Source organism: Lytechinus variegatus, chromosome 12 (genome assembly GCF_018143015.1).
Source record: "Lytechinus variegatus isolate NC3 chromosome 12, Lvar_3.0, whole genome shotgun sequence".
Taxonomy (NCBI): domain Eukaryota; kingdom Metazoa; phylum Echinodermata; class Echinoidea; order Temnopleuroida; family Toxopneustidae; genus Lytechinus; species Lytechinus variegatus.
Genome location: NC_054751.1, coordinates 3,050,530 through 3,194,708, shown reverse-complemented (window position 1 = coordinate 3,194,708; position 144,179 = coordinate 3,050,530). Strand labels below are relative to the sequence as shown.

The window sequence follows — 144,179 nt, the reverse complement described above, 5'->3', positions numbered from 1 at the left end:
ACCCTGAGGCGATTGTCTCATTGTGGTACAAACCACATAGCCACATGTAACTAACCAATTCTGTGTGATTATGACCATAAAATTAATGTTATGAACTTTTTATTGTTCTTTTCCAACTATCTGCGTCAAATTGATATATGCTATAATATTTCTCATCATTATCAATGACGTCATCATTATATTATGCTGCAAATATAAGTACTCCTAAACGTTCTGTGTGCAATTGATGGAGATTGCGCTAACTAAATTCATTTACAGGTTATTCATTTTGGATGGTGTGTTTATAGATTCTGTCTAGAGGTTGACGTGATGATTTACCTCTTCTAATTACATGACACAGAGCATTGCAATTTAAAGGAATATGTCAAAAGCTTATTATTGCTAGACAAAATATATTTAGCAGATATGGTCTAAAGAATGAAGTTGCACAATACCCCTTTCTCTTTCGAAGAAGTTGTTCTGTTCATCATCTCTATTCTTTGACAGGCTAAATCGATTTCGGATGGAATATAGACAGGCTAGTAGTCTTTTGTGTAAAAAAAGCTTGTCAACACCTCACATGCACTGCATACGAACAGATTATTCAATTCTAAGAGTGACGGCCTCTGCAGTGGGAATGACTTCAATATGTTTAGGATGTAAAGGAGGATGTCCCATCAAAAATATATCGTAAGAAATGGAAAAGAAAATGGAGAGCGAAGGAGAGAATTGTACAAAATTGTTGGAAATCCTCCCGACCCCAGGGATAGTTTGTGGGCGGCTTTGTGACTATTATAAGATGGGTTCTATATACTATTCAAACAAGAAGATTCTTCTTTGTCTGATCATATGGAAGAAAATTGTACCTCATTTGTCACGAATTGTATTCAAGTATTATTATTATTTATGTTACTTACAATTTTGCTTCCTTCGGGCTTACTCTGAAGAAGAAATTGCATTCTGACTGTTATATACTTATAAATCCTACCAGCAAAAAACAAGGTGATTTCAGGGTTTGTAGGGACATTTTCTTGTCGATTTGATTTTCCATCGGAAGGCACCCAGCTAACGCATGAATACGGTGATTTTTTTTTTCATTTTCGTAAATTCAGATTAGGTGTTTATAGAGCGAGGGAAGACAACCTGAATTATGCCTCCATAACCAAAACCAACTACATTACCGCACATGAAATTACATAAATATCAAGTTTTTTCCTTCGGGCCAATAGTAAAAGAAAGTGCAGATCAGATTTTAATCGTGTAGTTCTCCTGAAATTTTAGATACTTTTTCAAAAGAAATATAACTGAATGAAGAGGAGGGAGAAGGAGATATCCCCGGGGAAAGGGATAGAGGTCAAATCCCTCACTCAAAGCCGTTGACGACAATTCCAGCACACGGGGTCCTCTGCCGAGATTACGGGGGAAGAGCCCCGTCGCTTGACTACAAAGCGGGGAGGTGATTCTAATGCCGAGCACATGAGCTGGGATTTGCAGGCGGGATTGTAGCGGTGCAAAGGGGATGCTACATATTTCCCTTTTTTCATGTCTTCAAGTGGGCATGATCGACAGGCCGTACGCCTCCAATCGACATGCGAGAGAGAGATGTCTTGTCCAAACTGCGGCTTTGCATCATGATGACAACCTACCTAAAAAGTACAAGAAAGAGCTCCTTAGACATACGCCACCGGCTTAGTTGGTGAGGAGTTAAGAGTACTTTCATCTGATCATATCATTCAGTCAGAGGGCCATCGCTGCATAAGGGGTGTGGGAGGGGGCGACCGCCTTTGTGATATTTCAAGTAATTACATTCTAGCATTGTACATTTGTAATTACATTGTACAATTTTTGTATGTTTTTTTTATAACCAAATAAATAATAATAAAAAAATAGTAAAAAAGTGGATGAAAAAGGAAGAAGACATTTCATGTTGGTCATCTGAAGAATAAAAAAAGAAGTCACCTTTATGTGATATTTGCCTCTTTACCAAAATACCCGCTACCGCCCCTGAGTTCTGCACATTACGTGCAACTCAGAATTCCTCCGCTGATTTTGCTATCATGATTGAACTTTTTTCATCCCATGGTATAGTACTTTGGAAAGTGCATACAATTGTTCCGGTTGGGACATATAAAACATTCCTTGTTTCCAAAAAACGAAATGTGAGGGGAAAGAGAAATCTGAAGTCCTCTCAGAATGAAACGTTGATTATACTCTTCTGAATTGTAAAAGTTTAATAATGATGAAATTCTCATTTTCTATTCCATGGTATACAATATTTTCACTGTAGTCTTCTTTGACTTGATTGATTTTATTCTATTTTATCCATATATATGCATAAATATATACATATATATTATATATATATATATATATATATAATCATAAAAGGTATAGTAAATGCCGTAGAAATAAAATCATAGATTTTAAAAGGAGCATAGCTCTCAAAAGGTAAAGTCACACTCTTCGTCAGTGCCCATGATGTGACAAAAAAGAGAATTCAAAATCCGTTTCTGAAACAGTCGTGAAAAACACGTCTGTTCATGGGCATACGGATTGAGAAACTCACCTTTCAAAGAAATCAATGCGCTGAAGATGGAGGAAGCGCACTGTAAAAGACGCATCTAAAGACGCGTTGCTATGACTGCAAGATGACAATGGCGAATATATATATATATACAACAAAAAAGTAAGTACCCCCTAAATCAAATTGCTGTAACTATAATGGCAGGGTTACAATAATTGTAGCTAATCATGGAACGTGCCCCTGCTCGACTCTCCATTCGTGGAGGGGTACGACTACAAGAGATCGACTAAGGCAAGAGTCGATATTACATCACCATACTGATCTAATTGAAAGACAAGGAAAATAAGGTACATACAAAAAGTCATATACCTTAGGGGGTGACCAGGACCCCGTTTTCAAAGAGTTGCGATTGATATGATCAACCTCAAATATGGAAAGCCAGCAACGCCCTCATCTAAAATGCATTTTAGTTCAAAAAGTTTTCTAGGTATGATGTATATTCTTTATTTCATTGTTTTCTTGACAATTTGGTGTGTTCTCCCATAATCAAAAGGACATTTTGCAAATTTCCTGTAAGAAAAATATGACACTGATGGATTTCCATAGAGTTACGATTGATACAATCAATCGTAGTTCTTTGTAAGACGGGACCCAAAGAGCTGTTTCTTAGACTCTTTTGTCTGACAGTTTGTTGGATACTACAACTTCCCATGATTTTGATTGGCCTAGAAGGGCCGTTCCTTTGGTCACTGTCCGATAAGACATATTTTGTCGGATCCGACGAGTCCTTTCATGAAACGCTCCCCTATGGTCCTCTCTTCGAATGTTGTACCGCGTGTGAGTGTATGAGAGATCGTCACTACCCAATTGCGTAAGTTATGCAATATTTTTTTTCTATAGATCTTTGATTTCTGAATGCATGAAAGGTTTATTTCAGCCATCCTAGTCTATTAATTCTAATTGTTCGTCCCATCGTCTTAAAAACTTCCATTCCATTTTCCCTTTTTTTTCGTGACTGAAACAGAAAACGATTTATCCATATGTACCTTGAACCTCGTCTACCTATTTCATCGACACCCAGCTTCTAAACAAACTTTTCAATATAACGAGATTGCTGACCAGTTGTAACATGTTTATTGGCAGCAAATTCGTGTCATGACGACATAGCCTTGATAAACGGTGCCATAGAAAAAAGAAAAATATGGGGGAAGCGATGTAAAGATTGTTATATTCCCTTTTTTACTATGTATTTTATTTGCTAAAACTCTCTCTATCATCATCATGAACATGATAAATGTTTGAAGAAACGAAGAGTTGGTCTATTTCGAAATACAACCCTTCATTCATATCGAAATCAAAGAGCCCGAATTTTCCTGATAGATTTACAGGCATCTCTAAATCTTCTTTCATCTTTTCCAAATTTACCATCATTAATAAATCTTTGAATTTGCCGAGGATTGTACCGTTGCACGGAGAGCGGATTTGTGACGGTAATGCTCCGATGATCACCAGTGATCACCTCGACAAACCCCATCTCTGGTCCCCGGAGTACCGGGACCAGGAAAGTGGTGACAGCCCGCTCAGTGTGCTCAGCTGTAAACTATTGGGCGGCCAAGCTGTTATACCGCCCCCTAGGGACGATAGAGCGGAAAAGGGGGCCGACATGAATCTGGAAGAAAGAGGAGTTTGCTCAAAGACGTGATGAGTGAGAGAGGTTGAATAAGGTGGTGACACGTGACCCTGCGACCCGGGGTCAGGGTTGATGGGGAAATCAGGGACTTGATGGGGGAGATTGATGAATGTATTTGGGGACGACTTACGACGGGCGTGACTATTAGAGATGGATTTGACTTTGAGGCCAGAGTAGGCTTTAATTATATGGAAAGGGGGATGGTCATATCAAACCAGTCGCGAAACAGAATCAGGAGCTGCCAACTCGAGTTGGAAGTCACTTGATGAAGAAGAGATCTCAATTCAAGTAGACGTGTGGGCCAATAGGAGAGGAGGCGGAGGCAACAAGAATGGAAATAGGCCATTTTCTAGATTCAAAGACCAGAAATGGCTGTCTCAATCGTACTCGTCAACAACATCTTATTTCAGCTGGGTATCCAGGGATTAAAAAACCACCCCCCCCCTTCCCGTTAGTCGGATATTTAACAAAATCGCCCTATGTAGCAATCGGTGCACCCTTTTGCGAAACCTTTCTATTCCCCTGAAAAGTCTTGCATCCTCAGATTATTACTTTATTTCTTGGCTTCGAAAATCCCAACTATTTTTATGAAGTCATAAAGGTGAGTAAAATTCAAAGTGTAAACGAATGACGCCACTGGACATACAAAAGTTTCATTTTGCTAGGCGTTATCCACATGTATCAAATTAGTAGCTTCTGAAAGTGTTGTGGTGTAGCAGTTCTGACTTTTGACTTGTAATCAGCGGGTCGTGTATTCGAATCCCACCACGCCGGAACGTCTTCTGTCAAGGCGTCCATCCACACTTTGCCACCCGCCACCCTGATAATAAATGAGTACTCGGTAAGATGCGAAAGACTATATGCACTTTTAAGTTTGGAAAGTCTTGTTAGAATGCTCCACGTGGAAAAGTGAAAGCATTGTACATGCATAGAGCTATTAATAGCTCCATGGTATATGGGCAAGCCAGGTTGCTATGATAACCATGGTAATAATAATATGTATTTAAAGCGCTCACAGACGTCCGAAGTATTAAGCGATATTAGTCTTTATCTTTACTTTTAATGATTCCATTTTTCATTTGATGAAGTTAAGGCCTATATTTCTTAAAATATTTTAGAGAACTTGGATGATTGAGCCATTTTTACCTTAATACCCCCGAATGGATAGCTGATTCTTTGGTAGTACGCTTTCCCCCAAACGTTTAAAGCTGTAAATATGAAACAGGTGAGATGAAGATTTAGCAGATTTCACGTAAAGATTCAGGACAGCTCTTTGTTACAGATGAAATACAGGAATGACGATAATATTTTCAAGTTAAGAACCTAGTATTTATAAACTTTGTAAAACTCATACCCCTCCATATAGACCGACCTTAAAATCACCATCTATTTTATTTCCACAGAAAGAGTTGTAGGATTTTCATCACTGCAGATCATGAAAATAATGGGACGCATGAAAATGTTTGACGATTTTTTTTTATTTATATGGTAAAAGTGATTGCGATGAGGTACATGAACGTCAGAGTGATGGTAAAATACGATGAGGATAACGATAAGTAAGATGATGACTATGATGACGATGACAATGGTGATGATGATGATGGCGGATAATGCAAAAATATCGTCCGTCGACAAAACAAAAGGTCTATAGAGCTCGACAGTACTGTAGCTCGGGCAACAATGAGAGTTATTCCTGGTAATCATTTCCGATTTGCTGTTGTTGTTGTTGTTATTAGTCAGTATTCCAGGGTTTAAATCAATTTTGACGTATATTTTAATATTTGCAGTTTTAACAAAATGATATTAAAAATCCCTTCATTTTATTAAAATTCTTATTTCCCGACCCGAAATCTATTATTGTTTAACAATTCATAAACATATTCTTTCTTCTTCCCTTCTTTGTTTTAAATAAATAACTTTAAATGCAAACTTCCGTTTTGGAATGATGCCATCAGCCTTAAAACTAAACCACTTTGTCCAAAGTTGAGCGGGGATAAAAGTCCTCCATTCTTAATCTCCGTACCTGACATGCCTGATGCAGAACGAATCGGTAAGATTGTGGGAAGATACTATTTCACAGCATCCTTCCATTCCTCATAACGATCCCTCGTGAAAGTCGTCTGTCATCGTTTGTGATCGGCTGGTTATCGGCTCCTTCTCGTGATCCGTCGGATTGAACTCGGAAAATCCCGGTTGGCCTATAGTAATGCTCGCCCTCACCTCCACAATTCTTCGATTCATTTCAATGTGTTTTTATAACAAATTATGTTTTTTTTCTTTCTTTACCTGTTGTGACTTTCATCAATCCATGTACACGTTTACGATGGAAATCAATGTCATTTTTTTCAGCAAACTATTTTGCTATATGACCCAGGGTTTTGTGTCAGGTTGAATCTGGTCAATCGATAACTGCATGAATTTTTACTATACAACCGAGGACACTCTATCCATCCTAAATCGAGGGCCGTTTTTAAAGTATATCATTTAGGACACTTTCGTCGGTGTAAAGCAATTCTTAATTGCGTCTGTATTTAAAAAAATAAAACATTGAAAGAAAAGTATTAAAAGGCGATATCATGTAGATTGTCATTTCCTATTTGAAACGGCAAACGTCAAGATGATTTTTATGATTGCCGTGTAGCTTTCTTGTCTGCATTACCTTGTTGATATTATACAGTGCCCACTTAACCCTTGATCACCTGTAGAGGTGGACTCCTGAAGATTGTGTTTTCATAGGAGATCGCTTTAATCAACCGCCCCGTCAGCTGAACAGGAGTGGGCTCAGTGATCATCCTGCTTGTTTTGTGCCTCCTCTACTATCTCTTCTGTTTTCAACTGATTCTTCTTACGACTCTGAGAGAAGATCTCCCTGAACGAGACTCTTATAAGTGGGAGTTTAATAGAGGATTCATCAAAGAATGTCACAGTTATGATGCTTTTGAGATAGAGTGTCGTTTGTGCCGCATGAGGATAGCGCCCCCCCCCCCCCATACGCCATGTAGGCCTATTAGGCCTATACTTCCATAAAATGTCGTTAACTCTTTAAAATTTAAATGATTTAGATTTAACAGGAAAATAATTTCATCACGCTTTTATGAAATGTTTGTAGGCCTTTTCAGTCATCATAAATCTCTATAAGCATACAAGATGATTGCAAGTGACGTCACAAAATTAAAAACTTTCAAACTCAATAACTGTTATATATTCTTTGGTAGATTTCCCCAAAAAATTATTTAATAAGTTTCACTCATTTCCTTGCTTTTATTAAACTCAATTGTATATGTTCGCTGCAAGGATATTTTACGAAATATATAAAAACATTTACATGTTTTGTTTTGTAACGTTTACGTATAAACTGGCAGGAATGCCAAACATTTTGATCAAGCAATTCAAATTCTGTTTATATTTTCGAGATGTCATATGTATCAAGATTTTATGCATCTTATAATTTCTCCTTGTAATCGTAGGCTCATTACATAGTCATACACCAGTGCAACCACACATAGGCTGTACATAAGGTTTTTTTGTACGTATGTACGTTTGTACGTATGTACGTATGTCTGTGATTTTGGGCACTTTTCAATTCAATTCAAATAAAAATTGCTTTCTGACATTTTTCACAAAATATCGTTTTTTATCGATGCCATTGAAATAAAAACACTCTGCATCTAGATCTGATTTATTTGATGAATTTTCTTTAAAAGCTCGGCCTAAATAAATTCATTGATATGCTATAGCAATAATTCAATAAAAGCAAAACCACATTGCGAACGATAGTTATGTTGGAGATGTATATCATTTCCTGGATTTCTTTCTTTTTTGTTTAGATCTTTGAATAAGATCTGCATCCTGACCTTGATCCGGTCACCCGTGATCTGGAGGTCAGCATTTGACCTTAATTGCGCGGGTTGAAATAAGCAGCTCAATCGATCCTCGATGAGTGACAACGTTGTCAATTTGCGGCTGGTCAAGTAGGTCGAAATTATCTCTTCGTTGATCGTACACACATGTATCACATACACAGCCCACTTTATTTCCCGTGATTGATAGGAAACGCGATAGGAGCTGCCAAATGTTAGTCAGAAGCGACAATTTAATAAATGGCTTTCTTTCTTCGATGTGAAGCACGAATTCATGTTTTCATCAAGTAAGATGATGATTATTCGCTTGTTTTGTCAGCTCAGTGGTGTATCTAGAGCTGGGGTGTATGTAATTCATGGAACATGCCCCGGGTGCCACCGTTCATGAAATGACTTGTCGAATGTTTTATCCGACAGTTACCATAGAAACAGAGATACTCAGCCAATAAAAATCAAGGAAAGTTTTCGGATCTGACTTGTCGGACAGAAATAATGAAACGCTCCCGTGGAATTTGAGTAAAGAATGAAAAGAAGCGCGACTTCAATCCCCGCATCAAACCCTCGTCTTGGTAAGAGGCTCGATTAGACTAAAAGTCGATCCTGTCAAGTGCTGGGATAGGGACAATTAATTTCCTACTTTTCCTTGGATCTGCTTTTCCACTTTTTAATGGCACTCGAAGAAAAGTAAAAAAAAAATGAAAAAAGTTGAGTGTCGGCAACGGGGATAGGGAGGGGGTGCTATGGTAGAAAGTAGGCGTATTTTAATTGCAGGTAAATAGCTATACTATTCTATTTAATTACTCCATGCTGAAAATTATAGGAAACTAAGATCAAACGAACAAAACACTGAGAATATCATCAAATTAGTATTGGCCTACTGCATGTCCCACAAAATACTAATGGCACTCTAGACTAGATTGGTGTAATATTGAAATTGCGACATTATATTGTTTATATCGTCACACCCATAAACTGCAATTCATTTTCTACAACTGGATAATATTTTATGTATATAAGCATTTTCAAGTGGTCCAAATCAAACATTTTCACGTGCAGTCTTGGTTGTAAATCTGCAAGGATGTTTTTTATGAATGGGGATGCCCTAATTATTTATCCCACCCCTCCATAATTATACCCATGACTGAACGTGAATAGATATAATTGTCACAACTTGAATATATCAAATCGTGTTAGCTGAACCTGACTATACATAATTATTATTTAATACTTAGATTGAGAAGTTTTCTGTTGAGTTCTGAACGGAGGTTCATATCTCTATGTTCAGTGGACCACATCGCATAACATTGAAGCAAGTTGTATGAAATAAATACTTGTTTACTATCATAAATCATACTCAATACGATTTACTAATTTTCAAATTATACTTATTTAGAGCGCCATTGGCATTTTTTTTGGGGGGGCGCTGTGTAAAGTAAGGAAATTATTGAACTTTTAGATTTTCACACAATTTAACGAAAAATATATCTGTATACTGTCCTGAATATCAGTGAGCAAGCTGATAATGTCATATCTCCACCTTCGCTTTTATTTTTATAGTTCCGAAACCACAATATGGAACGGTGAAGTATACTTAAAAATGTATCGAAATGCCGGTGTTTACTAAATAGGCCTACATTTATGTGTACATGAAGGTCATAATTGGGGTTCCTTTTAAGGACATTTCCTTATATTAAAAAGGCTCTTGCATTATGCCCCGCCCACTACTGTCCCAGTTCTGTTTGCATCTGGAATAAGTATGCATCGTGATTTCAGAAAACAACACAGAATGTTGAAAGTAATCTAAGAATAATTACACTCTTAAAATGTTGGGCTACATACAGTCCACACAATAATTGGATACAAAATTTATCGAACTGTGGGTAGTTTTCAACCAATATTGTGTAGTTTTCATACAAAGCACACATTATTGGCTTAAAACTACCCAGAATTGAATAAAGCGTTAACCAATTGTTGTGTGGACAAATTGTTGCCCAACATTTTAAGAGTGTAACTTACGACTGTTTTATATTTCAACAAAACACAACTCTCCCGTTTTGCATTTTACTTATTCTAAGGCATATGTGGAGTCATCCATATCAGCTATTCATTTGGGGGACAGGAATTAGATAATGAAGGCATTAACATAGTTTTAATGACCTTATAAAGAAACTAAATATTCTGAGTACAAGTTTACATACATTTGATTTTTATATAAAAAAAATGGTTGAGTTGCCACTATCCTACCGTACAAGACAAAACCATCATTTACACAATCTACGGTCAATACAAAGTCCTCAAGGGTATATCAGCATCGTGATTGAAACTTTCAGAGATTGGTAAGTTTGTTATCGTTATTTTTTTGTCTGATTTTGTTCAACTTCAACCGATCTTCTGTTTTAATATTCTGATTTTCCTATCTAAACAATTTTCGAATTGGGTTGGATTTCTCTTATAAATGGTGGGAAATAAGTGCTGTTTTCAGGTCAGTGTAGAAGAATTGATGCAGAAATCGGGCAACTCACTCGCCAACCGCGTTGCCTGGAACGAATCACGGGCTGTTTATCATACAAGACCATAAGAACAAGAAATTATAAATCATATCGTCCTTAAACTTCTACACAACCATGCATCAAAATAGTTATAACTCAGCATTATTGCTTGTTTGATTTATAATGCATGCCAAATCAAACTAGATGACATACTGTGCTTTGTTGACTTTTATCACTCCCTTGTTCTTCGTTTGGTTGCCAAGGGATTCGAAACAGGATATCTTTGTTCGAGATCACTTCTTAACATATCATCACCAAGTGTATAATCATATACTCGATGTATAATCATTGTGATGGAGTCCGGGGTTGGAGTATATCTTGTAAAATCCTTTAAATAAAATATAGTGCTCGGATGAAAAATTCAAGTTATTTGACTTTGTACAAATCGTATTTCCCAATTTTAATTTTACGCTTTTTTGCACCATTAGTTTGTTTCATTCGTTATTCAATCTGCAAATTAATCTGTATTTCTTTTGTTAGTTTCTTTTTTATGTTTTATATGCATCCTTCTCGTCGAAGAAGAAGAAGCCGAGTTAATAGTACATGTACAGCTTGGAAGCATTGTATTAAGCGCTATATAAATGTTGCACATATAATCAGTATCATTATAATCGTAATAATGATAATAATAATAATGATGATAATAATAGGCATTTATTTAGCACCATCTATCTAGAAATATTCTATTCCGAGGCGCGTTGTTATTATTATTATTATATCGACATCGTCGTTGTATTCGGCGTGATCATCGTAATCAGCGTTAGCATTTATATTTATGATAATAATGATACATATCAGCCTAATGGTAGTTTTAGTTGCCATTGTCTACCCGATCAGAAGGAGCTTGCTGTTGTTGTTTTTTCAGTAAGATACAAAAAGTAAAATTTGATTATGCATCGAAAAGCATACAAATAAAATAAAAGTTCTGCTGGTCGCCCATTTTCAGCTGCATTTATAATTTTAGTATTCTGCAATATTTATTGGCGAAAACTCTTCAGAAGAGAGAGAGAGGAAAAAGAAGATAATTTGACCCGTTTTCAGTACAACATTATTTTAAAAGGTGATTTTAACTGCAAATGTGGGAAGCTTTCTTCTAGGGGTCCTGGGCCCCGTCTTACACAGAGTTACGATTGATCCAATCACTGGCGGATCCACGGGGGGGGGCACAGCTGGTCCGCCCTTTTTTTGAGAGGCACAATTAAAATTTGTAATGCAAAAATGCCGTTGAAACAGAAGTGTGCCCCCCTTTTGAAAGTGTAGACCTTTTTTCTTTTTTTCTTGTCAAAGTTTTCCTCGGAGAAAAGGCCCACCCCCCTTAAAAAAAACTGGATCCGATCAATCTCACCTGTATGAAGATTCATCCATGTCATACAGGAAATTTGAACTATGTAATTTGTAAATGCAGAGGAGCACACTGAATCTTGAAGAAAAAGATGAATGTATGAATTAATGCACATCATACGTAGAAAATATTTTAAACAAACATGCAGTTTGGATGTTGACGTTACTGGCTTTCCACATTTGTGGTTCATTTGGTAAATTGCCGGGCCCTGGGATACTTCAGGGCGATAACAATTCTGGATCGATGGGGGGGGGGGGGTGCCCCTGTACTCCCTAAATCCATTTCAGTTGACCAATGCTACATTTTCATCCTTTCCATAAAAATCGTCTTTTTTACCTCTTCTAACGACCTTAAATCACACCATCATCAATAGTCTGGCAGACTGAGAGAAATAACTCATCAATCATAATTTGACAATAAGAAATGTGCGGTTACAAGGAAGGTTCAACTTTATACTGATAACCAACGAACGCGTATACGTACAAAACTTCAGCCCTTCTAGAATTTTCTCCCACACTTTTTTTTTTCCCCCCAAAACGAAGATTTTCGCGTTAATTTACAGAGCCAAATCACATACATTTATATTCAAACGATTGAATGTTTCAACCTTTCAACACACTCCATTCTAAAGGAAAGTCCTTCCCATTCATATTATAAATCAGTGGCGGATCGGGGGGGGGGGGGGGGCACATCCGGTCGGTGTCTTGACAGCCATAAAACAAATTATAATGTAAATATATGGCCTTTTTTACCCAAATGCCCCCCCCCCCGAAAGTGAGGACTTTTTTCCTGGTCAATTTTTCCGCGGACGAAATGACCTTCAATTTTTGGTTGAAAACTTTTTTTTGGGGGGGGGGGGGTGGGGGACTTGTCAAATTTTCATTAGGAAAATCATGGATCCGCCCCTGTCATAAATGCATTCATCTATAAGTTTGTATTAACTTTTGCGTCTTGTTAATACCGGGCATAGCCTTAATCAGCCTCAAGATGTACTTTTTTCTGACTACAAAAAAAATTCAAAGCATCAATTCGCTTTTCTTTGTATCCAAACATCATATTCTGTGGAGTAATAACTTTCGAATATATACCTGGGAAATGATATCCACGTTTTTACTCTACTCCAAATAATTCTGCTGAAAAAAAAACAAAAGTAAAAAGAAAAGAGGTGTTCAGTTGTTTCCCTTACGTTTTAACAAATTGTACAGCACTCAATATTTGTGATCTTTACCTTGAATAGAATGTCATTCAAAAACATAATTCTATTGAAAACTTTGTCTTGAAAATGCTTTAGCCGAATGTCCTCCAGATTAACTGGAAGTGTTTCGGGCCAAGTGAGTATGGTCTGCCTTCGTTCTCCTCAGTGGATCAAAGCAAATCTGCGACAATCGACAAAAATGAGACAGATGTCTACTAATTAATGATTAATACAATTATTAAAGTGATGTGAAACGGTTCTTTTTTTCTATGTGCAGTGTAGTGTTCCTGTATTAAATACAGGAACTCTAGTGCAGTGTAGTGAAGTGCTCCCTCTAACTGAATATACATTATAGTTTTTTATTTGTTTTTTTACAACTCACAGTAAGGAGCCCGTATTCTAGTAACTGCCCTGTTACATATTCATTATCTGTGTTAAGATCAGTGATATTGGCATGGCGTAACTCTCTGCTAAAGTTATGGGAAGTCAAGAAAAAAAAATCTTCATTCCTGTATGATACATTTCTTTTCAAAGAAAATTCGGGGGAAGGGGGTGGCTTTTGCCAACCACCTTGATATTTCAAGAAGGATCCACTTTTCTGTATACATGTGCTAGTATGGAGATCAGTGGTAGGGACTAATGCAAAGAGGAATTTGATTTGAATCAGGTATTATAAGGAAAGGGCCGGAGAGCAATTAATGTGCAAGTTTCGTTGATACGTTCTAATTGTTCGAATTTTGGAACATACAGATGTTTTGTCGTTGAAGGCCCCTTTACCTACATTAACGAAACAGATACACCTAAAAAGATGACTGTCTAGAATAAAAAAAAAGGTTTCATGGAGGGATTGTAGGCCCTATATATCTATCTATCAAAATAGGCCTACTTCAGGCCAAGCTATATCAACGGTGCTTTGTGATTTCATGACATACTCGAAAGCTCTATACATCTTTCTCAATAGCATAGATGAAACTTCACTCCCTTCAGTGGCGGGTAGGCCTTATATAACACTTTTTTCTCATTCAATTTATTGATTTCTGCTATGTTTTCATGAGCAAATTAAACATAGAAAATACAAATAGAACAAAAATCTTTTTGAAAAAAGCCTCTCCTCCTAAACAAGCGCAAACTTACAAAGTTGTATATTTTCTATGAAATATCGATTGAAATGGCTTTCATGGTGTATTACTTTATACCATCTTGAAAAAATACATCGTATAGAGACCAAGCTATATGAAGAGTTTTGTTCTAAAAAGAGCTTTATCCACTTTTGTTATGCCTATTTTTCTGTAAAATCAAGAGTTTTTTAATCAACCACTTTCCCTTAGCCACTGCCGTTTTATTTTGATATATATGATAGTACTATCATCTTATTTTAATTAAATCATAATTTCAAAAAAAATTAGCATTCATTACTGATTTTTAAAGAATGTTTGAAATTTAATTTTGCTTGGATCAGCTCCTTTTGGAACAAAACCTTAGTAAAATGTCAATTTTGGCCAATTTGAATATGTTAGATATTGGACATTGAACACGAAACACATAAATATGGCTAGCAGACTACATTTCACATCTTTTCTGATGTTTATCCATTGAAAATTATCAAAAAATATAATATTGTGTCATTTTTTCTAAGCCCGGCAACTTATCGATATTTAATTCCAAAGGAGCTAATAAATCCAAAAATATTCATGAAAATTGTAAAATTCTGTTATTTTCAGCAACTATTTGCACTATATGTTGTAAACTTGTATTTATATTTACCTAAAACATTGAATTGCATAACTTTATGCAAAATAGAAAAAAAAACAATATTGAATAACCGTTTAGTGGATTTAGCTCCTTTTGGAAAAAAACTCAAATTTGCAATCAATTTTTACCAACCTTTCCTTATTTTGTTTCAAATGCGATATATAGGCCTATGTTGCATATGATCAGATTCCCCTGTCTATTACAGTAGGTCCATGCTATATTACATAGGCCTATATTTTGTATCAAAATCAATGAGGTCAAAAGTGGATTTAGCTCCTTAATGGAATCAAGCTCTTCATATATGTGTTCCATGTATTTTACCAAAAGTGAAGACCCGGGGTGAAGACTTAACTTGAAGTTGAACGTCATGTATAGTGACGTATTGTATTACCGGACACTATCATATTTCCGGACGCGCATATAACTGCGTAGGAAATCAATTTCGTACCGTAAGACTTCCGCAGTTCAATATCACAGATCAATTCAAAGAACGAGATTGCAAAAACAAGGCGAAAATATAACTTTTACCTTATTTTTCTCTAAAAATGACAGAAAATGCTTGAAATAACATATAGGCCTAAAACACAGTTTTGGCATTAACAATTGATCCCAATTGATCTATTTTCTGATTGAAATACGGACCTGATTTGCCGAATTTCAATCTCGTACGCTCCATCGATTAAATCGTCGACGGCTAGTTCTCAATGTTCCCGGTACCCCGGCCGTGCGCGAGGTTTACCGTGTTGGAGAGCCGTCAATGATCGACAGCGCATCGATAGAACTTAACTTGATGACTGAGTCTTACGATATGAACGAGCTTCATTAACACTTGGAAGTGCAATATCGAACGCGCAATTAAAAAAGGAAATTAGTTAGCAAACGCAAATTTATAACAAAGAACTGATCAGAATCGTTATAAGAAAGCAAACAAAAACTTAGAATTTACTCATGAGATGATTGATCTCGAAAAAAAATCACACCAATTCTTTCTTACATCATTATAATCAAGAATATTTTTACCCGTCCGGCGCGCGTCCGGAATTACAATATAATTTGTCACGCACGAAAATAATTGTTTTTCGCGGAGGGGTATGCGGCAAGTGCGGTGCAAAGAAAATGGTTGAAAAATATAAAATAATTTCATCATATTCATGATTTTCAGAATATTTGGAATAGCAAGTGATAATTTTTCTTGATTGTATTTCCTCTAGTTGTCATTTTTAAAGCACTGAAATGAAAGTGTCCGGCAATAGGATACACTGCCATACTTGCGTGTACCCCCGTGTATATCTGTACAATAACGTTGACGATCGTATCGTCTTCGCCTTTGTATTATACATGTATGTACAATCTGTATAATAGTGTACAAGTTATAAAACTGCCGTTGATTGGATGATTCATTTCAAAGCAACTAATTGCTCCATAATGACGACTGACCAATGACAGCACATGTACAATTGACGTGTTTTACACAAACTAGCATTTTTCCGTTGCCAGTGTAATCAACTTCATCGCACGGAGTTTGAATCGAAATATTTGGAAAATTTCTGACTTCTGTATTTAAATTCAAGTTCTTTGTCAATAAGGTAGGGAGCCCACAATTAGAACTTCCGTTAAAAATCATTTTTTTCATCTTGTTGTTGTAGGGAAGGAAGAATGAATTTATTAACGAACAAATGAAGCAGCTAGTTCGAACGAAGGTGAATTGAAGGAGGCAGAAAAGGGCCGCAGCTCACACCGGGGTAACCCAGCCAGGGAGCAGGCCCGCTTAGCGGGCCCGGGCCAGGGCCAAGACTCGTTCGTGTCCTGTAGTGTAGTGTAATTATGGTTGGTAGTGGATCAGGGGAGCGTTTCATGAAATGACTTGTCGCACGTTTTATCCGACAAGTCCCATTTTATCCGACAATTGGCATAGTACCTATACAAATAGCGAATAGGCATGAGTGCGATGGTGCGAGATTTCGCATGAGGTGAAAGAAAGTTGCTCTATTCAACGAGGCGTTAGCCGAGTTGAATAGAGCGTTTCTTTCTTTCACCGAATGCGAAATCTCGCACCATTGCACGAATAAGAATATTCGCTATTAGTGTTGTACAACGCCTCGGAATCTACCGAAAATATGAAAAAAAACAAGAGTTTTTCCCTCCAGTAATCTATGAAAAGGGAGCAAAAATATTGAAAGCAAAAAGCAAAATCCCACAAGCCGGGCCCACAAGCGCACATGATCTTGGACAGCATTGCGCATTTAGCCAGTGGGCTGTACGCGCATTGTCACCTTATTCAATGAAATCGCATTGTGACGTCACCTCCTAAAGCCGTGCAATGGTACATTTTGGATGGTACGTCTTGTGTGTGCAACGGTACGAATGTGTGACGTTCAGCCTCCCATTTGATCGCGTACAACTAGCTAAGTAGGCGTTGTACAATATATACTAACAGTACCTCTCAGCCAATACTAGATGTCAGACAGTAGGCCTAGAGGTGCACGGCCAATTAATATGGGAGACTCTCTCCAATAGGGGAGACAATCTCCCACATTGGAGACTTGCTTTGCAAAAGGACAAAAGAAACAACACCAACAAAAGCATGATTTTTTACACCTAAAATTTCGATTCACTGAGGTCAGAAGCCCTTTTGTTTTGTGTGTAGGCAACAAAAATCCTTATCAAAACAAAAGTAGACTGTGAATTTTTAAAGTAGACAGTGAAAAGGGGTAATTTTTCATGAGGAATCTGCTTATCACATTTTTATTTGCCGCCAAAGTAATCCTTTTGCAGCAAATGTAAACAAAGGAAATTGGACTCCAAAACTGGAGACAGTCTCTGAAATTGGATACCCAAATTCTTACAAAAGTCTCTGATATTGGAGACAATCTCCCATTGGAGACAGTCTCCAATATTGGCCGTGCGCCTCTACTGTCAGATCTGACAACTTGTCGGATGAAAATGTTGATGAAACACTCCCCGGGCCGAACACTTTTGATGAATTCCATCATATCAAACACATTATTCTTAAAAAAAATCACCATAAATACACAATTAGGCCTACCTTCAAAATATAAATACCGGTCATGCCGGTAGAGTCTAGAGCATATGTAAAAATTTGCCAAAATCGTTTTGATCTAGAGTATCCTTTTTACGATTTTAGCTTCCAAACGGACCCCTGGCCTGGCTTGGCCCTCTTCGCATTGGAAATATTTTGGTCACTGGAAAAATGTATTTTATTACTGGACGTGTGTTTTCTATGGGAAAAGTTGAGAAAACAACAAAATCACTGATGAGCTATTTTGACCATATTTTACTTATTATTTTAAGAATATTAATAAGACTGAAAATTGCGCGTGTTATACAAGGCCGGTCGGTAATACAATCAATCACTATACTAGGCAGACATGGGTACTCTCCAAAATGGGGTAGAATGGGGTCGCAATAGCACTCCAAAAGTAAATAAAAAAGGGGAAAAATCAAATTATGTATTTACCTCGATTATATGGATGAAGGTCTGTCGTGACACAGAATCCTGACATCGAGGCACAAACTGGGCCCTCGGTCAAAAAGAGGAAAAGTTAGGCCTCTATCATATGACTATCATAGTATCAGTATCACTATCTATTGTATGTCACGTTCGTTCTCGGTATCGATCAGTCATTTTGTTTTCAATTTTGAAAGAATGAGAACGAACTAGACAGAACTTTTCCTTTTTGACGGTCCAGTTTGTGCCTCAATGTCAAGATTCTGTGTCATGATTGACCTTCAGTTTTCATCCATATATTTTAATAATAGAGGTAGATCTAAATGCAGAATTTATTTTCCCCTCTATTATTTGGGGTGCTATTGCAACCCAGCCATTCTACCCCATTTTGGAGAGTACCGTCTGCCTACTATTACACAAACGAGTCCTTGGCTCCGGCCGCGGAGCTCACTGGGTTAACACTGGGGCGGCTGCTAGCTGTTCGCCGTTATGGCCGCGAGACTGCATGATGCATTGACAAGATGATCTGGCCAACCTCATCCATAGGATGAGTGGGTCTGGCCTGGGAAAGAAATTGTGCGTGTGCTCGGGTGTTTCATAATTGGTATTGATGTTCTTGAGCTAGGTAATTGAATAGGACTTACGTCAGTCTAAAGTATGTGCAAATTTGCTTTTGTCCTTGGGAATGGTAAAGATTAGATGGAATAAGATTTATATCATGAGATTATTTATTTCCCTGCCTGGTGGTCCTGGCCAACACCAGTGCCCAGGATTGATCAATCATCTCGTTCTCGTTCTCAACTCGATTGGTCTAGTTTAAGTTTAGTTAAGATTGAGATGATGATTGATCGATCCTGGCACTTATTTGTGGTTTAATGTTAGAATTTAGATCTAACTTTGCACGTTGTCTTGACTTGACTTGCACTTGTCTTCACATGAAAACTGAATTTGACGAAACTGAGAAACCATTTTATAAACTAGATCTATCATCTAACTGTTAGTTAGAGTCATGCAAGTGAGCCTTGTCCTCTGGCGTTAGTTGTGTTTAATTTCATGCTCAATTTTTAGCCCACCGTCTTCAGCTTTACCTGTTTTAAATTAAAAAAAAAATAAAATAGATCTAGGCCTAGATCTACCTATATCTAATAAAAACAACTTCCCATAAAATTATGATAAACTCAGTCTCTCAAAAGTCTTATATATACATGTAGAGGTCTAGTACAAAGTGACCAACTTTCATGACTTTGACTCTTATTATGTAAAAGCTTCTACATGTACATGTACGTCATAACCTGTTTGTAATATCTTGTCTTTCCATTTCAATCTTTATGCCTGTATTTTCTTCTCTTCTTCATATTACACATGGTGAACCGTAAACCTTCTCCATGTTCCAAACTCCACCATGCAACCCTAAAAAGATCATCTGTTTGTAATATGATGGAAATTTTTGTGTGGATATGATTTCAGGCACTGATGCAAGATGTCACTGAAGAAAAATCCCTCTTTCCAGGAGGAGCTTTCATCCAAACTGAAAGAACGAAAGAGACGAGGACTTAGTACAGGTTTCACTTCAGAATCTGAAGACAGTGACGATGATGATGCACTTGGAGGTCTCAGTGATGATGGTGAGATAAAAAAAAGGGATAATCATTAGGCCTGGGATGAATATACCCTTTTTGCCATTTGATTGTTCGCTGTAAAGGTAAACAATCAAATAATATGACAAGTTGTACACATGTTTTCAAAGGAGAAATATATTGATTATGAATATGGCCTTATTATATATAAGTGGAAGGGTAATGATGTGGGGATTATCATTTGGTCATTAAAAAATACCAAAGAAAAATACATAGGTGGAAATCGCCAATTAAAAACTCTGAATTGACTTGAATTTGACGACATGTATGTCTGCACGAGAGACGTGATTGGCTGTCCCACGTCAAGCTCCACTTGCATGCAAAACGTGTTGCGAGGGTACCTTTTCTCCACTGTCACTGCATACTTCGATCACGAAATGAAAGAAAACACAGAAGTCTATCTGAATTTGGATTTTGAAATGGATGGTTTTGAAGATGAAGAGATCGATGATGAAGTTTCTAGCTCTACTGAGCAACAAAGTGATGTGGATGAAGGTAAATTAAAGGAATATTACGCTGATTATGATGAGTCGGACAACTGAACTTGCATGCCGATTCGCTACTAACTCATGCAGCTGCTAGCTGCACTGCGTTTCAAATCCATGAAAAGTGATGGTTTGTTTACAATCACATGCGAGCTAAGGCATGTTGCGGATGATCTTTTACATATAATTTCAATGTACCTCAACTCTTTGCTTCGAAAAAGGTTTTATCATAATAAAAAATTAATACCAGGTGTTACTATATTTTTATATAGATACAAGATACAACTTGTCCATTTAGTGCTCAGCAAAATTGAAAGAAATGTGTAATAGAACCTGTCTAGAAAGACCACCTTTCTACAGTGGTCACTTTTTATGCTTCCCTTGTGTCGCTTTAATAAGTACAGCCACAATTAATATGTTGACATTTGACAAAACGTTTATGAGTAAGATACAGAGAATGAGGATCAGCTGGGAAGACAAAGTCTTATGAGTTGTCATGTGGCATCAGAGGCACAAGTATTGACTTATCATCCATGACTCAAAAGAGAAGTTGGTCATGAAATATTGAAATACATGTAGTCCTGCCAATATATTTTGTCAATATAAAAGTGTGGTGTTTTTATTCAGAGAAGTGAAGCAGTTAGTGATATTGAAATCGTTGAAGATATATAATTTTCGTCATTATCAATTATGCTATTTCTTTCCAGACATCCTGTCTCAGTTCACCTCCAAGAACTCAAAGAAGCCACAACCATCTCAGTCCAAACCGTGGGAGCCACCATCCACTAAACAGAGGCCGTCACCTTCACCATCACCTCGCTCTCTGACTAAATCTTCCAGCGATGCCTTCCCAACTGCTCCTCCAAGAAACAAAGGTCTATCTGGAAGTGATAGTCCAAAGTCCAGGAAGTCAGCAGGTTCACCAGATCCTATCAGGGCTCTCCTTGGAGATGACAGTGGCACAAAGAAGAAGCCTCCTCCAAAGCCAAGTCCAAGACTACGTTCAGGGACCACAGACTCGTCTCCACGATCGGAGGATGACTCCCCAAGACCTCAACCAAGGCCAAGGAATAAAGGACCATCAGAGATTGACAAATTGCTCGGCATTGCTTCATCCCCAGAGCCAGACAAAAGAAAGAAATCCTTGTTTGATGAGTATGATGAGAGCCAGGGACCTAAGGGTGGTTCTGGTAAGCAGCCACCTAAACCTAAGGACAGATCAAAATCTCCTCTGATGGACATGTCAGGGCAAAGAGGAAAGTCCTCAAAGACTAGAAGTGAATCTCCTGACAGGAAATCCCCTGACCTTGATGACTTGTTAGGCATGAAGAACAAAAGCAAACAAGGGAGGGCTTCACCAGAGCTGAAGCCGAAATCCAAGAGTAGGAGCGGCTCTCCAGAGAGACAAGCTAGTAAGGCAATTAATGATCGGCGGAAAAAGGATAATAAATCTCCAGATCTTGATGATTTATTGGGTCTTACAGACAAGAAGAAATCAGAAAGGGTTTCAAGTAATTCCAAGCCCAAGATCAGGAGTGGATCACCTGATAGAAGGGGTGGGGGAGCAAATGATGATCAACGGAAAAGAGACAAGTCTCCAGATTTAGATGACCTTCTGGGATTAAGGAGCAAGAAGAATCGAAGTCCATCACCAGAAAGGAATCGTGGTAAGGAGCCCAGATCAGAGATAGATGATCTTCTAAATGGTCCATCGTCTAAATCAAAACCCAGGAAACAGAAGGGACTATTGGACTCCTCGTCTGAGGAAGATGATGAAGTGTCCAAAGTGAACAACAGGTTAGGGTCCATGAATCTGAAGCAGAAAGGAGGGTCAAAATCAGCTTCTCCTAAACCGAAAAGCCTTTTGGATACCCTTGCAGATTCTGAAGAAGAGGATGTTAGCTCCAAACGTGGTAGAAGTAGAAGGTCACCGTCTCCTCAAGGCTTTCCACCAAAGCCAAAACCTAGAGTGCCGCAGGATAGAACAGACACAAAAACCAACAGAGAGACACCTCAAAAGACAGACGACTCCAAAGCTAAATCTCGTAAGAACCGAATACCTGGTCTGAACTCTGATTCTGATTCAGATGAAAATAGTCAGGTCTGGTCCAACAAGAAAGGCCAGCAGAAGCAATCACTTCTGGATGTTTTAGATGATGAACCTGTAAGAAAGAAAGATAAAAAGAAAGCTAGAGGATTGCTTGATGATAGTGATGATGATAGCGACATGGAAGATCATCCCCCAAAGATGACAAATAGGCGACCTAAGGTTTGTTTCCTTGATTATGGTCAAGAATCTGGGAAGATTGTGGAAGTAAATATTACTTACATTTCATGGTTTATCAAAAGCAGATGTTTTCTGAAATTGTGATGAAGGAAAATGATGCAAAAAATAGATACTCAAGGAAGCAAATTGATTTTTAAAGACAATTATAAAGTTTGTTCAGGATTTAAAATCAAATTCATATTTCCAGCTACCGATGTAACTATGATTGCAAACATTGGTGCATGTCGGAGCTTTACAGACAAAGCGTTCTTTTGCATATATAAGATATTCACAATATTGTACTACCATACCATTTAATGATTTTTTTTTTTGGTAAGCATAGACTCCACATATCGTGTGCAGAATACATTAATGCAGATATACATGTATGGCCAACCTCAATTATTTGTTGATGTTTAGAAAAAGCCAATTTCTTCCATTTATTAACATGTCTAAAATCTCAGGTAATATCGAGGCATATGTCTTGTCATTCTATCTGAAGGATTTTCCTTTTTATTTACTTTTGACAAGAAAAATTCTATCAATTCAGAATTATTTTCTAAATAAAAGAAATAATCTCAAGAAAAAATATTTGTATATTGATTTTGTTGTAGCTAACAGATGGGATATTGAAAATGCAGCATGTAATGCTGAGTGAGATGATTTTGACTTTCATCCTTTCTTTGTTTATTCAGGAGGGATATCAAAGTGACGGAGAATCACAAAAAGAAAAGAAGAAAAAGTAAGTAATGATAACATTATAGTTAGTTTTATACAGTGTAGGGAGTAGAAAGTGATTAAATTTTTGTCATTGACCAGTGATATACGTAGGAAGCAAGATCGTCCTGTTGCAAATTGTCCACGATGTTGCAAAGAGGGGCATAATATCATTCGATATTTCAATTTGCGATATATTTTTGAATAATATTGAATATTGAATATTAGATAGTAGTTTTCTGATGATGATGATGTATTGCGGTAACACGATATTGTTGGTTATGTACGGAACTGTATGTATCTTCATGTGTTATTTGGAAGTATCATGGTGTCATGGTTCTGACTTTCTCCTTCAATCAGAGGGTTGTGGGTTCAAATCCTACTCCAGGTGAAAATGAATTTTAGTCAGCAAGAAATTTATCCCTATGTGCTGCACTCAACCCCTGTAAGGTGAATGGGTGCATGGTAGGATATATTCCTTGGAAGTTTGACTGCCTATTCGGCAGCTTAGCTACAGCCAGAATAATAATGATACAATGTATAAAGTGCAGTTAATAAATTTACCTTCCAAGTCAGGCAGCAATGTATACAGGGTTCCCAGTCCATCAGGGAATTTTTGAAAATTATTTTACTTTTTTCCAGTCAGGGAAAAATCAGGGAATTTGATTTTTAAAATACCTCAAATCGGAAAAATGTCTCAAATGAGGGAAAAATCGAAAAGTTGAAAGCACGGTAGTCAGTCAGACTCTGTTATATTTTGTTGCATATTAAAACACATCCATTAACTCTTCATGCGTTACATTCGCATAATTGCACATCCGTAGGCGTGTTTCATTCGCATTATTGCACAACCACGCATATCCCATAGACGTCCCCTGTCCCATCGTTTTTCGAACAATTGCATGCCCCGGAGCGTGCCTAGCTACAATGTATAGCCTGGCGTTTTTGTATACGGTACATGTGTATCGATCGCGCGTGCGACATTAGTTTAGCGTTCGACGGATTATCGCAGTTTACAAATTACAGAATCGTTGAGTTTTCCCCAAAAATCAATACATCCTGATCACAGCCAGGAAGTTCATTGAAAAAGGAGAGGATAAAATCAATAAAACCCTCCTCACAAACAATACCATGGCCAGGTTTATTGTTAGGAGTCTGTGACTCATGGCATGGATATGGTGGTAATAATTAGTTTTACAGCATTGTTTTGTACTGAAAATACATGTAATTCACTGCAACAACTTAGGAAACATGCAAAAGTAGGAATGGGTTTTATCCCCGGGGGGCCACTTCCATTCACAAGTGGATACCATGCGCGACCATGGGGTCTCGAAAAGCACCCTAAACACGTAATTTCCATATTCTGAAAATGCACCCCTTAACAAGTATTGGCGTGTGAAACCCTACCCTTAACAAGTATTGGAGACAAAACGATACTCTTGGCAAATATTCCCTGAAATGAACCCCTAAACAAGTACAGGAATGTTTTATTGTTATGGGTCCTTCGGTCGTCGGCTTTACCTTATTTGGTTTAGTACGACCCCACTCTAAACACGAAGTGTTGGGGGCAAAAAGGACATCCTTTATAAAACATTTGAATTTTGTTTTATCATCCCCGCAAATTCAACCCTAAACACGTAATTTTCCTAGCGAAATAGATACCCTTTTTTCATTATTTTTGTGTTTTTGACACCCTTATCACGTTACGTACGTAACGTGCCCTATCGTGAAAAAGACATCCTTTTTACGTGTTTTTTTGGTCGCGCATGGTATCCACTCGTCAATGTAAGTGGCCCCTCCTGGGTTTTGTCAGGGAATTCTTAAACTCCATCAGGGAAAAATCAGTGAATTTTGTTCTCTTGAAAAGCTGGGAATCCTGATCATATAACTTTCTTTTTTTCAGACCAAAAGTTCACAAACCAACTCCTAGCAGGCCCAAGTCAGCTGCAGTGGGCTCCCTCAACTCAAGCTTCAACTCCAGTGAGATGATGGCTACACTCGGCTCAGGAGGAGGAGTGCAGGATTCCTCTGCTATCAGACAGGCCATCTATGAACAATGGCGGGCAGAGAAAACAGAGAGACTGAAGAAGCAAAAGAAGGAAGCAAAGAAGAGGGAGGATGAAGAAAAGGAGAAGAAAGTCAAGGTATCCTAGTGCATTTTTTTTTTTAACGTGGGGGGGGGACACATTCAGTCATAGAACAATAAAGTATAGAAGAACAATAACAAATGGAAACGTTGAAAATGGACTGAACATTAAATGGCAAATGAATTCATCAAGGTTTATCATTTTATTTGTGCTACTGGTATTCTCACACTTCTTTGGTTGGATGTCCAATTTTACTTACAAAAAAAATAATTCATAGATATGATGGCATGAGAAATCATTCTTTATTACAGTAATGTCAACTGTTTTTCCATTTAGCCTAGTTTTTCAAATTTCCCCTTTGTCTATTTTTTATCTTGTACTGGTTAGAATTGAAATTTTGTTTGTAAATAGTAGATCTGTCAAACTGTATTCACAAAAGTACAAAGAAGTCACAGATTATACAATATTGATTTCATTTTTAAACAAACATTCATAATAAAAACAAATATATTATGAGAAGACAGGAAAAAACTTGCTAATGTTTAAGTGGCCATGTTGTTCTCTATATAGAGTCTGCTGCCCTCTATATGCATCTCATAGCTTAGCCACTAACAAAGAGATATTCTGAAGAAAATGTTAGAACTATGTGTTATGTATTACATTGTTTTAGCGTAATACCGGAACCCGCACACATCACATGTATTCCTTCATTCTGTCCGTTCCAACCCAGGCCTTGTAGATGAACTTGTTTTGGTTGAAATAGGATTAGACCATGTGGGATGATAAGTCCAAATGGAAAGTTGATGAATTTGGCTGGTGAAGACAAAGTGGAAATGAAACAAATGTGAAGGCATGAGACGAAATATTAAATTATAGTGAACTGATCAGAATTCCTCTCTGAATAATCTGAAAATGATTATGTTGTTTGTATGCTATAATTATTTTTCTCATAATTGAACTATTCTTGTGTCATTACCAGGAAGCTGAAGAGAAGAAGTTTGAAAACATGGCTTCTTTCAAGGCGTGGCAGAATTCCAAGAAATCGGTGTTGTCAAACCAACGCAAGAAAGAACTCAAGAAACAAGAGGAAGAACGGCGCAAGAAGGAAGAAGAAGAATCTAAGAAGTATGAAGCTAAAAAGGTAATTTAAACTAAAACTTATCATTGTACTCTTGTACCCATCTTGCTTCAACCACTATAAACAGTGCCATCTCAAGTCCTAATCTATGTCATATGGACCCTACTTCTATCCAGCATGTAGCATTGTGATATGTATACTCACTACAATGAAAAAGAACATGAGGGAGGTCTTAAAAATTTGTGAACAGCAGTTCTGTCCCTAAGTGTTAGAGCTGATAAAAAAATCGCAAATGTGTTGTTCCCCAGAGTCCAGGATGAAACTGCTGTTTTGATCCACCATTTTTGACAAAGACTTCTTAGTAGTTCTTTGTTATGAAGGGCATATGACTATACATTTTCTATGTTCTTGAATCGTCATGGAGTGAAATCTCCATATTAAAGATAAATTCCAGTTTTGGTAACGATCTCAAAATGACTTTTTACAGAATCTAATATAATGACCACCCAAGTGTTTGTATGAATAAAAAATATGTGCCAAAGGATTCTGCGAGAAATTGTGTAATTGCTGAGAAATAAGCGCGGATTCGGTCACTTCCGTCGGGTCTTTATTCCAGCAATAATAATACACTGTCCCATGTGTGCCTATCTGTGTTGGGGATCTTCAGTGTGAACGTTTTTCAGCGTAGATTTCAAGATTTCACAAAGTTCAGTTTATGTAACTGTACCAGATCTAGATCCTCTATGATATACTGACAATTAAGCCTGGTTTTACAGATTTTCTCATGAAATCAGTGTTTCCTGCAACTACTGGCATTTCTCTTTAATGTAATATTCGAGTAACATTCACATTATATCAGATGGTAAATGGCCTGAATTGCAATTTCGTGTATTTAGTACTTGGTAGACAAACTGGTTGGAGATGTAGTAGGATTACACCATGTGAGATCATGATCCCAAACGGAAAGTTGGCTGTTGACGATGTGACAATTTACCATAAATGAGAAGAAACTCATCCACCCACGTTTGAATTGAATTCCTATTTGCTCCCATTGCAGGCTTTTGAGATGTGGAAGGCTAATAAAGATGAGGTTCTCATCGACAAACATCGGAAGGAAAAGAAAAAGCAGAAGAACCTGGAAGAAACCAAAATCTATGAGAAGGAGAACAAAGAAAAAGATGCCAATAGTGCTTACAAGAAATGGTAAGAATCTAATATTATTTTTTTTTAAAGATTATTTTAAACAAAATCAGAATGAGGAATAATATTTTGGACCTCTTCACTCCTGTCCAAAATCAATATCTTCCAGAAAGAAGGTTGTGACAGAGCCTGCTGTGCAATCTCGAAAATATAAGTTACATCACAATCAACTGCATGTGCCTGCTGTTGCCACAAAAAAAACATAGCAAATGGTGATGTTCTTTGGAGACATCATAAATGCCAACTTATTTATCATTGCAAGAATTGAAGAAATTATCCAATCTCACTTCCTAAGTTTAATTTCATTGATGTAAGGTGTGAATTGGAATGTCAATATTGTGAAAAGCTCAATTGTTAGCATGAATTATGGTGCTGTCACTTGTTATGTTGAAACTCCATACTGCAATCACATCAGAACATTCTGTTTTTCCATGTGTATTAAACTTCAAGAATTATTAATGTTATTTTATTTGGCATTTTGCACATGCATCAATAAAAACATAGATTTTAATGTAGTTCAGTTTGACATCAGTGTACAAGATGGTGAGCTTGAATGCTTTCCAGTTACTTCCCATGAGTCTAATAGGTAAACAGTTAATTTTTTGCAAGGGCCTTTCAGGGCTTGCATGTATCTGGGCCACAGTATTAGATTTAACTTTTGGTCTACAGGCAAACCATTGTTTTTTAATTTTTAATTGGCAACTTTACACAACTTATTGCCTAACTCTGCAACATTGGATAAGCTTTAATATTGCAATGAATGGGATTTTCAAGGGATCCCTTTTTGTCTCGCCCACCAGAGGTGAAGGCGAGACTTACGGATCCAAATGTTGTCCGTCCGTCACAAATCTAATGACACATAACTCAACAACCAAAAGTTGCTTTTCAACCAAACTTGGATGGTAGATGGACTTGGGGGACCTGCATGTTATGCTGCAATTGGAAGTCACATGGTAAGGTCAAAGGTCAATTTCAGGTCAACGTTAAGGTTTACATGCAAGACTCTCTTATGACACCTAACTCCAAAACTATAAGTCACTTTTCAACCAAACTTGGATGGTGGATGGACTTAGGCGACCTGCATCTTTTGCTGCAGTGGGAGGTCACATGGTAAGGTCTAAGGTCATTTTCAGGTCAACATTAAAATTTAGGTGCAAGGCTCTTATGACAAGTGTTATTCCATCCAGTCATTTCACAATGAAGTTTTGATACAATTCTGTTGCGTGCCCTCGCAAATCACGATATTTCTGGTTATTTTCATTAGTGAGCAAGACACAAAATTGCTTTTGCCTTGTGTTTAGTTTCCAGTGCTCTTTTGAGCATTTTGGGGGCTTAATTGCCCCAGCCCCCATGTAATTTTTTTCCCTTCTCAGTGCTGACCTATGAATAATATTGCTTTCTTCTCTTCTGTCATATTTCAACATTGCTATCATTTATTTGTCATTAGTATTATTTACTTGTTAACATGGTATGTGGTGTGTGTTTTTTATGGCAAAATAAATAACGATCAATGATTTACATCTCCTCTCCTTCCAGGAAATCTGTCAAGGACGACAAACTGCACGATGCTGAGAAGAAGAAAAGACGAGATGAGCAGCTGAAGAAGGAGATGGAGGAACGAGAGAGGAGAGAGAAGGAGAAAGAGAGCCTCGTTGCCTATGATGAATGGGAGGAGAAACTCCAGAGAAGGAAAGAGAGAGAAAGAAGAAGACTACAAAACACTCAGCCTATCTCAACAACTCCGTTTAGACCTAGTGGGAAGACAATCCCGTTCGGAAGATGATGAAATAAACTGATATTTATAGTTGCTCGTAAAAAAAAGATATTTCAGGAAGAACATAAAGTGTTTTTATGCCTCTGCTCGAAGGCCTTATGTTTTTTTATTGTCTGTCACCCCATTTCATTCTCACATTAAAATTCAAAACTAAAGAACTGTTTGGCGGATGAGCTTGTCCAAGTATGCATTTAGGATTGTTGATGAGCTGCTACGTTTTGGGGGTATCAAGGTGAAAGTTAAATGAGGTCACTATATGCTTAAATTACAATGTTCTCGCGAAAACCATTATAGGGTTCAACTTCAACCTTGGTTATTTTAGCTTGTGACAATGGTCTCAGTAGACTTTGCAGTCACGGCGTCAAAGGTCACAGATGTCATCATATATCTGAAAAAAAAGATAGGTCAATACTTTCGATGGATTCTTTAGCAGGTGTAGTGAGATAAAGACATGAAGATTATTATCAGTCAGAGCTCAATATATATAGATGAAGAAATGATGAACCAGGCTGTGGAATATCTAAAAATAAGTTTCAGTTTTGAGTCTTAATTTCCATCATTTATGTTGGGAGACTTTGAGATAAGAAAGAAAGATAAGAAATGGCTCATATTTAAATTATATTGAATAGAGATGTTGATGGACAGATACATCGTTTTAGGAACAGGAAACTTAGAATTGGAAGAGATATAGACAGATAGTAGGATAGATTGATGGATAGGTAGGCTAGTTTTAACCTCCCTCTTCTGTGTATAGATTTCTAACCGTCCTTGAGCAATATGTACTTATTCAGGATAATTATTGTTGGATTTATGTGGAACTTTGATATACATGTATGTGGAATGAATGTGAATTGCCAATTACTACCTGACCTGTGCTCTGTAAGATCAATTTATGTAGTGAATGTATGTAGTGCAATACTCTGTATAAAATTACTTTCTCAGTAGTATTCAGATTTCTAATGTTTTCAAGATGTAAATAGATTGATCCTATTTAATTGTGTATTTAAGAGTGAAATTGGTATAGGCCAGTTGGTTCCTGTATATTCATGAGTTGTCATGCTTACAAGATTTGAATGCTTTGTATAGTGGAGAACTTACTTCATATGTCACCTTGAAGAATTACATTCCCCTTTATTCAAATACATGTAGATTCATTTTGAACCGGTTGTTTTTCAAGCTGTTTTTCAGTGAGCTGACCTGAAGTCTCTTCATATTTTTGTGAGGTGTTCACAGACAATATCAGAATGGATTTCTAAATTCCAAATTTATTAAAATTTGTTTAAATTATTTTAATTTCATGTTGTCCTGGTACACATAAAGCATTTTAAACATACATGTATATTGTGGTGTTCAAAAGTTGTGGACCCCACTAGAAAAAGAACACATTTCAAGTTTTCAAGTTCTGCCATACATGTATTAGATATTTAATTGCGAAGTTTGGTGATAAAAAAATTCAATTCAGCTTGTTCCCCTGAACTTGTCAAAAATTGTAGTATTATTTACATTCAGCACTCAGCATGAAGGAGTGCATTTTGTGGTAGGTTTCACTAACTTTTGAGCACAGCTGTATATATGTATGCAATTAAATTTGAAAAGCTGTATGGCCTTGCCAGGATTGAAGAGAAATTGTATGTCATGATTGCCTGGAGAAGAGGTCAAAACACTTCATATTTCATATCGTCTCCATTTACACCAACCCCTATGAGGATTTCAAAGGACCCATATTAACCCTAAATAAGACTGGGCTATTTCAACGCCCAAGAAGACGGGGGGGCTGATTCAGCCCCCCCCCCCTTATGATCTCGGCCGTCGATGGCGCGATCGCGACGAAAATTGGCACATGCGTTACCCATGGCATTACCTACAAAACTATAACATCAAATTCTGCAAAAAATTCTGGCACATTAACTATGCTAATTTATGCGTAAGAATCATAGTTTGCTCTAATTAATAAAATAATGCCCCTGAAGTGCTTATTTTGGTTTCACTTACTCTAGATAGGCATCTGATCAAATTTATTGTTAAAAAATTTCAACATCGCATTTATTTTCTTATGTATTCTATTGTTTTCTAAATTTCTTATGTATTTCTTTATTTTTTGGCTTTTTGTTTTTTCAATGGAACTTGTCGGGGACTTTATTTTGACCGTAAAAAAGGTAAAATTAATTGATTTTAAGCAGTAGAAGAAAAAATAATGATACATTTATGAATTTTGGCTAAAAACACTATTTGCATTGGATTTGTACACAAATTCATGTTTTTGAGTAATTTTGGGTCTGCATGCACTTACGAAATGTTACATAATTTCGGAACCGTGTACCCGGGGGTCACAATTTTGGTCTCAAAAGTTGCGCGAGACTTGAAAGTAGAAAGTCAGTGAGTGACGCGGTCAAAAAATTCACAATTTTGGTCTCAAAAGTTGCGCGAGACTTGAAAGTAGAAAGTCAGTGACGCGGTCAAGAAATTTCGCACGGCGGACTTCTCGCGAAAAATGTCGAGGGCGGGGCTGAATCAGCCCCCCCCCCCAGTCTTTTTAGGGTTAAAGCTCAATGGCTGGTTGTGGGGCTGATTCATGGTACACAGTTACCAGGAGTCACCCTTCCTATCAATAGATTTACATTACAGTTTAAGCTTTATCAGGGTTCCCAGCCGGTCAGGGAAAATTATTTTACTTTTTTCCAGTCGGCGAAAAATCAGGGAATTTGAAAAAAAAAATTCATATCAAAAGAACTCATTTCAAAACATCCATTGAATGAATGGTTATGGTAGTACTAATCATTCTTACATTTTTATACTGAAAATACTTGTAATGCACTGCAAAAACTTAAACTGGGAATGGGTTTAAATAATTATCAGGGAATTTGTGAACTTCATCATAGAAAAATTAGGGAATTTTGTTTTCTTGAAAAGCTGGGAACCCTGTTTATGTCCCAGGTGGGTGTTTCATTAAGCTGTTTGCAAGTTACAAGTAACTTCAAAAACACTGGTGATCCTCTCTTGTAGAAAATGATAAAGATCATATTTCCATTGGTATTGATATAGTTCTGAAGAAGGGATCACCAGTCATTTGTAAAGTCACTAGTAACTTATGAACAGCTTTATGAAACACCCACCAGGTTAAGCTTTATGGCCCAGGTTTCACATAGGCTTTGTTGCTATTTTGGAGGGTTTAATGTTTGTGCTAAATCTTTGTGATAGGAATTATTTTTTATACCAATTTAGTACAATATCGAACTGCTAGAGGATGAATTTTGAGATGGGACATTTGACAGTGTAGTGCAAACATTTTTTTTTCATTGTTTTTGGCCTCTTGGAATGCCTGTGAGAACACTGATGATATTAAAATACAAAACATGAACACTTGACATTTATTAAGAATGGTGGAATTCATATGAAAATTTTATTTATTTACAGAATATATAAAATCTTTTGTACATTGTGAAAACACAGAAACATACCACTTTTTTAAACTAAGTAATCTATGTTGGAATATTCATGGTATAGTCATTAATCTATTGCAAAACATGTTTCTCAAAACAAAATTCAATAACCAATATTGTGCCAAATAAATGGCAGATAAGAATTCTTAAGAACATACATGATATTGTGTTCCTTCCATTAATATATTGTATCAGTACTTGAGTAAAATAAAGTTGTCTATTTGCTACATGTATTAGCTATAAATAAATATGTCTACTATATAAACTGTGAAGGAGATATCACCTTTTCCGATTTTCGTTCTGAAATGGGGCAGATTATCAAGTCTGCATAAAGTCATAAAATCACCAAACTTTAAATTCCCTGTCATATTGTTCTGTGCAAGCCTTCAGGGTGAGTTGTGGGCAATCATCCGCAACAAAGTTAAAAACTTCTACTTGCAAATCAGACTTGCATGTGCTTCTGCAGGTAACTGTCAGGATACTGTCAATGCCGGCGACCTGTGGGTAGCAATAATGGTCACACGCAAGACTTGCATAGAACAATGTGACAGAGCCTTACAGCATGCATTATTTACTCCTAAGTTGAGTTTTAAATTAGCCCGACTCTCCCTTTTTACTGTAATCCAAACTCTCACTTGGAATGTGTACAATCCTGTATGATTTGAACAAATTGCTGATAGTCTGGTACTAAATAAATCCAAAAGAATGAATTATATCAATTTTGTATCACTTGTAGCTTCTGTATACAATAAAAGCCTTCAAGTTTATTCAAAAACTCTTTAGGACACATAGACAAATTTTATGTTGGCCCATATTCTGAAATCTGGTTTAATAAAGGCCATTATCTAACTCTGTGCTCAAATTATGGGAAGCCAAAAATGTCAAATTATTTTTTAACATAGTATGTTTCTTATGTATACTGTACACTTTCACCATGCTACAATAGTGAAGTGAACTAATTCAGTTATTATTCATAGAATTTATGAATGACCCAAGTATGAAATGAGCTGATAAATCGAACCGGGGTTGTTAAGGAATTCTGTCACAGTTGGCTATCCATAGTTAAACCACTACTTTAAAACAGTTTAATTAAACCTGAGTTAAGAATATGGGCCAATAGAGCTTATCACTACCAGAATTACAGACATGACTGATTCTAATAAGCAAAAGCAAAATGATAAGATTGAAAAATAATTTTCTTGGAGTTGTGCATGATTGTTATGTTTTGAATGTAAAAAAACTTGGCTTAGATATTTTCATCAGAATTTTTTTTCCTTTTGAACATCAGAAAATATATTGTTCTATATTGAGGACTAGTGAATACTGTGGATCGTATAGATCTTTCCTGAAAAATGTAATTTTGGTTTGTTTTTCATACAAATGAGCAGAGTAGTTAAAGCTAAATGATAGTAGTTGCAGTAAAATACTAATTTCGTGAGAAAGTCTGTAAAACCAAGGTTAAGTATGACTCTATCATCGTGGATCTAGATCTGGTACAGTTACATAAACTGAACTTTGTGAAATTATAAAATCTATGCTGAAATACGATCACACTGAAGATCGCCAACACAGATAGGCACACGTGGGACAGTGTATTATTATTGCTGGAATTAAGACCCGACGGAAGTGACCGAATCCGCGCTTATTTTGTTTATTTCTCAGCAATTACACAATTTCTTCCAGAATGCTTTGGCACATATTTTTTATTCATAAAAACATACACTTGGGTGGTCATTATATCAGATTCTGTAAAAAGTCATTTTGAGATCGTTACCAGAACTGGAATTTACCTTTAACATTTGCCAATTTGTTCATTGCCAAGTCGTCCACTCATCACATGGTCTACCTTCATTTAGTCTTATGCCATTCCGTCCATCAATATTTCGTCTTACAACCATTTGGTCCAATCATCACTTTGTCTAATCACCAGTTCGTCTATGACAATTTTGTCTCATAACCAGTTGGTCTAATATCCATTTTCTTTTCATTCATTTCGCCCAATTAACACTTGGTCCATTAGACCAAATGGTATATGGACTAAAAGACTATTGGACCAACTGATTATTAGACGAAATGGTGAGTGAAAGAAATGGCAAGTGGACAAACTGATGGTAGACCAAATGATGGTATACAAGTTATTGGATGAATTGGCATTAGACCAATTGTAAATAAACCCTTAGAACAAAGAGCCTGACATGTAAACAAACAGCAAAGTAATTATTTTCCGAATGGGAAACAAGTGAAGTTCTTTGAACAAAGGAGACATGATCACATTTTCTGGCCATTTTAAGTGATATGAGCTGCACGATCCTGGATTTGTTGTAGTCTGTCTATGTCTGAAAGATTAATATTAGACGAGAATTAGCATTTAGTTGTCCTTAACCTACATCACAATGTGGTCCAATAAACTTTGTCCGATCTCCTCTTTTTTCTAATCTTAAAAAATCTTTACATGCACTCTATCCAAAGATTCATTTAAAAATAAATGTCATTTCAGTTTGTTACACAAGTAAACTTGCCATCAAATATACTTGTAATGATATGAAAAAAGGAAATACTTTTTCTTGAACCTGACTACTACAATTGACATGGAGTTTGGAAATGGTCGGAGCAATTTCATCAGATCAGAATATGAACAAATTGTCAAATTTGGTATAACATGTTTCTGTGGCCCAAAAAGATACAGAAAAAAGTTTAATCATTGAATAGCAAATGTACCATAGTAACTACGACCAGGATCTACAATAAAAAAAACTTCTTTGCAATTGGGACCAGGCTCTACAATCATAGTCAAAAAGGATCAAGATCTAAAAATGAAGTAACTGCTATGCAACTGATTGCTGTTCATGATTTCCACGGAGGTTACCAGTGGATGGCAAAGTCACAATTACAGCAAATTCTATGCAACTTGGACCAGGATCTGATCACATCTGGACTAGCCCTTCGGCAGCTGCTATACCAAAGAGGAAGCCTTCCGTCGCCGGGGGTAGCTTCCTCTCCTTCAGTCTCTCTAGCGTGATTTTAGGATCGTCTTCATTCTCTGACAGAGATTTCAAGTTGTTGAGTAGCTCACCGGTCTTCTTTGAAATTTCCTTAGAGGAAAAAGAAAAGGAATAAAAAGATGAAATTATATTTTGTAGTTAGCACAGCATTGCAGATGTGTGTCAAGACATCTATGGGGGAAACTCAGTGTACTAGCAAGAAATTCTTCAGCAATACCTACTTAGCCTCTGGCAACTGTCGGGGGAGGGGGCAGGGGGAGATAATGACTTTACCATCCATAACGCAATTTCAACAGGCATTACATGTTTGATGGTCATTAATCTTCTTCACTAAGGGTGAATTATATCTGAATGGTGTAAAATTCCCCATGAAAATACACAATCTGCCCAAAACCCTTTGTGAAAAGTCCCCTTTGTTTTCTTTCATACGAAATCAACTTTATGAGAGAGCCTTACCTTGATGACTTGAAGGTTAGACATGGAGTCATCACCAGCACACCTAACCATCAGCTGAGCAATGTCTTTGTGTATTCTGCTCATGGTGAACATATCTACAAAATAAGAGATAATTTCAGGTTTAGAAGGTCAATTGATAATTCAACGGTATATGGCTTGTATTCATTTTAGTCTACCTACAGATGGTCTAAATTAATCTTACAGATTTGTATACTGATAGCCATGGTTTAGTTAAACCTGGGTTAACTTAGATCACACTTTTATGTTGTTTTGTAAATCAAATGTACATTTTTTCTTCAAATTGGAATGAATTTAATGAACTCAACAAATTTCCATAACGACAATTAAAACATTCCTTACATTCAGAAAATTTGTATAATTTGCAATGTCCATTTGTATGTACCTTTGGCATGAGTTGCTACTGTTATTTCATCAGTTGATAGATTCACAAATAAGTCGTATAATTCAGTGTCGTTCTCCACAGCTGCGTCTACAAAGCCGGCAACATAGGCAGGCCCCGTCCTTAAATCCTCCAATTCTTCCTCTTCCATGTGTACGTACGGATGGAGTATGGACCAGTTCTGCCGATGCCATACTAAACATGGCAATGCCCTGCAAGAAAACAGATATAACAAAATGATCATTTCAATAATGTAGAGGTATCATGATCAATCAGACCAAAAGACATTAAAAGATAAAGATGGAAGTTGCTGCTACCCTGTTTGGTGTTCAACGATTAAAGGGATAGAGCCTCGTCGATCTGGCGCTGCGCAGCGGCTGCTGGAACCACGATCAATTGGGCAAAGCAAATTTTCAGAGTATTTCATTTCAAACAATAAAATATGGATTTTTCATTATCATAAGGCTAAGCCCATGCTCTAAAATCTGGTTTACCTTATTCTGCGCTAAAATGCTGGGAAGCCAAATATGTCAAAACAGGGACAAATAGCTGATTTTGCCCTTAGTGATGCCCTGATAGCCCCTAAAAGTCTTCAAAACTATTGTTTTGGGTGACCATTTTCTCCAGAGTCACCCTCATAAACTTCTGCTAGTAAAAGCTAAATGAGAAAAATCAGTAAATAACAATGTCTATGGGACATTCATTACAAAGAGAGCCCAATAGCCCCTAAATTTTTTTTTTTTTTGCTGTGTCAAAATCCTGTTAATATTATATTTCTTACATTGACTGTGCTCTCTCATCAAGCTACAATAGTGGAGAGAACTATTTCAGTTATTGATCTCAGAAAGTTATGAATGATATGAATTAACAGATGAGCTGATAAATTGAACCTGTTAGAAATCAAACCAGAGTTCTGAATACGGGTTGTGAGTGTAAAACCACTTCTGGTGTGATCGTACATCAATAACAAGTAAATCAGTGCATTTTGTGTTTGACAGCATGAAAAGATTTACAATTCCTCTTTCCATTGAAATTCAAAGTACATAGTTGAAAACTCACCTTATGAATTTAATGACCTCTTCTATTCTAGAATGATATACTACGATCTTCTTTTTTAACAGTAGAGCTGTGTAAATGAGGATGCTTTCCAGACCAAATGAGTTGATAACATCTGCAGAAAAAAAAGACAATTTTCTTTTAATTGTATGTATATATTCATACCAAAAATTTTGCAGACACAGTTCCTTCACAAAAATTGAAGACAAAGATATATTTATCTTAATACATGTACTAGATTCATTGCCAAGGTCAATTTTTTTTTCTTAATATCAGAATAGGCAAAACACGTGCTATTTACATCTTCTAAATTAAATTTCATGTAACAGATTTCAGAAATCTTTACCAGTTGAATACAATGTTAGTAGACCTTAGCCCAAGTTTGATACTGAAACTTTGACAGTGTTGTTTCACAATGAAAAGGCAAGTTGGCTAGCAGGCCACAACTCACTGACATACCGACTACGCATCCTGTTGCATAGGCCTTCTTTGCATCAAAGTCTTGGGCGACAAAAGTTCCATTGTTTTCACTAGGACAAGTGCCTTTGGTGATGACGGACAAGTAGCCCTTAAGAATCGTGGCAGCATTCCCCGTTGTGTGGTATACCCTACATAGGATCTCACTCAAGGTCTGGTATTTTTCAGGATTGAAGTCTTTGGCAAGTAATATGAAGGAAAAGTGTTTGACCTGTATGAAGAAAATTGACAATCTGAATGAAATACATAAAGTAGAGTACATGTATATTTTTATTTCCTTCTATTCAAAAGTAAATGATCGTATCCATTCATAAACGACCTCCAGAAACTTCAAAGAATTCAGAACATAGCAGCTAGAATTACAGAGAGAGCTACTGGTCTGACTTCTAACTCATCCCTCCTTCGTAACCTCCACTGGCTTCCAATTGACAAGCGGATCCTCCTCATCACCTATAAGTCTCTTTCTGGTTCAAGCCCTTCATATCTTTCTGAACTCATCAACACCTACACTCCTTCCCGTGCTCTCAGGTCACAGAATAAGCATCTCCTTCAGGAGCCTCGTTTTAGGACACAGTACTAAGGCCATAGCTCCTTCACCTTCAATGCTGCAACCCTCTGGAACTCTCTCCCGCATGTCATCCGCACTGCACCCACCATCCAAACCCTTAAGACTGCACTCAAAACGTACCTGTTTAACAATTGATTAATTGTATTTCTTAATTGTATAAGTTGAGATATTTAATTCTTGTATAAAATTATGTGAAGCGCATAGAGATCTTATGTATTATGCGCTATAAAAATGTAATTTATTATTTATTATTATAAACGGTAGAACACAGACTTTAGTTTAAATATCAATTTGGCGAGAACACTTTTTTACAAGACACATTCCTTTATTTCAGCACAAAAGAGGAAAATACAAGAAACATCAAACTTTCTCAATAAGATAATCAATGCTGAGGTGAACGATATGTTATGTAATTGTAATATCTCCCTTGGGAGGTGTGCAATCTCCCAAGAGGGGCATTTATCCCAATGAACAGGTCATCCATGGCCATGGGCCTTGGTGACCTTGAATTATTGAATTTTATATTCAATTTTGTAAACAAATTTTAGGCATTATTTACTCCTATGTGTTTAAGATCGCATGCTCAATCTGTAATGAGTCAGAAAGAAGAGGATCAAGGGTATTTGAATTCAATTCATCATGATTTAGCTGTGAACCGGAATAGCCTGGTGGTTAAGTTGCTGCCCAGAAAGCGGTAGACGGCAGTTTCGAATCCCACTGTTTCCAATTTTTTCTGACATATGATTTTCATTACAGATTGAGCATGCGATCTCAAACACATCTAGGAGTTATGCCGAAAATTTGTTTACAAATTATAATTTCCTCCTATTAAAGCCTCTTTATTTACTTTTCATATTCAAAGCCAAGTATAAAAACAAAGAAAATTATTGGTACTTAAAAGTCAGCACCACTGCTGTTAAATCGCATCATGCAGACAAGACTGCCACTGACTTTCCTCTTTTCGTTGAATAGTCACGAAACTTATTTTGATCTAATAAACAACTCTGCAAGATTCAAATATAGTTCATTGATCACATATGTATGCTACAAATGTTTGGTATTGAGCAATGGGTCAACCAATTAGTTTAAAGTGGGCAATGTTATAGAAGCTTTCTCAAAATGAAAATCAACAATGTAACCTACAAGGTGTGTCACCTGGGCTCTGTCTTACAAATAGTTGTGATTGATCCGATCAATTTCAACTATATGCAAATCCATCAATGTCATATCTTTTGTACAGGGAAATTACACAATGTCCTTAAATCAATTAAGAGAAGCACACTGCATTTTCAAGAAAAAGATGAATGTATGAATACATCGAACCTAGAAGATGTTGACGTCACTGGTTTTCCATGTGGTTGATCGGATCAATCTTAACTCTTTGTAAAAGACGGGGCCCTGCTCTATGCAGAGGTAACTTCATTGCAGCTAGATATCACAGACTGGTAAACCAGACAAGTCCACATAACATCTTCTTTTACAAAATTATTCATTGAGTACTTATCCAAATAAAAGAAGGAAAGTTCTGTTTTTGTTACCTTTTTGAGGGCAGATCCATTTTCTACTGGCACGGTCATGATGTAAAACCACTCCCTTTGATACTGACCGTACACAAAGGGAAGAATGATGGCGCCATCTTGGGAGAGGCAACACTTCCTCATCAGCAACTTCTTCTTGTTACTTGAGATGGAGGGATACGACCAGGTCCACAGGACATCTCCATTGTTGTCTTTTTCTGCGAAAAAAAAATGCAAAAAGAGGTTCTATATCAGATATTCTTTTTCTTGGAAAGAACTAGATCTATGGACGATGAACAATGATGGCTACATCTTGGGAGAGGCAACACTTCCTCATCAGCAACTTCTTGTTACTGGAGATGGAGGTCCACAGGACATCTGCATTGTTGTCTTTTTCTGCAAAAAAAGAAAAATTGCAAAAGAGAGACTCTAAGATTTTTGTTTTCTTGGAAATAACTAGATCGATGGATTATTGCTTTTTCTGCAGCTGTAAAAATGTCTGCTTCTGGTATTTCTTGATCAGAACTAAAAATACACACGTAGCTTCAAAAATTTTCAAACAACATCTATGATTTGTGACCCCAAATGTAATAAGATCTTCATCATCATCTGTAGGCCTACAGTGAGATTTTACTGCAATTCTCCGACTCCAGGTATCCTTTTCATCAATTGGCAGATAAATAAAACAAGACTTTCTCGCATGAACTGCCTTGAAAATGATGAATTTGTAATGACATGTGTGACGTCATGGGCTATCATCATATCAATAATGCAATCTGAATATAGCAGTATCATCATCCTTCTGGGAAAGACTTCCATGTTTCCCCTCGGCGCTAATGCAGTTTTGCACTGGCCGACTTCAAGAGAATTCCCCACCAGTAATTCTTCACAAATGTGTAGCAAGTCTCTCTCCTTCTCCGAATATCGCGATCGGGAATGGCTGTAATATTTCAGCTCTATCGTAGTTCCATTCTGCACAAGTTTCTGCGCATGATCAAAGGAAGGTCACTGGTACTAAAGTGACATGGTGGTTTAAAATGTAATGAGATAAGCACCAATTTTGATGTCTTGATTATTCATATATTCATTTGAATTGTATTTTTCATTCACATCCACAATGAACGACAATGCGTCCACGAATGACTTGTATTTCACAGTTTGTCAAGTACAATGTGCAGCATGCTATAATATGCATTCAAAGACTAGAAATAAACAAATACCTTCATGGAGTTTTTACTGCTGTGCTATTCTAGTCACCTAGTTAATTCAATTTCTTCATCCTGCTATGTATGGCATGCATACATAAAATCTTGCTTTGAAATCTGCCTATCATAATGAAATAAATGAAAGGTCATTTGACCAAAATTGTCCATGAAGTAACTATGAACTGGTCTATTCTCTTTCAGACATCACTTCACTTGGCCTGCTTGGCTACTTTGTAGTTTTAATAAGGACTGAAGTTTTAAGTATTCAAACATCTACATGTGGCAGCTCACCTGGTTGTTTGCCACGTTTGCATGATTTTGGTCGCTAACTTCAGTCTACATCAAAATTACAGCGAATCCAAGGACCAAGCCAAGTGATGTCTGACTGAAAGTTTGAACAATGATGCCAAAATACAGTCGTTCCCACATACATATTCTGAAAAGTGGTGGTCATATTGACCTGTCTTGAACTGTGAACGAGAGACTTATTAATGAAAACAGTTGCTGGTGGGGAAATTTGCAGACATCTGCTGCCCTCTATATGTGTCTCTTAACCAAGCTACTAACAAGTAAAAAAAATAGAAAGATTCTATGTGCCTTGAATGAAGAAAGCGATGCAAGCCTTTGTTTGTCAACAAACGGTCCACCAAAGTCTATATACAAAATTACAATGAAAAGATTGGACTAGGCCTAATAGTAATAGGAATCTTCACCGACTTACAAGTAATGCTTTGCGTCGATTTGCATTCAAAATAGTTTAGGCAAACATAGGGCAAGACTTCCATATGACCCCTCCAGTAAAAATGTTTGTATTTTATTTTTATGAAATAAGACTAGGCCTAGGCCTAATTCAAGACAAAAATCGACATGATCGATGAGCCCCGTCAGGGGGAATTTGCATTGTTAACCCCCCGGTGGGGTCACTCACCCACAGAGGGGGACGCGTATGACCGTTACCACAAATGTAAGTAACCCCCTATTGCAGTCAATTTTAAGGACATTTCGTGACATTACCCCCCTATTTTCACGCTAAACAAGGACAAAATTGCGGTAAAATGGTACCTTGAAACACCCCTTATTATTAGATTGTAAATACACTTTCGCCCATTTTCGCAAACTTACCCCTATTTACCATATTTCAAGGACAGGGCATTTATACCCTTTCCTCATTAGAGATTGCAACATGGGCATGAGAGTGCTCAGTCCTTAAAAACGACCAAGAGCCATGTCATACTGATACAATAATCCAAAAAAAAATATTTTTCTTGAAAATGAAGAAAAGTAGAATTCTGTGTAAAAGTAGAGTTGTCCAAATAAAGATCTATACAGAACATGATCAATTACACACTCCTTATCCTCGACCATTCACCATACAGCGAATAGTAGGGGATGGGACTAGAGGTATGTGAGGCGTAGTCATACTAAGAATTCTCAATAAAAATTTGAGAAAATCAATTGAAATTTATTGAAATTGCCAGAGGTTTGCACCTAGCAGAAGATCACAAGAGCAAAAAATTTGCCAGGGGGAACTAATTGGGGCTCCATGAAATATCTGACCAACGAGAGCACGCATCCAGTTTCGTCACTCCGTTTATTTACTACTCTGATATGAGTGCGCCCTCTGCGGCTGGTGCATCGGCGACACGGCGATAGGTTCGGGGATTTTTCTTCCCGTGATATGATTATTTTCTCCCCTTTTTCCATCAGATCGAGGACGATGAGCACCCCTATTTTCATTAATTCGAGGAGTGTTCTGTCCGCGGACGTTCCAGGAAATTGACCCTTTTTCCTGCTATTTTGGTAACAGTTATGCGGTCCCCAAGTGATATTGAGTGACCCCACCGGGGTAACCCCCTAATGGTGGCTGCACGCCGCGAGCCGTCTGTGTATGAGAAATTTCAAAAATTAAAAATGTAATAAAAAACTCCTCGAAACAGATGGTTGTCAGCTGTCTAAGCAAGGTGAACTTCACCCTAAACATGACAAATAAGAGAACGTATGGGACTGTGTTCTCACAAGTCAAAGACTCACTTTCTACCAACTCGTATTTTTTAGTCGTTATCTGTCTGATTGGTAATCATATTAGTTATCATGATACCGTACTGGTATAATTTAATTTCTTGCAAGAAAATACCTCGCATGTAATATCATATGAATAAGTATTAAATTCTTACCTATTAATCCTGCCGCAGACAAGGAAATAAGGGCAGCCATCATCACAATACAAATTTAGTAAAAGATACCGAAACCACAGGCACTGTACTGACACGTCCGGTACGGCACGCCAGATCAGAGGGTACGCCCATTACACGGCTCGCCGGCGTGCGAGCGGTGAACCAAGCGGGGGAATGATAGAGAACAGAGGGAGACAGGTGAGGTAGGTGGATGGATGGAGGCGTGGCCGTTTAATAGCTAGGGTCCTTTCTTTTTTTATAGGGTCGAGACCCTATATAGTTTTCTTATATTATATACATTATATTCTATCTTCCACAGAATTCCCCCATTTCCTCTGCCAGGTCTCGTACGAGTGATGTCCTTTTGACAAAAAAAATCATAGGCTTAGGAATATAGATTAGGTGGAGACGTACTTTGAAGGCCCATTCTGTCGATTTTAATATTACCACATCTTATTTTCTTTATTGAAACACAGTCCCACTCTACAAATATCAGTGATGCTTAAAGCGACACAACTTTCAAATGGAGTTTTGAAGACGGCTTACAAAGTACCTTGTACTATCCGGTAATCACCTTAAATCACCTTAAAGGGATGATGATCCGGGCTGAAATTAGCTTAATAAATAGAGTAGAATTCACTGAGCAAAATACCGAAAATTCCATCCAAATCCGATAACAAATAACAAAGTTATTGAAATTTTTTAAAGTTCAGCAATATTTTGTGAAAACAGTCGATCATGAATATTCATTAGGTGGGCTGATGATGTCACATCCCAACTTGTTCTTTTGTATTTTATTATATGAAATTAGGTTTATTCAAATGTTTCCCTCAATATTGGATTGACAACTGATTTAGTGCGTCATATTTATTGCTGCAACTTATTTCATTGTAAGGGAGACATATTATTCACAATGAAGGTATGAAATAATGAAAAAATTATGATTTTATGTAATAACATAAGAAAACGGAAAATGGAGATGTGACATCATCAGCCCACCTAATAGATATTCATGGCGACTGTTTTCAAAAAATATTGCTAAACTTTAAACTTCAAGAACTTTATTATTTCTTATCTGATTTTGATGAAATTTTCAGCATTTTGCTCAGTGAATTCTACTCTATGTATTAAGATATGAATATTTTCAGCCCAGACCATCCCTTTGAAGCAAATCGAAGGCGAAGACGACTCTTATCGATCTGCCCATAATGTCTCGATTGAAGGTGATAGCGAATCGTTAGTATCGGATTCTACATCTAGTCTGCTAAGGTTTATGGATCAAATGGATAATGACAGCCTTTCCAGCATCGCTAGCGATGACGAATACGATGTCGACACGTTCACATCTGTTAGTAATCTGACAGAATTTGATGATGATCTCTTCGATGACGACAACAGTGACGTCGTGCTTGTAATGTCTCTGCCAGAAGTCGGATTTGGGCTGCCAGATGCGACTACCTTTCTCAATGGAATAATAGCTGAGGTCGCTTCCGAACTGAACTCGAAATAGTGGACTTCCCGGGGACTTCCAAAATATTCAATCTCTTTCTTTTAAATAAAGCTATCTAGAAATTCTATAGGTTTTCTTCTCTCATCTCTATGTTATTGCTGTTAAGAGGTATGAATCATAGCTAGTGAACGCGCAATGCGTGAGAAGTGTTGAATGTTCTAATCATGTAATGATTCTAGGAAAATTATCCGCTAAAGTGTATAAACGAAACTAAAGGAGACAAAGGAAATAGTAACGGTGACTTAATGCGAACAGATAAAGGCGCGTGTATTCTAAAGACATGTTTAATTTAAACTCGTGACGTCGTGCTTGAAATGTCTCTACCAGAAGCCCGGATTTTGGACTGCCAGACGATCCTTTATCCATCGCAACTACCTTTCTCAATGGAATAATGGCTGAGGTCGCTTCCGAACTAAACTCGAAATAGTCGACTTCCAAAATATTCAATCTCTTTCTTGTAAATAAAGCTATCTAGAAATTATATAGGTTTTCTTCTCTCATCTCTATGTTATTGCTGTTAAGAGGTGTGAATCATAGCAAGTGAAAGTGCTAGGCGTGAGAAGTGTTGAATGTTCTAATCAATGACTCCAGGAAAATTATAGGCTGAAGTGTAACAAAAACTAAAGGAGACAAAGGAAATAGTAACCGTGACTTAATGAGAACAGATAAAGGCGCGTATATTCTGAAGACATGTTTAATTTAAACTCTGGCTTAAATTGCGGTTTAACTATTGAAAGCCAATCGTGACATAAATCTTTAACAGTACAGATACAAGGAATCGTGCAGTTCATTTGTCCCTCAAAAAATTCTTAACTGTCTGGGAAGGATAAATAAGATAGTTGTCTTCACCATTAAAGAAGTAGGAAAGGGCAGAGTTAACATGAGAAGCATACAATATAAACTTAATTCTAACATTTTGGGTTTCCCATAATTCTATCACATCATTAAAACATGGTTTATGTTAAACCTGTCTTCAGAATAAGGCCATAGGATTGAACGGGAAATAACTAAAAAAGGAGGACATGAAACGGGAAAAACGTGAAAACTTTGAAAATAATTTGGAATATGAATCTCATTTATCACATAATATGTGCACAATACGAGATCTGAGATATTTTTTTTTTCGTTTTTGCGATTGAGACCTAAAATCAGGATTTTATAGGCACCTTTTTGTTACCATGAACAAGTAGTGTATTATCAGTCAAAAGCACGAGCTAAAAGTATTTGATACTTTGACATGAAAAGGCGACATTTCAATTGCGCTTTCTGGGAATTCATGAAGAGGAAACGCATTTTACTAAAAAAAAGTAATGCGTTAATCCGATATCAAAAATATTTTGTCTTATCAACATTTTTTCAATCTTACACTCTCAAAGCGGTGCAAGTCTATTCAAAATCCCAATGGATGTAAAACATTGTGAGGTCACAGAGACCTGCCAGTCCTCCAATGACAAAACCTTTTTGAAAACTTCTACGCGCACTGACTTACGTAACAATACCCGTACAACAACACTGCGCAAAAAAGTAAACTTTGAACCAATCAGAAACGAGATACTAAAACCGCTCATTAAAACGCATACGTAACAGAGAAACTTGCGCGTTTTTGTTGACATTAGCAACTTAAACAATTCATTCTTTATGAATTCTCATTGCGATCAAGACGTTTGCTTAGCTCCTGTCTTTAGATCTTTCAAAGAGAATGGCTCGACGATCTTCACTTGTGCGAAGATATTTCTCCCGACTTCGAAAGAGTATGGGAGTTTGAGAAAATTGTGCTGTTTCCTCCAAGGTATGAGCGATATTCTTCACCAGAATCCCACCTCACACACATGACACTAAAAAAAATATTGTAAACTCAATTTCAAGATAATTCCTAAACTATTTGATTCAATTCAGTAAACGAAACGTGATTTTCTGGTACTACTAATAAACTAGACTACTTTGATTTTAATATTTGTGCTTCTTTATTCAACGTGTTCATATTTAAAAATTATTATAATCTCTCTTTGTACACAGTTACCGAGGATGATACCGATGGCCTTCGAAAGAATGTTTTGACGACAGAGGCCCTCAAAATGGTAAGCCATGCACTGCTGAAACAAAATTAATTCTATTCTTTGTAATGCATGACAACCAGACTATGAGAAAGTTATGAAAACTTCCTTTTCTTTATAGGTCTATAATGGCTCTGCAAATTTTCTACCTTAAGATCTCTCACCGACTTTTAAAGTACTTTTTCCTTAACGTACTTTGAAGGCCCATTTCTGTCGATTTTAATATTACAACATCTTCTTTTCTTTATTGAAACACAGTTCCACTCTACAAATATCAGTGATGCTTACAGCGACACAACTTCCGAATGGAGTTTGGAAGACGGCTTATACAGTACCTTGTACCATCCGGTAATCACATTAAAGCAATTCGAAGGCCAAGACGACAACGTCGATGACTCTTATCGATCTGCTCATGTCTCCATTGAAGGTGATGGCGAATCGTTCCTATCGGATTCTACATCTAGTCTGCTAAGGTTTATGGATCAAATGGATAATGACAGCCTTTCCAGCATCGCCAGCGATGATGAATACGATGTCGACACGTTCACAACTGTTAGTGATCTGACAGACTTTGATGATGATCTCTTGGATGACGACAACAGTGACGTCGTGCTTGAAATGTCTATGCCAGAAGTCGATTTTGGGCTGCCAGACGATGCTTTATCCATTGCAACTACCTTTCTCAATGGAATAATGGCTGAGGTCGCTTCCGAACTAAACTCGAAATAGTCGACTTCCAAAATATTCAATCACTTTCTTGTAAATAAAGCTATCTAGTTATTCTATAGGTTTTCTTCTCTCATCTCTATGTTATTGCTGTTAAGAGGTGTGAATCATAGCAAGTGAAAGTGCTAGGCGTGAGAAGTGTTGAATGTTCTAATCAATGACTCCAGAAAAATTATAGGCTGAAGTGTAACGAAAACTAAAGGAGACAAAGGAAATAGTAACGGTGACTTAATGAGAACAGATAAAGGCGCGTATATTCTGAAGACATGTTTAATTTAAACTCTGGCTTAAATTGCGGTTTAACTATTGAAAGCCAATCGTGACATAAATCTTTAACAGTACAGATACAAGGAATCGTGCAGCTCATTTGTCCCTCAAAAAAATCTTAACTGTCTGGGAAGGATAAATAACATAGTTGTCTTCACCATTAAAGAAATAGGATAGGGCAGAGTTAACATGAGAAGCATACAATATAAACTTAATTCTGACATTTTTGGTTTCCCATAATTCTATCACATCATTCAAACATGGTTTATGTTAAACCTGTCTTCAGAATAAGGCCATAGGATTGAACGGGAAATAACTAAAAAAGGAGGACATGGAACGGGAAAAACGTGAAAACTTTGAAAATAATTTGGAATATGAATCTCATTTATCACATAATATGTGCACAATACGAGATCTGAGATATTTTGTTTTTCGTTTTTGCGATTCAGACCTAAAATCAGGATATTTAACGCACCTTTTTGTTATCATGAACAAATAGTGTATCTTACTAAATTATGAGTCAAAAGCACGAGCTGAAAGTATTTGAAACTTTGACATGAAAAGGCGACATTTCAATTGCACTTTCTGGGAATTCATGAAGAGGAAACGCATTTTACTAAAAAAAAAGTAATGCGATAATCCGATATCAAAAATATTTTATCTTTTCAACATTTTTTCAATTTCACACTCTCAAAGCGGCGCAAATCTATTCAAAATCCCCATGGATGTAAAACATTGTGAGGTCACAGAGACCTGCCAGTCCTCCAATGACAAAACCTTTTGAAAACTTCTACGCGCACTGACATACGTAACAATACCCGTACAACAACACTGCCCAACAAAGTAAACTTTGAACCAATCAGAAACGAGATACTAAAACCGCTCATTAAAACGCATACGTAACAGAGAAACTTGCGCGTTTTTGTTGACATTAGCAACTTAAACAATTCATTCTTTATGAATTCTCATTGCGATCAAGACGTTTGCTTAGCTCCTGTCTTTAGATCTTTCAAAGAGAATGGCTCGACGATCTTCACTTGTGCGAAGATATTTCTCCCGACTTCGAAAGAGTATGGGAAAGAATTTGAGAAAATTGTGCTGTTTCCTCCAAGGTGTGGGCGATATTCTTCATCAGAATCCCACCTCACACACATGACACTAATAAAAATATTGAAAACACAATTTCAAGATAATTCCTAAACTATTTCATTCAATTCAGTAAACGAAACGTGATTTTTCTGGTACTACTAATAAACTAGACTACTTTGATTTTAATATTTGTGCTTCTTTATTCAACGTGTTCATGTTTGAAAATTATTATAATCTCTCTTTGTACACAGTTACCGAGGATGATACCGATGGCCTTCGAAAGAATGCTTTGACGACAGAGGCCCTCAAAATGGTAAGCCATGCACTGCTGAAACAAAATTAATTCTATTCTTTGTAATGCATGTCAACCAGACTATGAGAAAATTATGAAAACTTCCTTTTCTTTATAGGTCTATAATGGCTCTGCAAATTTTCTACCTTAAGATCTCTCACCGACTTTTAAAGTACTTTTTCCTTAACGTACTTTGAAGGCCCATTTCTGTCGATTTTAATATTACAACATCTTCTTTTCTTTATTGAAACACAGTTCCACTCTACAAATATCAGTGATGCTTACAGCGACACAACTTCCGAATGGAGTTTGGAAGACGGCTTACACAGTACCTTGTACCATCCGGTAATCACCTTAAAGCAATTCGAAGGCCAAGACGACAACGTCGATGACTCTTATCGATCTGCTCATGTCTCCATTGAAGGTGATGGCGAATCGTTCCTATCGGATTCTACATCTAGTCTGCTAAGGTTTATGGATCAAATGGATAATGACAGCCTTTCCAGCATCGCCAGCGATGATGAATACGATGTCGACACGTTCACAACTGTTAGTGATCTGACAGACTTTGATGATGATCTCTTGGATGACGACAACAGTGACGTCGTGCTTGAAATGTCTATGCCAGAAGTCGATTTTGGGCTGCCAGACGATGCTTTATCCATTGCAACTACCTTTCTCAATGGAATAATGGCTGAGGTCGCTTCCGAACTAAACTCGAAATAGTCGACTTCCAAAATATTCAATCACTTTCTTGTAAATAAAACTATCTAGTTATTCTATAGGTTTTCTTCTCTAATCTCTATGTTATTGCTGTTAAGAGGTGTGAATCATAGCAAGTGAAAGTGCTAGGCGTGAGAAGTGTTGAATGTTCTAATCAATGACTCCAGAAAAATTATAGGCTGAAGTGTAACAAAAACTAAAGGAGACAAAGGAAATAGTAACGGTGACTTAATGAGAACAGATAAAGGCGCGTATATTCTGAAGACATGTTTAATTTAAACTCTGGCTTAAATTGCGGTTTAACTATTGAAAGCCAATCGTGACATAAATCTTTAACAGTACAGATACAAGGAATCGTGCAGCTCATTTGTCCCTCAAAAAAATCTTAACTGTCTGGGAAGGATAAATAAGATAGTTGTCTTCACCATTAAAGAAATAGGATAGGGCAGAGTTAACATGAGAAGCATACAATATAAACTTAATTCTGACATTTTTGGTTTCCCATAATTCTATCACATCATTCAAACATGGTTTATGTTAAACCTGTCTTCAGAATAAGGCCATAGGATTGAACGGGAAATAACTAAAAAAGGAGGACATGGAACGGAATAAACGTGAAAACTTTGAAAAATCATTTGGAATATGAATCTCACTTATCACATAAGATGAGCACAATACGAGATCTGAGATATTTTTTTTTCGTTTTTGCGATTGAGACCTAAAATCAGGATTTTATAGGCACCTTTTTGTTACCATGAACAAGTAGTGTGTCTTACTAAATTATCAGTCAAAAGCACGAGCTGAAAGTATTTGAAACTTTGACATGAAAAGGCGACATTTCAATTGCACTTTCTGGGAATTCATGAAGAGGAAACGCATTTTACTAAAAAAAAGTAATGCGATAATCCGATATCAAAAATATTTTGTCTTATCAACATTTTTTCAATTTTACACTCTCAAAGTGGCGCAAGTCTATTCAAAATCCCCATGGATGTAAAACATTGTGAGGTCACAGAGACCTGCCAGTCCTCCAATGACAAAACCTTTTGAAAACTTCTACGCGCACTGACATACGTAACAATACCCGTACAACAACACTGCGCAACAAAGTAAACTTTGAACCAATCAGAAACGAGATACTAAAACCGCTCATTAAAACGCATACGTAACAGAGAAACTTGCGCGTTTTTGTTGACATTAGCAACTTAAACAATTCATTCTTTATGAATTCTCATTGCGATCAAGACGTTTGCTTAGCTCCTGTCTTTAGATCTTTCAAAGAGAATGGCTCGACGATCTTCACTTGTGCGAAGATATTTCTCCCGACTTCGAAAGAGTATGGGAAAGAATTTGAGAAAATTGTGCTGTTTCCTCCAAGGTATGGGCGATATTCTTCATCAGAATCCCACCTCACACACATGCCACTAATAAAAATATTGAAAACACAATTTCAAGATAATTCCTAAACTATTTCATTCAATTCAGTAAACGAAACGTGATTTTTCTTGTACTACTAATAAACTAGACTACTTTGATTTTAATATTTGTGCTTCTTTATTCAACGTGTTCATGTTTAAAAATTATTATAATCTCTCTTTGTACACAGTTACCGAGGATGATACCGATGGCCTTCGAAAGAATGCTTTGACGACAGAGGCCCTCAAAATGGTAAGCCATGCACTGCTGAAACAAAATTAATTCTATTCTTTGTAATGCATGTCAACCAGACTATGAGAAAATTATGAAAACTTCCTTTTCTTTCTAGGTCTATAATGGCTCTGCAAATTTTCTACTTTAAGATCTCTCACCGACTTTTAAAGTACTTTTTCCTTAACGTACTTTGAAGGCCCATTTCTGTCGATTTTAATATTACAACATCTTCTTTTCTTTATTGAAACACAGTTCCACTCTACAAATATCAGTGATGCTTACAGCGACACAACTTCCGAATGGAGTTTGGAAGACGGCTTACACAGTACCTTGTACCATCCGGTAATCACCTTAAAGCAATTCGAAGGCCAAGACGACAACGTCGATGACTCTTATCGATCTGCTCATGTCTCCATTGAAGGTGATGGCGAATCGTTCCTATCGGATTCTACATCTAGTCTGCTAAGGTTTATGGATCAAATGGATAATGACAGCCTTTCCAGCATCGCCAGCGATGATGAATACGATGTCGACACGTTCACAACTGTTAGTGATCTGACAGACTTTGATGATGATCTCTTGGATGACGACAACAGTGACGTCGTGCTTGAAATGTCTATGCCAGAAGTCGATTTTGGGCTGCCAGACGATGCTTTATCCATTGCAACTACCTTTCTCAATGGAATAATGGCTGAGGTCGCTTCCGAACTAAACTCGAAATAGTCGACTTCCAAAATATTCAATCACTTTCTTGTAAATAAAGCTATCTAGTTATTCTATAGGTTTTCTTCTCTCATCTCTATGTTATTGCTGTTAAGAGGTGTGAATCATAGCAAGTGAAAGTGCTAGGCGTGAGAAGTGTTGAATGTTCTAATCAATGACTCCAGGAAAATTATAGGCTGAAGTGTAACGAAAACTAAAGGAGACAAAGGAAATAGTAACGGTGACTTAATGAGAACAGATAAAGGCGCGTATATTCTGAAGACATGTTTAATTTAAACTCTGGCTTAAATTGCGGTTTAACTATTGAAAGCCAATCGTGACATAAATCTTTAACAGTACAGATACAAGGAATCGTGCAGCTCATTTGTCCCTCAAAAAAATCTTAACTGTCTGGGAAGGATAAATAAGATAGTTGTCTTCACCATTAAAGAAATAGGATAGGGCAGAGTTAACATGAGAAGCATACAATATAAACTTAATTCTGACATTTTTGGTTTCCCATAATTCTATCACATCATTCAAACATGGTTTATGTTAAACCTGTCTTCAGAATAAGGCCATAGGATTGAACGGGAAATAACTAAAAAAGGAGGACATGGAACGGAAAAAACGTGAAAACTTTGAAAAATCATTTGGAATATGAATCTCATTTATCACATAATATGTGCACAATACGAGATCTGAGATATTTTGTTTTTCGTTTTTGCGATTCAGACCTAAAATCAGGATATTTAACGCACCTTTTTGTTATCATGAACAAATAGTGTATCTTACTAAATTATGAGTCAAAAGCACGAGCTGAAAGTATTTGATACTCTGACATGAAAAGGCGACATTTCAATTGCACTTTCTGGGAATTCATGAAGAGGAAACGCATTTTACTAAAAAAAAAGTAATGCGATAATCCGATATCAAAAATATTTTATCTTTTCAACATTTTTTCAATTTCACACTCTCAAAGCGGCGCAAATCTATTCAAAATCCCCATGGATGTAAAACATTGTGAGGTCACAGAGACCTGCCAGTCCTCCAATGACAAAACCTTTTGAAAACTTCTACGCGCACTGACATACGTAACAATACCCGTACAACAACACTGCCCAACAAAGTAAACTTTGAACCAATCAGAAACGAGATACTAAAACCGCTCATTAAAACGCATACGTAACAGAGAAACTTGCGCGTTTTTGTTGACATTAGCAACTTAAACAATTCATTCTTTATGAATTCTCATTGCGATCAAGACGTTTGCTTAGCTCCTGTCTTTAGATCTTTCAAAGAGAATGGCTCGACGATCTTCACTTGTGCGAAGATATTTCTCCCGACTTCGAAAGAGTATGGGAAAGAATTTGAGAAAATTGTGCTGTTTCCTCCAAGGTATGGGCGATATTCTTCATCAGAATCCCACCTCACACACATGACACTAATAAAAATATTGAAAACACAATTTCAAGATAATTCCTAAACTATTTCATTCAATTCAGTAAACGAAACGTGATTTTTCTTGTACTACTAATAAACTAGACTACTTTGATTTTAATATTTGTGCTTCTTTATTCAACGTGTTCATGTTTAAAAATTATTATAATCTCTCTTTGTACACAGTTACCGAGGATGATACCGATGGCCTTCGAAAGAATGCTTTGACGACAGAGGCCCTCAAAATGGTAAGCCATGCACTGCTGAAACAAAATTAATTCTATTCTTTGTAATGCATGTCAACCAGACTATGAGAAAATTATGAAAACTTCCTTTTCTTTATAGGTCTATAATGGCTCTGCAAATTTTCTACCTTAAGATCTCTCACCGACTTTTAAAGTACTTTTTCCTTAACGTACTTTGAAGGCCCATTTCTGTCGATTTTAATATTACAACATCTTCTTTTCTTTATTGAAACACAGTTCCACTCTACAAATATCAGTGATGCTTACAGCGACACAACTTCCGAATGGAGTTTGGAAGACGGCTTACACAGTACCTTGTACCATCCGGTAATCACCTTAAAGCAATTCGAAGGCCAAGACGACAACGTCGATGACTCTTATCGATCTGCTCATGTCTCCATTGAAGGTGATGGCGAATCGTTCCTATCGGATTCTACATCTAGTCTGCTAAGGTTTATGGATCAAATGGATAATGACAGCCTTTCCAGCATCGCCAGCGATGATGAATACGATGTCGACACGTTCACAACTGTTAGTGATCTGACAGACTTTGATGATGATCTCTTGGATGACGACAACAGTGACGTCGTGCTTGAAATGTCTATGCCAGAAGTCGATTTTGGGCTGCCAGACGATGCTTTATCCATTGCAACTACCTTTCTCAATGGAATAATGGCTGAGGTCGCTTCCGAACTAAACTCGAAATAGTCGACTTCCAAAATATTCAATCACTTTCTTGTAAATAAAACTATCTAGTTATTCTATAGGTTTTCTTCTCTAATCTCTATGTTATTGCCGTTAAGAGGTGTGAATCATAGCAAGTGAAAGTGCTAGGCGTGAGAAGTGTTGAATGTTCTAATCAATGACTCCAGGAAAATTATAGGCTGAAGTGTAACAAAAACTAAAGGAGACAAAGGAAATAGTAACGGTGACTTAATGAGAACAGATAAAGGCGCGTATATTCTGAAGACATGTTTAATTTAAACTCTGGCTTAAATTGCGGTTTAACTATTGAAAGCCAATCGTGACATAAATCTTTAACAGTACAGATACAAGGAATCGTGCAGCTCATTTGTCCCTCAAAAAAATCTTAACTGTCTGGGAAGGATAAATAAGATAGTTGTCTTCACCATTAAAGAAGTAGGAAAGGGCAGAGTTAACATGAGAAGCATACAATATAAACTTAATTCTGACATTTTGGGCTTCCCATAATTCTATCACATCATTAAAACATGGTTCATGTTAAACCTGTCTTCAGAATAAGGCCATAGGATTGAACGGGAAATAACTAAAAAAGGAGGACATGGAACGGAATAAACGTGAAAACTTTGAAAAATCATTTGGAATATGAATCTCATTTATCACATAATATGTGCACAATACGAGATCTGAGATATTTTGTTTTTCGTTTTTGCGATTCAGACCTAAAATCAGGATATTTAACGCACCTTTTTGTTATCATGAACAAATAGTGTATCTTACTAAATTATGAGTCAAAAGCACGAGCTGAAAGTATTTGATACTCTGACATGAAAAGGCGACATTTCAATTGCACTTTCTGGGAATTCATGAAGAGGAAACGCATTTTACTAAAAAAAAGTAATGCGATAATCCGATATCAAAAATATTTTGTCTTATCAACATTTTTTCAATTTTACACTCTCAAAGTGGCGCAAGTCTATTCAAAATCCCCATGGATGTAAAACATTGTGAGGTCACAGAGACCTGCCAGTCCTCCAATGACAAAACCTTTTGAAAACTTCTACGCGCACTGACATACGTAACAATACCCGTACAACAACACTGCGCAACAAAGTAAACTTTGAACCAATCAGAAACGAGATACTAAAACCGCTCATTAAAACGCATACGTAACAGAGAAACTTGCGCGTTTTTGTTGACATTAGCAACTTAAACAATTCATTCTTTATGAATTCTCATTGCGATCAAGACGTTTGCTTAGCTCCTGTCTTTAGATCTTTCAAAGAGAATGGCTCGACGATCTTCACTTGTGCGAAGATATTTCTCCCGACTTCGAAAGAGTATGGGAAAGAATTTGAGAAAATTGTGCTGTTTCCTCCAAGGTATGGGCGATATTCTTCATCAGAATCCCACCTCACACACATGACACTAATAAAAATATTAAAAACACAATTTCAAGATAATTCCTAAACTATTTCATTCAATTCAGTAAACGAAACGTGATTTTTCTTGTACTACTAATAAACTAGACTACTTTGATTTTAATATTTGTGCTTCTTTATTCAACGTGTTCATGTTTGAAAATTATTATAATCTCTCTTTGTACACAGTTACCGAGGATGATACCGATGGCCTTCGAAAGAATGCTTTGACGACAGAGGCCCTCAAAATGGTAAGCCATGCACTGCTGAAACAAAATTAATTCTATTCTTTGTAATGCATGTCAACCAGACTATGAGAAAATTATGAAAACTTCCTTTTCTTTATAGGTCTATAATGGCTCTGCAAATTTTCTACCTTAAGATCTCTCACCGACTTTTAAAGTACTTTTTCCTTAACGTACTTTGAAGGCCCATTTCTGTCGATTTTAATATTACAACATCTTCTTTTCTTTATTGAAACACAGTTCCACTCTACAAATATCAGTGATGCTTACAGCGACACAACTTCCGAATGGAGTTTGGAAGACGGCTTACACAGTACCTTGTACCATCCGGTAATCACCTTAAAGCAATTCGAAGGCCAAGACGACAACGTCGATGACTCTTATCGATCTGCTCATGTCTCCATTGAAGGTGATGGCGAATCGTTCCTATCGGATTCTACATCTAGTCTGCTAAGGTTTATGGATCAAATGGATAATGACAGCCTTTCCAGCATCGCCAGCGATGATGAATACGATGTCGACACGTTCACAACTGTTAGTGATCTGACAGACTTTGATGATGATCTCTTGGATGACGACAACAGTGACGTCGTGCTTGAAATGTCTATGCCAGAAGTCGATTTTGGGCTGCCAGACGATGCTTTATCCATTGCAACTACCTTTCTCAATGGAATAATGGCTGAGGTCGCTTCCGAACTAAACTCGAAATAGTCGACTTCCAAAATATTCAATCACTTTCTTGTAAATAAAGCTATCTAGTTATTCTATAGGTTTTCTTCTCTCATCTCTATGTTATTGCTGTTAAGAGGTGTGAATCATAGCAAGTGAAAGTGCTAGGCGTGAGAAGTGTTGAATGTTCTAATCAATGACTCCAGGAAAATTATAGGCTGAAGTGTAACAAAAACTAAAGGAGACAAAGGAAATAGTAACGGTGACTTAATGAGAACAGATAAAGGCGCGTATATTCTGAAGACATGTTTAATTTAAACTCTGGCTTAAATTGCAGTTTAACTATTGAAAGCCAATCGTGACATAAATCTTTAACAGTACAGATACAAGGAATCGTGCAGCTCATTTGTCCCTCAAAAAAATCTTAACTGTCTGGGAAGGATAAATAAGATAGTTGTCTTCACCATTAAAGAAGTAGGAAAGGGCAGAGTTAACATGAGAAGCATACAATATAAACTTAATTCTGACATTTTGGGCTTCCCATAATTCTATCACATCATTAAAACATGGTTCATGTTAAACCTGTCTTCAGAATAAGGCCATAGGATTGAACGGGAAATAACTAAAAAAGGAGGACATGGAACGGGAAAAACGTGAAAACTTTGAAAATAATTTGGAATATGAATCTCATTTATCACATAATATGTGCACAATACAAGATCTGAGATATTTTGTTTTTCGTTTTTGCGATTCAGACCTAAAATCAGGATATTTAACGCACCTTTTTGTTATCATGAACAAATAGTGTATCTTACTAAATTATGAGTCAAAAGCACGAGCTGAAAGTATTTGATACTCTGACATGAAAAGGCGACATTTCAATTGCACTTTCTGGGAATTCATGAAGAGGAAACGCATTTGTCCCTTCTTAACTGTCTGGGAAGGATAAATAAGATAGTTGTCTTCACCATTAAAGAAATAGGATAGGGCAGAGTTAACATGAGAAGCCGATTGAGACCTAAAATCAGGATTTTATAGGCACCTTTTTGTTACCATGAACAAGTAGTGTGTCTTACTAAATTATCAGTCAAAAGCACGAGCTGAAAGTATTTGAAACTTTGACATGAAAAGGCGACATTTCAATTGCACTTTCTGGGAATTCATGAAGAGGAAACGCATTTTACTAAAAAAAAGTAATGCGATAATCCGATATCAAAAATATTTTGTCTTATCAACATTTTTTCAATTTTACACTCTCAAAAAGTCTATTCAAAATCCCATGGATGTAAAACATTGTGAGGTCACAGAGACCTGCCAGTCCTCCAATGACAAAACCTTTTGAAAACTTCTACGCGCACTGACATACGTAACAATACCCGTACAACAACACTGCGCAACAAAGTAAACTTTGAACCAATCAGAAACGAGATACTAAAACCGCTCATTAAAACGCATACGTAACAGAGAAACTTGCGCGTTTTTGTTGACATTAGCAACTTAAACAATTCATTCTTTATGAATTCTCATTGCGATCAAGACGTTTGCTTAGCTCCTGTCTTTAGATCTTTCAAAGAGAATGGCTCGACGATCTTCACTTGTGCGAAGATATTTCTCCCGACTTCGAAAGAGTATGGGAAAGAATTTGAGAAAATTGTGCTGTTTCCTCCAAGGTATGGGCGATATTCTTCATCAGAATCCCACCTCACACACATGACACTAATAAAAATATTGAAAACACAATTTCAAGATAATTCCTAAACTATTTCATTCAATTCAGTAAACGAAACGTGATTTTTCTTGTACTACTAATAAACTAGACTACTTTGATTTTAATATTTGTGCTTCTTTATTCAACGTGTTCATGTTTAAAAATTATTATAATCTCTCTTTGTACACAGTTACCGAGGATGATACCGATGGCCTTCGAAAGAATGCTTTGACGACAGAGGCCCTCAAAATGGTAAGCCATGCACTGCTGAAACAAAATTAATTCTATTCTTTGTAATGCATGTCAACCAGACTATGAGAAAATTATGAAAACTTCCTTTTCTTTCTAGGTCTATAATGGCTCTGCAAATTTTCTACTTTAAGATCTCTCACCGACTTTTAAAGTACTTTTTCCTTAACGTACTTTGAAGGCCCATTTCTGTCGATTTTAATATTACAACATCTTCTTTTCTTTATTGAAACACAGTTCCACTCTACAAATATCAGTGATGCTTACAGCGACACAACTTCCGAATGGAGTTTGGAAGACGGCTTACACAGTACCTTGTACCATCCGGTAATCACCTTAAAGCAATTCGAAGGCCAAGACGACAACGTCGATGACTCTTATCGATCTGCTCATGTCTCCATTGAAGGTGATGGCGAATCGTTCCTATCGGATTCTACATCTAGTCTGCTAAGGTTTATGGATCAAATGGATAATGACAGCCTTTCCAGCATCGCCAGCGATGATGAATACGATGTCGACACGTTCACAACTGTTAGTGATCTGACAGACTTTGATGATGATCTCTTGGATGACGACAACAGTGACGTCGTGCTTGAAATGTCTATGCCAGAAGTCGATTTTGGGCTGCCAGACGATGCTTTATCCATTGCAACTACCTTTCTCAATGGAATAATGGCTGAGGTCGCTTCCGAACTAAACTCGAAATAGTCGACTTCCAAAATATTCAATCACTTTCTTGTAAATAAAGCTATCTAGTTATTCTATAGGTTTTCTTCTCTAATCTCGATGTTATTGCCGTTAAGAGGTGTGAATCATAGCAAGTGAAAGTGCTAGGCGTGAGAAGTGTTGAATGTTCTAATCAATGACTCCAGGAAAATTATAGGCTGAAGTGTAACAAAAACTAAAGGAGACAAAGGAAATAGTAACGGTGACTTAATGAGAACAGATAAAGGCGCGTATATTCTGAAGACATGTTTAATTTAAACTCTGGCTTAAATTGCGGTTTAACTATTGAAAGCCAATCGTGACATAAATCTTTAACAGTACAGATACAAGGAATCGTGCAGCTCATTTGTCCCTCAAAAAAATCTTAACTGTCTGGGAAGGATAAATAAGATAGTTGTCTTCACCATTAAAGAAATAGGAAAGGGCAGAGTTAACATGAGAAGCATACAATATAAACTTAATTCTGACATTTTGGGCTTCCCATAATTCTATCACATCATTAAAACATGGTTCATGTTAAACCTGTCTTCAGAATAAGGCCATAGGATTGAACGGGAAATAACTAAAAAAGGAGGACATGGAACGGAATAAACGTGAAAACTTTGAAAAATCATTTGGAATATGAATCTCATTTATCACATAATATGTGCACAATACGAGATCTGAGATATTTTGTTTTTCGTTTTTGCGATTCAGACCTAAAATCAGGATATTTAACGCACCTTTTTGTTATCATGAACAAATAGTGTATCTTACTAAATTATGAGTCAAAAGCACGAGCTGAAAGTATTTGATACTCTGACATAAAAAGGCGACATTTCGGAATTCATGAAGAGGAAATGCATTTTACTAAAAAAAAGTAATGCGATAATCCGATATCAAAAATATTTTATCTTTTCAACATTTTTTCAATTTCACACTCTCAAAGCGGCGCAAATCTATTCAAAATCCCCATGGATGTAAAACATTGTGAGGTCACAGAGACCTGCCAGTCCTCCAATGACAAAACCTTTTGAAAACTTCTACGCGCACTGACATACGTAACAATACCCGTACAACAACACTGCGCAACAAAGTAAACTTTGAACCAATCAGAAACGAGATACTAAAACCGCTCATTAAAACGCATACGTAACAGAGAAACTTGCGCGTTTTTGTTGACATTAGCAACTTAAACAATTCATTCTTTATGAATTCTCATTGCGATCAAGACGTTTGCTTAGCTCCTGTCTTTAGATCTTTCAAAGAGAATGGCTCGACGATCTTCACTTGTGCGAAGATATTTCTCCCGACTTCGAAAGAGTATGGGAAAGAATTTGAGAAAATTGTGCTGTTTCCTCCAAGGTATGGGCGATATTCTTCATCAGAATCCCACCTCACACACATGACACTAATAAAAATATTGAAAACACAATTTCAAGATAATTCCTAAACTATTTCATTCAATTCAGTAAACGAAACGTGATTTTTCTTGTACTACTAATAAACTAGACTACTTTGATTTTAATATTTGTGCTTCTTTATTCAACGTGTTCATGTTTGAAAATTATTATAATCTCTCTTTGTACACAGTTACCGAGGATGATACCGATGGCCTTCGAAAGAATGCTTTGACGACAGAGGCCCTCAAAATGGTAAGCCATGCACTGCTGAAACAAAATTAATTCTATTCTTTGTAATGCATGTCAACCAGACTATGAGAAAATTATGAAAACTTCCTTTTCTTTCTAGGTCTATAATGGCTCTGCAAATTTTCTACTTTAAGATCTCTCACCGACTTTTAAAGTACTTTTTCCTTAACGTACTTTGAAGGCCCATTTCTGTCGATTTTAATATTACAACATCTTCTTTTCTTTATTGAAACACAGTTCCACTCTACAAATATCAGTGATGCTTACAGCGACACAACTTCCGAATGGAGTTTGGAAGACGGCTTACACAGTACCTTGTACCATCCGGTAATCACCTTAAAGCAATTCGAAGGCCAAGACGACAACGTCAATGACTCTTATCGATCTGCTCATGTCTCCATTGAAGGTGATGGCGAATCGTTCCTATCGGATTCTACATCTAGTCTGCTAAGGTTTATGGATCAAATGGATAATGACAGCCTTTCCAGCATCGCCAGCGATGATGAATACGATGTCGACACGTTCACAACTGTTAGTGATCTGACAGACTTTGATGATGATCTCTTGGATGACGACAACAGTGACGTCGTGCTTGAAATGTCTATGCCAGAAGTCGATTTTGGGCTGCCAGACGATGCTTTATCCATTGCAACTACCTTTCTCAATGGAATAATGGCTGAGGTCGCTTCCGAACTAAACTCGAAATAGTCGACTTCCAAAATATTCAATCACTTTCTTGTAAATAAAGCTATCTAGTTATTCTATAGGTTTTCTTCTCTCATCTCTATGTTATTGCTGTTAAGAGGTGTGAATCATAGCAAGTGAAAGTGCTAGGCGTGAGAAGTGTTGAATGTTCTAATCAATGACTCCAGAAAAATTATAGGCTGAAGTGTAACAAAAACTAAAGGAGACAAAGGAAATAGTAACGGTGACTTAATGCGAACAGATAAAGGCGCGTATATTCTGAAGACATGTTTAATTTAAACTCTGGCTTAAATTGCAGTTTAACTATTGAAAGCCAATCGTGACATAAATCTTTAACAGTACAGATACAAGGAATCGTGCAGCTCATTTGTCCCTCAAAAAAATCTTAACTGTCTGGGAAGGATAAATAAGATAGTTGTCTTCACCATTAAAGAAGTAGGAAAGGGCAGAGTTAACATGAGAAGCATACAATATAAACTTAATTCTGACATTTTGGGCTTCCCATAATTCTATCACATCATTAAAACATGGTTCATGTTAAACCTGTCTTCAGAATAAGGCCATAGGATTGAACGGGAAATAACTAAAAAAGGAGGACATGGAACGGGAAAAACGTGAAAACTTTGAAAAATAATTTGGAATATGAATCTCATTTATCACATAATATGTGCACAATACGAGATCTGAGATATTTTGTTTTTCGTTTTTGCGATTCAGACCTAAAATCAGGATATTTAACGCACCTTTTTGTTATCATGAACAAGTAGTGTATTATCAGTCAAAAGCACGAGCTGAAAGTATTTGATACTCTGACATAAAAAGGCGACATTTCGGAATTCATGAAGAGGAAATGCATTTTACTAAAAAAAGTAATGCGATAATCCGATATCAAAAATATTTTATCTTTTCAACATTTTTTCAATTTCACACTCTCAAAGCGGCGCAAATCTATTCAAAATCCCCATGGATGTAAAACATTGTGAGGTCACAGAGACCTGCCAGTCCTCCAATGACAAAACCTTTTGAAAACTTCTACGCGCACTGACATACGTAACAATACCCGTACAACAACACTGCGCAACAAAGTAAACTTTGAACCAATCAGAAACGAGATACTAAAACCGCTCATTAAAACGCATACGTAACAGAGAAACTTGCGCGTTTTTGTTGACATTAGCAACTTAAACAATTCATTCTTTATGAATTCTCATTGCGATCAAGACGTTTGCTTAGCTCCTGTCTTTAGATCTTTCAAAGAGAATGGCTCGACGATCTTCACTTGTGCGAAGATATTTCTCCCGACTTCGAAAGAGTATGGGAAAGAATTTGAGAAAATTGTGCTGTTTCCTCCAAGGTATGGGCGATATTCTTCATCAGAATCCCACCTCACACACATGACACTAAAAAAATATTGAAAACACAATTTCAAGATAATTCCTAAACTATTTCATTCAATTCAGTAAACGAAACGTGATTTTCTGGTACTACTAATAAACTAGACTACTTTGTTTTTAATATTTGTGCTATAATTTCTTTATTCAACGTGTTCATGTTTGAAAATTATTATAATCTCTCTTTGTACACAGTTACCGAGGATGATACCGATGGCCTTCGAAAGAATGCTTTGACGACAGAGGCCCTCAAAATGGTAAGCCATGCACTGCTGAAACAAAATTAATTCTATTCTTTGTAATGCATGACAACCAGACTATGAGAAAGTTATGAAAACTTCCTTTTCTTTATAGGTCTATAATGGCTCTGCAAATTTTCTACCTTAAGATCTCTCACCGACTTTTAAAGTACTTTTTCCTTAACGTACTTTGAAGGCCCATTTCTGTCGATTTTAATATTACAACATCTTCTTTTCTTTATTGAAACACAGTTCCACTCTACAAATATCAGTGATGCTTACAGCGACACAACTTCCGAATGGAGTTTGGTAGACGGCTTACACAGTACCTTGTACCATCCGGTAATCACCTTAAAGCAATTCGAAGGCCAAGACGACAACGTCGATGACTCTTATCGATCTGCTCATGTCTCCATTGAAGGTGATGGCGAATCGTTCCTATCGGATTCTACATCTAGTCTGCTAAGGTTTATGGATCAAATGGATGACAGCCTTTCCAGCATCGCCAGCGATGATGAATACGATGTCGACACGTTCACAACTGTTAGTGATCTGACAGACTTTGATGATGATCTCTTGGATGACGACAACAGTGACGTCGTGCTTGAAATGTCTATGCCAGAAGTCGATTTTGGGCTGCCAGACGATGCTTTATCCATTGCAACTACCTTTCTCAATGGAATAATGGCTGAGGTCGCTTCCGAACTAAACTCGAAATAGTCGACTTCCAAAATATTCAATCACTTTCTTGTAAATAAAGCTATCTAGTTATTCTATAGGTTTTCTTCTCTCATCTCTATGTTATTGCTGTTAAGAGGTGTGAATCATAGCAAGTGAAAGTGCTAGGCGTGAGAAGTGTTGAATGTTCTAATCAATGACTCCAGGAAAATTATAGGCTGAAGTGTAACAAAAACTAAAGGAGACAAAGGAAATAGTAACGGTGACTTAATGCGAACAGATAAAGGCGCGTATATTCTGAAGACATGTTTAATTTAAACTCTGGCTTAAATTGCAGTTTAACTATTGAAAGCCAATCGTGACATAAATCTTTAACAGTACAGATACAAGGAATCGTGCAGCTCATTTGTCCCTCAAAAAATTCTTAACTGTCTGGGAAGGATAAATAAGATAGTTGTCTTCACCATTAAAGAAGTAGGAAAGGGCAGAGTTAACATGAGAAGCATACAATATAAACTTAATTCTGACATTTTGGGCTTCCCATAATTCTATCACATCATTAAAACATGGTTCATGTTAAACCTGTCTTCAGAATAAGGCCATAGGATTGAACGGGAAATAACTAAAAAAGGAGGACATGGAACGGAAAAACGTGAAAACTTTGAAAATAATTTGGAATATGAATCTCATTTATCACATAATATGTGCACAATACAAGATCTGAGATATTTTGTTTTTCGTTTTTGCGATTGAGACCTAAAATCAGGATTTTATAGGCACCTTTTTGTTACCATGAACAAGTGTGTATTATCAGTCAAAAGCACGAGCTGAAAGTATTTGATACTTTGACATGAAAAGGCGACATTTCAATTGCGCTTTCTGGGAATTCATGAAGAGGAAATGCATTTTACTAAAAAAAGTAATGCGATAATCCGATATCAAAAATATTTTATCTTTTCAACATTTTTTCAATTTCACACTCTCAAAGCGGCGCAAATCTATTCAAAATCCCCATGGATGTAAAACATTGTGAGGTCACAGAGACCTGCCAGTCCTCCAATGACAAAACCTTTTGAAAACTTCTACGCGCACTGACATACGTAACAATACCCGTACAACAACACTGCGCAACAAAGTAAACTTTGAACCAATCAGAAACGAGATACTAAAACCGCTCATTAAAACGCATACGTAACAGAGAAACTTGCGCGTTTTTGTTGACATTAGCAACTTAAACAATTCATTCTTTATGAATTCTCATTGCGATCAAGACGTTTGCTTAGCTCCTGTCTTTAGATCTTTCAAAGAGAATGGCTCGACGATCTTCACTTGTGCGAAGATATTTCTCCCGACTTCGAAAGAGTATGGGAAAGAATTTGAGAAAATTGTGCTGTTTCCTCCAAGGTATGGGCGATATTCTTCATCAGAATCCCACCTCACACACATGACACTAAAAAAAAATATTGTAAACTCAATTTCAAGATAATTCCTAAACTATTTGATTCAATTCAGTAAACGAAACGTGATTTTCTGGTACTACTAATAAACTAGACTACTTTGTTTTTAATATTTGTGCTATAATTTCTTTATTCAACGTGTTCATGTTTGAAAATTATTATAATCTCTCTTTGTACACAGTTACCGAGGATGATACCGATGGCCTTCGAAAGAATGCTTTGACGACAGAGGCCCTCAAAATGGTAAGCCATGCACTGCTGAAACAAAATTAATTCTATTCTTTGTAATGCATGACAACCAGACTATGAGAAAGTTATGAAAACTTCCTTTTCTTTATAGGTCTATAATGGCTCTGCAAATTTTCTACCTTAAGATCTCTCACCGACTTTTAAAGTACTTTTTCCTTAACGTACTTTGAAGGCCCATTTCTGTCGATTTTAATATTACAACATCTTCTTTTCTTTATTGAAACACAGTTCCACTCTACAAATATCAGTGATGCTTACAGCGACACAACTTCCGAATGGAGTTTGGAAGACGGCTTACACAGTACCTTGTACCATCCGGTAATCACCTTAAAGCAATTCGAAGGCCAAGACGACAACGTCGATGACTCTTATCGATCTGCTCATGTCTCCATTGAAGGTGATGGCGAATCGTTCCTATCGGATTCTACATCTAGTCTGCTAAGGTTTATGGATCAAATGGATAATGACAGCCTTTCCAGCATCGCCAGCGATGATGAATACGATGTCGACACGTTCACAACTGTTAGTGATCTGACAGACTTTGATGATGATCTCTTGGATGACGACAACAGTGACGTCGTGCTTGAAATGTCTATGCCAGAAGTCGATTTTGGGCTGCCAGACGATGCTTTATCCATTGCAACTACCTTTCTCAATGGAATAATGGCTGAGGTCGCTTCCGAACTAAACTCGAAATAGTCGACTTCCAAAATATTCAATCACTTTCTTGTAAATAAAGCTATCTAGTTATTCTATAGGTTTTCTTCTCTCATCTCTATGTTATTGCTGTTAAGAGGTGTGAATCATAGCAAGTGAAAGTGCTAGGCGTGAGAAGTGTTGAATGTTCTAATCAATGACTCCAGAAAAATTATAGGCTGAAGTGTAACAAAAACTAAAGGAGACAAAGGAAATAGTAACGGTGACTTAATGCGAACAGATAAAGGCGCGTATATTCTGAAGACATGTTTAATTTAAACTCTGGCTTAAATTGCAGTTTAACTATTGAAAGCCAATCGTGACATAAATCTTTAACAGTACAGATACAAGGAATCGTGCAGCTCATTTGTCCCTCAAAAAATTCTTAACTGTCTGGGAGGATAAATAAGATAGTTGTCTTCACCATTAAAGAAGTAGGAAAGGGCAGAGTTAACATGAGAAGCATACAATATAAACTTAATTCTGACATTTTGGGCTTCCCATAATTCTATCACATCATTAAAACATGGTTCATGTTAAACCTGTCTTCAGAATAAGGCCATAGGATTGAACGGGAAATAACTAAAAAAGGAGGACATGGAACGGGAAAAACGTGAAAACTTTGAAAATAATTTGGAATATGAATCTCATTTATCACATAATATGTGCACAATACAAGATCTGAGATATTTTGTTTTTCGTTTTTGCGATTCAGACCTAAAATCAGGATTTTATAGGCACCTTTTTGTTACCATGAACAAGTAGTGTATTATCAGTCAAAAGCACGAGCTGAAAGTATTTGATACTTTGACATAAAAAGGCGACATTTCGGAATTCATGAAGAGGAAATGCATTTTACTAAAAAAAGTAATGCGATAATCCGATATCAAAAATATTTTATCTTTTCAACATTTTTTCAATTTCACACTCTCAAAGCGGCGCAAATCTATTCAAAATCCCCATGGATGTAAAACATTGTGAGGTCACAGAGACCTGCCAGTCCTCCAATGACAAAACCTTTTGAAAACTTCTACGCGCACTGACATACGTAACAATACCCGTACAACAACACTGCGCAACAAAGTAAACTTTGAACCAATCAGAAACGAGATACTAAAACCGCTCATTAAAACGCATACGTAACAGAGAAACTTGCGCGTTTTTGTTGACATTAGCAACTTAAACAATTCATTCTTTATGAATTCTCATTGCGATCAAGACGTTTGCTTAGCTCCTGTCTTTCAATCTTTCAAAGAGAATGGCTCGACGATCTTCACTTGTGCGAAGATATTTCTCCCGACTTCGAAAGAGTATGGGAAAGAATTTGAGAAAATTGTGCTGTTTCCTCCAAGGTATGGGCGATATTCTTCATCAGAATCCCACCTCACACACATGACACTAAAAAAAATATTGTAAACTCAATTTCAAGATAATTCCTAAACTATTTGATTCAATTCAGTAAACGAAACGTGATTTTTCTTGTACTACTAATAAACTAGACTACTTTGATTTTAATATTTGTGCTTCTTTATTCAACGTGTTCATGTTTGAAAATTATTATAATCTCTCTTTGTACACAGTTACCGAGGATGATACCGATGGCCTTCGAAAGAATGCTTTGACGACAGAGGCCCTCAAAATGGTAAGCCATGCACTGCTGAAACAAAATTAATTCTATTCTTTGTAATGCATGACAACCAGACTATGAGAAAGTTATGAAAACTTCCTTTTCTTTATAGGTCTATAATGGCTCTGCAAATTTTCTACCTTAAGATCTCTCACCGACTTTTAAAGTACTTTTTCCTTAACGTACTTTGAAGGCCCATTTCTGTCGATTTTAATATTACAACATCTTCTTTTCTTTATTGAAACACAGTTCCACTCTACAAATATCAGTGATGCTTACAGCGACACAACTTCCGAATGGAGTTTGGAAGACGGCTTACACAGTACCTTGTACCATCCGGTAATCACCTTAAAGCAATTCGAAGGCCAAGACGACAACGTCGATGACTCTTATCGATCTGCTCATGTCTCCATTGAAGGTGATGGCGAATCGTTCCTATCGGATTCTACATCTAGTCTGCTAAGGTTTATGGATCAAATGGATAATGACAGCCTTTCCAGCATCGCCAGCGATGATGAATACGATGTCGACACGTTCACAACTGTTAGTGATCTGACAGACTTTGATGATGATCTCTTGGATGACGACAACAGTGACGTCGTGCTTGAAATGTCTATGCCAGAAGTCGATTTTGGGCTGCCAGACGATGCTTTATCCATTGCAACTACCTTTCTCAATGGAATAATGGCTGAGGTCGCTTCCGAACTAAACTCGAAATAGTCGACTTCCAAAATATTCAATCACTTTCTTGTAAATAAAGCTATCTAGTTATTCTATAGGTTTTCTTCTCTCATCTCTATGTTATTGCTGTTAAGAGGTGTGAATCATAGCAAGTGAAAGTGCTAGGCGTGAGAAGTGTTGAATGTTCTAATCAATGACTCCAGGAAAATTATAGGCTGAAGTGTAACAAAAACTAAAGGAGACAAAGGAAATAGTAACGGTGACTTAATGAGAACAGATAAAGGCGCGTATATTCTGAAGACATGTTTAATTTAAACTCTGGCTTAAATTGCGGTTTAACTATTGAAAGCCAATCGTGACATAAATCTTTAACAGTACAGATACAAGGAATCGTGCAGCTCATTTGTCCCTCAAAAAATTCTTAACTGTCTGGGAAGGATAAATAAGATAGTTGTCTTCACCATTAAAGAAGTAGGAAAGGGCAGAGTTAACATGAGAAGCATACAATATAAACTTAATTCTGACATTTTGGGCTTCCCATAATTCTATCACATCATTCAAACATGGTTTATGTTAAACCTGTCTTCAGAATAAGGCCATAGGATTGAACGGGAAATAACTAAAAAAGGAGGACATGGAACGGAATAAACGTGAAAACTTTGAAAAATCATTTGGAATATGAATCTCATTTATCACATAAGATGTGCACAATACGAGATCTGAGATATTTTGTTTTTCGTTTTTGCGATTCAGACCTAAAATCAGGATATTTAACGCACCTTTTTGTTATCATGAACAAATAGTGTATCTTACTAAATTATGAGTCAAAAGCACGAGCTGAAAGTATTTGATACTTTGACATAAAAAGGCGACATTTCAATTGCACTTTCTGGGAATTCATGAAGAGGAAACGCATTTTACTAAAAAAAAGTAATGCGATAATCCGATATCAAAAATATTTTGTCTTATCAACATTTTTTCAATTTTACACTCTCAAAGTGGCGCAAATCTATTCAAAATCCCCATGGATGTAAAACATTGTGAGGTCACAGAGACCTGCCAGTCCTCCAATGACAAAACCTTTTGAAAACTTCTACGCGCACTGACATACGTAACAATACCCGTACAACAACACTGCGCAACAAAGTAAACTTTGAACCAATCAGAAACGAGATACTAAAACCGCTCATTAAAACGCATACGTAACAGAGAAACTTGCGCGTTTTTGTTGACATTAGCAACTTAAACAATTCATTCTTTATGAATTCTCATTGCGATCAAGACGTTTGCTTAGCTCCTGTCTTTAGATCTTTCAAAGAGAATGGCTCGACGATCTTCACTTGTGCGAAGATATTTCTCCCGACTTCGAAAGAGTATGGGAAAGAATTTGAGAAAATTGTGCTGTTTCCTCCAAGGTATGGGCGATATTCTTCATCAGAATCCCACCTCACACACATGACACTAAAAAAAATATTGTAAACTCAATTTCAAGATAATTCCTAAACTATTTGATTCAATTCAGTAAACGAAACGTGATTTTCTGGTACTACTAATAAACTAGACTACTTTGATTTTAATATTTGTGCTTCTTTATTCAACGTGTTCATGTTTGAAAATTATTATAATCTCTCTTTGTACACAGTTACCGAGGATGATACCGATGGCCTTCGAAAGAATGCTTTGACGACAGAGGCCCTCAAAATGGTAAGCCATGCACTGCTGAAACAAAATTAATTCTATTCTTTGTAATGCATGTCAACCAGACTATGAGAAAATTATGAAAACTTCCTTTTCTTTCTAGGTCTATAATGGCTCTGCAAATTTTCTACTTTAAGATCTCTCACCGACTTTTAAAGTACTTTTTCCTTAACGTACTTTGAAGGCCCATTTCTGTCGATTTTAATATTACAACATCTTCTTTTCTTTATTGAAACACAGTTCCACTCTACAAATATCAGTGATGCTTACAGCGACACAACTTCCGAATGGAGTTTGGAAGACGGCTTACACAGTACCTTGTACCATCCGGTAATCACCTTAAAGCAATTCGAAGGCCAAGACGACAACGTCGATGACTCTTATCGATCTGCTCATGTCTCCATTGAAGGTGATGGCGAATCGTTCCTATCGGATTCTACATCTAGTCTGCTAAGGTTTATGGATCAAATGGATAATGACAGCCTTTCCAGCATCGCCAGCGATGATGAATACGATGTCGACACGTTCACAACTGTTAGTGATCTGACAGACTTTGATGATGATCTCTTGGATGACGACAACAGTGACGTCGTGCTTGAAATGTCTATGCCAGAAGTCGATTTTGGGCTGCCAGACGATGCTTTATCCATTGCAACTACCTTTCTCAATGGAATAATGGCTGAGGTCGCTTCCGAACTAAACTCGAAATAGTCGACTTCCAAAATATTCAATCACTTTCTTGTAAATAAAGCTATCTAGTTATTCTATAGGTTTTCTTCTCTAATCTCGATGTTATTGCCGTTAAGAGGTGTGAATCATAGCAAGTGAAAGTGCTAGGCGTGAGAAGTGTTGAATGTTCTAATCAATGACTCCAGGAAAATTATAGGCTGAAGTGTAACAAAAACTAAAGGAGACAAAGGAAATAGTAACGGTGACTTAATGAGAACAGATAAAGGCGCGTATATTCTGAAGACATGTTTAATTTAAACTCTGGCTTAAATTGCGGTTTAACTATTGAAAGCCAATCGTGACATAAATCTTTAACAGTACAGATACAAGGAATCGTGCAGCTCATTTGTCCCTCAAAAAAATCTTAACTGTCTGGGAAGGATAAATAAGATAGTTGTCTTCACCATTAAAGAAGTAGGAAAGGGCAGAGTTAACATGAGAAGCATACAATATAAACTTAATTCTGACATTTTGGGCTTCCCATAATTCTATCACATCATTAAAACATGGTTCATGTTAAACCTGTCTTCAGAATAAGGCCATAGGATTGAACGGGAAATAACTAAAAAAGGAGGACATGGAACGGAATAAACGTGAAAACTTTGAAAAATCATTTGGAATATGAATCTCACTTATCACATAAGATGAGCACAATACGAGATCTGAGATATTTTGTTTTTCGTTTTTGCGATTCAGACCTAAAATCAGGATATTTAACGCACCTTTTTGTTATCATGAACAAATAGTGTATCTTACTAAATTATGAGTCAAAAGCACGAGCTGAAAGTATTTGATACTCTGACATAAAAAGGCGACATTTCAATTGCGCTTTCTGGGAATTCATGAAGAGGAAACGCATTTTACTAAAAAAAAGTAATGCGTTAATCCGATATCAAAAATATTTTGTCTTATCAACATTTTTTCAATCTTACACTCTCAAAGCGGCGCAAGTCTATTGAAAATCCCCATGGATGTAAAACATTGTGAGGTCACAGAGACCTGCCAGTCCTCCAATGACAAAACCTTTTGAAGACTTCTACGCGCACTGACATACGTAACAATACCCGTACAACAACACTGCGCAACAAAGTAAACTTTGAACCAATCAGAAACGAGATACTAAAACCGCTCATTAAAACGCATACGTAACAGAGAAACTTGCGCGTTTTTGTTGACATTAGCAACTTAAACAATTCATTCTTTATGAATTCTCATTGCGATCAAGACGTTTGCTTAGCTCCTGTCTTTAGATCTTTCAAAGAGAATGGCTCGACGATCTTCACTTGTGCGAAGATATTTCTCCCGACTTCGAAAGAGTATGGGAAAGAATTTGAGAAAATTGTGCTGTTTCCTCCAAGGTATGGGCGATATTCTTCATCAGAATCCCACCTCACACACATGACACTAAAAAAAATATTGTAAACTCAATTTCAAGATAATTCCTAAACTATTTGATTCAATTCAGTAAACGAAACGTGATTTTCTGGTACTACTAATAAACTAGACTACTTTGTTTTTAATATTTGTGCTATAATTTCTTTATTCAACGTGTTCATGTTTGAAAATTATTATAATCTCTCTTTGTACACAGTTACCGAGGATGATACCGATGGCCTTCGAAAGAATGCTTTGACGACAGAGGCCCTCAAAATGGTAAGCCATGCACTGCTGAAACAAAATTAATTCTATTCTTTGTAATGCATGACAACCAGACTATGAGAAAGTTATGAAAACTTCCTTTTCTTTATAGGTCTATAATGGCTCTGCAAATTTTCTACCTTAAGATCTCTCACCGACTTTTAAAGTACTTTTTCCTTAACGTACTTTGAAGGCCCATTTCTGTCGATTTTAATATTACCACATCTTCTTTTCTTTATTGAAACACAGTTCCACTCTACAAATATCAGTGATGCTTGCAGCGACACAACTTCCGAATGGAGTTTGGTAGACGGCTTACACAGTACCTTGTACCATCCGGTAATCACCTTAAAGCAATTCGAAGGCCAAGACGACAACGTCGATGACTCTTATCGATCTGCTCATGTGTCAATTGAAGGTGATAGCGAATCGTTCCTATCGGATTCTACATCTAGTCTGCTAAGGTTTATGGATCAAATGGATGACAGCCTTTCCAGCATCGCCAGCGATGATGAATACGATGTCGACACGTTCACAACTGTTGGTGATCTGACAGACTTTGATGATGATCTCTTGAATGACGACAACAGTGACGTCGTGCTTGAAATGTCTCTACCAGAAGTCGATTTGGGGCTGCCAGACGATGCTTTATCCATTGCAACTACCTTTCTCAATGGAATAATGGCTGAGGTCGTTTCCGAACTAAACTCGAAATAGTCAACTTCCAAAATATTCAATCACTTTCTTGTAAATAAAGCTATCTAGTTATTCTATAGGTTTTCTTCTCTCATCTCTATGTTATTGCTGTTAAGAGGTGTGAATCATAGCAAGTGAAAGTGCTAGGCGTGAGAAGTGTTGAATGTTCTAATCAATGACTCCAGGAAAATTATAGGCTGAAGTGTAACAAAAACTAAAGGAGACAAAGGAAATAGTAACGGTGACTTAATGCGAACAGATAAAGGCGCGTATATTCTGAAGACATGTTTAATTTAAACTCTGGCTTAAATTGCAGTTTAACTATTGAAAGCCAATCGTGACATAAATCTTTAACAGTACAGATACAAGGAATCGTGCAGCTCATTTGTCCCTCAAAAAATTCTTAACTGTCTGGGAAGGATAAATAAGATAGTTGTCTTCACCATTAAAGAAGTAGGAAAGGGCAGAGTTAACATGAGAAGCATACAATATAAACTTAATTCTGACATTTTGGGCTTCCCATAATTCTATCACATCATTAAAACATGGTTCATGTTAAACCTGTCTTCAGAATAAGGCCATAGGATTGAACGGGAAATAACTAAAAAAGGAGGACATGGAACGGGAAAAACGTGAAAACTTTGAAAATAATTTGGAATATGAATCTCATTTATCACATAATATGTGCACAATACGAGATCTGAGATATTTTGTTTTTCGTTTTTGCGATTCAGACCTAAAATCAGGATATTTAACGCACCTTTTTGTTATCATGAACAAATAGTGTATTATCAGTCAAAAGCACGAGCTGAAAGTATTTGATACTTTGACATGAAAAGGCGACATTTCAATTGCGCTTTCTGGGAATTCATGAAGAGGAAAGGCATTTTACTAAAAAAAGTAATGCGATAATCCGATATCAAAAATATTTTATCTTTTCAACATTTTTTCAATTTCACACTCTCAAAGCGGCGCAAATCTATTCAAAATCCCCATGGATGTAAAACATTGTGAGGTCACAGAGACCTGCCAGTCCTCCAATGACAAAACCTTTTGAAGACTTCTACGCGCACTGACTTACGTAACAATACCCGTACAACAACACTGCGCAACAAAGTAAACTTTGAACCAATCAGAAACGAGATACTAAAACCGCTCATTAAAACGTATACGTAACAGAGAAACTTGCGCGTTTTTGTTGACATTAGCAACTTAAACAATTCATTCTTTATGAATTCTCATTGCGATCAAGACGTTTGCTTAGCTCCTGTCTTTAGATCTTTCAAAGAGAATGGCTCGACGATCTTCACTTGTGCGAAGATATTTCTCCCGACTTCGAAAGAGTATGGGAAAGAATTTGAGAAAATTGTGCTGTTTCCTCCAAGGTATGGGCGATATTCTTCATCAGAATCCCACCTCACACACATGACACTAAAAAAAATATTGTAAACTCAATTTCAAGATAATTCCTAAACTATTTGATTCAATTCAGTAAACGAAACGTGATTTTCTGGTACTACTAATAAACTAGACTACTTTGTTTTTAATATTTGTGCTATAATTTCTTTATTCAACGTGTTCATGTTTGAAAATTATTATAATCTCTCTTTGTACACAGTTACCGAGGATGATACCGATGGCCTTCGAAAGAATGCTTTGACGACAGAGGCCCTCAAAATGGTAAGCCATGCACTGCTGAAACAAAATTAATTCTATTCTTTGTAATGCATGACAACCAGACTATGAGAAAGTTATGAAAACTTCCTTTTCTTTATAGGTCTATAATGGCTCTGCAAATTTTCTACCTTAAGATCTCTCACCGACTTTTAAAGTACTTTTTCCTTAACGTACTTTGAAGGCCCATTTCTGTCGATATTAATATTACAACATCTTCTTTTCTTTATTGAAACACAGTTCCACTCTACAAATATCAGTGATGCTTGCAGCGACACAACTTCCGAATGGAGTTTGGTAGACGGCTTACACAGTACCTTGTACCATCCGGTAATCACCTTAAAGCAATTCGAAGGCCAAGACGACAACGTCGATGACTCTTATCGATCTGCTCATGTGTCAATTGAAGGTGATAGCGAATCGTTCCTATCGGATTCTACATCTAGTCTGCTAAGGTTTATGGATCAAATGGATGACAGCCTTTCCAGCATCGCCAGCGATGATGAATACGATGTCGACACGTTCACAACTGTTGGTGATCTGACAGACTTTGATGATGATCTCTTGAATGACGACAACAGTGACGTCGTGCTTGAAATGTCTCTACCAGAAGTCGATTTGGGGCTGCCAGACGATGCTTTATCCATTGCAACTACCTTTCTCAATGGAATAATGGCTGAGGTCGTTTCCGAACTAAACTCGAAATAGTCAACTTCCAAAATATTCAATCACTTTCTTGTAAATAAAGCTATCTAGTTATTCTATAGGTTTTCTTCTCTAATCTCTATGTTATTGCCGTTAACAGGTGTGAATCATAGCAAGTGAAAGTGCTAGGCGTGAGAAGTGTTGAATGTTCTAATCAATGACTCCAGAAAAATTATAGGCTGAAGTGTAACAAAAACTAAAGGAGACAAAGGAAATAGTAACGGTGACTTAATGCGAACAGATAAAGGCGCGTATATTCTGAAGACATGTTTAATTTAAACTCTGGCTTAAATTGCGGTTTAACTATTGAAAGCCAATCGTGACATAAATCTTTCACAGTACAGATACAAGGAATCGTGCAGCTCATTTGTCCCTCAAAAAATTCTTAACTGTCTGGGAAGGATAAATAAGATAGTTGTCTTCACCATTAAAGAAGTAGGAAAGGGCAGAGTTAACATGAGAAGCATACAATATAAACTTATTTCTAACATTTTGGGTTTCCCATAATTCTATCACATCATTAAAACATGGTTTATGTTAAACCTGTCTTCAGAATAAGGCCAAAGGATTGAACGGGAAATAACTAAAAAAGGAGGACATGGAACGGGAAAAACGTGAAAACTTTGAAAAATCATTGGGAATATGAATCTCACTTATCACATAAGATGAGCACAATACGAGATCTGAGATATTTTTTTTTTTCGTTTTTGCGATTGAGACCTAAAATCAGGATTTTATAGGCACCTTTTTGTTACCATGAACAAGTAGTGTATTATCAGTCAAAAGCACGAGCTGAAAGTATTTGATACTTTGACATGAAAAGGCGACATTTCAATTGCGCTTTCTGGGAATTCATGAAGAGGAAAGGCATTTTACTAAAAAAAGTAATGCGTTAATCCGATATCAAAAATATTTTGTCTTATCAACATTTTTTCAATCTTACACTCTCAAAGCGGCGCAAGTCTATTGAAAATCCCCATGGATGTAAAACATTGTGAGGTCACAGAGACCTGCCAGTCCTCCAATGACAAAACCTTTTGAAGACTTCTACGCGCACTGAGTTACGTAACAATACCCGTACAACAACACTGCGCAACAAAGTAAACTTTGAACCAATCAGAAACGAGATACTAAAACCGCTCATTAAAACGTATACGTAACAGAGAAACTTGCGCGTTTTTGTTGACATTAGCAACTTAAACAATTCATTCTTTATGAATTCTCATTGCGATCAAGACGTTTGCTTTGCTCCTGTCTTTCAACCTTTCAAAGAGAATGGCTCGACGATCTTCACTTGTGCGAAGATATTTCTCCCGACTTCGAAAGAGTATGGGAAAGAATTTGAGAAAATTGTGCTGTTTCCTCCAAGGTATGGGCGATATTCTTCATCAGAATCCCACCTCACACACATGACACTAAAAAAAATATTGTAAACTCAATTTCAAGATAATTCCTAAACTATTTGATTCAATTCAGTAAACGAAACGTGATTTTCTGGTACTACTAATAAACTAGACTACTTTGTTTTTAATATTTGTGCTATAATTTCTTTATTCAACGTGTTCATGTTTGAAAATTATTATAATCTCTCTTTGTACACAGTTACCGAGGATGATACCGATGGCCTTCGAAAGAATGCTTTGACGACAGAGGCCCTCAAAATGGTAAGCCATGCACTGCTGAAACAAAATTAATTCTATTCTTTGTAATGCATGACAACCAGACTATGAGAAAGTTATGAAAACTTCCTTTTCTTTATAGGTATATAATGGCTCTGCAAATTTTCTACCTTAAGATCTCTCACCGACTTTTAAAGTACTTTTTCCTTAACGTACTTTGAAGGCCCATTTCTGTCGATTTTAATATTACAACATCTTCTTTTCTTTATTGAAACACAGTTCCACTCTACAAATATCAGTGATGCTTACAGCGACACAACTTCCGAATGGAGTTTGGAAGACGGCTTACACAATACCTTGTACCATCCGGTAATCACCTTAAAGCAATTCGAAGGCCAAGACGACAACGTCGATGACTCTTATCGATCTGCTCATGTCTCCATTGAAGGTGATGGCGAATCGTTCCTATCGGATTCTACGTCTAGTCTGCTAAGGTTTATGGATCAAATGGATAATGACAGCCTTTCCAGCATCGCCAGCGATGATGAATACGATGTCGACACGTTCACAACTGTTAGTGATCTGACAGACTTTGATGATGATCTCTTGGATGACGACAACAGTGACGTCGTGCTTGAAATGTCTATGCCAGAAGTCGATTTTGGGCTGCCAGACGATGCTTTATCCATTGCAACTACCTTTCTCAATGGAATAATGGCTGAGGTCGCTTCCGAACTAAACTCGAAATAGTCGACTTCCAAAATATTCAATCACTTTCTTGTAAATAAAGCTATCTAGTTATTCTATAGGTTTTCTTCTCTCATCTCTATGTTATTGCTGTTAAGAGGTGTGAATCATAGCAAGTGAAAGTGCTAGGCGTGAGAAGTGTTGAATGTTCTAATCAATGACTCCAGGAAAATTATAGGCTGAAGTGTAACAAAAACTAAAGGAGACAAAGGAAATAGTAACGGTGACTTAATGCGAACAGATAAAGGCGCGTATATTCTGAAGACATGTTTAATTTAAACTCTGGCTTAAATTGCAGTTTAACTATTGAAAGCCAATCGTGACATAAATCTTTAACAGTACAGATACAAGGAATCGTGCAGCTCATTTGTCCCTCAAAAAATTCTTAACTGTCTGGGAAGGATAAATAAGATAGTTGTCTTCACCATTAAAGAAGTAGGAAAGGGCAGAGTTAACATGAGAAGCATACAATATAAACTTAATTCTGACATTTTGGGCTTCCCATAATTCTATCACATCATTAAAACATGGTTCATGTTAAACCTGTCTTCAGAATAAGGCCATAGGATTGAACGGGAAATAACTAAAAAAGGAGGACATGGAACGGGAAAAACGTGAAAACTTTGAAAATAATTTGGAATATGAATCTCATTTATCACATAAGATGAGCACAATACGAGATCTGAGATATTTTTTTTTCGTTTTTGCGATTGAGACCTAAAATCAGGATTTTATAGGCACCTTTTTGTTACCATGAACAAGTAGTGTATTATCAGTCAAAAGCACGAGCTGAAAGTATTTGATACTTTGACATGAAAAGGCGACATTTCAATTGCGCTTTCTGGGAATTCATGAAGAGGAAACGCATTTTACTAAAAAAAGTAATGCGTTAATCCGATATCAAAAATATTTTGTCTTATCAACATTTTTTCAATCTTACACTCTCAAAGCGGCGCAAGTCTATTGAAAATCCCCATGGATGTAAAACATTGTGAGGTCACAGAGACCTGCCAGTCCTCCAATGACAAAACCTTTTGAAGACTTCTACGCGCACTGAGTTACGTAACAATACCCGTACAACAACACTGCGCATCAAAGTAAACTTTGAACCAATCAGAAACGAGATACTAAAACCGCTCATTAAAACGCATACGTAACAGAGAAACTTGCGCGTTTTTGTTGACATTAGCAACTTAAACAATTCATTCTTTATGAATTCTCATTGCGATCAAGACGTTTGCTTAGCTCCTGTCTTTAGATCTTTCAAAGAGAATGGCTCGACGATCTTCACTTGTGCGAAGATATTTCTCCCGACTTCGAAAGAGTATGGGAAAGAATTTGAGAAAATTGTGCTGTTTCCTCCAAGGTATGGGCGATATTCTTCATCAGAATCCCACCTCACACACATGACACTAAAAAAAATATTGTAAACTCAATTTCAAGATAATTCCTAAACTATTTGATTCAATTCAGTAAACGAAACATGATTTTTTCTGGTACTACTAATAAACTAGACTACTTTGATTTTAATACTTGTGCTATAATTTCTTTATTCAACGTGTTCATGTTTGAAAATTATTATAATCTCTCTTTGTACACAGTTACCGAGGATGATACCGATGGCCTTCGAAAGAATGCTTTGACGACAGAGGCCCTCAAAATGGTAAGCCATGCACTGCTGAAACAAAATTAATTCTATTCTTTGTAATGCATGACAACCAGACTATGAGAAAGTTATGAAAACTTCCTTTTCTTTATAGGTCTATAATGGCTCTGCAAATTTTCTACCTTAAGATCTCTCACCGACTTTTAAAGTACTTTTTCCTTTACGTACTTTGAAGGCCCATTTCTGTCGATTTTAATATTACAACATTTTCTTTTCTTTATTGAAACACAGTTCCACTCTACAAATATCAGTGATGCTTACAGCGACACAACTTCCGAATGGAGTTTGGAAGACGGCTTACACAGTACCTTGTACCATCCGGTAATCACCTTAAAGCAATTCGAAGGCCAAGACGACAACGTCGATGACTCTTATCGATCTGCTCATGTCTCCATTGAAGGTGATGGCGAATCGTTCCTATCGGATTCTACATCTAGTCTGCTAAGGTTTATGGATCAAATGGATAATGACAGCCTTTCCAGCATCGCCAGCGATGATGAATACGATGTCGACACGTTCACAACTGTTAGTGATCTGACAGACTTTGATGATGATCTCTTGGATGACGACAACAGTGACGTCGTGCTTGAAATGTCTATGCCAGAAGTCGATTTTGGGCTGCCAGACGATGCTTTATCCATTGCAACTACCTTTCTCAATGGAATAATGGCTGAGGTCGCTTCCGAACTAAACTCGAAATAGTCGACTTCCAAAATATTCAATCACTTTCTTGTAAATAAAGCTATCTAGTTATTCTATAGATTTTCTGCTCTCATCTCTATGTTATTGCTGTTAAGAGGTGTGAATCATAGCAAGTGAAAGTGCTAGGCGTGAGAAGTGTTGAATGTTCTAATCAATGACTCCAGAAAAATTATAGGCTGAATGTAACAAAAACTAAAGGAGACAAAGGAAATAGTAGTCAATAAATTGAGAAGAAGATTCGGAAAACTAAAAAAAAAATCTTTGATATGGATCGCTCGTGCTTCGTGCTCGCAGTACTTGTTCGGATCTTGCTCAATATAGGCTCAGAGTTTGAAATATTAAGTTTTGAAGTCAATACACAAAAGACATTTCAACATATTTCGACATCATACCTTTATATAATTTGTTTACAAATTAATCTTTAAAAAGAATGCTCTAATCAAAATGTTGGACTCTTTATGGTCTAAATATATCATTTTCAGCTCGCGCTGCACGATCGCATTATTTGACTTGGGACCGCGGAAGCGGGGGGGGGGGCTTCCCTCCCCCATTCTTTAAAAATCGTGTACAAAAACTTAACAATGACCATTATTATGATTGTGATTTTTTTGTATGGTCAGCCCCCCTTCCCCTACTTTGAAAACTCTTCCGCGGCCCCTGTTCAGGTCTGGTCGTCAAAACGTATCAGCTAGCGCAGCGGCTGTGCACTCACACTCGAAGTATGTTTATATTAATTCTATTCTATAACAGTTTATCAATGACCCAATTTCGGCTCATGATCGATTTGCGCTCGCATCAATTATTGTTAAAAATACATTTACCCATGCATCCCATTCATAATAACAAAAGTGTTTGAAATGTCAATTTTTCAGCCCTTGATGATATAATAATAATAATAATATAGGGTATTTGTATTGCACACATATCCACCTTGTTAGGTGCTCAAGCCGCTCCGATATTACCCGGCTAAGCTAGGCGTTCATAGCGCACTCAGCTTTTTAAGGAATTACTTCCTACCGGTACCCATTTTCCTCACCTGGGTTATAATTATCTACAAATTTTGCGCTCTCATTATAGGCTATAATGAATATGATAAGTGACATTTTTATGAATTCATTACTGAAATGAATAAAGTGTCCCTTTTTCAGAATGGAATATCGACAACTTTCATCTCTTAGGAGCTTAGGAAGAGGAATAGGAAGATATTATAGTCATCATTTTCATATAATGACAAATATTATTAGAACGTCGCATCATTTTTTAAGTGCGATCCATATCCACTTCACAATATTCCTACACAGTGCTTGAATTTTGCTTAAATTTACCATTTTCACTGAATATCATATATTTTCAGCTTGAGAATTCGCGCTCACATTATTGTATTTAAAAAAATGCATGAGATACGCAGCTTATTTATTCAAAACGTGCTAAAATTATTCAGTTTCAGATCTGCCAATATCATTAATTTTCTGCTCGCGCTTTGCGCTCTAATTTTTATATGTAGAAAGATGCCATATTGCCCAGTTTTCATGATTTACAAATTAGGTTGTTGGGTCAAAATCTCATTTCCCCCCCCCCCGCACACATCAATCGTTTTTATATATCTTTCCTGTTCATTATTACAAAAAGTGCTTATAATTCAAATTCTTAGGTCAAAATGTAAAAAAAAATCAGCTCACGCTTCGCGCTCGCGTTATTTACCTGCATACGCATCTTAATTGTTCAAGATCGTAAACATTGCCCAGAACGTTCAATTTTCAGGACAAAATACATAAAAATTTTCCATTTAAATAGGGCTTCTGGGGTTATTGATATCATCTATAATTAGGTTGTGTTAAAAGAATATAAGAAACAAATAAAAATCAATTTTGAGCGGCTGATGGGGAAAAACAATGTGGAAAATCTTTTTCGCCCCCCCCCCCCTATTGGCGAAAGCTGGATCAGCTCCTGCAGTGAACAATAATCAAAAGCAGTACTCGCAGAAGCCGGACCGTGCCCCCCCCCCTTGAGAGGCACAATTAAAATTTGTAATATAATAATGCCGTCAAAACAGAAGTGTGACCCCCCCCCCCGTTGAAAGTGAAGAATTTGTTGCTTGTCTAATTTTCCCTCAGGAAAATGTGCCCCCTCCCCCTTCGAAAAAAAAATCCTGGGTCCGACCCCGACACTGTCTTTAATGTTATAGGAAGGGAGTTCCAGAATTTAGGACCGTTCTATATGAATGCATTTTGGGCCAATAATTCAGTTCTATAAGTTATATATGAAATTCGTCAGAGTGCCTCATGTGATAGTTATGATAAATTTGATTTTAGGGAACATGGAATAAAAAATATGGGGTAGTGCATTATCCTTGGAACTATACATGAATTGCCCTTACTGGAATAAATACCGGACTTTGACTTTCAACTGTTTACTTTCAAGAAAAAGTGGCTCCGTTTGTGAACGGAAAGCAGAACTAAAAGTGATACGAAATGCTTTACGATAGTACCCCGATAATATACACTTGTTTTTCATTTTCATTACTTCTTTGTTTACGAGTGCTTCTCCAACTAAATAAATGAACAGGAACACTCATTGTCGGTAAGATGGCCATCCAGTCCAGCTTTTAGAAATTGGAATTCAATTAAGAAATCATCACTTTTTGGCCCAAATTGAAAAAAAAAGGTTTTGGTTAGCTTGTGCTTTTCACAAGGTAATATTACCTTGGTGCCAAAATGGCAATAACTTGAGGGGTTGCTTGTTTGCGATTTTTGTCATGAATATTTTTATTTCTTTCTTTAATTTATTTTCCTTGACGTTTTTGGTACTTTTAATCGGAAAGGAGAGAAAATATGTTTCAAAGGTGCACTTAAGTCATTCTCCCTAAAATGAGGGTGTTACTTCGGCCCCATTCGACCCCTACCCTTTTCAGGTATACAAACTGGACAGTGCACGCATATATACAACATATATCGATTTACATATTTTTTTTTCATTCCGTTCATTTTCACATTACCCCCCCCCCCCCCTCTCTCACTCTCCCTCTCCCCCCCCCCTATCTCTCTATCTCCATTCACAATTTATATCTAGATGTATATATATTGATGGGGTGGGGGCTGAACCTCAACACAAATTACATGACAAAACACAAATAATAAACTTTTTCACTTTTGTTTAAACATATAGTAAAGAGACATTTCATACTATTTCTTTATCTTTGGCAAAACTCATGGAATGAATAAATGTTTTTCATTTCTTGTAACTCATGAGAAAACTTTCTGTACAAAATAAATAACAAAACAATTTGAAAAGAAGGCAATTTGCTTGGCTTACTCCATTCATCCAAAACAAGGTGAATTTATACACACACTTATTTCAATTGAGCACACTTTACTGTCAAGACTTAGGAATGCTTTGAGTGTAAATTTTAGTAAACTTATAGATAAATATCAATTAATCATGTCAATAGCAAAACAAATGCCAGTGAAATCACTTCTCCAACATAATGAATATCATATCAATATTACAAAACAACTTATCATAGTTATATGAAACAAAGGTATCTATGTAATGATTATGGCTTTAACACTTGCCAGAATATGTCTACAACAAAAAGTGAAACATCCACTTAGTTCACATTACATGTATTTGAGATCAAATTAACACAAGAAATGTGTTTAATCCTTACTTTGAATACCTCATTAAATTATTCTTTTTATTTTCTATTTTTACAAAGTAGGTATCAGATCATAATATACATGATTATAGGGAGAAAGTATCTAAAGTAGTATTCATGCTTAAATCCAGCATTTCATTTGCATATGATTAAAGTAATATATCTATTTTTCAGTACACTTTAAAAAACGAGTACCATATGTTTACCTGAAATAAAGTGAGTTGTGAATATTGAAATACATTTCATTGCAAAAATGTCACATAGCCAACAAGAAAATAAACAAATTAAAACAGAAACAGTGATTTTGAAGCACATACATATCACTAAGGACATTTTTTAACTTGAGTAAAACTAATCCAGGTCAGCTGACAATAAGAAAAATGTTTACTTAAGAAGCACAAATAAGAAAATACTTAAAGATATCGAAACTCATCATTCATGACATCTAAAATCAATTTAGGTAATCATACAGGACATATGAATCATTGAGCTATTTTATCCAAAGCTGAATTTTTCACTATAATTTACTGAAAAATATAAATTAATGGCTAAAGTGTTAACGTACATGTAATCTTCATTTCATTCAAAGAGTAGTTTACATGTAACAATACGTATAGAGGGCTGTTGGGGCACTTCTGTCTTCGTAATCAAAGTCACAAATAATGTGGTTAACATGACTGCATTTCAGTCACATATTGGTAAATCCTTTCCTCTTCATTGTTTAACCGTCAACGGACTGGGCTATTTGAGATGTATTGAAGACTGGGAGCCATGATACCCCCCCCCCTTTCTGATCTTGGCTGATGTTTGCGCAATTACGTCTGAATTTGGCATGCACATTCTTGACCATATAAAAATCCAAAAATGATTTTAAAATTTATTATGAATAACATATGCAAATTTATAAGTGAAAAACATTATTTGCATATTTAACACCAAATTTTACTTCAAATTTTAATTTCTTCTCCGAATGTAATCTTCGTCAAAGGACACAAAGAAAACTTGCGAAAGCCAAATATTTCCTTATGTATTTCTTTGTTTTTAGAATTTCTTATTTATATGTGTTTTCATCTTAAGTTTTTCATTTTTTTCAATGCAAGTATCACAGACCATTTAACAACTAAATTACACCCTAAATTAATTAAGCAGACCGATTAGAATGAAAAATAATCACTCTTTTCTTTATGAATTTCATCTCCCATATAGAATTTGTACACACAAAGTATAAAAATGAGCCATTTTTGGCATGACAATGTCCTGTAAACATGGCATAAGTAATGTTGTATCTTGCCCACTTGTGAAAATGACCAGAAATATTGCGATTTGCAAGGGCACGCAACAGAATTGTATCAAAAGTTCATTGTGAAATAACTGGGATGTTGTAAGAATCTTGCTTGTAAACTTTAACGTTGACCTAAAAATGACCTTTGACCTAAACACTTGACCTTCAACTGCAGCATAATATGCAGGTCCCCTATTTTCATCTACCATCCAAGTTTGGTTGAAAAGTGACCTATGGTTGGGGAGTTATGTGACATAATGCTTGTGACGGACGGACGACCTTTGGATCCCTAAGTCTCGCCTTCACCTCTGGTGGGCAAGACAAAAATCATTCGGCATCGCAAAACTAGTCCCGTACATCGCTAATTTGATCTCAAAAGTTGCGTGAGACTTCAAAGAAAAAGTCATACAATTTTGCAGCTCTATATTTTTGCATTTCAGAAAAATCATGTGAATTGTGAGGAACCATGACCCAAATTCAGGTTAGCAAAAGTCAATAGTGAAGATCTCTACGGATAATTTATATTCAAGTCAAACCAAATAAAGGTGATTAAGGCAAGCTGATTTCATTACTGGAGTAGAGTTGATGAGGTAGAATAGTATTAAGCTGATAAAACAATAAGAAATGATAATGAACATATAAAGCGCATATAATTTAGCAATATGGGGAGTCTATAGGAACAGTAATTTTCTATTTCAAAAATGATGTTCTGTTTTGAAAATGAATGCATTTGTTGATTTCAACTCAGTTGAAAGTCATGTAAAGCTGAATATAATAACATAATCAATAACATAATCAATAACTTACTTAAACCTACTTGCCACTGTATCGTTGTTTTCTGATGCATAAAATATATATATACATATACTTCAGCTGGGTATTTACAGAATTGATGCAGTGAGTATTCAATATTGCTGATGAATATTATCTCTATAGGGTGTCTAAAACTTTCGGAGAGTCTCTGCAATATGAGATCGTATTGCACGTAGCACCAGTATCTGACATAAGCACATGTACAAAACGTAAATGTGAGAAATAAACAACACATGCAATAGGCAATGCAAATACGATGGCAGTAATACTAAATGATATAACAAATCTATGAATAAAAGTCACATTTCTGTGATGTGATGGTGGGGTTCTGTCAACTGAGTGTGTGAACTGACATCATTTTCTTAATAATAATATCTTTTTTTTTTGGGGGGGTAGCTTTATTTTATGGAATATTGGCCATAACTCGTGGAATATCTCTGACATCATTTGCTGAGCCATATGAGTACCATTCCACACATCACTTGGCTCTTAATTTCTAATACTAGCAAGTAATTACAATATTATTACCTGTCTTCACCTACATGTAGTATGAATACTGTCCATCTTATCATTTATGAAAGATTTTGTTTCATTAACAGAATAAAGAATATAATCCTTCAATTCTTTGCTTCTCTGTCTTACTCCCTGTAATGTGTATTGCATAATTTTGATTATATGACACCTGGATAGATCATTGTCATTTGACTGGTTGTTTGATGTCAATCATTCAGCAGATTTTAAAATGATGTAAACCATTTTGGATCCATTTATCATGCAATTTAGGATCCATATGATTTTGTCAATTGCACGTGCTCGCCAAGGCCACCAGCAGTACAAAAAAAAACACTTGTGTTTACAATATGTGTGTTTGTATGTTTGTGACAATCAAAAGAGCGCGTTCGCATTGAATGCACTTTCACATTCAAATTTATAAATGCCAAATGACAAGAATCTATTTTTAGGTGTAATATAAAACAAATAATGTTCATTCGATCAATGGATAGAATACTTCATTCGATGAAAGATGAAATGAATGATTCATTCAACTCTGCTAGGCCCCATTGAATGAAACATTTCATCTTTCACCTCATAAAGTATTTTGTCCATTGCACCCATGAATATTATTTGCATATAATCAAGCTGCTTGATCGTTTTTTTGAAAGACAATTATAAACAAAACATGATTTGAACACTGACTGGTACATATCACACACATAAATTGTTGGGTGTAGAAAAATAAATAAATCAACAAGATTAAACGGCAATTTTTCTTTGAAAGCAATATGAAAACCAAAACATCTGTATACTTATGTTAACACATATATAAGCATCTACGTTAACATGAGCCGTGTAAGTTGCTTCTGCATACAATCGGAATGCCAACCTTACAGCATAAATAGATGTATTCTTTGGTTTCAACAATATTAAAGCTGCAAGACTCTTTTTATGGTGTGTACACCACTAAACAATGCACAAACATTTAAATGATATGTTGTACATACTTTCAAACCTGACCCTGTTTAACTTTAAAATTGTTACGTACAGCATGCCTGCATAGAAGTTTGTCCTTAACAATGGCACATTCTGTTAAGAGTTAAGACTCCAACTGAGTTACACAGGAGTTGGTTTTAGCAGTGATATAACCTTAAAAATATAATCTAACAGGAAAAATAGTACTTTGTCAGAACCTGATCAAACTGCAACAACAGAATTCCCATGAATTTCAGCCAGTTTCAGCCTGATCATAAAGAGTAAATCAATGGTTATACTTAACAGTAATGTTCTCAGCTGTGCCGCAGGCAGGATTTACCACCATATCTCCCAATACCCATTCATTGATGGTGAAATGAGAGAATTTTATAAGACACTATAAACAAGGATTCCATTCAAAGCTACAGATGCATGTACCTTACGCATGTGTGAAGAAGACTAGATAATTCTTCATGGTACAACCTTCCTTCATACAGCAAACTCCTACCAAATTAAAGGAAGGTTTGTGACTGACTCTTGAGAGGTACTGCCAATGATCATCCATTCCAAAGTTCAGTCATAGCATAATCTATACGAACATGTTAACCTTAATCCATACAGTACACTTCCATCAAATTTATACTACATGTACATGTATGTCTGGAAGGTACACATCTCCAGGAAGGTGTAGCAGTTGATCATCCATCCCGAAGCTTCTCGAAGAGTTCGTCCTTTGGTCATCTACAGAAGCTTGGACCATGTTGACCATTGTTGTGTCATCAGGTCGAGAGCAAAACAATACCAGCACATGCAATGGTGTGATGTAAAGTGACACAACGATTCCTTGATATCACCATGTTGTCCTTTCTCAGCATTCAAGCAGTGTACAGTCGCTCTACTATCAAGAAGGCTGCCATCTGGACACCATCCGCATCCTAGGCTAACAAGCCGTTGGTTGTATTGGTATACTCGTAGTAGGAGCACTGGCAGGGGTACTGGTGACATACCCATGGTGTGTCTTCTTACTCACTGTGGTGTTGCGTTTGGCAGCCTTTTCATCTGATTCATGTGCTCTGAAAGCAATGGAATAGTAAATAAAGGTGAACAAAAATGAAATATTTCTTACATGTACTTGTGGAAAATTGTTTCATCGTTTTCTCACTGACAATTCACTGTTTTCACATTCAATTTTTTTAAAACTCAATTGACACTAGGGACTGGACTTAATGTGTTGTTGCATAATCTAATACTTCAATATCTCTAGATTTGATTTATCTAATATCATGAAGCAAGAATCTCAAGAAAAATTAAGTTTAAGCAGCACATTGAGCAATGGAACCTTTAAAATAGTTTAAAGTTAACCCCTCAAACAGTTCTTTAGTTACAACCAGAATGGTAAATTTAATTACTTCAGTGATCTTTGACCCTAGGATCTCATCAGAACGGCTCTCCAATAACGAACCAGGTTTTAAGTTCATTCACCAAACAGTTCTTTAGTTATTTTGAAAAAATTTCATGATTTCTGATGATCTAGCAATCTTCATTGTTCAAACTATTTGATTGTTTACCCTGGCAGCAATCGAATGACAAAAAGGGTGTTTGTCCCATGCCTAACAAGCACTCTATCGACATCCCTTGTACTTACTTGAGCATGGTCTCAATGAAAGGGGAGATCTGTTCCCAGGAGTACTTGGTGAGTTTTTTAAGTTGGTTTGTCCAGGTTGGTGAGAGTTGAAGGCATATACGAGATGCTGCTATACAGATTGCTGCTACCAAGGACGGTTGTAATGTGGAGAATGTGTGATCTGGAGCATGAAGAAATCCAAGTGATATTTGTTATGATAACAATACGCAATCATAAAAACAAGACTGGGCTCAATTACGTAACTAATTACATTTTAGTATTTTTTTTAATTGTATTTTTAATTTTGAAAGGGAAATTAATTGCAATTGAGGACAAAGCACCATTTATATATTTAACAACTCACTATTATTCTTCACTAAAATTGAAACAATGTACATGTAGATAAACTAGGCAATGACTGTCATGATAATGTCATTGACATTATGCAATTTAAACATTTGAAGACTCACTATTAATCTTCAGAACTACATGTAATGTGAATAATAATAAGAACTGGACGAATTCTCTACTATATGCCAGACATTAGAATCTGTATGAAGCAAATTTATGGATTCTTGTGATGTATTTCCCATTCCAGTGTTCTGACAAAACAAGTGACGGGGGTAGAACACTTTATGCTTACATTCCATCTGAGAGTACATGTAAGACAATCAGTATTCTTTTCATTCTACTTGACATTCAAATAATTCAAATCTTTTCTAAATAACTTGGATGTCCTACATGTATTTTCTCTGGCACCATCGATATGCACATAGGCTGTTTGAGGATTATACCGGAACCGTACATTCAAGGAAAGTCCAATAACTCACTCGCACTCATCAGTGTTACAGCTGCAGTGGACGGCTGTGGCCGTCCACCACTATAATTTCAATAAAAAAGTGTTTCAAATACCTTGCAACTTTAGAAGAATTAAACTTGCATTCATTTCACCTTTAATTTATTTGCATGATTTACATCAAACTTCCTTATAATTGATAAATATTAGTTTATTTTCAAAGATATCAGATTGTATTATATTGATGTTTCTTCACTTTTTGCTTTGAAGGGATGGTCCAGGATTTATATCTTAATAGATAGAGTAGAATTCACTGAGCAAAATGCTGAAAATTTCATCAAAATTGGATAAAAAACAAAGTTATTGAAGCTTAAAATTTAGCAATATTTTGTGAAAACAGCTGTCATGAATATTCATTAGGTTGGCTGATGATGTCACATTTCCACTAAAGTTCCGTTTTCTTATGTTATTACATGAAATCATATTTTTTCATTATATCATACTTGTGTGAATAATACACTATGTTTCCCTCGTAATGAAATAAGTGGCAGCAATAAATATCTAATGCACTAAATCAGTTGTCAATCCAATTTTTCAAGTTCTTGGAGGAAAAATTTGGATGAACCTAATTTTAAATACAAAAGAACAAGTGGAGATGTGACAGCATCAGGCCACCTAATGAATATTCATGACCACTGTTTTCACAAGATATTGCTAACCTTTAAAATTCAATAAGTTTGTTATTTGTTATCCGATTTTGATGAAATTTTCAGCATTTTGCTCAGTGAACTCTACTCCATTTATTAAGCAATAAATACTTTCAGCCCAGACCAGCCCTTTAAGTCCACTAACTTGGCCTGGAAAAAACTTAAAATGCTGTGAAATACAGTAGCGACCACCACAAAAATGGGTCTAGCTAGAACACTGCCCATCATGCATGCACTCACATGAACATCACATTCCATGCTCATTAAATTCATCAGTATTTTCAAATAGTATTTTTCTTTTTATTTCTTTGAGGTGGCAAACTCACTTTACAGTGTACATTTACATTCCATACTCGCAGGGCTTTTGGATGTGATCATTTTCTCATAGAAGAGGAAATTCAAGAGAAAATCAAGGGCATTTTTAAAGCTCTTTCACCCATTATCCTGACATTCATCACCTTATCACATTTCTTGATTTTTAGGAGGAAAAATATTTTAGAATAAGATGGGGATAAATCAAGAAGCAACTGGATCCCAGATTATAAAAGTCTGCAAGTAGGTGTTATACAATTAAGGCTTTAAGCTGCAAATACCACACTTGCATGATAATATGGGTATAATGTAAACTTCTTAAGATCCCCCAAAAATCAATAAAAGCAATCAAGGCCCCTCTCAATGAAAAGAGACAGGATATAAACACAATAAGCCACTGAGTAGCAAGGCCATGAACTCTGAATGGGGGGGGGGGGGGGGTCAGGAAGTGAGTACAATAGGATACCCTTCTCACTGATCATCTTTTTTCCTTCTTCATTGACTCCTCTTTTCTTCATGAACATGTTACAAATTTGATTTCTATGCATGTCTTTTATTTCAATATTTTTCAGGAAAGGCCACTTTCCAGAGAGCCAATTACTACCAGGACCGATTTCTATATTACAGCATAGATACATGTAGGATAATCCATTTAAGGGCACATCAAATCTCCAAGGCCGATGACGGGGGGGGGGGGGGGGGGGGGGGGGCATCAAGGCCACTCAACAGGGCATCCACAGTCATGGCCATTGAGATAAATTAAAAAAACTGTCTATAAAAAGTTGAATATCTACTCTACAAATAAAGGAAATTTGTTATTTGAATACAGTATGATTATAGCTATGCAGTTTTTTTTCTAAGCAGTAGGCTTTGAACATTATATACCAGGATTGCATCAATACAATTAGGCATTATCTACCAAATACTTGATCATTATTTCCAACAAAATATTCTAATGTATCTAGAGTAAAAAAGCCAATGAAATTATCTTCAACTTTCTAGTGAAACATTTTTTCTCTCAAAATGTTCCAGTGAATAGTTTCAGTAAAGCCGATAATTTTCTTTACCGCGACTGTGCTCTCCTTGAAAATACTAAGTTCAAAGCGAGCTCTTGAGCAACTTTTCTCAAATGACCATTCCCATTTATCATTTGGAATAAGCATTAATGAGAGTGTAGCATTTACAGCATTCTTAAAATATTGTTATGCAGTACACAGGCGCGCCGGAACACTTTCAGTTTTTTGGGGGGCAAAATCCCGAAGGGGGCACAATATACCGAAGCGATCGAGGGGGAGAGGGCGTGGCCCCCCCCCACGGTAAGGACTTTGTGTAAAAATGGAGTTTAAAAGTTACGTTTCTAAGAGAATTCAAAAATAAATATCTTGAGAATTAAACATAGAATTCACTACGAAAGACTATACTCAGAGTTTATGAGAACCTATGAAATCTACGCGCAAAATGATCGCTTAATTCGGAATGTGGTTTTCGTGTCTGATCAATTAAATTACGTAATACGCTTATATTGACTCAAAATACCAGAAATTACATTTTTCATGCAATATCCTTTCAGAAATATTTATGTACATACACGGACGACGCGAGAGAGCACAATTATCATAAGTTTCAAGGGGTGTATTAAGCAGAAGAAGCGCAACAACAGAAACAAAATACATTCTAATGAATGTCTTTTTAAATTCAAAATGCCATACTGTTCTGACGTGGCAGACGACGATAAGCGCTTAAATCCCCATTCTATTTAAATCATTTCTGACCTCAGCATTGGAGAGAGTCCCTGATTATCCATGCATAGGCAACACGTTTCATATTTTGTAACTGGAGGAAAAAGAAATATGACCTGCTTAATTATTGTCTAACAATTTAAAACTATTCTGAAAATTTAAAACATTACTCGATTTATGTGTTTCCTTTCATGTTTTGTATGGCTGGGAAGCACTTTTGGATGACCCCTTCAAAATCTTCTTTTTTTCTTTACATATTTTCTGGGGAAAATGTGACCATAACTAGGAAATGATGAATACCAAATTCCAGGAAATATTCATTTGTAAATAATCATGAACTAACAAACTACGGCAGTTCATAATGTACATTATGTAACATTATTTAGAAGAAAACAATTACATTCCAACAGCGGATGTGGTTGACGGTACACCATGTGGAGTTTTCGAAAAAAGTGGATAGATGAAGAAGTGAAATTGATAGGAGGAAGTAGACAGTAAATAGTCGAGTAATTTTTTGTTCAAACGAGCGTAGTCCTGATAAAGACAGTAAACCAGAAAAGGTTGAAGAAGAGGCTTGATAAGTTGATAGATGAGTACTCCTGCTCTGCACTCCATTCGCCGACTCAAGCTAGCATCTTCTCATTTATCCAATAAGCAACTACTCAAGCCTCATATAACTCTTTAAACTTTTCGGTTTTACAGCTATTTCCAGATTCCATATGTTGCTCGAGTAACTAGCGTTCACGCGCGTTGGTGATATCGGGTCCGGGGAGCGTTTCATGAAAGGACTTGTAGGACGTTTTATCCGACAAGTCATGTTTTATCCGACAGTTACTATGGTAACGATGCTTCTCAACCAATCAGAATACAGGAAAGTTGTCAGATCTTACAACTTGTCGGACGAAAATATTGATGAAACACCACCTCGGTCTGAGCGTTTCTGGGCGACCGCGCGTTTGTTAGCCGACACAGCCAGCATGCAAATTTTTTACAAATGTATTCATTAATAGGCCCCCATTCCACAGAACGGAGACCATTGAAAGACCACTGAAAGACTTAAAATTGGTGAGGTCTTACAGCGGTTTTCAAGATCAATGAAATTTGTCATCTCTGTGAATGGCTCAGAAAGACCCCTCAAAGAACTCTGAAAGACTGATGGATATTTTTTGTCGTACTGGTCTTAGACTAGTCCTCTCGAGATCTTTCAATGGTCTTTCAGAGATATTTTATGCAATAAGTGATCTTTCTGAATTCTTTCCATGGACTTTGCCTGGTCTTTCAATGATCTTTCAATAATCTCTCTTGAGTCTTACAGTGATCTCCGCAAAAATCTTGAGAGACTGCCGAAAGATCAATGAAAGACTATGAAGACCTTTGAATAAGTTCATCGAAAGACCGCTGAAAGACTGCTGAAAGACCACTGAAAAACAATTTTCCTGTAAGACCGTTGTAAGACTGTTTTGAACCGTTTCAAAAAGTTTTGGAGCCCATGAAGACCACGAAGACCACTGAAAGATTGGTCAGGACTCGTGTAAGACCTCAAAGACTATTGTAGGTTCATTGAGAGACCTCTGAAAGATCAACTAAAATTCATGGTCTTTCAAAGGTCTTCCAGCGGTCTTGTTCTCTGTGGAATGGGGGTTTAAAAGGTTAAACGTTATCACACTGTAATAAGATGGAAAAGGGGCTTATCAAAGGTATGTTTCACAGAGGGACATGTTCGTCAAAAGACGCAAGGCTTACTAAGATGTGCCCCGTCAGGGGCGAAATTTTTTCATTTTTGACAAAAGAAATGACAATCCTTAGGCAGAAAAGTGCCTTCATCGTTTACTTTTGTCCTTAAATAATATAATTTTTCTACTTTTAGGGGGGCACATTGGGTGGGCAAAATCTCGTTTTGCCCCCCCAAAATTTTCTTTGGGGGGCAAGTGCCCCCCTGCCCCCCCCGCTTCCGGCGCCCTTGGCAGTACATTCAAATTATAAGAGTTATTGTCACACTACACAACTCAGACTTTGGCCTTAATAATTTCTTGAAAAAGGAAAATCTTGCTGAAAATATATGACAAGAAAGGTAGACACAGGTTTTCAGCAGAGAGAGAGAAGATTGCTATGTCATCGCTAAGGGAGCATTTGGTATTACAGCTCAATGCTCGATTACAATGAAAAAATATATATCTTGATTACCTTGTAAACTAATCTCAAGGAAGTATTGTGCATATCTCTCCAGATAAATCAAGGCATCAAAGTTTGTGAGAGGTTTGCCTCCATGAAGATCATTTGGGCCTATAGAATCCATTAAGAAGTAGTCTACAAAGTGGAGTGCCGTCGGGACCGAGACATTCCAATCAAAGAAATCCAGAAGCAGGAGTTCCATTTGGAAGAATTCCTTCTTGGCCGTTTCATCGGTGTTGATCTGGTTGGCAAGATTGGTCAGTTTTACCACTTTGACTTCCTTCTCTTCAAATTTGGCTTTGTGTGATAAATGAAACAAATATGATTATTGGGAGGATAATTTCAAGGTGGGCTAAACCTTTCTCACTGCACTTTTTCAAGATTGAAAATATATTTCATTGCCATTAGGAACTATATTATTGGTGAGTTCCAAAAACCCTCACCTCTCACACTTTAAAATACAATGAAAGAAGCTCAGAAAAAATGTATTTTCTCATTATGATGTTGATGGCAACCTTCCATTGCCTAAAATGCGTTCTGTCATGGAATTTGGGGATCCGGTCAAATCTCAAGAAACTATTAAACTCCTTGCTGCAATTAAAAGTTGAGAAATGTATCAGCTTTAACGCTATTAAAAAGCTCTCTACGAAATTTAATGAGAGAGATAGTTTCACATAGTTTTCAAATTATATTCAACTCTGAATCAAAGTTGAAACTTTGGATCAGAGAACTATTTACCTTTGAATCAAGAGTGTACACTGGATAAAAGATATGTTTGAGTTTGGATGTAAACCTTTGCACCAAATTGACATATAAATTTGGATCAGATGCTCTCATGGTGAATACTCTGTATCTGATGTTAAAATTATTTTCATTAAGAGAACAACCATGCTTATCACAGAGGAAACATACTTGCTATTAGAAGGCAGACAAGAGCCAGTCTCTGTAAATATGCTTCACCGCTGACAGTAAACCTATCCATGGTGCGATCCAGAAGATAAACGGCTAGATGACGAGCCGGGCTTTCGATATCCAAATTCTCGCTTACAATGGCAAGCCAATCGACCAGGAAACGGCGAAGATTCAGCTGCGGAGATTTAGCTTGGAAGGGTAGGATACGGGTCTCCTCATGGCACAGAGATGCGTAGACCTCGACTGCCAACTCTCGGTCTTCATGCCACTGGTCGAGACGAGCCATTGTTGAAGGTGCCCTTGTTACAAGGAATAAAGATATTTAATATAGACATTGGGAACTGCAAAACTGCAATGTAGGCATTGAACTTGATACAGATCATGTGACTGCATGTCCCCCAACATTTTTTTTTCTCAATGGATTGACTAGCAATATATATGATATAGACATTTCCTAGAAAGCCTTTGCATTTTATAGAACACTTAATTCTGCCGTCGATTGCTCCGGTTGCTGGTTGAGTGGTCTAATCAAGGCATTGGGTGAAACCTCTCTGCTTCACTGTCATAATGGCACAGGTTTGAATCCCTCACTTGTCTCAATGACTAGTATCATATACATGTGATATCATTATCAATTTCTTTTTCAGTTCAAAATTAAAAAATAACATTTATTCCATTAAAATCAGATGTCAATTTCACCAATAAATACAAGAAACTTGACTAAACGTTCACTTATAGTTCGCACTTGGCACATTTAACAACAGATAGAAGGTAGTTGGGCATAAAATTAGGCCAAATGAATTTTGCCAGAAATAGACGCTTGACTTTACTGTAGATCCTAATTGTGTTCAAATTTTGGGTAAGATCTGCTAAAAACCTGTCAACAAAAAAGCACAGATCTATTAATAAATTTAGAATTCTTCTTGTTTTCTATTGATCCAAGCTAGACTTCTATGAAGATACCAAACTAATGAGGATGGGGGCCTGGAACTTGAACCACGACTGCTAGAATCATCAGCACTAGTCCAGAATCTCGGGTAAAAGGTGAAATTATTTTCAAAGATTTAGATATAAAATCATAATGCACCATTTCGATAAAGTGAAGAAAAAAAATTGGCCAAATTTATACCAGCATGATATGACCAGCCCAAACAGAAATTTCATTTACGCAGGCATTAGTTAAGATCCAACAAAAATTAACTTTAAACTTAAAAAAAGGACCCTAGCTAAGCCAGGCAATAGGACTTCATAACAGGCACGTATCCAGCATCAGATCCTACTAGAGCATTTCATGGGCCCAATTGTCTTGGGACAATCTGTGACTGTAAATAATAATATGCTTGTGCATGGGCCCATACATTTTTTTGTCAAAGTTGATGCTGGATACACCACTGCCATGCTGATGACAGTGACATGATCTCCTTCTCTCAGCAGTGTACGCTCATTATTAACAGATTCAAAACAGAAGATTTCCAGTCAATTCATTTGGGGTTACTAGAAGGACACCCCTCACCCTTGTCGCACTGGTGCAATCCACTTCGGTATACGACCTATAGTTTAGTTTACTCCAACGATGTTGTAGGACTAAGCCTGTTCATTGATCAAACAAAGTATGATGATATCCCCAAAAGACCAAGTCTGCCCACCTAATGATATAAATTAAGCTTTTTTTATTTCTCAAAATCTTTCAGTTAATCTGAATAGTTAGGTCAGCAAAATGTCATTGGGAGAAACATCCACGCTAACATAATGCAAGTGTACCAAATATGAAAGAAATATAGGATTTTCTTTAAAAAAAACTTTGGGCAGCCATTCTAAGATTTAAAAAAATATGGCATCCCATGTCTGCGTACCAATTCACTTTGCACATGATTCAGGGATTTTGATGAGAATGTCTGCATTTTGAGGCTGTTAAATTAAAAAGCCCCAAATTCATTATTTTTCCACCATTTTGAGTTTTGTATTGCATGTGTAAAGTCTGCAATCATTGCGTATCTGACTTTAGTTTACTAGGATCGTGCAGACAAGGGGGACTGCAGACTTGGGGGAACTTGCCATAGAATGTCTATTGCTGCTCCTGGCTTCACACAAAATTAGATGCATTACTTGCGTTGACAGGGAAGGGTGGCAGGGGTATTGTGGACAGCAAAAAATTCCATGAAAAACACATGAAAATCATTAGCAAGTCAATGTGTGACTCTTTTGACTGCACTCAGACTAGGCCTAGTCCATTTTGGCATTTAAACAGGTTATCGCATCTTGTTTAGCTTGCCAATTCTTACCATGTACCGGTATTATTAATCATATGCAAATGTTTTCTTTTTTTATTGGCATCTACAAACTTGTCCTTTTTAATTGTCTGTTACTCATGCGGCCATCGGCCCCTGAACTTTCTTTTTCTTTTCCTCCCACAGGCACAAGAGATCAAATTGATGGCGATCACATTTTTCAGCATAGATCTAAATCTAGAACTAGAAAAAAAATCGCCCTGAGGCTGTGCCTGTGAAACAGCCTTTTTTCGTAATCATGCAGAGAGTTAAGTGCCATAAACTTACCTAACAAGTGTAAGAAAAACCAATTTGGAGATATTTCAAACGGTCTTCAATGTGACAGTCAGAAATTGAGTCTAAATCGGTTCTGTTTCGTTCAGACTTAATTCGAGGTTGAATGAAGAGATTAGCCGTATCACCGGACGTCCATCCAAATCCAGGACGCGTGCTCGGCCGGATGTTAAGGGGAAGTGTTGTTTGGAATCCCGCTCAATGCCTGTTTGCCAAGCGAGACAGGCTGAAAGTTTCGTCGGACTCTCTCAAGTATTGTGCACACGGTCGAATGCACAGTGCATTGCGCAATGCAACATGCAGATTGGTCCGGTTTGAAGGGGAGGGGGGCATGAAGGGATTTTTTTTCACTTTGTCTTAGGCATATGTCCTTAAGTTGCTTCATTTAGAATTTTTTTTTACGCGTGAGGCAACATTTATTGATTTCTAGGCCTGCATGAATTAATACGCCGCCCGGCCATGCAGTATTCATGACCATGCAATGATTTTTTATCTCTTTTTTTAATGGGAGAGCTATTTGGGCATAAATGACCTATGACCTATGGAGTTCCGAGATGAAGTCAACAATAATTTACAAAAAAGGGGGCCTGGCCTTGGCATATAAGCTATAAGGTCAAACGACTGGTTTAGTTCATGGCCAAATGCGCAAAATTAAAACAAAACAATTAAGCAAACAAAAAATATGCAATTATAAAAAAAAAATTACAGAGCTTGAAAAAAAAGAATAGGGCATATATGTTTTTGGTAGGCTTCAAGAGAATATGATCATGCACTAGCTGCCCTGTAAATGGATTTTCAAATAACCAGAAGTATAGTAATTAAGTGCCCCGATAATAGTGCGCTCGCCCAAGGTGCATGCATGCCTATTATATTTCAAGTATGGAGGTTGCTCATTAGAAATAAAAAATGAAACAAAATCATATGGAAATACATGGATATAATCATTCATTTAGCCATATCAAAATATATATTAAGGTTTTTTTTTTTTTAATTTACATAAAGGTTCCTCAAGGTGTGCCAGCTATGACCTTACTGTTCTCTCCATTGCAGCAGGGGTAACATGTATGTACTTGGTCTATAGACATTGTTCTATACTTCTCTATTACCCCATGGGCTACTATCGAGTTGGTCTAATTGCCATTTGGACTACACTACATTTGGTCTAATAGTCTAATTCTCATTTAGTCTAATACTCAGTTGGTCTAGTGTCTACTTACTTTATACTTCGACTTACTAAATGAAAATTTGGTTCATAAACATTTCCTCATATCAACTATTCAATTCAATTCAAGGTTTATTAAAAACATGAGTCACAGCCAAATTGCTGAATTGGTCATGTATACAAAGTAAAAAACGATTAAAAGACTCATTACATATTTCAAACATTAAAAAGCAGTAACCTTTGTAAAAAAAACTGACATGAGAAATATGTGTATAGGCAAGAATACCTAGGCAATGAAATTTTATATACATGTACATAAGATAATGAGGAAAAGGTAAATTAAGAATAATAAAATCAAAATAAGATTGTAAAAGATCAAGATAAGTTGTAAAAGATCAAGAAAAATATATGGATATTAAATAAGAGTTGATTTCCTCATTCATGAAATAACTTGACATTGCAAGTAGGCTGGTATTGCTTTCAAATGAGCAATGGGTTTATTGATTGGGCATGTCTTTATTCAGGAGATCTATGAAATATAGTGTGGGGCTATTGCGAAATCGATTTGTCTTATATTTGTATTGCTGATATCTAGGAGTATGTCGGAGATAGATGGTTAAGTTTTTTTGAGGAGGTAAGCAGGTACTGAATGTTGGATGTTTGGTTAAAGACATTGCGAAATCCAGGCTGAGTTTCTCCCTTCTGTATTCCAGAGTAGGAATTTCACATGATAGTCAAGCTCTGGCATAATCTGTGTAGTTTGGGCCCAACATGATTCTACAAGCTCTTATTTTAATTTGCTCTTAACTTCTTACATGTTTCTTTGTAAGCCCACCATTAAAAAATCGGGTGCAATATTCCATAAAAGGACGAATGAAGCCCATGTATACCAATTTCAGATCCGATAGAGACACCCCATATCGCTTCAAAAGCCTAAACTAAGTGGTATTAGTAGAAGTGTATATTAGACAGAAATGTAATTTAATTGCCTAAATTGCAATTAGACCAAATGTTTAGTAGAAAAATTGATGTAGACGAAATAGTATTGGACCATGTGAGATGAGACAATTAGATGAAATGGGTGTAGACTTATTGGCAATTAAAGAAATATCAGATCCAAACATTTATGATGTGATCAAAATTAACACTTCCAGGAAGTGAAGCACATTATTATAATCCATGCTGCATTTGATGACTTCTACATAGTGAGGGGGAAAGGGCACTTACTTCCATTATTCTTTGATAATAGAGCTTTATGATAATTCTTCTTTTCATTTTGGGGGAGGATTCTTTTTTATGCTTTAAGATTCTTGAATCAGCCCCCAATTTCTTTTGCATAAATTCCGAACAGCATGTCTTGATGTGGCAAATTTTGTATTAAAGATTTGTCAGGTTTGAAAGGAAAATCCTTTTTGGGTTGAAAGAAAATTAGGGAAGAGTTCCTTTAGCGACAGCAAGCAGGTTGAGTGAACCGGAAGTCTTGACAATCTTTTATTTCAATTGGGTGACTGTCGCAAGAGGAACTCTTTCCAAAAATTGCATGAAAGATCACTGGTGGCAGATTTGTTAACATTCTTACTATCAAATATTAGTACTGCACATACACTTCAGATATTTGATAAAATCTCTCTTGTAGTGGGCAACTTGACAAATAATATTCTTATTCACGTTTTCACATCTCCTTTAATTTCTGTTCCTCATGACGTGCCACATACAGGTGCAGCACCACAGGAAATGGGCATGGATGCAGGGGAGGATCCAGCTTTCACCAATGGGGGGGGGGCGAAAATATTTTCATCACCAATTTTCTCGATTGGCCGCTATAATTTGATTTTTTTTTATGGATAGTCCTAACTAAAGACTTAAGTTTTAAGTAAGTAAATATCAAATACTTTGATATTTTATGTCCTTAGAACTGAAGATTCTGAGCAGTTTTTATAATCATAAGCAAAGATAAGTAACCAACTAAATAATGCAAGCGCAAAGCGCGAGCCGAAATTTTATTAGTAACGTAAAAAGGGACTCGATTGGGACTGTTTTTAGTGATTAATGAAGAGGATACAAGTATCACCAATTAAATAATGAGAGTGCGAGGCGTGAGCTCAATTTTTTTTATATGCCGACCTGAAAACTGGAGTCTAAGCGTGTTTTTTATAAAAAGAACAAGCTGTGTGTCTCAAACAATTAAATGCGAGCACGAGCTTAATTTTTTGATATACTGACATGATAAAGGAGCACTTTGACAAATTTTGGAAGAATTTCCAAAGAGGATAGGTATCTCACAAATCAAACGAGAGCGCAGCGCGAGCTGAAAATTTTGATATAACAAAATTTGTGTAAATCAAACAAAATAATGAAAGCTTGATGTGTGCGCTAAAATATTGTGTGCAAATTGATTTCAGAACTGGATATATGAAGTGTCATTTAATCCTTTTGAATGGGATTTATTACACAGGCAATGCGAGAGCCAAAATCTATATATAAAGTCTATTTTCCAATTCTTCCCCTCACCTTTTTCTTGTTTCCTTTCGGGGTCGGGCCGGGCGTTACAAGGCTGTAAATAACACATCATGGGTATAATACCTCTTTCTTATCTTTCTTTTTTTCATAGTATCTATCAAGATAAAGAGTACACTTTTTTCTGCAGGTTTATTGAAACATAGGGGGGCCGTGGCCGGCTCGGCCCCCTCCTGGATCGGTGCCTGTGACTGCCCCCCTATAATTTTATAAGAAACGATAAAAAAGGGAGAAAGAAAAAACAGGAGGAAAGGGAAGAAAGTTCCAAGAGTAGTATAAAAATGAGTTCCACGTTGTGTAACTCTGTAACCACCGATAATTTAACTGAGAAAATTATGACGTCTCATTTAGGTCATTTTGTCCCCTCTATCAAACCTTCCTTGCACTGCCCCTGATCACATAAACATTCAAATGAAAACATTATATCCCTGATCATGACTCTGATATCATAAACACAAGAAAAGTGAATACATATATTTTTTTTACAAAGCATCACTTTAATTGAATTCACTTTTCACTTAATAGCAATAAAATGAAATGGTGAACTGAAACACAAAACAGTATTTACAATTTCTGAAAAATATCATATATTTATGGATGTTTCAAGCATAAGACCGTAAGTATTATTCCTTCCTTTCTTCTCTCGCTCTTCAGAGACACTTGAAAAGCATATTTCTGAACGATACAATTAAAGAAATCCATGCACAATGATTTTTTTCAAAAAAATTTTCACTTGGCAGGGATGAGACAAAGCTCTCCTATTCAAATTCAAGTGGGGGGGGGGGGGGGTGCCCCCCACACAGTCACCCATGAAGATATTTATTATCAAAATTATAAATTAAAAGAAGAAAATAAATACAATTATTGTTCAAGGGCACCATACATCTATATCCATGCTTATTTTTTAACATAATGGAAAAATAATAATTCACATTCTTTAAAAGATGCTGGTGATTCATACTGCTTCTGAAAACTCCCAATATGATATTGCCCACAAACCTACATGCTTGGTACATAACATTAATCATTCATGAAAATCAAAGTCTGCATGGAATTACCAATGATGAAAAATGTACTATTACAGTAAGTTTCATGCTATGGGGATCTGATCAAGACAAACCTTATGATTGGTCCACAATCTAATTTTGGAACAAAAATTGTATTTTCCTTATTTTCTGAAAAAATCTGATTGAAAAGGATCTTGTTATTTGAGGTTCAAATCAGCTGTAAGAATACTAGTATAACAATCAGGTGATTGCAAACCTTTATTTCAGAGTAAAGGCAAAGTAGCTTTCATATCGTAGCCAATCTTACAATTGCTATGACATCATTACAACTAGATATTCTATTTGCTTTTATTCTAATAAGAATTGTGAGGATAGTCAGAAACTTGAACAATAGTATTCATAGAGAGATTTACAACTTTGAAAAAGATACATGATCTATGTCTCAATATTTGAATTAAATTTTATTAAGTTTTATTCCAGAATGACATCCAAGATCAATTGTAAGGTGTGTGGTATCCTAAAGGCATTTTCTTGAAATGAATAAAACTGTGGATGCTTAATCACTTTCTATTTCATGGAACATTCAACATTTTAATCATTTTTCATAAAAATCTGTAACAATTGAGAGAAGATACCACAGACGTTGCATCCAATCAATACACTCTACAAATTCTACACAAAGATCAGGGGTCCGTTTCATAAAGCCTATTATAATAACAAATATGCAATAACAGTTAAAAGCTACTGAAATGCTTCAATCTGATTGGCTGATAGCAAACTTGTTATAGATATTGTGCACTGCTGTTCAGAATGGCATTAGTAATGCCTTTGGACTGTTCTATCTACTGGTATGTAACCAAAGGTTATCAACAGAGCCTGCTTAACTGTATCATATTTTTTACAAACTTCTATCACATAGATCAGGATCCCATTTCATAAAGACTTGTTATAATAACCAATTCACAATTTCTATATCAAATTTATTATCAGCCAATCAGCTTTGTTATCACAAAACGTTTTATGATACTGGGCCTCAGGGTCCCAAAACACAAAAGTTAGCAATTAATCGTAAGCTTGATTTTCACGATTGTAGTCCATGCAATCAATTGTAGAAAAATGTTAAGCTTTGTGATACAGGCCTCAGATTGCTTTTTAGAATGCCATTAGTAATGAACTTGGACTGTTCTATCTACTGGTACGTTATCAAAGGTTATCATGTACCTGTATTTGGATGTAAATTTGTTGTACAACTCAGATGTAAACACATTGCAAAACTAGGATGTAAACATAAAACCACATTTAATCCTGGATAAAAAATGTGAATGTAACGCATGGTAAGCCTGGCTGTAAACTGTGGTAAAACTTTGATGTGAATCATAGTAAACATGCGGTGTAAATCGTGTTTGATCCTGGATGTAAACAATGGTAAACCTTTATTCAGAATATAGGCCAGTGAGCTTATGCAGGAAGGACCATCATGCGAGGGGCGATGCACATTGACATGAGCTCTTGGAAGAGAAGCTTGCAGGCATAGGGCAAACGGACTTGAGAGATCTGAAATGGAAAGGAAGAAAGAATTTTCATGAAAGCTATCCTTGCTGTAGACAGAAAATGTTTGCAGCTATGTTATTACTTTACCTTGAACTTTGACTTACATACTTACATCTAAATATAAAAATCAATGTCAAGCCTGATGCATACTTGGACAAAATGACGTTTTATAGTTATCATGATAATGAAAAAGGGATGAACGTACAGACAACCTGAACACATAATGCCTCCAGCAATCAATAATGGAGGTTGAAGGCAGATAAATCTTTTGAGATATGAGGCATTTATGACCATCTAGACAGGACTTTTTTTAGTATTTCAATGTCCAACCAAATTACATGTTCTACATGTATATGCAAATAGTGTATGACATCTCAGATTAAAAAATATTGATAATATTGTCTGATTAATGGAACTTTCTCTCACAAAATAACTGCCAACTCCTGAAATAAAAAAATAGGGAAAATATTTTTTTTTCTTCAAAAAAGGGGTATTTCTGAATTTCTGAAATATTAGTATGAACTGAAGAAAAGGTTGTCAAGAGTGATCATTGATCTTTATCCCCCCCCCCCTCCTCTTCCCCTTCTGTACATTTGGGATTTTCATCAGAAAAAGGGTACCGGTAAGTTGAAAAGGTGAAAACAAAGACATTTTGTTTATGTCCTATTTGCGTACCTGTGTTTTGTTCTTGCACCCTCTGCACTCGAAGGTGTTGTTCCTCAAATTGGCAATGGCCATGAGACCACAGAAATTACAGACGTGAACCCGATAAGGATCTGAAACCTCAAACAGACGTTCACGCAGGAACTGAGCGGCACCATGGGAGATCTGGCAATCACGTTCCATCTCACCGAATCGAAGACCGCCATCACTGAATAGAAAATAGAAAGTTACATCATGAAACTGATATATCTACATATTTCTTCCCATAATTGGCTCTACTGCATGGTAATACTACAGAATAAATGAATATGTAATCAAAGCCTCAAATTTTTTTATATATATTCATTACCAGTTATCTATTCATTCATCAATTTAATCATCCTCCAATGCAATTATATATCTTTTTATACATTTATCCATTCATCTTTCTATCCTTTCACATATTTGTCTACTCATTCATCAATTCCATAACCTAAATAAGTCTATTCTATAAACCATATTATGGAAGTTTTCGTGGAAGAGAAGTGCCTATGTAGAGGATTCAATATACAGGCCAACTTTTATTGGCCACCCTTTATCTCAATCTCTATATTGTCCAGGCGCACTTGCCAATAGTTTCTTTTAATACAATAATTACATGGGGAAATGGGATTTCAACCTAAAATCAACATTCCTTCACAACCTCACATAAATGACAAATATTTTCTAATATAATCAACATACAACCACATGAATTTTTTTATAAAAATCCTGTGTGTATTTAACATTGGGCCCTCGATATCTGACCAATTCCCTATCCTGATTAGTATTGATCCAATGTGTGCAGATAATCATTTATCTCTCTTTGACCTGTGGTCCTGGAAATGATTGCCTAAACTCTACATTTCAGCAAGTATCTTTTTGCCATCTTGAGGATACCATATCCTTTCAAGTAAACATCCATCCACTCACCGTGATCTTCCTTCCATGGGCTGTCTGTTAAGGATCTGTACAGGTCCTCTTGCTCTGGAGTGTATCTTGTCATCAACCATATGTTTCAATCGTTGGTAATAGGTGGGACCAAGGAAGATCTGTGTGCTGATCTTACGTCCAGTGAATCCACAGAAGAGAACCTACACAAGAAACAATAAAAAACACAAGCTAACTAATTTATCGGCAGGAAAGCAATCAATTGGATAAATTACTTGTGAATACCGCAAAACCAAACAGAATGGATTTTCATTGACAGAAATAAGACAAAAGCGTCCTTTCTCAGATTTGTATTTGTACTGGCCATAAATTGGGTAAATTACTAGTAAATACCGCAATACTAATCAAACAATAAAGAACAGAACAAAAAATAGTGATGGACATCATCGACTCTCTCATTTGCATATCACTGAGTTGTGTATATAACTGTTTCGTGAAAAATAAATCAAACTTTAAAATGTCATAACTTTCTTATTTTACATCCGATTTTGAAGAAATTTTCAGTGTTATGCATTTTTCTCTATTGATTCAAATCAACATTTTTCTGGGTGGACTTGACCTTTAATCAATGAGATTGAACTGTATTATCACTCATGTGACCATCAACATTTAAGTATGACTTCAAGTCACTCTTAAATCTTTGTGGACCCCCCCCACTCTATTCTTTCCATATTCCTACCTCATTTCCTCTTTGGTGGTAGCCATACTCGTGGAGGAGATTTGAGATCTTCTGGACGTTGACGGAGTCGTTGAAGGGCGTGGCATCTCCTATCTCACCCTTGTTGGATGACACCTTACCCTGTAGGCACTCGATTAAATGACCAATGGTCATACGGGACGGGATAGCGTGGGGATTGATGATGATGTCTGGAGTGATACCCTCACAGGTGAATGGCATATCCTACAGATTAATAGGATACAATCCAACAATAATTTATGGCATGTTCCAAATTGGCTGTACATTGGTTATTTTCTCTGTTAACTGTGTAAAAGCCAAATCTACATCCTCGATCACATTAGAATTTCCAAATTGTTTCTCCAATCTCTGATAAAATCATTGGTGAATGTTTCTTTGCTCATGGCATGTCACAAATTTTATTTCTTATGTTTGTTGTGCGATTTCCTCATGCTTTAATATAAAGAGAGAATCCATTTTTGTGATCATTGATTGGAGTATCAATGCGATGAATCAAACTTATATTCATAGAGATTGGTGTCAAAATCTACAATTTTAAAATGAATTGGAGTTCAGAATACGGGCCATACAAGTGAGAAATAATATTGATTCATGGTAATATCTACTTGAGGGAGTACAGTGTCTGTCGCATTCTTCTTCATCAGTTTACACTCAACTTTACTTTCTGATCCAGAACCATACAATGACCATGCCAGAACAAAGGGCTTACTGGATCATTTCTTTGTGTTTTGGCTGTTGAGAGTAAGGAAGAGAGTAATCTACTTTCAAAGAATCCTGACTGGGTTTATATGTTGTATCCCTACTCACCTCTACTCTATACTTGATTCCACATGTTCCTTTCTGACCATGACGACTAGCAAACTTATCTCCGATTTGAGGTGTTCTCACAGATCTTACCTACAACATGATGAAAACAAGATAAAATGAAAATTCACATTTTCATTGTTCAAATCTGAAATCAGAAATAGAAATCCTCCAAAAATTCATTTTGCCCAACTGATCGTGGGCCCGGCAGAAACTTAGCACGCGTCAGATTGACGTTGCTCTATCCCTTCAATTGCTGGACGCAAAACAGGGTAGAAGCAACTCCCATCTTTTTCTCTGACTAACCGCAAGGCTTGAACTCCCGACCTTCCGGTTGAGAAAAGGATGTTCTACCAACTGAGTCAAGCACACAAGGAGAAGACTCCAAGCACTCAACAATAATGCAGCATATCACCTAGCTTTAGCAAGGCAGCTGTTTGGCGTATCTGTGTCTTGGCCCTATCTAGGCCGGGGGGGGGGGGGGGGCTCGGAGGCCCCCCCCAACGAATTGCGCGATATTTTTGCCGTGCGAAATTTTTTGACCGCGCTGCTCGCTGAGTTTTTACTTTCAAGTCTTGCGCAACTTTTGAGACCAATTTTGCGTCACCCGGGTACGTGGTTCCGAAATTACGCAACATTATGTAAGTGCATGTCAGACCGAAAATTGCTCAAAAACGTGATTTCATGTACAAAGTCAATGCAAATTGTGTTTTCAACCAAACTTCATAAATGTATGATTATTTTTAGTTTTGCTAGTCTAAATTTATTCATGTTATGATTTTTATGATCACAGAAGAGTCCCTAACAAATTTCATTGAAAAAACAATGAAAAACAAAAGGTCAAAAAAACAAAGAAATACATAAGAAATTGCAAAAAACAATATAATACATAAGAAAATGATTTGATATCACAATTTTTTTCATGTATTCTTGCTAAGGACACCACAAAGAGTTTCTATACCAAAAATTAGTACATTTGGAGCTTTATTTAGGAAGTGAGCAAGGCATTTAATCTACAATGCTCTTTTATCCTGATTTCAAATAAAAAAGTATGATTTCGCATACTAGATACGCACAAATTAACATAATCACTTAATAGCGATTCGCATGAAATAAATTACTATACAATCTTGGAGATTATGTCCAAGACAACCCGCGTGCCAATTTTCGACGCGATCGCGCGGTCGACGGCCGAGATCTTGGGGGGGCCTGGGAGGCCCCCCCCCCCCGGGCATAGGAACTCCCAAAATACCCGGCCTAGATAGGGTTAAGGAATAAATTTCCACCAGGTTTCCATTTGCCTCAATAGGGTTGAGTGTAGCACAATATGGATAAATTTCTTATTGAAGAAACTTAACTTATACAGTAGGATTTGAACCCATGTCCCTCTGATTAAAGGATGGGAGTCAGATCCACTACACCATGAAGCCCTCCACATATGCTCTGGAAAGTACTGATCTAGGCTAAATGTCTAGTTAAAATTCATATTATTACATCTCAACTGGTAATGCAAATTTCACCCCCAAAATAACACTCTATCTGAAGAATTAATTTGTATTATCATATTTCACTTTTTTTTTTACTGTATTACATACAATGAAATCATATCAGTTGCAATCTAAGTTATATGGGAAAAGCTGAAAATACTGCTACACACAACAGCTTAAAATACTGACCTTGATCTTACAGAACTTGTAGCCATCTTGATTGATGCTGACCATGACCTGATCAATGATGCCAGTCTCACTAGATCTCATGAAAGTACTGCAATCTCGCTTGGTGAAACGTCGACTCGTACCTTCAAGCTGAGGTAAATTACAGAGAAAATGGAGTAAAATATGTTTTTAGGAAAGAGAGCACGTGCTTTGCTTTGTTTTGAAAAATAGCACTATTTTAATTCATTCCATAATCATAGCTGAGTACTACCACTTTCAACAGCAGTAATAGCATCTTCATGATAATCAGCGCCCTCCGCCTTCTTCATATTATCATCATCAGTAGCATCATCATTTTCATCAAAATCACTATGAAGATCATCATTACATTCATCATAATCATCTAATCAGCACCACAATCATCATTTTTATAAACCACTACAACAACTTTATCACTATCACAGTCATAACCATCATCATCATCAACATCATCATCACCATCATCACCACTATCATCATAACCATCAACACCACCATCATCACCATGATCATCACCATCATCATTATCACTACCACTATTACTTCTAATGTCCTCAAGCAGGACCACCATTACAACCCGCCTCCACATCACATTCTTATCATACCTCATCTTCATTCTCCGGTAATGTGCACGTCTTGCCAATGATGACATCATCACCAGACACCCTGGTACCTGGAGGAATGATTCCATCTTCTTCTAGCTTGTCATAAACTGCATTCCGCATTCCTAAAACAAAAGATATAGAATAAATGTCCATCCATAGATCTCCATATCTTTAACAATTTTAGTGATATGCACGAATATTTAGTTTTATCACAAGTATTTTGCAGATTCTCTTGTTACATTGAAACCATTTCATCTAGTGCACTGAATGCAATAAATCAGAAAGACCTTACCTTGGCATGTTTCCCGAGATGGTTTCTCAAACAGCTCATCTTTGTCAACCGACTTGGATTCAGAATCTTTGTAAGACCGATAGAAAACAGATCTGGAACAAAAGCAAATTCAAAACATTCAAGTCAAACATGACTGCAATTAGAATGACTCCCTGTCGTAAAATAAACAGCTAAAAGTGTCTATAAATTTAAGTTATCATGTACTCTTACTAATTCTCAAATTCTATAAAAGCAATAAGAATGGATTCTAGCTTTTCACACTGCATTTCCTGAACCCCATACTATCCTTCACCCAGACTATCTTTAACCACAAACTATCTTCTTTTTTGGTTTCACACTGTCTTTCTTAACCCAATACTATTTTCTTAGCTGGGGTTAATGCCTGAATCCTGGACTTTTACACAGCCCACGAATAATGATGATTTTTGCCACGTACCACATGATGAACGTGCAATTTCGACTTCTGTGATTGGCCAAAGCTTAACCCACATTTTCTTAGCCCAGTTTCGTTTCACACTGCATCTCTTAGCACTGCAATTGAGGTGCTAGCACCACAATAAGCCAGCTAACCTTGCTTTTTAGCAGGGCCAGATAGTACTGTAATATTTACTGTGCTAGACCACTTTGCTAAAACATAGTGTGAAACCAAAGTGGGCTAAGCTAAACCCTGAGAAATTGGTGGGGCTCAGAACCCCCTTAGCCCCACCTATTTCCAGGGGTTAAGGAAAAAAAATGCAGTGTGAAAAGCATATTAGTGGCTCTTACTTTAGGATGGTACTTTACCTATGTTCTTGCACATTCAAAGACTGAAGATTGATGGAAATTAGTCAACTAGTGTACTTTTATACCACACATGTAATACAGCTTGACCATCTAAACATTACGCGAATCCTGTATTTAAAAAATACCCCACCAGCTTATAACACAGGAACTCCATTGCCTTGCGTGCTGTGTCAATGGGACCTCAGGTGGGGTATTTGAAACCCCAATTTCAGATTTTGGGAGAGCTCTCGTTTAAACTGGGGTGGGGTTCATCTGACTGCTGATAATGCCTTGCGTGTTAGTCAATGGGATCTCAAGTGGGGTATTGACACCCCAATTTCAGTTTTTTGGGAAAGTTGCATTTCTCGCGTTTAAACTGGGGCGGGGTCGATTTAGTGACTGCTGCTGCTGATAAGAGCCGATGCCTGCCACCACAACCGATGCCTGCCACCACAACAGGCTGATGAACAGCATGGAGTGGGATTGCAGCTGTCCTTGTTACGTAATAGTATAAACAAACTCTTCAGAGCTTCCTGGCTGACATTAATCTTGAAAGAATGAATTTGTATTCTATTTGTTTTAGGACATTAGCATATCTAAAAACAATTCGGAATTTAGATGAAGATCGACATGAAATTTTGAACGATGCAAAATGACCCACAATTGCCGAAATAACAATAAGTTTAAAAAATCACCCTCTCTCTCTCTCTCTGCCAGGCCTTATGAAGGTCACTTCTCCTTGGGGGAAGGTGGATTATCTGGGAGAGTGTGTGGTTGTTTCCTTAAGGATAACCATTCCTTGTTGATATCGGGGGGGGGGGGGGGGCGAGTTAAAGTAGCTTGGAATTTGAAATTGGGGTGTCAGATGAGATCCATTTTTAAACACAAAGTTTCGTAATGAAGGTCAAATGACCTCACCTGAAGAAGCCTCTATCGATGGCGCTGGCATTCAGGATGACAGAATCTTCCTGGTTGTATCCTGTATAGGAGGCAATGGCAACCACCGAGTTGATCCCAGCAGGCAGTTCCCTGAAGCGAAGGTACTCCATGGATCGGGTGGTGGTGAGCGGCTTCTGGGGGTAGTAGAGCACGTGAGCCAGGGTATCCATACGTACGTGATAGTTGGTGATGTAGACACCCATCGCTTGCTTACCCATAGCAGACTGGTAGGTGTTACGGGGAGACTGAGAGGAATGAGTCACAGGTGGGATAGTAATTGAAATTTATAAGTTACAAGAAACCAAATGCTAATAGAAAAATGCATTTGCAGAGCTGCCAACCTTTGGAAGTAAAAAGAGTAATCCAGAAGCTAAAAAATCCTAATTTTTAGATACAAAGAGTAATTTCATACACACCATGCTGTACATCTATTATAGATCTAAATTTCTTTGAAGTGGTATAGATCTGGAGATGCACAATGGGGCCTATTTGCAAATTCATGTAAAATAGAATTGGCACACAAAGGGATGCACATGAACAAAGAGATCTACTCGATCTCACAGGGGGCAGAGGTTACTCATTATCCCATTCGATCATAAGATTGATTGTCTCTATTAAACGTAAAAGGAACCTACCTGATTATGATCAGGGAATGGAATGATAGAAGCACATACACCCAGGATCATAGATGAACGATTGATGTGGGTTGCACAATACCCCATTAGATCATAAGATTGATTGTATCTATAAAAGAATAATCTTATTTATCAAAGTTGACCTACCTGATTATGATCAGGGAATGGAATGATAGAAGCGCAGACACCTAAGATCATAGATGGATGAATCTCACAATGGGTGTAGGTTGAACAGTACCCCATGCCTTTCTCCTGAAGATCATCAGGTGTCATCGCCAACATGACAGTCTCCTCCTCCATGGTGTCGATGTACTCCACCACACCGCTAGCCACTAGATCCTGCCAACTGTATGGGGAAATACGAAGAACGATTTCATTTATATTCCATCATAACATGGTTTGCACCAGGTTGACCACATCTGGGAAACCACTACAAGGTTAACCAAAAATTAATGTTGATTAAAACTTGACACTCAAAAATGTTCATGCATACCTTTAAGTTTACATTAAATGAGAAGAACAAGTGCAGAGTGCTTTTGCGTAACATTCTAAAAATCCAAGATGTCACCACTCCCATTAATAACTACATGTTACCTGTGCCTTATATGCTTCATCAAACAGGCCAGCAGTATAAATATATATTTTTTTAAACCCTTCCGACTTTCATGGATCGTACAGACAAGGAGGCCAACATCTGCTATCTAATACAATATCACAAGCCTAGGGATGGCATAAAGTACGATACATACCTTTATAGTGAACACAAAGTCCATGAAAGACCATGCATTCATTGTGGCTGTCAAGATTCATGTGCTATAGGAGAAATAATGGTGCATTCAAAATGCATAGCAGGGTTGGTTGCATAAAATGGGTGCATAAACACGTCTTGAATACACATTCACTACAGGCTTTATCCTTTAACCTGTTTTGTAAAATAAATCAACACCTTGGTACTTTTGCATTACATTGTAAATATGATCCAAGATGCCTGATTCTCAATCAGCATCCTAAACTTTAACCTGCTATATTTCTAGCATTGTTAGTTGGTCCAGGATCTAGTATGACTTTCGTACCTGTAATTGTTGTATTCTCTCTCTTTCAGCATGCTAACATGGCGTTTCTTGAGCAATAACTTCTGGTTCTCGACGATCAAGAGAGGGCGACAAATCCTGCCAGCATCAGTGAAGATGCGGATCTCTCTCTCCCTGATGTCTCTTACCATGGATACCTAAATCAAAATAAAAAGAATAAAAAATGATGGTTTCCACAATGAAAAGAAATTCCCTATGCAAAACCTAAGGCAGCCTGAGTCGGGCAACTATCTTACTTTGTGACATGCTGTCAGACAAGTTTTTTCTATCAAGTGGAGTGCCATGGTTAAGTGGTCAAATGGCGTGAGACTAGAAACTTGAAAGTCTGAGGTTCAATCCTCAGCAGCCAAGGCACTTATTTATGCCTATGAGCAAGTCAATTAATCAACAGTGCCCTTTTTGTCCTACATTCAAATTAATGGAAATGCTCTATGCAATCTTGGTAACTATGTGCATTTCTTTTTAAGTCTTTTCAAATCTTGGAAAAAAGGGGTCATCATGAGGTCAGAACAATTTTTTGTGATTTCACTTAAAGATATCAGCATTGTTCAGGATTTTGTGTACAAACAAAAGGAAATATTAGTTCTTAATATACTGCTACAAAGTACTACAAATTTGACATCTTAAGCCATTTGCATGATACTTTATACTATAAATTTGATCAAAGCTTAGTTGTAACACATTTGGTCATGAAAACAATAAAATATGGAAGAATGAAATAATATGAAATGTACAAAGATATTAATTAAGCAATGAATAAGAGAATAAATTCAAGTATACATTTTTGTGCTTGTAGACTATGTTCAAAATGCTTTCTACCAAACTTAAGCAAATGATTTTGACATTCATACATATAACAAAACAATTACAAACATAAAAATTTAGTATAATAAATCACAAAACCATGAATAGTGACATCCTTTACATTCCTCAATCCACAAAACTTAGTATGAAAGAGCCCATTTAAATTAGGATTAAACATGATTATCTTCAGAGCTGCCATAGTAAAGTGTCTGAGAAAAAATTGGGCTCATATTGTAGTACTTCATATTCAAGTCACTTGTAAGGTCTTTTGTAGCTTTACAAACAGCTTCATTAAACAATATCAAATTTTGCAGGGGGCAACGTGGTTAAGATTCTCATCTTCCAATCTGAGGGACAAGGGTTCGATTCCCAGCCATGGCATGTTTCCCTTCAGCAACAAATTTACCCAAATTGTGCTGCACTCAACCCACATGAGGTAAATTGGTACCGGCAGGAATTCCTGAAAAAGATTTGAGCATTGGAATCGGTAGACTAGCTTAGCCGGGGTAATATAGGAGCACCTTGAGCACCTAGCAAGGTGGATACGTGTGCTATACAAATCTTATATTATTTCTAACAGAACCCAGTTTTAATTTTACAACATCTCCAGCCAATCCAATTTAAGGGATAGTTCATACTTACAAAAATTCATTATAAAAATAGCAGAAAAATGATTGATAAAAGTTTGAGGAAAATCCACCTAAGATAAAGAAAGTTAATAGAATTTTTATTATTTATTTGTGACGTCATATGCAAGCAGCTTCCAGTAAAAAAATATTATGTTATTTTCTCAAAAAAACTTAAATGTCTAATATTGTACCTTTAGTATATCAACAGATAAATAATTTCACATCCGCTCGTGAAAGAATTTTTTTTGGGTCATCATGATGAACTATAAAAATATTGATATATATGCATGTAATATTACATAACATATGGGGGGAACTGCTTGTAAATGTCACAAATAATAAAATTCTAATAACTTTCTTTGTATTTGGATTTTCGAGAGTCAAAAGGGGCCTAAGCTTTCGATCCTAGCAGAATCTTCTTCGGAGGCAAAATGACAAACATATAAAGTGGAACAACCATAATATAGACCACAGACATTCAACAGCAACACTGAAAACAGGGAGACAAAAGGGGCATTAGTGAGAAGAGATGACCAATCAGGTTAATGAAGGGGATGAAAGAAAAGGAGTATGCAGACACAAAGGGAAGTTAGTGTACTGTAAGTAAGGCCAAAGAAAGACCTCAAGCCTAGAGGGATTAAGATATGAGGCAGGCAACATCAAACAGGATCTGGAACAAAACAGTGATAGAGGGTGTGAGGAAGAGATGAATAACAAGAGAATTAGTGAGAGGTGGGTCAAACAGGTAACAAAGAAAGGCATAATAAACTGGTAAACTGGTGCATAAGAGTGGGGGAAAAAGGGAAAGAATGGAGAACAACTGATAATGTGCAAAAGACATGAGTATGTATGTAAGAGCATTAAACAAACTAAGAGAAGAAAGTGTAAAAATAAATCTGTAAGTATAAAATTATATAAACATATCCAAAAAGGAAATGGTGTAACTGATATTGTAATCCGCTGGGTGTGAGGGGAAAAAACAGAAGACTATACAGTAGAAAAAAAACCCTGTATATTATATGGAAGGGAAGCAATAGCCTAAAAGGGTAAAAGCAAATAAGGAAACTGATGCTGTATGAGGAAGGGGGTGTATTAAGAAAAAAACATAGTAAACATGAAAATAAGCAAAATAAATAAGTGGTAAATCTAAGAGATGAAGGGAGAGAAAATATATATATATATATATAATAATTATTATATCACCCGAATAAGAGAGGAAAAATTGAAGCTGAGCTTATATGAGATATAGGAGGAAAGTAGAGGCAAAAACTATGATGTAACTAATCTAAAAGAGCTGAGGGGGGAAAAATATGTGTGTACAGATGGAAAGTGGGTAAGAAGGATTGATCAGTCGTTCCCCTCTTGGATGTTCAGGCCATGAGGTTGGATGGTGCGAAGTCGTCTCATCCAGAACTTCTCTCTGCTAGTACGGACTGAGTCAGGACGGGTACCTAAAGATTTGATGCCCTGTAGCATCATGTCAGTGATGGAGTGGTTGGGAAGGTTAAAATGGCGGCCAACTGGAGTGTCCAGCTTTGCTGTGTTGACGGTTGATCTGTGCCCGTAGAATCGTTTCTTGAGTGTGGTCTTGGTTTCCCCTACGTATTGTACCCTACAAACTCTGCAAGTGATGAGATATACAACATTAGTGGTAGTGCATGAGATGTTGCCCTTGGTTTGGTGAGGAAAGCTGGTAGAGTTGCTGGTGAAAGTGTCGCTCTCGTGAATGTGTATTTCACATATAATACACCTGTTGCTGGTGCATTTGAAGGTGCCATGCTGTATGGGAGAAGAATGGTTAGTGAGGGAGGGCAATTCAGCACAAACAATGAGGTCCCTGAGATTCAGTGGGCGTCGATATGCTAGAAGGGGAGTATCGGGAACGGCCTGTTGGAGACGATCAGAAGTGTGTAAAATGTGGTGGTTATCACACAGGATTTTGCGGAGAGGGGGTAGATTGGGATGGAAGGTGGTCACAAGCGGTATTCTGTCGGTGGTCTTCTTGTCACTTTTAGGTTTGAGAACTTCAGATCTAGGGAGAGAACGAACTTTGTTGATTGCCAGTTGGACTGCCCTGGCCCCGTAGCCCCTGGCACAGAGATGTTTCTGCAAATTCCTGGTATGGAAGGAAAAATCAGGGTCCTCGGAGCAAATACGGCAAAGTCTGAGGGCTTGACTGTAAGCAATGCCAGTTTTGCAGTGACGGGGGTGGCAGCTGGATGAGTGGAGGTACTGGTGGGTATCTGTGGGTTTAGTGTACAGGGTAGTGGTGATACCGTTAGGCTTTTTCTTCCTCACACTTTCAACAATATTTTCATCAATTTTCCTGGTATTTTATAACAAACTGTCTCGTCAGGGTGAACTTCCCCTGTAACTTACCTCTGATACGATGATATCCATCTGTCTACGAAGTTTCTTCAGGGTATTCATCAGCTGTTCAGGGTCTCTATGGATACCAACCCAGCAGCCATTTACAAAGATCTTAGTTGCTCTAAAAAAGAAACAACAAATAAAAATCATCATTACCCATATAAGCATCTGAGCTGGTCATTTACCAAACTGCATTTCCTGTGTTTTCATGAAAATATCTTTAAGGAGTCGGGTATATCATTTGTAATTTGCTTGGTCTATCTGCAGGTTTTGACTTTGTATGCAGAGGTGCATCCTGGCACCTTTGGATGCTGGAAAGACCTACACGTCATATTAATCCTAGCAGCAACAATATACATCATAATGTTAACAACAATAGACAGCTCTGGATGTGCATCTCCAGGGATGTGACCTTATGATTATGTCACAATCATGAGAGTCTAGATGTCTGATTTGGATCGTGATTGAAATATTGACTGGCTTTTCTCCGGGAATATCAACTATACTGCCCTTCATAGAACCATATTGCCCTTGTCTAAAGACTCAGCGTTTATGATTCTGTTGCAGGCAATATATTTGATATTCCCTCAAGGCCAGTTAATTTTATATCATTAATTTTGATCATTAGCTAATGATCTCAAAGACAAATTGAAAAGGATATATATTGATGAAAATTCAAAGTAACTCATTAAAGGTCAAGTCCAACTCAGAAAAATGTTGATTTGAATCAATAGAGAAAAATCAGACAAGCACAATGCTGAAGATTTCATCAAAATCGGATGTAAAATAAGAAAGTTATGACATTTCAAAGTTTCGCTTATTTTTAACGAAATAGTTATATGAACGAGCCAGTTACATCCAAATGAGAGAGTTGATGATGTCACTCACTCACTATTTCTTTTGTTTTTTATTGTTTGAATTATACAATATTTCAATTTTTACGAATTTGACGATTAGGACCTCCTTGCCTGAAGCACAAAATGTTAAAATAATGGAATTCCACGTGTTCAGGGAGGAATGAAACTTCATTTCACATGACAATGACGAGAAAATCAAAATATTTCATATTTCAAACAATAAAAAACAAAAGAAATAGTGAGTGAATGACATCATCGACTCTCTCATTTGGATGTAGCTGGCTCGTTCATATAACTGTTTTTGTGAAATGAAGCAAAATTTAGAAATGTCATAACTTTCTTATTTTACATCCGATTTTGATGAAATTTTCAGTGTTATGCTTGTTGAAATTTTCTCTTTTTATTCAAATCAAGTTTTTGTTGGGGTGGACTTGTCCTGTAAGCTAACATTAATCATGCCCCCTACATCATATGATTGCTGTCGTTCAGTGTTTTAGGTATTCTCAAATCGTCTACATGTACTTTCATTTGTAATTCAGATACAAATTGCTGACCAACATATACTATGTTTTCTGGTTTGCTGGGAACTACCTTGCTCAAGTCTTTATAATTCTTTTATCTCCTGTTTTTGTTCGGTATTTAGATTTGCCCTTTTGCATAGTATATATTACAAAGTAATGTTTTGTTTTATCCTTGATATTAATAAACATGTTTAAACTTCACTAAACCTGAACCTCATGAAAAATCTTACTTTGTTTGCTTCTGAATTACGATTGGAAATATTAATGACAATTCAGCTATTTAATCATGTTGCTTTTTCTGTTTGTGCATTCAACTATATACTTATGATTTACACTCTCCAAACTTTCTAATTTAATTTATACAAATAAATTCAATTTTATCACTTATATATAGAAAAATAAAGATCTTGACAATAATCTTACTCGTTGATGGCAGAGGGGGCTATTTCTTCCAAGTTTTCCATGCTCCACTCTTCTAAGAATTCCAGGATAGGACTGGGTTGTGATCCCACAGAGATGTAGGCCATTAAAGCAAGGTTCTTTACTAGACCTACAGCATGACCCTAGTAATAACAAACATGAAATGATACGAGTGGGAGATTTTAATATCCAATATTTCACATGGGTAGTTAAAAATCTTACATGTTCAAAAAAGTGAATACTCATGCAATGCATATTAAAAAGCAATGTCTGTTCACATTCATTAAAAGTCATAATGTTTTTTCATTCTTCTTAACTTTGAAATATTTCTTTTTTAAATATGGAATCAACTTGTTGCCTTACCTCCAAAAAACATGCTAAAATTTACATAATTTTCTTATTGCTTGTCTGCTTTCTTTCAAACATTCCCCATTCTTATTTACGTATTTTCATCCCCTCTCACACAGCATTTTATGACCTAGGTTGTATTCGCCTTTAACTGGATTTCTTTATGCAACATCATGTGCAATAGATCAAAGAGCGAATTTGGCTCAGTCAGTAAAGCACCTGCCCTTCGAACCAAAGATCTCGGGTTCGTGTCCATCCTGGGCGGATGACTGAAGCCAGTGCGTTGTGTGTAAACATCTCTCCCGTTTCATAGGTGCAGGCTATGTTACAATGGAAAACACTACGTCCCTCAGATAGGACGTTACATGGAGGCCCTGTGTAGAGGAGAATCACCACCTTTGCAGATTAAGAACCCACTGCACTATTTGAGTAAGAGTAGGGGGAAACCCTGGTGTAGTGGTCCACCTGCCTTCCCCCAACCAGTTATATCGGGAGGAGTTCTGTGTGCACGCCCTTCTAGATTGGCTGGCTCCTCCAAAATTGCGCCTTTGAATGTCTATGACAGATATATGGCGCTATACAAATGCTGTACATCATCATCAAAGCAAACCTACCTCTGGGGTCTCTGCAGGGCACACCATACCCCATTGTGTGTTGTGAAGCTGACGAGGGCGGGCTAACTTTCCATCACGTCCAACGGGAGAGTTGAGACGCCTCAGATGAGAGAGAGTGGATACGAATGTTAATCTATTCAACACCTACACAAAATGAAAGGAGAATTAACCAATTATGAATTTTAATCAATATTAGAATTCTTGGTAATTTTTTAAGAAGTATCACAATCCTAAATTTTCAAAAAAATTTAAAAAGTGCAATATAAATTGATTGTACTACTTATCTGGATTTTATTTCTTAACAATTCAACTATGTTTTTAGAAATATCTGATGACACACTGCTTTTCCTTACCATTAATATGTGCTATCAAAAGTTGTTATATGGTGCCATTTGTCCTGAATGTTCAGTTTAGAGCACACTTACTCCTAGATTTACACTGTATGGTTCTTCCAAGGACAATGGACAAAACTTTAATAAACATGTTTTTTTAAGGTTTAGATCAAATAAGCAGTTGTAGCTGTATGTTTGTTGGCATAAAACTGACTAAAGTGGAAACATATTGCTATGTAAAGTATCACTGACATCCAACTTTTGTAATTTTGCATCTGTTTAGTAAAATGATTCCAGTTCTGCAAATCAACGTCATGACTACATTGGCACTCCAATGGTTGGGTGGTCTATGACATTGGTCTAGTAATCTTGGTCTAGTAGTTCTTGGGTTCAAATCCCTTCCATGCTCAATTGATATATTCTTTCACAGCAGTTGCATGTGTTGTACTATTGTAGACAAATTAAAAACAAATTTCTGTTTATAAAATAACCAAATGGATTAAAAACCTTTCCTTTTAGGAAGTGGATTTTATTACAAACCTGTGAAACACCAGCCCTGGCCTGATGGGCCTTCTTCTGGTCGCCCCAATTACCGGTGGCCAAGGAATACTTGAGACCGTCTGTGATGATCCTAGTCTTAATGGCAAGCTCCATGTTGAAGTCCTGATAAACAAACATGGAGAATAGTGTTGTAGCTAGACCATTATCAGTGCTGTTACGAGCAAGGAGTGAAGCACTCACCCCCCCCCCTCCCCATGGCCGGGGTTCCAGGGTTTTACAACTTTAAGAAGGTTCATATGAGCTAAAATCATCAAATGAGGGATACATTTTGAAATAAATTAAATAAGCTGATTGAGTTAATTTTTATTTACATTTCTCAAGCAATTTAGGGGGATTTTTGACGGGCAGCGAAGTGATTTTTACAAGTGCCATGCTTGAATTCAGAGCACTGGATGGGCAAGCCAGGCATCGTCAAGCGCAGCTACAACACTAATGGATAAATTTGAGTACAGTATGACAATTACATAAAAGTCAGCTTTGAGGATTGCTAGATCTCTTATTTTCAATATACTGTCCAAATAAAAAAGATGGGCACAAAAAAATTGAATATGTGACATGAATATACTTCAGATCATCTATTCATTATGGTATTTTACCATCTCTTTTACCACTAAATTTGAGTTTCTACAGAGAATCGTTAAAAAGAGTTTATCTTTTTCTGGAATCAAAATCTGTATCGCCCTTAAACCAACCCGTGTCTACAGAGCAAATAATCTGATTAACTCACATACCAAACTTATTAACCAGCAATCTTATTTTGCAAGATGCGGTTTCTACAGGAAGTTTTCCGGAATTCTTGATTCTTTCACAGGTAATACTGTTTAATGATTCTGTAGAGACACACTAATTGTAAAGCGTCTGTTTGTTTACCACGGCAAACAATCAAATGGCAAAAAGGGTATTCATCCCTAGCCTACTTACCTTGCCCTTGTCAATGAATTTCTGAGCATACATGCGGACTTCTTTGAGAAGATTCTTGAAGAGCCCTCTGAAGAGGAAAGCTAGGAGTGGACCCGCAAGATCCAATCGCTTGTTACCATAGTGATCACGATCATCTACCTCCCGACGACCAATCGTAGCCAGAAGTAATCTATGTACACAATATCTGAGCAAGATACAAGAGAAATAAAAAAAATAACCAAATGTTTCATACTTTTCAATTTGTTGCAAGACAATATTTGCTAATTTACAATTAAAATATCATTAACATAGCAAATCACTTGATGATCCTTGTTGCACTAATTGTTAAAATATCATTAACATAGCAAATCACTTGATGATCCTTGTTGCACTAATTGTTAAAATATCTGACTGATCTGGTGACCCAAATAGACATGAAATCAATTCTTGCAATACCCCATTAGTGATGAAATCTAGTTCTGGGCTCTATAACATGAAAGTATTGATTAATCACAATCTAGCAAAGGCCAATCATATTTGCAGTGTTTAAATGCAAATTCACAACCAATCAGAAACCAAATACTCTTTGAAATTTCCAATTGACTGGGAATTTAGGAAAGATGTTGAATGATAATGATTGGATGCTATCCTGGGAGTTGAGATAGCAAGCATGTTTTACTGAACAATCATTCAGGAATATCATTAAGAAATGCACTGTGAAAGATATGTGAATCAAAACATCTTCTGATCAACACTGTTAGTGTGAGTGTTTCCTACATCTTCGTTGTATGATCTTTGGATTAGGTTTTGGTTTTTAGAAATCCAGTCATACCACTTGCTTCTTAGTACACCATTTATGAACATATATGGCAGCAAGATCACAGGTATATTCCTTCATGGACATTATCCGCGCAGACTTACCCAAGGAAGTATGCTTTCTTCGTTTCACAGAAGTCGCTGACACCAACGTGAGGCAACATTTCTTTCTGCAGGATCTCCCTAGCGTACTTGATACGTCTTTCCTTGGTGACACCGGGTCGTGCTCCACGGGCTCCAATGAAGTTCAGAGCAACACTCTGTTCCTGGATGACAAATGCCTCGTCCAAAGAAGGTTTGACCTACCGCAAAAAGACATACCGTTAAGAGTATGTGGAACAATGCTTCTCACCAAATTCAATTCGCATTTTTACTCATGAAAGAAAATCTCTCAACTATGTTCTGTACAGTCCTACGTAAACAAATCTGCTACATTAAAGACTTTTTGTGAAGCAGCCGGGGTAATAATAACATTATCATGTTAAGCAGGGACCTCTAGAAAAAACAGTTTTCAGATGTGAAGTGGCTTCCCTGGGTAAAATATGACATTTATTATTGTTTTATAAAAAAAGTTAAGCAAATTGCGATATCGAAAACATTAAGTGATGTAGTACAATGTTTGAGTATTTCTGATAATTCCTACATTGATTTTTGCATCAACACAGCATCAAACTTAAAATGAAGCTGGTCCTGAAATGAATCTCTTTCTGTGTTGAGATATCAATAATATGACTTGGATCATTTTGTATGTTGAACCTAAGGAAGGCAATCTAAATCATGCTTCCATCATCAAATTTAAAATTAGCTATAGTACAACCCAGTGAAATATTGCCTGCACTGATGATCAACTCATTATTTTCTCGGAACCAATGCTATTTTGTCTAAATTATGCAATGGAAACTAATTTAGATGGTATGTGGTAGCATTCCCACATGTGCATAAAGGAAATTGTATTCTCTGCTACCATCTCCCATGTTACCATGATAAATTTGTCATCGTTGTCACTAACCATCCCAAGAAGATTTCAGTGAGAAAAGATAAAATTTTAAGATAACCATGTGTAAACATGATTTTGGAGGAAATAAGAGAAGTAAACTCAATTTCAATCTTTGAAGTCTAAGTAATTGGATGAGGCTACTATTTGGCTACCTGCAGGATGCCTGCAGGTCGTCCTCATTGACAGTATCTCGCATATATCTTGCATGCAGTTGCCGGCAGGATTGCACCAAAGTGTGATTTGCACGCAGAAAAGTTTCAAACATACTCAAAATTGTTGCAGGCTGTTACCCACAACTCATCCACAAGGCGTGCACAGAACAATGTGTCAGAGCCTTTAATCCCGACAACGTAAGCAATGATAAACTCACCATTTCCATCATTTCTGGATCATCAAAGTCATAGATGATATGTTCCAGGATGTCACGATCAGCCACAAATCCAAGAGCTCTGAAGACCACCATGATCGGTACTTCCTGTCTGATGTAGGGTAGTACTGATATCATTCTCTGACCAATGGCACTCTTCCTAGCACCCTACAACCAAGAAAAATGTTAGAATCAAGTATAGACCTTACATGTATCTGCAAAGAATATGTAGAATAATCCACTAATGTATAGGAATGACTGTCAATGACATGGTGTTACCATATCATCTATTTTATGGTATGGTTAATTTATTGGGGCATTTAAATATCAATGATATTTCTCTAAAAACATTTAATATTATCAAGAAATTGGAGTTTTTAAACCGTTTATCTACTATAAATGGCAATCAAACTTTGCTATTTTTACAGGATGTTCTTTCATCGTTACTTGCGTCCTTTTGACAAAGTATGGCAGAAATGTCCTTATCATACCAATTTTCATCAACCCTCCCCCCCCCACTGATCCTGCTATGAGTGATTTACCAACATGCTTTCAATGCACTGACATTCATGTAAATCACAGAAATATTACGCTCTTTAACTGGAAATATCTCTGTTGCTTCTATTGTTTTTTATTTATTGTTGTCTTACATCCATGGACAGTTCAAGAAGCTCTTTACTTTGTTAATGAACTTTGACTGTTTTTATTGCTCAATTAGTCTCATTTCCGTAAAGTAGCGCAAAGAATACTAGGAGTAGATGTGGCCTCTATCAAATCCCACTGTACCGATCAGATCTTAGGAAAAGTCCCCTTAATTATGAAAGACACTTCTCATCCACTTAATCATTACTACTCATTCAATCGTTCTGGCATAAGACTTCATCCCACTCCAACCTGCCTTTCCCGTTTTAGAAATTCATTCATACCCGACTCTATCCACAAATTCAATTCACAAGCTCAACGTTACGTTAAATAAACTTCTATTCCCAGTGAAATGATGAACGTATGTACTGATATCCCGGAAAGTTTCATGATAATGATAATAGTCATATAAAAGCAATAGCAGTGATGATGATGGCAACAATAATAATAACAATAATAATGTCAATAATAATTATAACAATATTTGAATGCTAATAATTATGATAAGTATTCTGGATGACTCAAACTTTGCAAATGTTTTGTTGTATTTGCCTCATATCTGTGTAACTTATTTGTTTCTTTGTTTGATTTTGTTCATGCATGTCAAATGTATATTACACCAGTGGAAAACAAATTTCTTTGTAATCATGTTTGCGAAGACAAAATAAATATTGTATTTAAATGTTATCACTCTTGTGGCAAGCATGTATGGCTAGTGGAGCAGATTGTAAAGCATTTTTAACCCCAAGGAGAAGGCCCTATATACTCAACAGAGTCGACTGCTAGTGCTGGTCGATATTTGATTTCAATGTTTGATTACTGCCAGCAAAATATCTGTCGAGTCTGTCATTGTATGTTCATTATGAGCTGCAATGCCATGAGAGCAGGGAAGGGGGAATGTAAGTGCAATTTTCATATGTGCTTGTTTATGAAAAATTGGCATTTGGGTACCAAATTACAAAATTTCTGCAATGGTTTAAAGGAAAACAGAGCAGTATTTGCGGTCAATAAACAGTGATTAAACTTTTCAAAATGAACAATATTTTTGGCATATTGTGTTACTGTGATATACCAACATAATCATAAACCATTGTTGAATATTCCAATATTTTTGTTCAATATAGCATGATTTTGATAATACAGAAATATCGCCCAGCACTATCAACTGCTTCCTTCTGGTCACAGTAGGACCAGGTTTCCTTACCTGTCCTCCCTTGGCCATCATATGAACCCAGAGGGTACTGGTAGGACGTGAGGAATGCTCAAGGCATGATCTGCACTCTGCAGTGAAGGCATACTTGGAGTCTTTCTTGGCAAAGACATACACTGAGTTGGTGGACATCTTCTCCTGGGCAATGAGAACCTTCTCAGAGCCGTTGATGATGAAGTAGCCTCCGGGATCGAGGGGACACTCATTCAATTCTGTAAAGAATTATGGGGGAAAAAGTTGATGGTAATTGTAAAAATACAATGATTTCCTCCTTGATATCACTTGACCTCTTTCAAACCAAATCTGTTTATTACTATTACACTTGCACTTACTTTATCAGAAGTCGTAAGCGCTCTACGGTAATGCAGCATAATTACCCTGGCTTTAGTAGAGTGGCGGTTATGTGCACTTCGTTTCAAGTAATAAATTCCTACCAGGTACCCATTCACCTCACCTGGGTTGAGTGCAGCACAATGTGGATACATTTCTTGAAGGAAAACAAGCCACTGCTTGGAATAATAAACACCCTTGAGGGCATTAGTAAGAGTTACATGCAAAAGGTTTCTTTTTATTTCTAACTCACTCAAACCTGTGCTATTGACCACCTGTCTATAGCAGCCACCTGCCTATCACCACCACTAAAACAGATTTCCATTGAGGTAGATCATGTGTATAAGAACCTGTCTTTAGAGGCAACAATTTGTATCTTTCTTTGGTAGTCACTACAGACAGGTTTCACTGACCTTGTTTGATAATATCAGGGTTCCCATAGAAATTTAAAAACAGAATTCCATGACTTTTCCATGACTATATTGCTGCTTTCCATGACTTCCTTTCAGGCAGTTTCCCAAATCAGACATGTTATGATGGCCTCCACCTCCCCTTACAGCCATCCATTCCACATCTTGCTCATGATATGTACATGTAATCATTAGTACATGGGTCGTTTCTGACCAGGGGCCGATTGCACGAAAGGGTCTTTGCAAGAACCGTCTTTCATGTCGCCCATTTATTATGATGCGCCATGTGAAATGCATTTTAAATAAACTACCTGCAAACATATTTTCTTCATCCGTTGAAGTAAACAAAATAGTTGTTTATAAAATGATGTGATATATCATGAAATCGTATACAACTCGATTTAAATGCTAGCTATTGAATTTTATTTGTTTATCATACGTTTCGGAAATTCCCCGCATACAGCTTATCATAAAAGATGGGCGATACGAAAGACGGTCCTTGCAAAGACCCTTTCGTGCAATCAGCCCGAGGGTACCATGAGAGTTGTGAGACATGACAAACTGGAAAGCTGCCATAGCCAAGAGGTAAATGCAATTCCATGACTTTTCACAAATTTTCTAAATTACCTGACTTTCCACGACCACAAATTTTTCCAGGATTTTCCATGACTGTGGTAACCCTGTAATATGTGGATCCTTATTCCAAGACTGGTAGTAATACTTTACTTATCATCGTCTCCAAGACTGGTAGTAATACTTTACTTATGATCGTTTCCAAGACTGGTAGTAATACTTTACTTATGATCGTTTCCAAGACTGGTAGTAATACTTTACTTATGATCGTTTCCAAGACTGGTAGTAATACTTTACTTATGATCGTTTCCAAGACTGGTAGTAATACTTTACTTATGATCGTTTCCAAGACTGGTAGTAATACTTTACTTATGATCGTTTCCAAGACTGGTAGTAATACTTTACTTATGATCGTTTCCAAGACTGGTAGTAATACTTTACTTATGATCGTTTCCAAGACTGGTAGTAATACTTTACTTATGATCGTTTCCAAGACTGGTAGTAATACTTTACTTATGATCGTTTCCAAGACTGGTAGTAATACTTTACTTATGATCGTTTCCAAGACTGGTAGTAATACTTTACTTATGATCGTTTCCAAGACTGGTAGTAATACTTTACTTATGATCGTTTCCAAGACTGGTAGTAATACTTTACTTATGATCGTTTCCAAGACTGGTAGTAATACTTTACTTATGATCGTTTCCAAGACTGGTAGTAATACTTTACTTATGATCGTTTCCAAGACTGGTAGTAATACTTTACTTATGATCGTTTCCAAGACTGGTAGTAATACTTTACTTATGATCGTTTCCAAGACTGGTAGTAATACTTTACTTATGATCGTTTCCAAGACTGGTAGTAATACTTTACTTATCATCGTCTCCAAGACTGGTAGTAATACTTTACTTATGATCGTTCATCATTGGTCAATTTACGCATAATTAGACAAAATGAACGAGGTAGATAAGGCGGTACCTGTTAGATCACGATCTGTGAGTCCGTTGAGGAGGCAGTACGTTGAGCGAAGCATGATAGGAATCTTCCCAATGAAGGTTTTCTGATGGATAGTTTCTTGTGGATCCTCTCCATCCTTGAGTACTGTCTTTGTGATGTCAACATACAATGGAGCAGAATACCTACAATTGAGGACAAATGTATTAGGAATAGTAGAAGGCATGACTGCAAGATATGATGACAATACCCAAATGCTGTGGCATAAGAACTTCAATCAATAGATGATATTTGGGTCCACCATACTGCCTTTCATGAAATTACGAACAAATGTTTCACAATTATTCATTGGAATACATAAATACTGGTAAATATTTTTTTTTTGAATTCATCAATGTATGATATATATATATTTGTAAGAATTTTCAAAAGTGAAAAAAAAAACATTGAATACATGGAATCACAGAACTGTAAACTGTTAAAAAAAGATTTCCATTTAATATCATGAAAGAAAATTAAATGATGAGAATGTAGGGTCTACCTAGAAAGATATCGTGGGGGCACGGGTGTCACAGGGAAAATATCACATGGGGCATGGGGTGATTCTGCCCAAAAATACCCAAAAGAGCCTGGGAAAATAAAAAAAAAATCTGAATTCACTGCAATGTTAGGCAGAAAAGTAGCCCCCGAAAAATGACTTTTTTGTCTGGGGGTGTAGTAGACTTACGTGAGATTTCTGAGACGAGCTTCATTTGGCATCATAGGACTCGGTGAGCCATCCTTCTCCCAATGAGTTGGCTTGGAGAGATAGATCTGCTCAAACTTCAGAAGGTATCTTGTCTGTAGACAACAACATTTGTGTGAAATGAATGATATTTTAAATCATTTTTTAATGTAGTTCCCTCCCCCTATTGTAGGAACAATCTAAAATGATTTCTAGCTCAAATGAAAAAAGAGCTTAAAACAGCAACAAACTAGTAGCCTCAGTAGTCCTCAACTACTCACATGTGGCCAACATAATGCAATGTGGCAGGATTAATTCCTTGAATGCACCAAGTGCCTTTAGCAGCTGGAGTTAAATACGATGTAATATTTAGTGCGCTATTGAATAGAAAACAAGATAAATCAGCACCTCATAAATGCTATATATTAACATTCTGCAATTTGTAGACTTGTATAGGCCCACATGAATAATAACATACCGGTACTTCTTCACAACTAAATAAATTCATACCATAAATATTATGTTCCCAAGTAGCAAAAAAAGTACTTTCCTCTCAAATTTTAGTTTCTCTGTTCATGAATAACACTATGGGCTAATTCATTCTCTGTATTATTCATGTTTATCTCAAGATTTAATGTTTATTTTTAGGTTTTGTTGTTTATAACAGTCAATGATAGACCACACAAAGTGTTAGTCAGTTTGCTCCCCCCTATACATTCATCCAAGACCTTCAAGATCAATGGCCAAGGATGCCCTGTTGATTGTCCTCAGTGCCTATCTTACTTTCAGGATTTATTGCACTCTTCTTTACATTTTCCATTTGCGCTGTAATGTAGAATTGTGGCCAATGGAAAAGTGCCTTCACTGTAAGATATTGGAACTGAAAGCCTGTGAGAAATTGTGATGCTCATATATTATCATGGTTCAAGTACTTCATAGAGTGAAGAATATGTATGAATGAAGATAGACAGAGGTTGATCCTACTAAAAAAGCTATTTATTATATGGAAATGGCCACAGGACATTCTCTAAAAATTTTTTATAATAGATGGATTCAAAGCAATCAAGGTTTTTTATGGGGGGGGTGCAAAATTCTGAACATCTGCAGCCATCTAGAAGTTTATTAGATTTAGCTAAGAAGAAAATAACTTTGATGTAGACAAGCATAATCCTCTGCATTGTGGACCCTCAGCCTACAGGGAAGACCCCCATTTCAACAGCCTACATGTAGGTGAACTTACAGGCACTTCTTGTTCTGTGGTTAAATGCTGAGCCTCGGCCTGTAGATCAACAGCTGGTGAGTCCTCCACGATTCTCTGAACCGACATCTGGATGAACTCATCAAAGGAGTCCAACTGCTGACGGACGAGACCCTTCTCATCAAAGTAAGAGCTGATGACAATCCAGCAGGCCTCCTGCCACTGATCGGGTGTCAGGTCATCAGTCTCCTCCTCACCATAAACTTCTGCAGGTACAAAGACAATAGGAGTGTCAGAGGTAAATAGGATCTTAAGCAATGACCTACAGGTGCAGTCAGAAATTCTCAGTGCATCCAGGGCATTACAACATTCCTTTGTGCAGGTTGTTAGGCTAATGCTAATTGAACTAGTATTGAGATATACATGTATGCTTGAGTGAATTCATTGAGAGGAGAGGTGTGTGTTAGTGTATGTGGTGAGAAGCTGGAGCAAGGTGTGTAAGGAGTGAGAGAGGCACGCCCAAGTTCCACTATTGCTTCTAGCCATGAGAGCCTGTCATTTTGGACTTGAAACTTGTTTTCTGCCATGCAACCCTACAATTATAGGGCATTATATGGCCTCATTTTAGCAAATTTTGACCTGTAGCTGGATTGTATGGACAGGCAAATTCTGTGATTGGATCTGGGCAGTTTCATCCTGTGAGGAAATGTAAGTTAACCAATTTGTGCATTTTCATTTGTCTCAACCATAATGTAACTGAAATTATCAATAAAAATCAGCTTCAGTGCAGATATATATAAAATGCAAAATACATGGAGTAACTAAGATATTGTAAATATTGGACATTACTGAGTAATATCATTTCTCACCGAGTAATTTAAATTGCAGGTGAAATCAGGTTTAAATGAAACTTTAGAGCAATGTATAATTTATTGATTTATGTTAGTCTTTTAAGTTTAATTAATAGTGATCAAAACCAGGAAACATTCTTAATGAGAGTGGGGTATTAGGACTGGGTAGTTGATGTTACAGTATATAGTATTTTTCAGGTAACTCCTTGGGCGGATTTCCGATAGAGCTACCCTACCAGGTGAGAGAAGTAGGCCCTTTTGTTTTTGATGTCGGTCGTCGTTAGAACTGGCACGATTAGCAGCATGGAGCAATGATAAGGAACACGATGAAACAGAGAATCGAGGAAGAAGGAAAATTCAGATAGACAGAGATAAGAGGGAGTACTACCACTGCACTAGTGAACAATTGATCTTGGTGATCTTTTGCAATGTATGTAAAATGGGTAGTAGAAGTGAGATTTGACAAAACAAAAGAAATATTGTTCTTGGTGGTCATCTTTCCACTTCCATGTTTGATTCTTGAGGATGATAACGAAGTTTCTAATGATCTTGGTGATCAGTTGAATTGGTATAGTTATGTCTCAGTGACAAGAGGATTGGTGTAAGTTGATCTTGGTGATGATAAACCTCTCCATATGATCCAATTGATGTAATAAGAAATTAAACTTTATGGTATCGGCACTCTTTGACATTGATTATTGACAAGTACGTACATTTTCCCAAAGTTAGTTTGGTATTATAATTACTGGTATGACGGAATAACAAATACCATCTAGTATTTCGAAATTTGAGTATTGATATGTGAATTTTGATCAGACTAGCAAACTTTGACAAAATTAATGGGAAAAAAAACTGCATCTTGTTATACTACAGCATTCTAATTGACGCTGTCACAATTGATGATTTGCTAATACGCAAGGGTATTAGACGTTAACCATTTAGAGGCTAGTTGTAAATGATCATTTTTTTATATATTCAAATTGGCTTCCATTTCTTAAAATAAATTATATTGTACCATTTCATTGTATTTGCAAGGAGATAAATCTGGTAAAGCTGTTCGCTCCAATTGTACCGATGTTCATTTATAAGGCAAGAGGCTTACCCAGGTTGTCAGTAAAATTGTTTGAAATGAAAAATGTATGATTGTCAAGTTGACAACGAAACCGAAATTGTTCTTTTGCTGATTTCCATCATTATATGATAAATTGATCTTTGGTTTGATATTTTAATCTTAGTCTCCCGGCATTTCATTTAAAGTCACTAATTCTGACAAGGAGTATATTACAATCGAAGGGAAAGTTTACACTGAAGAAAAGTTTGTTGTAAAAATACCAGAAAAAATAGTAAAAGATAGTGTTGCAGATTTGAGTAAAATCCACTGAGATCAAGTAAGTTATTAGAATTTTAAATTTTAGAATCACAATGTCATATACGAGCAGCTGCCCCATAGGTTATGTCAAATGAAATGCATAAATTTCAAAAAGAAATTTAATGGTTCATGAAAAGAAAAACTTTATTTCTTTCAGGTCTTCAGGAGCAGGTGTAAAATACTATAATTTGTAAGTTTATATAGATCTAACAGAAGGAACAATAAAACATATTTTTAATTCTTGGAGAAAAAGGACATTTCATTGATCTTTTTTTAAAAAGATTGTGATACATGGTATGCTACTTGCATAATGTTGTCACAAATCAAAATAGGCCTACTTCAAATTCTATAACTTTTCAAATCTCTACTGGATTTTCCTCAAACCTTTACCAATATTTTTTAATTACTTTTCTTGTTATTTTTACAATAAACTGTTTGAACTTCCCTTTTTAATTTGCAGAGAGGGTAAAAATAAAATGCTGGAAGACAACATCTCAATGTATAATCCCAGTTCTATGATACAGTCCGACCTCTCTTATCCGGCCTCCCCTTATCCGGATCTCTCTATTATCCGGACGCACGCTTGCCGAGATTTTTTTTTATTTATTTTTTTTAATCTAGTATCGGTACGTGAGGAAATGAGATCTCAATCTAAACTCAATCCTATACGTAAACTCACTTTGATTACATATATTTCCCAACATAGTCACCCTACACCAAACATATTTTTCATGAATATATCTCACCCAAATCACTAAAAGAACTTTAGGAATAATAATTTCCAGTAAATCAGGGTGCAGCGCAAACATTTCATCACGTTTGTCTTTTTGCTTTCGCGGGAAAAACAACACATCTCTTGCTAGCTAACTTTAGGCCTCAATACGGACAGCGCCATCTAGCATGTTTGAGCCTACAGTCAGTGTAACAATGGCTGACATCGCGAAGCTGCGATACCCGCCGCGATGATCTAATTTTAAAACTTGGTTTCATCGAGTCATTCTCTTTCTTTCGAGGTATGCTCGATGTATACCTCAGTCATTTTAGCAGGTAAATTATCCAAGAGTTTTGGCCATCGATCGATTTAATTTCCATAAAAACAATGCCTATAACTTGCACTGACTCTGCAGTGGATATTGTCTTTACCGTACGCCCACTACAATAGTGTACCGGTAGCTACCGCCGGTGGCCTGGGGAGGCAGTCGGCAGCGCAGCTGTGTGTATTTAATATTGGGTCTCCCAGATCCGGATAAATCCTTATCCGGATTGGTGCTGGTCCCAACGTGTCCGGATAAGAGAGGTCGGACTGTAATTCAATATTAACAAATTACATATTGTTGACACTAAAGAGTTTCCTCTTTCATGATCTGATTCAGCTCATATGTAATCCCCGTTTCGATTGGCCATTTTGTTGCAATTCTTGACAAAAATGGCCGATAGAGACGGGGTAGGAGAGAACTTTTCGTTTTTTGAGGTTCCAGTCTGTGCCCAGATGTCAGGAAAACTGCCACTCGTTAGACCTTCATCCATACAATCATGGTACATGTAAGTGCATAATTTCTCTTTTCACAATTCATTTGGAGAAATATTTAGACCATAAATCACGCTAGTCCCGTGAGTATGGTCAAATACACTGTAAGCTCCCAGGGTTACATATGAGCTGAATCAGATCATGAAAGAGGAAACTCTTTAGTGTCAACAGCTCCCTGGGTTAGCTCATATGATCAAAGGGGGTTGATATGCAAGAAAGTGCAGAACACAAAGCAGTGTTGCATGCATATATTAAAACTTGGAATGGATTGAAAAGCACCACTGTTACAAAATAGGCTGTGTATTCAAAACCACTGAAGCGAGACCAATGAAATTTTTTATAGAAGTTAGAACATAAGATGAGCTTCCTATATCCATACATTTCATTGAGAATAATTTTTATTTTTTGAAGTTATTAAGCCGCATATCAGAGGGACATATTTGGGGGGACGCGCTGTACATGTCATGTCTCAAAAACTCAAATTTAATAGTTTATGAAAAAATTCAAAGCAAAAAAATTGCAGAAATTGAGAAAGCCTTTGATTTAACATAAATAAGCGCTCGAATCTCGGGCTGGTTGTCAAATGAAGAATCCAGTCTAAACTTAAGACTAACGAGAAATCACCAACAACAAAAAGCACACTCCGCATACAGCTAAGAGCTTCAGACACAATGTAATCTTATATACTGGTACATGTAAGCAATCTCATCATCACAAACTTATGAAGTCATGTCTCACTCTCACAACACAAAACAAATGTTCACTGGCCCACGGCCACGTCCATCTGCATCAGCTCTCTTGCCCTTGCGATACTGGGGATAATTCAGTCTTTAGTTTGTGCAATAATTATAATTAGATATCTATGTGAATCAAATCTTGTCAGAAAATCATAATTAAAACTTCTATTTTGCCTATTGTATTCAGATTCAGACTATTTTGCCTATTGTATTCAGATTATTTGCCTATTCATGCTTCATTCATGCATAAGTAAAGCTAAATGAAAGAAAGGATAGATTTCTAATGAGTCTTTTGGCAGACAAAAATGTACATCTATCTCAATTTGAAAAAAAAAGATAATCACAATTACATGTCATGTCTCAAAAATTCAAATTTAATAGTATATGAAAAAATTAAAAGCAAAAAAAAATGCAGAAATTGAGAAAGCCTTTGATTTAACATAAAAGCGCTCGAATCTCGGGCTGGTTGTCAAATGAAGAATCCAGTCTAAACTTAAGACTAACGAGAAATCACCAACAACAAAAAGCACACTCAGCATACAGCTCAGAGCTTCAGACACAATGTAATCTTATATACTGGTACATGTAAGCAATCTCATCATCACAAACTTACGGGGGTGAGCATTTCTGCCCGATCCCCCTATTGAGATTTGTAGTAAATATTTTGGAATTAAATACGTTGTTCATACTAGTTATGCGACCCCTCCCTTATGATGATCACAGCATTATTTGTAATGGGGATATTTCGTTCATAATTATTCTTGTCTCTTCTTTCTCTTTTTTAGCCTTTTTTTTGCTTGTTAAAACCTTTTTTCCTTTTTTTTTTGGGGGGGGGCTCGCCAAATTTTACGTGGGTCAAAATTACCTTCATTTTTTTAGTGACAATCTTTTTTTCATTTGTCCAGTTCTACGTGAGACAAAATTACCTTCGATCATTATTATAGTTAAAAACTTTTTTTTATTTTTTATTTATTTATTAATTTTTTTTTGGGGGGGAGGTTGCCAAATATCACGCGAACGTTTTTCAGCTTTTACTGTTTTATTCGACTTATAATCAAATATTAAATGGGGCTTACCACAGTTTTTTTTAAAGTCAATTCATAAGAATATTCCTCCTCGGGATTTGAGCTTTCTTTCATGAAATATCAATTTTTTTCATGATTACCAAAAATACTTAAAATTTTTTATCGGTGTATGCCTATAAAGCTTTAGCTCATGCGTTGCGCCTGCCATATTTTAATGCTGATCAACTTTATGCTTTTAATGAATTCCTAAACACAATAAATTCTCAGATCATCAATTTTGTCGCAATCGAATAATTCGATTGCGTCTCTCTATCAGTTTTGAATATTCATAAAAAATATCAGCTCGTGCTTTTTGCTCATATTTTGATTAGTAAATTCTTCTCTTATATAATCGAGTCGGATAGATAGATAGATAACTAGAGAGAGAGAGTTGGGGGGGTCCCTCAGCTACTTGTCCTCGCTTATTTGTTATTATTTGTTATTATGCTCATGTTGTGAGAGCTTTGTGTTTTCACATTTTTTTCTTTTTCAACCTTTTTATTGTCTCGGAGCTTCCCTCTATTTCTTTACACTATATAATGTAGTCCTTTTTACCTCATTGTTTCAATCATTGGCGGCGGAAGCCCCAAATTTTAGGAGGGGACAACCTAAAAAATTTTGACAAGCAAAAAAAAAAGGCTCTCAACCCAAACATTTTAGGGGGGACGTAGGAAAATAAATTGACAAGCAAAAAAAAAAAAAAGGTCAACAACAAATTTAGGGGGGAACGTCCCCGCTTCCGCCGCCTATGGTTTCAATTCTTTTTTTGTTCTCATTTCAATGAAAACATCATTATTAAACTGACGTAGAAGACTTTATTACGAAATTTTGACATTGTTTTGTTTCATTTGTTTGGCTTTCTTTTTTTCTTCTCATCTTTTTCTTCTTACTTTTTCCCTTTCCTTATTTTCTCTTCAGTATTTCATTCAGGTATCCGCCAATTTATACAACACCAAGCATATAGAGGCGGATAATCAGTGAGGGAGCATGACGGTGTGCCGCTCTAAAAAAAAGGAGGAATATTGGAAGAAAAAAAAAAGAAGAAGGGATGGGAAAAAATAAAGAAAAAAAAAGATGATGATGGCAATGACGATGATGAAAATTATCTTGGTGATGATGATGGTTGTGGTGACGGTTGTGGTGATGATGATGGTGATGCTAATGATAGTGGTGATGATGATGATGACGAGATGTAATTTTGTTATTTTGTCTTTGAAAAAATTAAGTAGTGCAAAGTTGAATTCATTTAAAGTTTATTATGAAAATAGCAGAAAAAAAATTGGTATGCGTTCGAGGAAAATCCATCCCCCACCAATCTTTTTCAAAGGTAAGATTTTTTTTTTGCCCGGGGGGGGGCCACTTCCATTCACGAGTGGATACCATGCGCGACCATGGGGTCTCGAAAAGCACCCTAAACACGTAATTTCCATATTCTGAAAATGCACCCCTTAACAAGTATTGGCGTGTGAAACCCTACCCTTAACAAGTATTGGAAACAAAACGCAAAACGATACTCTTGGCAAATATTCCCTGAAATGAACCCCTAAACAAGTACAGGAATGTTTTATTGTTACGGGTCCTTCGGTCGTCGGCTTTACCTTATTTGGTTTAGTACGACCCCACCTTCTACACCTCGCGCAAATCGGACTCTAAACACGAAGTGTTGGAGCAAAAAGGACATCCTTTATAAAACATTTTGATTTTGTTTTATCATCCCCGCAAATTAGACCCTAAACACGACGGTTTTCCTAGCGAATTAATAGATACCCTTTTTTCGTTATTTTTGTGTTTTTGACACCCTTATCACGTTACGTAGGTAACGTGCCCTATCGTGAAAAGGACATCCTTTTTACGTTTTTTTTTTGGTCGCGCATGGTATCCACTCGTCAATGTAAGTGGCCCCCCCCCCCCCCGGGTTTTTTTGTGATGGCGTAGGCCTTTGCAAGCAGCTATTATTATGGTAAAAAAGTAAATGAAATGTCAAGAAATACATGATAATGATTTTTATGGTACATTTTAGTAGGCCTATATCAGTTCATACTTGTTATCAAAAAGAAAAAAGTGGGTCGTTACGGACCATTAAAAATGGGAAATTTGGGCATTTTATATTTAGGATAGAGCAACTGCTCGTTATAGACGTCACAATAAATCAAGCATTCTAAATTCTATCCCCCCCAATTTTTTGTCAAATAACACCTTCATCGATATTTTGAAATGATTTTTCTCATATTTTCATCATCTTTTTATCAGGGTGAAATTCCCCTTTAATTTACAAAACAGATTCGCAAACAATATCAAGAGTAGTGGGAGGCAAGGGTGGAAATCTAAGGTAGGGGACCAGGGGCTGGAAAACAGGCAAAAAAAAAAAAAACTAACAAAAAAAAACAAAAAGGAAGGTTTATCACCCCCAAAAGAAGGTCGTCTCGTCCAAAATACATGTTTTACTTCGATTTAAATGATGTAGGCCTATTTCTTTCCATCATATATAAAAGAACAAAAATAGTAGGGGGACATTTGATAATGTGCCCCTATTTTGGGTTAGGGGGAAGTGTCCCCCTTGGATTTGCGCCCATGTGGGTGGGGGGTGTTGCACCTCCTTTCGGAATCATTATGGAACAGTGTGAATAGTCGCTGTGATTTCGATCTCATACCTATAAAAAAAATAGAACAGAAGAACGCCTTGACCACAGGCCAAAATGCCTAACAATTTTTCCGCGGCATTAGCGACTCTCGTAAGGGGCGCTCCATTTATAAATAAAGTTGCATGTGTAGCTGTCTATGGCAACAGAATCTATCGCAGAATTGAAGCCAGAAGCGTGGGAATTTTCAAGAAAATTCAAGAAAAGAACCGGTGAGTACCGATTTAACAGTACTAATCTAATTAGTTACATGTATTGAATTATAAGTTAAGAATATTCAATTTTTCGTGAAACAAAGCTTAGTTCTAAGCTAGGGCGGCCCAAATGCGCGTGAGTGGAGTCCCAGTTTCTTAACACGGGTAAGTATTGCGTTGTCGCCTAGAGTGCTCATAACACATAACAAATGTTCACCGGCCCACGGCCACGCCATCAGCTCTCTTGCACTTGCGATACTTACTAGGGATATTAAATTCAGTCTTTAGTTTGTGCAATAATTATAATTAGATATCTATGTGAATCAAATCTTGTCACGAAATCATAATTAAAACTTCTATTTTGCCTATTCATGGAAACAAAACTGAGATCGCAGCAAATTCAAAACAAAATTTAGACTGAAATTTTGGCAACAAAATTTTTGTATGCGGGACCGAGGTGAACATACGGTAAGTCATACATAGTCATTGTGTAGCGCTTCTTTCTTTGCGAATCAAATGTACGTTGTATAAGAAACGCGGTTAATAAAACAAAGGCCTTGTCTGTCATTACCTTCATCTTGGTCGTACATGCCTTCTTTAAAACAAATATGCACAAATTTCAAAACAACCAACGACTAAAAGTCCGTAGTAGAAGGGATTTTCTTCAGGTTCAACTTTATAGCTGCTCCATTCACGGCACTCCTGTGCGGTAAGCCATGAATTCCAATGACCGGAGTTAGAAATGAATATTCATTATGAATGACGTATTCTGTTGAATCCCGGGGGTGTTGAATTTCGGGAATTGAAGAGTCCTAGCCCCTATAGCAGCGTCATAGCGCGCGTAATTTGATAGCGTTGTAGAGCTAGAGACGTTCGTACAAACTATTATGTGGTGCCAAAGAGAACTCGTTGGAGAACGGTGTAGAGAACTTATGTTGGTTACCAGACTTATTTTCTTCTCGATCTCGGTAGGTAGGTAAAATATTTTAATCTGGGTATACCCTTGAGCTGAGGGTCAAGTTTGAGAGCTAGGCCTAAAATAAGGCTAAATATCAGCTAGACTTAGCTGGCTAGCTAGCTAGACCTACTTAGTAGGCTACTGAGCCAGAACTAGTCTAGCTTAGCAGTCTAGCCTAGCTTAGCAGAGCCTGAGCTGAGGTATATAGCTCACTAGAATACCGTCTAGGTAGCTACCTCAGCTCAGGCTCTGATACCTAAGGCTAAGACTAGTTCTGGCTCAGTAGCCTACTAAGTAGGTCTAGCTAGCCAGCTAAGTCTAGCTGCTGTTTAGGCCTATCTCTCAAACTTGACCCTCAGCTCAAGGATACCCAGATTAAAATATTTACCTACCTACCGAGATCGAGAAGACAAATTAAAATAAGTATGGTAACCGGGTCTGGTAACCAACATAAGTTCTCTACACCGTTCTCCAAACGAGTTCTCTTTGGCACCACATAATAGACTAGTTTCTACGTCTCTACAACGCTATAATTACGCACGCTATATGACACTGCTATGACTCTTCAATTCCCGAAATTCAACACCCCCGGGATTCAACAGAATACGTCATTCATAATGAATATTCATTTCTAACTCTTAGCTTCACGCTAGCGCTCGTCATTATATTATAAGTACAAATGAACGTAGAGGGCAGCGGCAACGTATCTGTATCTGGTCTCACGGGCCTGGTCCACTGATCTCTCCCCTACCTGGATGGGAACAATAACGCTGATTGGCCTATTCCGTGTTGAAGCACCGGAAGTTGGTACCTCCGCACGCCGAGTTCCCCCAAAAAAGCCAAAATTGGAGTAGAGTCTAGTACACGGCAATAGTGTCAATTCTTAATTATACTTACCAAATCAACTCTTATAACAGCACTTTTCAATGTGAATTTATGCCTGATACAAAGTTTAAGATGTCGTCCTGTGCCACGTATAATTGCACTTATTGTGACGACCGTAGAAACAGAGAAAACGGGATTACTTTTTACAGATAAGACAAGCTGGTGAACTGCATAGTTGTAGACTTTATGTAGTCCCATGTGCTCAAATACATGTGCGGTAATTCTAAATTACCAGAGCAAGTTTCCAAAACTTTAAAACTCCGGGGGGGGGGGGGGTTATCGATTGTTGTGATTTCTCTGGAAGCGTGATGAATCAAACCATGATTCAAATAAATATTCAGTTTATTAATATTCACAAATGTCACCAAGTTTTATGAGTTTATCAATCATGTTTGGACAGAAGAATATCACGACTGAGACACGAAAATACTGACCGTGTATAGCATATATTTTGTGAAAATCTGCCGTTTCGGAGGAGTTAAAAAAATATATTTTTTGCAAAGCATATATCCTGACTGAAATAGACTGATTTTTGGAACAAGGGCTGGATCTACAATTTTTTATTCTGAAAATTATTTATCTTTTATTTGTGAAAGCACAATAAAATTTACAAGCTATAGGTACATGTACGGTATAGGTGACCCCGGTATAGGACTAGGACTTTAGGGGGCTTATATAACTTGTGGCATGTAAATTTGTGATATTTCTCTGTCAACAATAGATCAAATTATTTTTTCCGAGAACTCTTTTTTTTTTTAAGTACGTAAAAAAGACATTAAGCTACAGAGACGGATTTACAGACTTCAGAAATTTCACAGAACTTATTTTGAGATGCCGAATGTCTTCAAAGAAAAAATGTCTCGGTGGAGCAAAAAAAAGGGGGGTTATCAACCAGAAATTTAGGGGGTGACGCAATAAAAATAATCTGACAAGCAAAAAAGGTTATCAACCCAAAATTTAGGAAGGGATGCAAAACAAAAGAAATAATCTGACAAGCATGAATAGGGTTATCAACCAGAATTTCAGGTCGGACCACAACGATTTTAGGGGAGTCTACCTGAATTTAGGGGGATGCAGAAAAAAAATTGACAAGCAAAAAGAACAAAATAAAAGTTGTCAACATAAATTTTGGGGGTCTGTCCCCAGGCTAAAATTTAGGGGTACAGGACCCCCCCCCCCCCCGCTTCCGCTGCCTACAGTGTATATGAACAAACTGGGTAGAGGATAATTGAAGAGTGTTGATCGATTTTCATTTCATTTATTTCACCTTCATGTGTAAAAACAATAAAACATATATTTACAAATCAAAATGTACAATTAAATTAGGCATTGATACATAAGGTGTGGACCCCTTAAGAAGCGATGTGACAGAAGGAAAGAGAGAGAGAGAAGGTCAAGTCCACCTCAAAAAAAATGTTGATTTGAATCAATAGAAAAAAAATCAGGCAAGCACAATGCTGAAAATTTCATTAAAATCGGATGTAAAATAAAAAGTTATGACATTTCAAAGTTTCGCTTATTGAAAAAAATAGTGATATGAACGAGCCAGTTACATCCAAATGAGAGAGTCAATGATTTTACTCACTGTTTTTGTGTTTTATAGTTTGAATTATACAATATTTCAATTTGTACGAATTTGACGTTTAGGACCTCCTTGCCGGAAGCACAAAATGTTAAAATAATGGAATAGCAACCGAGATGTGCATACAACTGTTTTGTGAAATGAAGCGAAACTTTAAAATGCCATAACTTTCATATTACATCCAATTTTGATGAAATTTTCAGGGTTATGCTTGTTGAATTTTTTTCTTTTTATTCAAATCAAGTTTTTGTTGGGTGGACTTGTTCTTTAAAGGGCGAGTCCACCTCATGAAAATGATTATTTGAATAGAGAGAAAAATACACAATAATGCTCAAAATTTAATCAAAATCAGAAATAAAATATAAAAGTTATATTTTAAAGTTTCACTTAAGCGATGAATTTTTCGGCGTTACACTTCAGGTTTGATTTTTTTTGGGGGGTGGGGTAGACTTAAATTAAGGGGGGTGGGGTCAAGCCCAGTGTTATAAGCCTTCATAACCTAGAAAGTCCTCGCCATATCGATCCTAAGATGGTTTAATATTTGGAAAACCTCCAAAATACCTATAGACAAGTCATTCATCCATTCTTCCGTAGGTGAGAAAAACACCATCCCTTCAAAATTATGTTTCCGAATTGTATACTGGGAAAGTACCATGGTTTCAAGATAATTGCGAATTCTGGCACCTTAAATATATGAAGTTTTTTATAAAAGCAATGATTGCTTCAGTGTGCAGACAGCTAGCGTATCGCTCACAATGCACATGCTAATGGAGCGATCGCGTTCCTTTTGGGGGAACTGGTATGGCGGACAATAGAACT

The 144,179-nt window shown here is 36.7% G+C and overlaps 13 protein-coding genes across 13 annotated transcripts; 10 read left to right on the top strand and 3 right to left on the bottom strand.

Moving 5' to 3' along the window:
- Nucleotides 1-16,336: 16,336 nt before the first annotated feature.
- LOC121424987 (ABC transporter F family member 4-like) lies at nucleotides 16,337-31,395 on the top strand. The gene is made up of 8 exons (XM_041620899.1): nucleotides 16,337-16,477; nucleotides 19,828-19,985; nucleotides 21,190-22,751; nucleotides 23,444-23,490; nucleotides 25,369-25,609; nucleotides 26,532-26,693; nucleotides 27,688-27,833; nucleotides 29,367-31,395. Exons 2-8 carry the CDS (start codon nucleotides 19,841-19,843, stop codon nucleotides 29,611-29,613), a joined length of 2,550 nt encoding a protein of 849 aa, XP_041476833.1. The 5' UTR covers nucleotides 16,337-16,477; nucleotides 19,828-19,840; the 3' UTR covers nucleotides 29,614-31,395.
- Nucleotides 31,396-35,240: 3,845 nt separating this feature from the next.
- Nucleotides 35,241-43,991, bottom strand: LOC121425384 (DENN domain-containing protein 10-like). Its single transcript, XM_041621415.1, has 7 exons — nucleotides 43,900-43,991; nucleotides 40,542-40,738; nucleotides 38,418-38,646; nucleotides 37,962-38,073; nucleotides 36,906-37,114; nucleotides 36,503-36,597; nucleotides 35,241-36,136 (listed from the first exon to the last, which is right to left on the bottom strand). Exons 1-7 carry the CDS (start codon nucleotides 43,940-43,942, stop codon nucleotides 35,969-35,971), a joined length of 1,053 nt encoding a protein of 350 aa, XP_041477349.1. The 5' UTR covers nucleotides 43,943-43,991; the 3' UTR covers nucleotides 35,241-35,968.
- Nucleotides 43,992-49,752: 5,761 nt separating this feature from the next.
- Nucleotides 49,753-50,595, top strand: LOC121424801. Its single transcript, XM_041620585.1, has 2 exons — nucleotides 49,753-49,858; nucleotides 50,093-50,595. Exons 1-2 carry the CDS (start codon nucleotides 49,760-49,762, stop codon nucleotides 50,561-50,563), a joined length of 570 nt encoding a protein of 189 aa, XP_041476519.1. The 5' UTR covers nucleotides 49,753-49,759; the 3' UTR covers nucleotides 50,564-50,595.
- Nucleotides 50,596-52,146: 1,551 nt separating this feature from the next.
- Nucleotides 52,147-53,085, top strand: LOC121424776. The gene is made up of 2 exons (XM_041620550.1): nucleotides 52,147-52,228; nucleotides 52,463-53,085. Exons 1-2 carry the CDS (start codon nucleotides 52,226-52,228, stop codon nucleotides 52,931-52,933), a joined length of 474 nt encoding a protein of 157 aa, XP_041476484.1. The 5' UTR covers nucleotides 52,147-52,225; the 3' UTR covers nucleotides 52,934-53,085.
- A 1,433-nt stretch (nucleotides 53,086-54,518) lies between these two features.
- LOC121424817 lies at nucleotides 54,519-55,337 on the top strand. The gene is made up of 2 exons (XM_041620611.1): nucleotides 54,519-54,600; nucleotides 54,835-55,337. The coding sequence occupies exons 1-2, from the start codon at nucleotides 54,598-54,600 to the stop codon at nucleotides 55,303-55,305; spliced, it is 474 nt and encodes a 157-aa protein (XP_041476545.1). The 5' UTR covers nucleotides 54,519-54,597; the 3' UTR covers nucleotides 55,306-55,337.
- Nucleotides 55,338-56,865: 1,528 nt separating this feature from the next.
- On the top strand, nucleotides 56,866-57,848 carry LOC121424771. Its single transcript, XM_041620543.1, has 2 exons — nucleotides 56,866-56,971; nucleotides 57,206-57,848. The coding sequence occupies exons 1-2, from the start codon at nucleotides 56,873-56,875 to the stop codon at nucleotides 57,674-57,676; spliced, it is 570 nt and encodes a 189-aa protein (XP_041476477.1). The 5' UTR covers nucleotides 56,866-56,872; the 3' UTR covers nucleotides 57,677-57,848.
- A 1,664-nt stretch (nucleotides 57,849-59,512) lies between these two features.
- LOC121424802 lies at nucleotides 59,513-60,353 on the top strand. Its single transcript, XM_041620586.1, has 2 exons — nucleotides 59,513-59,594; nucleotides 59,829-60,353. Exons 1-2 carry the CDS (start codon nucleotides 59,592-59,594, stop codon nucleotides 60,297-60,299), a joined length of 474 nt encoding a protein of 157 aa, XP_041476520.1. The 5' UTR covers nucleotides 59,513-59,591; the 3' UTR covers nucleotides 60,300-60,353.
- Nucleotides 60,354-65,869: 5,516 nt separating this feature from the next.
- Nucleotides 65,870-67,729, top strand: LOC121425677. Its single transcript, XM_041621836.1, has 2 exons — nucleotides 65,870-66,661; nucleotides 66,896-67,729. Exons 1-2 carry the CDS (start codon nucleotides 66,563-66,565, stop codon nucleotides 67,364-67,366), a joined length of 570 nt encoding a protein of 189 aa, XP_041477770.1. The 5' UTR covers nucleotides 65,870-66,562; the 3' UTR covers nucleotides 67,367-67,729.
- A 1,170-nt stretch (nucleotides 67,730-68,899) lies between these two features.
- Nucleotides 68,900-69,882, top strand: LOC121424763. Its single transcript, XM_041620530.1, has 2 exons — nucleotides 68,900-69,005; nucleotides 69,240-69,882. The coding sequence occupies exons 1-2, from the start codon at nucleotides 68,907-68,909 to the stop codon at nucleotides 69,708-69,710; spliced, it is 570 nt and encodes a 189-aa protein (XP_041476464.1). The 5' UTR covers nucleotides 68,900-68,906; the 3' UTR covers nucleotides 69,711-69,882.
- Nucleotides 69,883-71,269: 1,387 nt separating this feature from the next.
- LOC121424792 lies at nucleotides 71,270-72,134 on the top strand. Its single transcript, XM_041620569.1, has 2 exons — nucleotides 71,270-71,375; nucleotides 71,610-72,134. The coding sequence occupies exons 1-2, from the start codon at nucleotides 71,277-71,279 to the stop codon at nucleotides 72,078-72,080; spliced, it is 570 nt and encodes a 189-aa protein (XP_041476503.1). The 5' UTR covers nucleotides 71,270-71,276; the 3' UTR covers nucleotides 72,081-72,134.
- Nucleotides 72,135-80,685: 8,551 nt separating this feature from the next.
- LOC121424757 lies at nucleotides 80,686-81,718 on the top strand. The gene is made up of 2 exons (XM_041620526.1): nucleotides 80,686-80,840; nucleotides 81,075-81,718. Exons 1-2 carry the CDS (start codon nucleotides 80,742-80,744, stop codon nucleotides 81,543-81,545), a joined length of 570 nt encoding a protein of 189 aa, XP_041476460.1. The 5' UTR covers nucleotides 80,686-80,741; the 3' UTR covers nucleotides 81,546-81,718.
- Nucleotides 81,719-87,876: 6,158 nt separating this feature from the next.
- On the bottom strand, nucleotides 87,877-99,839 carry LOC121425323 (cyclin-J-like). The gene is made up of 5 exons (XM_041621351.1): nucleotides 99,583-99,839; nucleotides 97,028-97,326; nucleotides 96,128-96,412; nucleotides 90,411-90,570; nucleotides 87,877-89,838 (listed from the first exon to the last, which is right to left on the bottom strand). The coding sequence occupies exons 2-5, from the start codon at nucleotides 97,311-97,313 to the stop codon at nucleotides 89,706-89,708; spliced, it is 864 nt and encodes a 287-aa protein (XP_041477285.1). The 5' UTR covers nucleotides 97,314-97,326; nucleotides 99,583-99,839; the 3' UTR covers nucleotides 87,877-89,705.
- A 5,242-nt stretch (nucleotides 99,840-105,081) lies between these two features.
- On the bottom strand, nucleotides 105,082-140,637 carry LOC121425666 (DNA-directed RNA polymerase II subunit RPB2). The gene is made up of 23 exons (XM_041621818.1): nucleotides 140,507-140,637; nucleotides 131,596-131,819; nucleotides 130,359-130,471; nucleotides 129,656-129,816; nucleotides 127,359-127,576; nucleotides 125,516-125,680; nucleotides 124,254-124,450; nucleotides 123,354-123,537; nucleotides 122,412-122,534; nucleotides 121,540-121,683; nucleotides 120,581-120,720; nucleotides 118,789-118,900; nucleotides 114,959-115,113; nucleotides 114,033-114,231; nucleotides 113,230-113,495; nucleotides 111,550-111,641; nucleotides 111,258-111,379; nucleotides 110,635-110,763; nucleotides 108,962-109,051; nucleotides 108,137-108,358; nucleotides 107,440-107,600; nucleotides 106,501-106,696; nucleotides 105,082-105,828 (listed from the first exon to the last, which is right to left on the bottom strand). The coding sequence occupies exons 1-23, from the start codon at nucleotides 140,523-140,525 to the stop codon at nucleotides 105,733-105,735; spliced, it is 3,528 nt and encodes a 1,175-aa protein (XP_041477752.1). The 5' UTR covers nucleotides 140,526-140,637; the 3' UTR covers nucleotides 105,082-105,732.
- Nucleotides 140,638-144,179: the final 3,542 nt, after the last annotated feature.

Excerpts from the sequence above, each read along its gene's own strand:
- LOC121425384 (XM_041621415.1), bottom strand. The coding sequence starts at position 43,942 with ATGATGGCTGCCCTTATTTCCTTGTCTGCGGCAGGATTAATAG. Across the intron at positions 38,074-38,417 it reads TGCAACAGGATGCGTAGTCG|ATGTTATCAACTCATTTGGT; the intron begins GTATGTCAGTGA and ends TTTTTTCTGCAG. Across the intron at positions 36,137-36,502 it reads CTAACCTTCAAGTCATCAAG|GAAATTTCAAAGAAGACCGG; the intron begins GTAAGGCTCTCT and ends TTTTCCTCTAAG.
- LOC121425677 (XM_041621836.1), top strand. The coding sequence starts at position 66,563 with ATGTTTGAAAATTATTATAATCTCTCTTTGTACACAGTTACCGAGGAT. Across the intron at positions 66,662-66,895 it reads CGACAGAGGCCCTCAAAATG|TTCCACTCTACAAATATCAG; the intron begins GTAAGCCATGCA and ends ATTGAAACACAG.
- LOC121424763 (XM_041620530.1), top strand. The coding sequence starts at position 68,907 with ATGTTTGAAAATTATTATAATCTCTCTTTGTACACAGTTACCGAGGAT. Across the intron at positions 69,006-69,239 it reads CGACAGAGGCCCTCAAAATG|TTCCACTCTACAAATATCAG; the intron begins GTAAGCCATGCA and ends ATTGAAACACAG.
- LOC121424801 (XM_041620585.1), top strand. The coding sequence starts at position 49,760 with ATGTTTGAAAATTATTATAATCTCTCTTTGTACACAGTTACCGAGGAT. Across the intron at positions 49,859-50,092 it reads CGACAGAGGCCCTCAAAATG|TTCCACTCTACAAATATCAG; the intron begins GTAAGCCATGCA and ends ATTGAAACACAG.
- LOC121424771 (XM_041620543.1), top strand. The coding sequence starts at position 56,873 with ATGTTTGAAAATTATTATAATCTCTCTTTGTACACAGTTACCGAGGAT. Across the intron at positions 56,972-57,205 it reads CGACAGAGGCCCTCAAAATG|TTCCACTCTACAAATATCAG; the intron begins GTAAGCCATGCA and ends ATTGAAACACAG.
- LOC121424792 (XM_041620569.1), top strand. The coding sequence starts at position 71,277 with ATGTTTGAAAATTATTATAATCTCTCTTTGTACACAGTTACCGAGGAT. Across the intron at positions 71,376-71,609 it reads CGACAGAGGCCCTCAAAATG|TTCCACTCTACAAATATCAG; the intron begins GTAAGCCATGCA and ends ATTGAAACACAG.
- LOC121424987 (XM_041620899.1), top strand. The coding sequence starts at position 19,841 with ATGTCACTGAAGAAAAATCCCTCTTTCCAGGAGGAGCTTTCATCCAAA. Across the intron at positions 19,986-21,189 it reads TGGAGGTCTCAGTGATGATG|ACATCCTGTCTCAGTTCACC; the intron begins GTGAGATAAAAA and ends ATTTCTTTCCAG. Across the intron at positions 26,694-27,687 it reads AGAAGTATGAAGCTAAAAAG|GCTTTTGAGATGTGGAAGGC; the intron begins GTAATTTAAACT and ends CTCCCATTGCAG.
- LOC121425666 (XM_041621818.1), bottom strand. Across the intron at positions 122,535-123,353 it reads AATTCATTGACAAGGGCAAG|GACTTCAACATGGAGCTTGC; the intron begins GTAAGTAGGCTA and ends TTTGTTTATCAG. Across the intron at positions 111,642-113,229 it reads ATCGATAGAGGCTTCTTCAG|ATCTGTTTTCTATCGGTCTT; the intron begins GTGAGGTCATTT and ends CTTTTGTTCCAG.
- LOC121424757 (XM_041620526.1), top strand. The coding sequence starts at position 80,742 with ATGTTTGAAAATTATTATAATCTCTCTTTGTACACAGTTACCGAGGAT. Across the intron at positions 80,841-81,074 it reads CGACAGAGGCCCTCAAAATG|TTCCACTCTACAAATATCAG; the intron begins GTAAGCCATGCA and ends ATTGAAACACAG.
- LOC121425323 (XM_041621351.1), bottom strand. The coding sequence starts at position 97,313 with ATGGCTCGTCTCGACCAGTGGCATGAAGACCGAGAGTTGGCAGTCGAG. Across the intron at positions 90,571-96,127 it reads CCTTGAGATTAGTTTACAAG|ATCACACATTCTCCACATTA; the intron begins GTAATCAAGATA and ends TTCATGCTCCAG. Across the intron at positions 89,839-90,410 it reads TTCATTGAGACCATGCTCAA|AGCACATGAATCAGATGAAA; the intron begins GTAAGTACAAGG and ends CATTGCTTTCAG.